This window comes from Primulina eburnea, chromosome 13, assembly GCF_022965805.1.
Source record: "Primulina eburnea isolate SZY01 chromosome 13, ASM2296580v1, whole genome shotgun sequence".
Taxonomy (NCBI): Eukaryota; Viridiplantae; Streptophyta; class Magnoliopsida; order Lamiales; family Gesneriaceae; genus Primulina; species Primulina eburnea.
The window spans coordinates 30,950,042-31,066,085 of record NC_133113.1 but is presented as its reverse complement, the minus strand read 5'-3'; the positions used below and the strand labels follow the sequence as shown (position 1 = coordinate 31,066,085).

The 116,044-nt window shown below is 34.8% G+C and overlaps 18 protein-coding genes, 1 non-coding gene and 1 pseudogene across 31 annotated transcripts; 8 read left to right on the top strand and 12 right to left on the bottom strand.

Annotated features, from left to right (window-relative positions):
• Nucleotides 1-492: 492 nt before the first annotated feature.
• On the bottom strand, nt 493-7,306 carry LOC140808789 (mitogen-activated protein kinase 9-like). The gene is made up of 11 exons (XM_073166049.1): nt 6,864-7,306; nt 5,681-6,089; nt 5,451-5,578; nt 5,294-5,353; nt 5,018-5,167; nt 4,715-4,870; nt 4,505-4,642; nt 4,335-4,411; nt 2,728-2,829; nt 1,342-1,582; nt 493-922 (listed from the first exon to the last, which is right to left on the bottom strand). The coding sequence occupies exons 1-11, from the start codon at nt 7,128-7,130 to the stop codon at nt 851-853; spliced, it is 1,800 nt and encodes a 599-aa protein (XP_073022150.1). The 5' UTR covers nt 7,131-7,306; the 3' UTR covers nt 493-850.
• Nucleotides 7,307-12,002: 4,696 nt separating this feature from the next.
• LOC140809215 (probable serine/threonine-protein kinase SIS8) lies at nt 12,003-27,076 on the top strand. The gene is made up of 14 exons (XM_073166736.1): nt 12,003-13,130; nt 14,234-14,671; nt 16,231-16,331; nt 16,690-17,942; nt 18,040-18,102; nt 20,156-20,220; nt 20,757-20,857; nt 21,562-21,640; nt 21,739-21,837; nt 21,911-21,979; nt 23,255-23,304; nt 23,396-23,572; nt 25,043-26,353; nt 26,587-27,076. Exons 1-13 carry the CDS (start codon nt 12,648-12,650, stop codon nt 25,128-25,130), a joined length of 3,066 nt encoding a protein of 1,021 aa, XP_073022837.1. The 5' UTR covers nt 12,003-12,647; the 3' UTR covers nt 25,131-26,353; nt 26,587-27,076.
• A 132-nt stretch (nt 27,077-27,208) lies between these two features.
• Nucleotides 27,209-28,644, bottom strand: LOC140809491 (ras-related protein RABA6a-like). The gene is made up of 2 exons (XM_073167143.1): nt 28,307-28,644; nt 27,209-27,724 (listed from the first exon to the last, which is right to left on the bottom strand). Exons 1-2 carry the CDS (start codon nt 28,510-28,512, stop codon nt 27,280-27,282), a joined length of 651 nt encoding a protein of 216 aa, XP_073023244.1. The 5' UTR covers nt 28,513-28,644; the 3' UTR covers nt 27,209-27,279.
• A 3,079-nt stretch (nt 28,645-31,723) lies between these two features.
• On the bottom strand, nt 31,724-38,012 carry LOC140809510 (probable protein phosphatase 2C 8). 2 transcript variants are annotated; one of them, XM_073167165.1, is made up of 10 exons: nt 37,629-38,012; nt 36,722-36,830; nt 36,567-36,603; nt 36,129-36,173; nt 35,535-35,587; nt 34,904-35,065; nt 33,961-34,044; nt 32,903-32,992; nt 32,777-32,824; nt 31,724-32,140 (listed from the first exon to the last, which is right to left on the bottom strand). In XM_073167165.1, the coding sequence occupies exons 1-10, from the start codon at nt 37,943-37,945 to the stop codon at nt 32,030-32,032; spliced, it is 1,056 nt and encodes a 351-aa protein (XP_073023266.1). In that variant the 5' UTR covers nt 37,946-38,012; the 3' UTR covers nt 31,724-32,029. The 2 variants fall into 2 exon arrangements, with proteins under 2 accessions (XP_073023266.1, XP_073023267.1); XM_073167166.1 differs by lacking the exon at nt 31,724-32,140 and adding an exon at nt 32,159-32,392.
• A 4,400-nt stretch (nt 38,013-42,412) lies between these two features.
• On the top strand, nt 42,413-46,401 carry LOC140808667 (uncharacterized). Its single transcript, XM_073165817.1, has 5 exons — nt 42,413-43,103; nt 43,735-43,878; nt 45,375-45,473; nt 45,580-45,735; nt 46,094-46,401. The coding sequence occupies exons 1-5, from the start codon at nt 42,558-42,560 to the stop codon at nt 46,226-46,228; spliced, it is 1,080 nt and encodes a 359-aa protein (XP_073021918.1). The 5' UTR covers nt 42,413-42,557; the 3' UTR covers nt 46,229-46,401.
• Nucleotides 46,402-46,500: 99 nt separating this feature from the next.
• LOC140808666 (kinesin-like protein NACK1) lies at nt 46,501-52,485 on the bottom strand. Its single transcript, XM_073165815.1, has 15 exons — nt 52,210-52,485; nt 51,581-51,906; nt 51,399-51,488; nt 51,201-51,301; nt 50,644-50,760; nt 50,461-50,542; nt 50,304-50,371; nt 50,145-50,204; nt 49,929-50,053; nt 49,483-49,681; nt 49,255-49,365; nt 49,085-49,174; nt 47,955-48,923; nt 47,498-47,820; nt 46,501-47,409 (listed from the first exon to the last, which is right to left on the bottom strand). Exons 2-15 carry the CDS (start codon nt 51,816-51,818, stop codon nt 47,082-47,084), a joined length of 2,901 nt encoding a protein of 966 aa, XP_073021916.1. The 5' UTR covers nt 51,819-51,906; nt 52,210-52,485; the 3' UTR covers nt 46,501-47,081.
• Nucleotides 52,486-55,040: 2,555 nt separating this feature from the next.
• LOC140809561 (LEAF RUST 10 DISEASE-RESISTANCE LOCUS RECEPTOR-LIKE PROTEIN KINASE-like 1.2) lies at nt 55,041-57,500 on the top strand. Of its 2 annotated transcripts, none has more exons than XM_073167231.1 (4): nt 55,041-55,995; nt 56,102-56,137; nt 56,261-56,497; nt 56,594-57,500. In XM_073167231.1, the coding sequence occupies exons 1-4, from the start codon at nt 55,329-55,331 to the stop codon at nt 57,436-57,438; spliced, it is 1,785 nt and encodes a 594-aa protein (XP_073023332.1). In that variant the 5' UTR covers nt 55,041-55,328; the 3' UTR covers nt 57,439-57,500. The 2 variants fall into 2 exon arrangements, with proteins under 2 accessions (XP_073023332.1, XP_073023331.1); XM_073167230.1 differs by having other exon boundaries at nt 55,041-56,005; nt 56,103-56,137.
• Nucleotides 57,501-57,595: 95 nt separating this feature from the next.
• LOC140809562 (protein SAR DEFICIENT 1-like) lies at nt 57,596-59,558 on the bottom strand. Its single transcript, XM_073167232.1, is given in 7 exon segments — nt 57,596-57,867; nt 58,033-58,135; nt 58,216-58,407; nt 58,482-58,642; nt 58,727-58,904; nt 58,906-59,298; nt 59,439-59,558. Coding segments are annotated over 6 exon segments (987 nt in total). The 5' UTR covers nt 59,197-59,298; nt 59,439-59,558; the 3' UTR covers nt 57,596-57,805.
• A 994-nt stretch (nt 59,559-60,552) lies between these two features.
• On the bottom strand, nt 60,553-62,650 carry LOC140809612 (glycosyltransferase BC10-like; annotated as a pseudogene).
• Nucleotides 62,651-63,244: 594 nt separating this feature from the next.
• Nucleotides 63,245-66,431, bottom strand: LOC140809632 (AP-3 complex subunit delta-like). Its single transcript, XM_073167320.1, is given in 2 exon segments — nt 63,245-65,604; nt 65,607-66,431. Coding segments are annotated over 2 exon segments (2,823 nt in total). The 5' UTR covers nt 66,394-66,431; the 3' UTR covers nt 63,245-63,568.
• A 311-nt stretch (nt 66,432-66,742) lies between these two features.
• Nucleotides 66,743-71,633, top strand: LOC140810813 (kinesin-like protein KIN-8A). Its single transcript, XM_073168708.1, has 7 exons — nt 66,743-67,647; nt 68,761-69,034; nt 69,300-69,350; nt 69,455-69,547; nt 69,631-69,996; nt 70,466-71,146; nt 71,284-71,633. The coding sequence occupies exons 1-7, from the start codon at nt 66,926-66,928 to the stop codon at nt 71,323-71,325; spliced, it is 2,229 nt and encodes a 742-aa protein (XP_073024809.1). The 5' UTR covers nt 66,743-66,925; the 3' UTR covers nt 71,326-71,633.
• An 827-nt stretch (nt 71,634-72,460) lies between these two features.
• On the bottom strand, nt 72,461-74,201 carry LOC140809336 (protein MIZU-KUSSEI 1-like). The gene is made up of 2 exons (XM_073166931.1): nt 73,766-74,201; nt 72,461-73,586 (listed from the first exon to the last, which is right to left on the bottom strand). The coding sequence occupies exons 1-2, from the start codon at nt 74,163-74,165 to the stop codon at nt 73,216-73,218; spliced, it is 771 nt and encodes a 256-aa protein (XP_073023032.1). The 5' UTR covers nt 74,166-74,201; the 3' UTR covers nt 72,461-73,215.
• LOC140811031 (U1 spliceosomal RNA) lies at nt 72,464-72,624 on the bottom strand. The gene has a single exon (XR_012113423.1). It is a non-coding gene; the product is annotated as a U1 spliceosomal RNA (small nuclear RNA).
• Nucleotides 74,202-76,585: 2,384 nt separating the features above from the next.
• On the bottom strand, nt 76,586-79,985 carry LOC140810130 (uncharacterized). Its single transcript, XM_073167952.1, is given in 7 exon segments — nt 76,586-77,068; nt 77,971-78,095; nt 78,181-78,366; nt 78,842-78,985; nt 79,155-79,297; nt 79,659-79,829; nt 79,832-79,985. Coding segments are annotated over 7 exon segments (1,026 nt in total). The 5' UTR covers nt 79,863-79,985; the 3' UTR covers nt 76,586-76,842.
• Nucleotides 79,986-80,450: 465 nt separating this feature from the next.
• Nucleotides 80,451-86,610, bottom strand: LOC140809204 (uncharacterized). Of its 5 annotated transcripts, none has more exons than XM_073166707.1 (11): nt 86,308-86,609; nt 85,517-85,779; nt 84,901-85,135; nt 84,481-84,650; nt 83,959-84,101; nt 83,680-83,857; nt 83,014-83,593; nt 82,594-82,706; nt 81,963-82,203; nt 81,457-81,680; nt 80,451-80,597 (listed from the first exon to the last, which is right to left on the bottom strand). In XM_073166707.1, the coding sequence occupies exons 2-11, from the start codon at nt 85,705-85,707 to the stop codon at nt 80,564-80,566; spliced, it is 2,109 nt and encodes a 702-aa protein (XP_073022808.1). In that variant the 5' UTR covers nt 85,708-85,779; nt 86,308-86,609; the 3' UTR covers nt 80,451-80,563. The 5 variants fall into 5 exon arrangements, with proteins under 5 accessions (XP_073022808.1, XP_073022807.1, XP_073022809.1 ...); XM_073166706.1 differs by having other exon boundaries at nt 86,410-86,609; XM_073166708.1 differs by having other exon boundaries at nt 86,291-86,419.
• A 4,185-nt stretch (nt 86,611-90,795) lies between these two features.
• LOC140809361 (single-stranded DNA-binding protein, mitochondrial-like) lies at nt 90,796-95,560 on the top strand. Of its 7 annotated transcripts, none has more exons than XR_012113104.1 (6): nt 90,796-91,123; nt 91,815-92,041; nt 92,557-92,657; nt 93,601-93,688; nt 93,863-93,942; nt 94,578-94,986. XR_012113104.1 is itself a non-coding variant. In XM_073166958.1 (5 exons), the coding sequence occupies exons 1-4, from the start codon at nt 90,887-90,889 to the stop codon at nt 93,922-93,924; spliced, it is 627 nt and encodes a 208-aa protein (XP_073023059.1). In that variant the 5' UTR covers nt 90,796-90,886; the 3' UTR covers nt 93,925-93,942; nt 95,432-95,560. The 7 variants fall into 7 exon arrangements, 5 of the variants coding, with proteins under 5 accessions (XP_073023059.1, XP_073023058.1, XP_073023057.1 ...); XR_012113103.1 differs by lacking the exon at nt 94,578-94,986 and adding an exon at nt 94,111-94,290; XM_073166958.1 differs by lacking the exons at nt 93,601-93,688; nt 94,578-94,986 and adding an exon at nt 95,432-95,560.
• LOC140809362 (uncharacterized) lies at nt 95,523-97,735 on the top strand. The gene is made up of 4 exons (XM_073166959.1): nt 95,523-95,747; nt 95,878-95,999; nt 97,199-97,354; nt 97,426-97,735. Exons 1-4 carry the CDS (start codon nt 95,523-95,525, stop codon nt 97,532-97,534), a joined length of 612 nt encoding a protein of 203 aa, XP_073023060.1. The 3' UTR covers nt 97,535-97,735.
• Nucleotides 97,736-98,718: 983 nt separating this feature from the next.
• Nucleotides 98,719-102,634, top strand: LOC140808738 (protein MICROTUBULE BINDING PROTEIN 2C-like). The gene is made up of 5 exons (XM_073165951.1): nt 98,719-99,031; nt 99,152-99,235; nt 100,431-100,763; nt 101,841-102,059; nt 102,294-102,634. The coding sequence occupies exons 1-5, from the start codon at nt 98,861-98,863 to the stop codon at nt 102,444-102,446; spliced, it is 960 nt and encodes a 319-aa protein (XP_073022052.1). The 5' UTR covers nt 98,719-98,860; the 3' UTR covers nt 102,447-102,634.
• A 226-nt stretch (nt 102,635-102,860) lies between these two features.
• Nucleotides 102,861-104,468, bottom strand: LOC140810475 (protein BREAKING OF ASYMMETRY IN THE STOMATAL LINEAGE-like). Its single transcript, XM_073168327.1, is given in 6 exon segments — nt 102,861-103,175; nt 103,399-103,565; nt 103,657-103,773; nt 103,851-103,906; nt 103,909-104,193; nt 104,345-104,468. Coding segments are annotated over 6 exon segments (801 nt in total). The 5' UTR covers nt 104,427-104,468; the 3' UTR covers nt 102,861-103,081.
• Nucleotides 104,469-109,557: 5,089 nt separating this feature from the next.
• LOC140808737 (isoaspartyl peptidase/L-asparaginase 1) lies at nt 109,558-115,184 on the top strand. Its single transcript, XM_073165950.1, has 4 exons — nt 109,558-109,795; nt 111,930-112,163; nt 113,021-113,107; nt 114,459-115,184. Exons 1-4 carry the CDS (start codon nt 109,634-109,636, stop codon nt 114,933-114,935), a joined length of 960 nt encoding a protein of 319 aa, XP_073022051.1. The 5' UTR covers nt 109,558-109,633; the 3' UTR covers nt 114,936-115,184.
• Nucleotides 115,185-116,044: the final 860 nt, after the last annotated feature.

Sequence of the window (116,044 nt, the reverse complement as noted above, 5' to 3'; positions counted from 1 at the left end):
ATCCATAAACTAATCATACGCATTTTATAAAATGTATCAAATGAGAGTTGAACTTCCAAAAAATACATCAAACCTCTGGTCTCTCTTCTTTGTCAATATCAGAAATTTATGGATCAAGGTAGAGTCTGAATCTTGAACATAGAATCTCATCTCAAGAATTTTGGTATTGAATCGCGTTTCAAATTTATGGATCAAGGTAAAGTCTGAGTCTTGAACATAAAATCTCATGTCAAACTTGTGAACCAAGGTAGAATTTGAATCTGAGATCGGTCGAGATTTGGGAAGACAGGTGTAAACCGCTTTTGTTTTATTAAAATCATCTATGTATATTTTATTTTATACGTCGTCTTTTATAATTGAGACGATCATGAATTTAAAAAACTAAAAAAAATTACGAGGTCTTGCAATATTTAGCATCACATGAATGATAAACGTTACATGTTTTATGTCACCTCAGAACATTAATGTTTTCATAATAAACAACAAACGTCAAGAGTAAAGAAATATATATTACAAGCTTTTATGCAAGCAATATCATCACCAAAATCCCAGAACTAAATTAATTCTATAACCTTTACTCAGATGATCTTAAGTGGCGCAGTATCTTCTTCTCAAATCACTGTATCCAAATATTTAATTTTGAATATGTATGTTTTCCTGCCTAAACTACAAATTGTCAGCACCCATTGTTGCAACAACAACATTCACCCTGATGTTAATATCCATCTGAAACAAAGCAAGTACTTTCAAGGGCTAATGTCAGAATCTTGTAGATCCATGTTTCGGGGCGGAAAAACGACAAACAGCAATGCACAACCGTCTTTCAGAAGGTAGAATACGACTACAGATATCAAGCATGGAGAGCAGCAACTTTCTCGGACAACCCATCAATCTCTTCGCTTTGCTCTGTAATCGGCTCTCCCTATCAAAAAATAAAAAGGCTGCTAACGCAAACATATAATGCATACAAAATGTGTAATCTGCATGCAACATTTTGTTTAAATTTGTGGATTCTGATGCCGTGCATTTCGACTTATTTTCACATGCCAATGTTCTCTAAGAAGAGAAGTACAGCCCCATCAAAGAAACTTAAGCATTTCCTCGAGTTATTTTATCTTGTAGCAGGAAAAAGAAACATGGAAACCATTATTGAAATGCCTAAATTCATCAAGAATTCGGGGAAAAGAGGTTCCCATTTCAATATCCTGCTGAGCTACGAAATTTGTTAATGCTTCAGACCAACACAAGAAATCCTCTATGAAATGCTTCATGTACGCCTATTTCATTCTAATTAATTAATCATAACGGAAATAATAGGGTAGATGAGAGCTTGAAAATTACCTCTGTCTCTCTTTTGTCCCTAGACCCTATACATTTAGATGCACTGATACTAGCACTCTTTAACAGGCTTCGAGCACTGTAATTTGCTTTGTTCTGGCCATTTTGAGCAACTCCATTTACATTTACTGGTCCTTCATCTTCCCTTGGAGGACTGTGAAGTGTTGTAGCCACAGAAGCGGAGGTTCTCTTTTCAAAATTGTTAACTTCAACACCGTCATCTTTGGGTGCAGGGACACGCTCTCTGAAGACATGGTCAAAAATCCATAAGCATGTTAGATACAAGTAGACATATAGCATGACAAACAAGAAAAAAATGCCAATCAAATTGTGTTACATGGCAAAATCAATGGTTTGACCATTGTCATTGTAATGGTCCATTTCATAACGGAACTTGACCGAGGATGGTGAGAGTAAAAAGGACGAATCAATCAAAACTAGTTTCATAGCATATTTGTTAACATATTATGCATCGACTTGAAAATATACGGAACTATCGATGAATTTCCTGAGAAAAGGGAGGGGGTAAAAGGTAGCACACGATTAGAAACATATTCTATAAAACTGTTAGTTATCATATTTTTTGCATGTAAGAAAAAACAAGTCAAAAGAAAATATCTTCCTCGATATTTTTGGTCAAGGTTTTTTCCACACCTTTGACGTGATGGGTCACTGTAAAACTCAACATCAAATATTTACTAGTTTCTATAACATTAAAATCTCGGAACTACCACAAATTTTCACTATCATTTGTGACCATGTTTAATAAAAACCTTCTTGAGACGGGACAAACACAACAAAAATATATCATAAAAATGATGTGTGACATTTAGTTTGAGACAGGGCACTAACAACAAAAAATATATCATAAAAGTTATGTGAGTCACAACAAAAAATATATCATAAAAGTTATGTGAGTCACGTAGTTTGGTACGTTGAGTCAATATTTTGACTTTGAAAAAGGATGACTGCATGTACTTGGCACAACCACTAAACCTGTTCCCGCCATTTTAAAATTAAAGTTACATTTCAATAAAAACAGAAATAAGTAACGAGGGCAACATATTAGAATTTATCATTCATTATCAAAACTTGTAAATACATAGTTTATAGGCAAAACCATCATCTTTGCTAACAAATGGAACTATTAAAGATTCTATAGTGAGTCGAATTTACAGGACTATATTTATATTACATTTTCCACCATATTATATCATGTCAACTGCCAAAGAACCAATTATCTAACTGCATATAAATAGAAAGCTACAAGCATTTTTTTTACCGGAATGGATGGGAGCATGAAAGAAACTAAAATGTTCAATATGTTTTATAAGACATGTATCACCTGTAAGGATGGTATTTATATTTAATTACCAATAACCTACATACCTCGGTAATGAAGCATGTTGTCGTAGGAGAGGAGAGCCTTTTTCACCTTTTCCAAAATGTTCCTCAAGATGGGCAAACTGCCTCTTGAACCGATCAATACCACTGAGGAATATTAAACAGAAAATGAACCTCATCAAGGATCTCATTGTACAAATATGCGAAACACCACACTCAATTTCCACAATACCAATCAAAAGAAAACGGTTCATGCCCCAATCTTACAAGCAAACTATCCGTAACCCATTCTGTGAACAGAAAAAGGTTAGAAAGAGGGGGTTTTTGTTTATCTGATATAAATATATCAAGTAGACTTGTTTAATTGTTTTATTACATATTATATAATTACATTCAACCATTACGATGATACCAACCAGGAAAGTTCCTGGTGGACCTCCAGAGGTGTGTCTCCATCTAACCACACACAAAAGCTTGCAGCGATAGGATAGACTACCTTCCCAAATCATGACCTTACAGATATAGAGTGCATGCCTAGTTGGCAAGATGAGCAATTAATGGAAGCGGACATCGAGCTAGAGACGTGCTTATCATTTAGCCCAATGCTGTGTTATCCCTGGAGCTCGTTTAGTAAAAGCAAAATCTTTAGTGATATTCAAAATTCACCGTTAGACAGACTATAATCGACTCTCATCTCCTTTTAACAGGCAATAGAAAGCAATGTAAAAATTGCATCACATATTCACAAGGGGATTAAATGTTATGAATTGCCATATTCTATAATACAAATGTTAAAAAATTTGGCAATTGAAACCCCATTGAGCACCTCCCAAGGTCAACTCAATTTATTCATGATTTCATCAAGCTTTCTGATGTTAGCGGAGCAGAACACAGAAATGAGAGATATTCGTTGCTAGTGCGACAAATGAGATATCCAGAAAGTACAACAACAATCAGGCCACTCGATCGTATAAAAATAAGTTCAACCGACCCGAATAAAGTATGAAAGGAACAATATCCCAAATGAGAAAAAGATCCCCAAACATACTGAGCATGCATCTTTAATAAAAAAAATAATTGATAGTTGATGACTCTCACCATTTGCAAGCTCTTCTAAGTAGAGTAAATAAACAGAGAAAGAAAAAAACTAAGATGGAGAACTAGTCAAAAGAGGAAGAAAGAACAAAATTTCTAAATTGTGTTACATTTGAGGGGAAATGCATTGACAGATATTTCAACAGGTATGCAAGCTTGAGGTAAAACTGTCCTTTTGTAAGAAAGATGTTTTCAATAATTTTAGTATTTATTTATTTTTTGCCAAACATTAACATAACAGCACATTTGTGAAGATGTACTCATAAAGACAAATTCCTGGGGAGCAAATTTGTCCCAGATTTCATTATAGAGACAGGTTCCTGGGGAAGCAATGGTGACTATAAGCTAAACCACGGAGGGTCTGTGACTAATTTACCCTCAGCACCTTTTCCATCTATTAATGCTAAGGCAACTATGGCATTGTGTTGCATCTGCTTGACAGATGTCAGGGAGGCATTAGAAATCATATGCCAAACCTTAGGTAATATACATTTGATATACTTCATAGAAACTTCTAGCCAAAAAAGAAATCATTCAAAATCCAGGACTGGCCAAACCTTGGGTACATAAAGCCACTAGTCTGATCTCCACCACGTAGATATTCCTGAAGCATCTGAGGGTGATACTCTAGAATCTGTTTGCTTAAGATAAAAGTACTCAAGATTAGTACGAGTTTATATGTACAAATAATGTAATCAGAAAGCTTGTACTATGTTGGAAGGCGTACCTCTCGATAAATTAACTCTCTAACATCATCTTTTGTTAACTTTCTCCTTTCAAACTCAAACTCGAGCTTTGATATGGGTTGAGTTGATGGCTCACGGTCAACATTTGCCAACCCACGAAAATAAGGATCAGCCAATGCCTACAAACGTAAAGGTTATGAGGCACAGTAAAGACTTGGATACAAAAACCAAGAGGAGGCCATTGAAATTACTTCTTCAGCACTTGGTCTATCTTTAGGATCAAAAGCAATGAGCCGTTCCAGTAAGCGCAGGGCTAAAGGATCAACATTGGGATATTTCTGCTCAAATGGTACAGGCTGTTTCTTTCGCATATTATTGAGATATCTCCTTGCCTTTTCATTTCTGATCTGCCATTTTAATTTCAACGAAACTATATTACAGAAATAATTCCACAATGGCAAACACCAAATAGTTTAACAAACAATGATATTTTCAGAAATATGGATTATAAAATAAAGAAAAGAAAACAACTTATCACATAACCAAAATCTAACCCTTGAAATAGATTCAGGAGGAGGAGTGCCAAGCAAATCTGTTATCAAATCTAATTGGTGGACCACATTTTTTCCAGGGAACAATGGCTTTCCAGAAAGCATCTCAGCAAATATGCATCCAATACTCCAAATATCAATAGCTGGTGTGTACTGCAGACAAGAAAGTTACACAATCATTGAAGGTTGTGAGCACAAATTCATGTTACTAACACAAATAACCTGTCAATTATGAAGGAAAATATATTCATTGGGACATGAGCAAAAATATCTGCTTACTTTGGAAAAAAATGAACCACATAGCTCAGGTGCTCTATACCACCGAGTTGCAACATAGTCCTTCAAGAAAACAAAAATAACAAGGTTAGGATAGGAAGCACTATATCAGTATATCTCGATTAATATGATGAGATATTTTCATCAGAATCAAACTTACAGTCCAGAATATAGCTGATGGGGCATCATTAAATGAGACACGGGCTAGACCAAAATCACAAATCTTCAACTTGCAGTCAGCGTTTGCAAGTATATTCTTAGGCTTTAGATCTCGGTGAAACACATTTGCTGTACAAAAAAATACATATCAATTACATGGAAGGAAGTTCCTTACATAGTTGTCGAATTTAGAGAAAAGGAGCTTTTTGAGTAAGTTTAGAAGCTATCAACCTGTGTGAGTATACTTTAAGCCACGTAGGAGTTGGTATAGGAAAAATTGATAATGCTCTGGAGTTAAATCATCATTTGCCTTAATTACTTGGTGAAGGTCAGATTCCATTAGTTCAAAAACAACATAAATATCTTGAAATTCTCTCCGAGAGGGGGGGAGCATTATATGCTTTATTTCAACAATATCTGGATGATGAAGCAGCCGAAGGAGCTTGATTTCTCTGAGGATTCGAGTAGCATCAGAAACGTGCTCAAATACATCATTTATCTTTTTAATCGCAACTTTTTCTCCAGCATGGCTGTCGATAGCAGAAGCTACAACACCATAACTACCTTTGCCTATAACTTCTTGAACCTGATATCTACTTGCCTCACCATACTCTGTGAAGAAATCTTTTTCCAGTGCACTCTGCCAAAAATAAAAATAAAAACAAGCGCACAATAAAGATGACAATCAGAAGCTGACATGCACGCTTACTTTTAGCTTATAACTACTTTTACAAATGAAAATTTGAAAAATGAAAAAAAAATGAAATTATGATTAAACATCTAGGTCCGTATCCCGAAAATTCAAGATCTATTCCAATCCATCGCAGAAAAAAACAGTGAAAGTTTTGTACACCAAGCTTCATAGAGTGTGACAGGAAATTTGGTTGATGCAAGTTCCATTTTTACAGGGCACATCAATGAATAACAGGACACTGATATGAAAATTTCCTTTCTCCTATCTTTCTTGGAATTTCAAGAAAATATTTTCAAATTTTCATATATAATCAGAACAGACAGCCGGGAAAAAAGGGTGGCAGGCTACAGAAAACAAAAAAAAAATATATTTAGTCTTTTTCTCAAAATGCAAGTATGATCCCAAACTATTTAAAAATCAGCATCCTTGCCTTCCCTTATACCCTATTTCAATTCTTGGGTGCACCCCCGCCAACATAAGCGACGATCAACTGTAATAATTCGGACAAAACAAAACTGCAAAAAACCAAAGTCGACAAGCGTTATGCAAATCACATAATAATACGTTCAACCCTCTCAAAACCAAGAACCCATCAACCAAGACACAGAAAACACCAGATTAATCACTGCAATAAAAAATATCCAAAAACATACATGCAGATCTAAGCCATTAAATCTCACGAAGCAAAATAATAAGGTCCGCAAAAGGGGAAAAAACAACCTTTTTCTGGGGATCCATAGATGAAGTGGCAAGAAGGTAATAAACCCTCTTAGGAACTTTGATTCGATCAAGTCCTGAGATATCAAATTCTTGAATAACATTAATCCCTTCTTCTTGTTTTTGTTTTTCTATAGTATCGTTCGGAGCAACTGCATGCGGGTTTCTCTCATAGTTGCTAATCTTGGAAGAAGAATGAGAAGAGACGGATGATGAGCGACGCTGAAACAAGTTACGAAATCCATCCACAAATGCCCCACCACCTCCCATATAACTAACTGTAAACAGCACCAAAGAAACAAATCCACTACTTCAGTTCCCCTTGTTTCTCGATTCGATTCTTGATTCTATTCCATTCACCCTCAGCAATGCCCGCGGTCTCTCTCTCTCTCTCTCTCTCTCTCTCTCTCTCTCTCTCTCTCTGCGAGTGGCTGTTTTTGGGGGGCGCGTGCGGCTGCTTTTCACAGCTTCCAATGGAGGGCTGTATTTATTACTACAATTTTTTTTATTACCAAACACTTTGAAACCGATTGCACTGTGCGATAAGTTTCATTTCTTACTGAGTCTGAGAGTGGAGACGTAAACAAATCATGCTAGGAGTAGAATGAAAAATTGAACATGTTTTGAATTTTTTTAACCCAAATCAAACTCAAATTATTTTGATACCATAGTTTTATTTGGTACGATAGCTTATGATCGTCCACAAATTTTAATATTTCATTAATATAATTAATTATATTTTGATTTTCGAATAATTTGCGTATATATTTAAAGATATATTCAAGTACGACTGTCGAACGAACCAACTCATGTCGCCTAACGGTACAGGTTGATTCATGGTTTGCCGGAACGGCCGTGATTTGATCGGGACTACCGTTCCAAAGTTTCGGGGTGGGTAGGTTTATTGCTTGTATCGGCGTTTTGTATACCGAAAACGGGAATATAACGGCGGAAAACTGGGATATAACGGTGGAACGGAACCGGAACGCAATTTGCGACAATTTTGTTTTGAACCGTCGCTACTAGCGACCGTTTTATGTATGTAGCGACGGTTTTTATTAAACCGTCGCCGATGTAATAAAACTGTCGCTATAGTTAGTGATGGTTTAATAAAAACCGTCGCTAAATTTAGCGACGAGTTTTCATAAAACCGTTGTAAATTCGAATCAGCGACGGATTTAATAATGCACGTATCTTTGCTTTCTAGTACAAATAATGCAATTGTAGGTCTTATTGCACGTCGTATCTTTGCTTTGTAGTACAAATAATGCAATTTTGAGCACATGCATTGTTTGGATAAAACCGTCGTCAAATTAAATTTCTTATTTATATCAAATAATCTATTTAAATGATATTTATTTTAATTTTGATATTTTTAAATATTTTCAAAATTTTTAATTTTTATATATTTATAACATTTTTTTTAAATATCCGTTCCGCGACCGTTCCGCGAAATTTTATTGTAACTACAACGATAGCCTCCGTTACGATCTCCACGACCGTGACAACGAACTATGGGCTGATCCGTCAAAAACCTGTAAAAATCCTCAACCTTTATTCAAGGTGGGTTAAGAGGTAGATGGACTGGCCTGCAGGTCGGCCCATGAAAAATAAAAATAAATAAATAAATCATTATAATAAATTGAAATTTTTATTTAATAAATAAATAAATATTTTATAAAAAATATCAATAAAATACTTATGCATTTTATATAAAGAAATTAATAAAAAAATCACAACTTTTATTAAAAAATCATATATAACCATAAATTCATGATATAAAAAATAAAATTTCTTCCACACCCTCAACCCAAATGACGAGACGAGCCAATCCGACCAACGGACCTAACCGAAATTGGCGGCTCTAATTCAAGTTCATACCTTAATTTTTTTTCATATTCGGATAAATTCGGTTAATTTACATTCATAGTTGAAAGGGGACATATTTTTTAAGAAATTTGTAAATGAATTTATCTAATTAAAAATTGTTATTTAGATTACTTTAAAAAAAAACATGGATCATTGTGAGACCAAATTGTGCGTACGATTTTTTATTTTAAAAGAACAAGTATTTACTTCCATAATTCAACTACACATAAAAATTTTATCTTATGATTCTTAAATGAAAATGGTGAAAAATAGAGAATAAATAAAGATATATAATATATGCTATATTAAGTGTAAGACTTTTAGAATAAATATCTAAAAAGACACCAAATATTTAATTTTATAATTAACCTTTATTATCCTACTGAAAACTTCATCAAGTCACTCATATTTTACATAAAAAAAAATATAAACAAATTTTTTTTTAAATCGAACAAATTTTTTAAATTGAAAATAATTTTATATTAATTATTTAATATTATTTGATCAAATTAAAAATAATAATAATAAAATATTTATATCTTTTACTAATATTTTATAATATATACGTGCTAAAGAAGGCAACACGAGTAAAGTTATTCAACACATCGGTTCCAATTTATTCTTTAACAACGCTAATATCTATCATTATTGTTATTATTTAAATATTTGACATGGACAGCTTTGAAAAGTGAATATTTTTTTTGACAGCTGGAAAAGTAAATTTTAAGACATCAATTACGACCTCTTTTTTTAAAAAAAAATTGGATATAATTATCGAGTAGGTCTCTTGTGAGATGGTTTTATAAATTTTTATTTGTGGTACGAGTCAATTCTAATGATATTCAAAATAAAAAGTAATATTTTTTCATGGATGACACAATAAGATATATGTCTCATAAAATACGATCCATGAGATCGTCGCACACAAATTTCTGTCTACTTTGATAACCAAGAATAAGATAAAGTCTCTATACTTGATAATAGCGTAAATTAATATTATATCAAATATCAAAATTTTTTATATTATATTTAGTTATATAAAATAAGATAATATTTTTAACACACACACATATATATAGATAGACACACACTTGGAAAATAAGAAGTTCAGAGATTCTAATTTTGTTTTTTTTCACAGAGCGAGGACAGAGGGAAAATCTTCTCATCCGAATTTTCTTTTTCAACGGCTCTGGCTAACCCTGGAACCAAGCCAAGACAAAGCACATAATTTTTTAAAAATAATTAATATATGGTTTGAGTTAGTAAAAAATGTTAAGTTAATTTTAAGTTTTAAATTTAATATATCTGAAGTAAACTTAGACATAGTATTCTAGTATTTCAGTTAAAAATGGATAAATAAAAACATGAAAATTGATAAAAATAAATAAAATAATTGAATATATAAGTGAATGTGGAGTAAAACAATGAAAATTTGATGAATAAACAATAGAATATATGATTTCCAGTTATAAATTAAAATTTAGAGTACAATTTAATAATATTCATTTATATTCAAAATTATTATTGATATGAATATTGGACACAGCATTGTGTAAACATTATACAAGCTATATTTATTATACATTAAAATATTTATTATGTTTAAAAAGATAAGAACAATATTTAAGATGGTGTGAAAATAAGGGAAACAAAAAATCCATGGTATGTAATTATATGCATAAATCGGAAAATGACTTATAATTTTAACAGACTTGTATTTATAATTACATCAAAATTAATAAGAGTGATATATAATATTAATATGATTATTTATTTATATAACATATAGAACGTGTTATAATAATGATAATAACTAACAATATCACATATTTGAACTCAACTCGTTTAAAGTATGTGCATGCTCGAGCTCGGACCGAATTTTATAACGAGGTTTGAGCTCGCATCATTTGAAAATTATTAAGCTCGCGAGTAACTTGAACTAGGCTTGTTATACAGATTCGTTTTCGAACTGTCAAACATGCCCACAAAAAATCAACTAAGATATGATAATTTACAGGGTGTATTTTTCATTTTATAGTATTTCAATCAGTTTTACTACCGTCAAATTACGACCCGAACATCTTTAAGCTCGAATTTGACTCAATAAAATTGTCGAGCTCGAAACCGAGCTTTAATTCAACTTGATAAGCTTAACTAAAGATATCAAACAAACTTTTTATTTGAACTCCGAATTACTCACGAATAACTTTATTCATTCATATTATTGTACATGTGAATTGTCGGAGAACATTCATCGGAAATAAGTTATTTTTTTCCTGGATATATTAAAAAAGAGAATAAGGATAAAATAGAAAAAGTGAAAAAATTCAACGTGATATAAAAACGGTTTTTATACACCATATCAGCTTTATATTAAACTAGTTACTCTGCACACGCGTTGCGTGTGTACAATTTTTTTTATCATTATCGATGGACTAAAGTGAAAATCGACAAATTATGGAGGGACTAAATTGATATTTGAATGATTAAAATAAAAAAAATAAAAATAAAAGTGTGTCGAAATTAAAAAAAAAAAACAAAAGTGTAATATTAATAGCATATAAGGGTAAAACTGGAGAAAAAGATGGTGTCCTCCTTGGTAGTTTTTATAAAGTGCTCAGCCTTAATATAATAGTATAGATAACATATAGAGCGTGTTATAATAATGATAATAACTAACAATATCACATGTTTGAACTCAACTCGTTTAAAGTATGTGCATGCTCGAGCTCGGACCGAATTTTATAACGAGGCTTGAGCTCGCATCATTTGAAAATTATTAAGCTCGCGAGTAACTTGAACTAGGCTTGTTATGCGGACTCGTTTTCGAACTGTCAAACATTCCCACAAAAAATCAACTAAGATATGATAATTTACAGGGTGTATTTTTCATTTTATAGTATTTCAATCAGTTTTACTACCGTCAAATTACGACCCGAACATCTTTAAGCTCGAATTTGACTCAATAAAATTGTCGAGCTCGAAACCGAGCTTTAATTCAACTTGATAAGCTTAACTAAAGATATCAAACAAACTTTTTATTTGAACTCCGAATTACTCACGAATAACTTTATTCATTCATATTATTGTACATGTGAATTGTCGGAGAACATTCATCGAAAATAAGTTATTTTTTTCCTGGATATATTAAAAGAGAGAATAAGGATAAAAGAGAAAAAGGGAAAAAATTCAACGTGATATAAAAACGGTTTTTATACACCATATCAGCTTTATATTAAATAATAATAATTTGTTTGGTGCTTAACGCATCAAGTGGGGCGTTTTATGCTCCCACTTGTCTGGCTTCTGTCTTAGTTGCCTTGCTCTTTTTGCAAAACTAACCAATTACTACAAGTTTCATTCTTTCTATATTTTATTCGTGAATTTATATGTTCTCTCACTCCACTTTCTTTGTTTCTGTGTATTAAAACCATGACTTATATGAACTGTCTCCCTTTGACTCTCTGTTTGTGTGCCCGCCCCTTTGGCCGATGAGTTCAATCTTATCACTCAATCTTGACTAAAGAAAAGGAGCAGTCTTTTTTGCCGTTGTAGTCCATTTAACGCATATATGTGATTCATTTGTTTGTGAGGTTGGAGAAGCTGTGATTCTTTTTGTTGATTTGATTGGGTTTTATTCTACTGTGAGAAGGGTATCTCGAAAGGGTGTTTTCTTGAAGTTGGACTTCTGGGTTTTGTTTTAAAAAAGTAAATTTGAGTGGTTTCTTTATTTATTGGGATTTATGGGTTATTTTTGGACCCTTGGATATTGACTTGAGGTGTTTTGTTGATTGCATTTGTTTTTGTTCCGAATTGTTTATTGATGACAGTGATTCATGATTGGAGTGAGACAATGGAGAGGATTATGGTTAGATGCTTTCATCTTTAGCATTGACCACTGTAGCTTATTGAAAAGATATGAAAAGTTTTCTGAAGAAACTTCACATAGGATCCAATCATTCTGAAAAATCGGAGGGTTCTTCCTCACCGTCAAAGGTCAATAATAGGTTGCTTGATGTTTCACCAGCTGAAAGGCTTTCCCACTCTAAGTCTGAGAATAAATCCTTTTCAGCAATTTCAGCATGGTTGAATTCCGTTACACATAGGCGTGGTTCTAGTCCTCCATCCTCTTCCAATGTTCCAAGAGTTGAAAAAAGGGTGGAAACGTTTGATTCTGTGGATAGTAGTAGCTTGGATGCCGCTTTAGATGCAGCGAGGCACGAATCAGAGTTTAGCAACTCGAGGGATCCTGATGTAGAGGAGTATCAAATTCAGTTGGCTTTGGAATTGAGTGCAAGAGAGGACCCTGAGGCTGTTCAAATTGAAGCTGTAAAGCAGATTAGTTTGGGTTCTTGTCATCCTGAAAATACATCTGCTGAAGTTGCTGCTTTCCGTTATTGGGTAGTGGTTTTAATTTCACGTCTTTTCAATCGTTTTGGTTCATTTGGCCCATTATTACTTGGGCATTTCTATTTTGTCAAATGACATAGTAGGATCATCGTCTAAATAAATAATTGAGTATATGGTTGCGTCTTTGATGATTGCTAGTTGACTTAGATATTTGCATTCCATTTCCCAGTTCTGATTTAATTCAAATGCTAAATTCGTATGTAGTTTGATAATTGATCACACGATTTTCATGACTTATGAATTTCAATAAATTTGTGAAAACTCGTGCGGCTTTATAATGGTGTTGTAAACCATTCGTCTATCATTATAACTCCCTATTCATTCATCTCACTAGGCCATGTGTTACTCACCCATTTTTTGGCACCTTCGATTCGCCTTGCCATTCAAAATGATCAAATAAAGCACTGACCTATTGTGTTGAAGTCTTATCATCAAATGAAACGAGGACCATAAAGTATCATTTCATGGGGGAGGGTGTGCTTATCTTGACTGGAGTGTTGCCCATCTTCTCAAGACTATTATGGCTTAAAATGTCATTAGGTATTTACTTTTTGGGCAAAGAATAGTTTAGTGTATGGATTATCTAGAAGTGTGTGAAACAACCACGTCCGTACGATGCTGAGGGCGAGTTTGGACAAAAATGCTTGTCTAAAAGAGTAATTGGACCCAAAAATTATCACTTAGTTTCGATATCTTTATCCAAGCGTTCGTATGATGTTTCGGCTTGAGGGGGTTGTTGGAAATCAAATCTGTCACCAATACCAGCCAATAAATCCATGGTTTTTAGGGATGAAAGTCATATAAAATATTCTTTTCTAATTGTTTGATCTATTCCTTGAATTATGTAAGTTTCCTATTTTATTTGAAGGAGAGTCTCCTATATATATTGTAGTATTTTATGTCATACCATATAAGAAGCATATTATCTTCTCGAATTCCCAAAAAAAGTATTTATGTCGAAATCAGCTGGCCTCATTTTTCTGTATTCTGCCTTCGTATTTGGCATATGAGAATGAAATAATTATTTCAAATGCATGATGCTCTTTATTTCTTTTCTAGTCTATCTCATATTCTAGATTTAACATGATTCACAGAACTACAATGCTCTTAGCTATGATGACAAGATTTTGGATGGTTTCTATGATCTACATGGCATTTTGGTTGAATCCACTTCATCAAGAATACCTTCCCTCATTGATCTACAAGGAACGCCAGTGTCCGATGATATACATTGGGAAGCTATTCTTGTCAATAGAGCGGCTGACACCAAGTTGTTGAGTTTTGAGCAGCAAGCATTGGACATGGCTTTTAAATTAAAGCCTGATTCTGTAGATTTTGTTACCCTCGGTATGGTGCAGAATCTTGCTACTTTAGTTTCTGATCATCTGGGTGGACCAGTTAGCAATCCTGACAAGATATTGATTGCGTGGAGAAATCATAGTTATAGTTTGAAAGTAAACCACGGGAGCATGGTTTTACCTCTTGGTTCTCTAACAATTGGACTGGCTCGTCATCGGGCATTGCTTTTCAAGGTACTGAACTCCTGCCTCGAGAATATTTTTCACTTAACATGACGTAATTCATTTTCAATACATAGTTATAGATTTTAATGGGCTAGTTCTATGCTGCTATGTGTGATAAATGCAAAATAAAGCAGCGTGAAATGATAGCCGCGACTATATAAAGCCAAGCAGCATGAAATGCTGTCTGCAAACATTACTAGGATTGAGAGTAAATAATTCATATTTCTTGATGGCCCCTTATCTTTTTTTGGCCAAATGGTGTACTTGAAAAATATTATCCTTTTTTGTAGCTTGTATTGTCGGGTGACCATTATAAGTTTTCTATTTGCTGGGGACAGGAATGGAATGGAGACTGTTTTATGCAAATTACGTCCATGTCAATATACATTGCTCGCCACTTGCATATATGTAGATGACTGATGAACAATTAACTAGGAGTTACAAAGAATGTATCTGTTGAGGCTCACAAATATGATATACTTAATCATTCCAAGCAATATTTTTATTGTTTCAATCAATTTTTTACTATAAAAAGTTAAACAGCAGTGCTTTGCGTATGAAGTATATTACATTAAAAATTTGATCAGAGCTTTACTTTTATAAAGTAGAATTTGAGCCGAGAAAGGAGAATCTTTTCATTGTCAAGGTTAAAATTATAAGTGAAGGATGGTATACGCATCCTTCAATGAATTTTAGTTTCTTTGGAAGCCTAACAAAATTTGACGATGGATTAAACTCTGGTAGGACCAATGCATTTTTGCATCTGTGGATTTCTCACCTTATGTCTATGTCAATTATTATGAAACTACCAACTCTATGCATCTCAGCTTTCCTCAAAACTCCAGAATTTTCTTCATCCTAAACTGACTTCTCTTTAGTTTACCCTGTTTCAGAAGTGATGCTGTAAAAATAGTCTTTGACAATTTATTAGCCTTCAGAAGTTAAAATGTTCTTTAAACCTGAGCATCTTTGGATCCTGAACTTTTTGCTTCTAATACTCTTTTCTTGTTTCCTTTACCTGTTGATCAGAAGAGAATGCAATAGATAGAGGTTTTGCTGCCAGCTTCATTGAGCCATATACCAATAGAGTTATGAGACTTGAAACTGAAATTTGGGTTATTCTTCTCTGATAAATCTATCCGTTTGAAAAAGTTAGATCTCACTTTTTCTTTGTCCCCCACCTAGGAAGGTAAGTTTGATTTCATCACCTTCTATTGCACTCACTCTCCTCCTCCTGAAGCAATTTAATGGATATTGTCTTTCGTTATGCTCATTATTTGCTGTATGCAGAGCTTAACAGTATAATTTCTTCATCCCCCTTTGTACCAGCACGTAGTTTATCCATTTTGGAGTATCATAAGCCAGTGTATGTCAATGAGCTGCTAAATTCCTGCTTTAGGTGTTACATTCTTGAGATGAACTTACTTGTTTCTGTGCGTTATATTAGTTTCCATTGGCTAATCTGCATTTTATGCTAAAAATATGTTGTCATGTTCAGCATCATTTTGTATTTGCTTATTGTTCTGAATTCTTCTTTCAATTTAATGTCTGTTTGTTTTATGTTATAGATTCTGGCTGATAGTTTGGACATTCCTTGCTGCTTGGTGAAAGGTCAAGAATATACTGGTTCTGATGAGGTAGCAATGAACATCGTAAAAATTGATGGAAGGCAAGCACCATTTGATATTAACTGGTCGCATTTTTTTTACTGAAATGTTGATCTGTAATGTTTTGTCTTCTCTTGTCCTGCTCGTTTTTCTTTTGAGAATTTGAGTTTAGCACAATAATCATAATTTCTTCAGATGATGCATTCCTTGGCTCCTATTTGCCACCATATTTGTTAAATTTTTTTGTCTTGCTGACTAATTTAATTATCTATCTCCTATGAAATTTGTCTTGATGATGGTTGGTTTTTCTACTCTATCGAGAATAATTTAGAACAATTCCTTGTTTCTTGCCTTGTGGTGTTTCAGTTTAGTTACTTCTTCTGCATCTTTCATTCTAATGAAAAAGTCGATATGGTTTAGGGAATACATTGTTGATTTAATGGCGGACCCTGGTACACTCATTCCATCTGATGTCTTAGGGGCCCATATAGACCGTGAAAACACTTTTCATGTGACATCATCCAGTGGTGGGATAACTAGTTCATTAGAAGATCAACCAGAATTTTCAGCAATGCATGGGACATCCAATTTTGGAGAGAAAGATTTTACGGAACAAGAGTCTATGGACAGAGGCGATATTTTATCCTCGGATGTCAAAGGAAAGCAAATGAAAGATCGCGAAGGGAAACATGCTGCTGACAGGTCAAAAAAGCTGTTTGCGGTAGAGACAGGACAGGAGATCTGTAGCAGGACTAATTATCCTTTTCCTCATGCAAGATCTCCTTCTTGGACTGAAGGCATCAGCTCTCCAGCTGTCCGAAGAATGAAAGTGAATGATGTTTCACAATTAATGGTTGATGCTGCCAAAGATAATCCGATGCTAGCTCAGAAGCTCCATGATGTTCTACGCGAAAGTGGTGTTGTCGCACCTCCAAACTTGTTCACTGAAATGTACCCAGAGAAATTTGATTTCCCACTGGTGGATATCGAGCATGTGACACAAGAAAAGGAGAAAGAAGTAAGTGGTGATAAACATAGAACTAAGGGTTATAATATCCTCAATCCTGCTTTTCTTCCTCCACTGCCTCATCATGGTTTTCGTACTAGAGGCACTTTGGATAAACCTTTGGAGCATCAGTCAAATTTGAAGAAAGTGGTTGGACATCACGCTTCATCAGAATATGAAGTAGAGCCTTCAAAGTACAGAAACAATGTCCCTGTTGCTGCAGCAGCGGCAGCTGCCGCTGCTGCAGTTGCGTCGTCAATGGTCGTTGCTGTGGCTAAAGCAAACAATGATCCAAAACTTCAACTTCCTGTTACAGCTGCAGCTACAGTCACAGCTGCAGCTACAGTCACAGCTGTTGTAGCAACAACTGCAGCTGTTAGTAAGCAGTATGACATCTTGGAAATGGGCATTCATTCACCGGATAGTCCTGTTGCCATTTTTAAGCCAGTAGAGTGTATAAGAAGGGATGGAGAGGCAAATGCCACTGCTTCTAAAGAAGGAAGCTGTAAACAAGATCACGAGGGTCTACGGTTAACTTCAGAGGGTGAAAGAATATCAGATAGGTCAGTGGGTAATGAAAGTTTTAAATCTGATGCGACACTTGATGATGTGGCTGATTGTGAAATTCCATGGGAGGACATCACCTTGGGTGAGCGTATCGGGCTTGGTATTAATCTCATTATACTCAGAAATGATTAATTTTCTGCCTAAATGGTTTATTTTCTTGGAGCAAGAACTCTGGATTTTTACTTTCTTTATTGCAGGATCTTATGGTGAGGTATATCGCGGAGACTGGCACTGGAACTGTGAGTTTCTTAAAATCGAAAGTAAATTATGTAAAAACATGAAAAACACGTGCCTAAATTGTATGTCTTACTTTAGTTGACCTGGGAATAACACCCCTAACAAATTTCTCGAATTTTTCATGTTTTTACAATTTTAAATTCTATGAGAAGTATCTTAAAGTTTGTTTCTGTTCTTTCAAATATTTCAAACCCAGAATTTCGATAGTTTTTTTAAAAAAAGCTTTATATGTCTGAAGAAGCTTTTTACCCCTCTTTTTTTGCAACTATGTAGCACTGACACCTTAAAGAAAAATTTAAAGTATTGGACACGGATACGACAAAATCCGTGTCGTTGACTTTTATAGGGTTGACCAGTCGGACACGGCAAGGCAAAAATTTTGTTTTTTTCTTTTTAGATCACTGCTCTTAAGATGTTCTTTGTATATATTTACATAAATATGTATATATATTTCTATAATATATTTATATAAATATATATCTCTCTACAATTTTTAATTTTTAATACTAAATTATATATATATATATATATATTTTTAATAATTGTCGTATTCTAGCCGTATCATGTCTTATATTTTCAAAATTTTCCGTATCATCGTATCCGTATCGTATTCGATACGATACCCGTATCTGTATCCATGCAACATAGTGTAGCAACCTCAGCAGTTATTAGGTTTTTTGCTTACTAGGCTATTTGAGTTAGTTTCCTCACTTGGTTTTTTAATGAATTTAGTTATCATTGTTTCAAAATGAAGCATCATGGTTGGACCCAAAAAACTAGCTCAAGTAGGGAGGATTATCTAAGTCCATATATGCAACTCTTAGAACTCTATCCAACCGACATCTTACCACACCCTTATCACGCGCAGGAATGAACATCTGGAGCGTAAGTTTACAAATGACCCAACTATGGGCAGAACGTTTGGTCTAACTATGGGACAATCCAACACATAATGGCGGACTTGGGTGTGATACCATGTTAAGATTGTGCTTTTGGACCTAACTTAACCCCAAAATCTAGCTCAGGAGGAAGTATTGTCCATATGTGCAACTCTCAGATATTTTATCCAACCGATGAGGGACAACTAACACACCATCTCATGTCCAAGAATGAACATCTGAAGCGTGAAGTTTACAAATGGCCCAACAATGGGCAGTCCAACACATAACGGTGGAACTTGTCTTTGATACCATGTTAAGATTAAGACCTCTCTTGAGCTAGCTTTGGAGTTGAGTTAAGTCTAAATCTCAATATTAACATGGTATTAGAGCCCAAACCCGTTATGTGTTGGAGTGCCTATAGTTGGGTTATCCGTTAATGTCTCGATGCTCCAGTTGTTCATTTTTAGGCGTGAGAAGGTGTGTTAAGATGTCCCACATCGGTTGGATAGAGCTCCTGTGAGTTGCATATAGAACTTGAACAATCTTTCCCCCTTGAGCTAACTTTTGGGATTGAGTTAGATCCAAGTCCTAATCTTAACATGGTATCAGAGACATATTCCTCCATACCCGTTCTGCCTATAATTGATTCATTTGTAAACTTAATGTTCCAGATTTTCATTCTTGAATGTGAAGGGGTGTGTTGGTTGTCCCACATCGGTTGGATAAAATCCATGAGAGTTGCATATATGGGCTTGGACAATCCTCCCTTGAGCTAGTTCTTGGGTTGAATTAGGTCCAAATCTCAATTTTAACAGTCATATTTTGCATCAACAAGGAAAAGTATGAGTAGGAATTTGATATACTTACTGTGCTAATTCATTGATTCTATTGACAATATTTTTGTCCGCTGTTCACACAGGCTGAACCTTTATTTTGTATACGTGTAAAATAAATAAAACTTAAATGGTGTGTGACATGTACAATACTTTTTCATTTTTTGGGTTTAAGTAGTGTTACGAGATTATTCCTCTCAAATACCTGAATTATTATGTTTTATGTACCGGGGTCAAAAGATGACATGTTGGCAGTAACTTATATGGTCGTTGTTTATGTATTCGTGGTTTTATAAGTTTATAATTCTTCAGCTTGTGGTTGGATGAAGAATAATTATAACTTGATTCCGACTTTTAGGAAGTTGCTGTCAAAAGGTTTCTTGACCAAGATAAAATTGGTGAATCTCTAGAGGAGTTTAAAAGTGAGGTACGGCCACTCTGTTTTCATGCTTGGTATTTTACTCATCTTAGCATTCTGAGCCAGATATAGCATTGATCTGGTGTAGGTCCTTCCACATTTTTGCTTTTATTTCTGGTAAAATTGTGTACAATGTACTGTTTAACTAGAAGTACAAGTCTTAAGTGAGTTATGTTGAAACATTAATTTTTTCTTCTCTTTTTAATGGTACAAAAATTGGTCTAAAGAGGTCTTTAAAAATTACTTTGGTTAATGTTACAATTCCTCTTATTTGTTGATACATTGGAGGTGTTTCATCAATGGTCAATTGTGTTGCATGTAGTAACTCTGGTGCTTGATTGAGTAGCAACATTCCATGCCCTTGCAATAATGTTTTGGCGGTTAACTGAAAATTGTTGGCTCTTCCACATTTTTTTAGGATACTTGCACTGTAATTCTTAGTTCAGCACTTTAAGGAATTCCTATGTCTACCATTTTGTAAAATTTGACAAATCATTTCGCATGTTATTATCTGCTGACATGCATTATTTGTGTGATTTTACAAGGTACTGATAATGAAAAGACTGAGACATCCAAATGTTGTTCTCTTCATGGGAGCCATTACTCGCCCACCTAATCTTTCAATTGTTACTGAATTTCTTCCTAGGTAAGGCAAAATCATTTTCTGACTTTTGTGACCCATACAGTCTGTTTATTGGATTGTGACAAGTATTAAACATTCAACTTTCTCTCTGAATTTTTTTTATAAACGTTACAGATATTGATCCTTTCCTTATGCCCTTCCCTTCCTACTTTACATGCTGGAGACATGCTCATCAATATTACCAAACTCGGGCCTTGAAATTTAAAATGAAAAAGGAATTTCTTATAACCACGGAAAATCTTGAATCTTATTATACCGAGAGAACAATTTGGTTGGATAAGATATATGTAGATTGAATGTATTTTAAATAATCAGCTTTACTTATGGTATTTTTTATGTTTCCTTGAAGTTTTCTTGGTCATTTCTGATAACTCCTATAAAACAAGTCCGTACTAAGATTCTGGAACTTGCCTGAAAACATTGAATTAGGAAATTATATAACTTTCCCATTATATTAATTTGGGCATATACCAGTTTATCCGTGATTAGAAGGTGTTTGGCATTGTTTATTTCTGCTATTGTGATTTCCTCGTGGTAACTTACTCTGGCAACACACACGCACACACAAATATGAATGTGTGCGCCTATATGTGTGTATGCATGCATGTATATATATATATGTGTTGTGTGTAAAATTGTTGTTTTGAGTAAACAAGTTTCAACATGTTACATTTTGTGCTTTAATTGAAGCAGCTTTCTGTTTCTAGAGGTAGTTTGTACAGATTAATCCATCGTCCTAACAATCAGCTAGATGAAAGAAGACGGTTGAGAATGGCCCTTGATGCGGTATGATTCTTTTTTGATATTTTAGTTCTCTATTATCTGTTAACTTTTACTTTGTGGAATACATTTACTTATTTAAAAGCAATTAATGTAACATACAGGCACGAGGATTAAATTATCTGCATAATTGCACTCCGTTGATAGTTCATCTTGATTTAAAGTCGCCAAATCTTCTTGTTGATAAGAACTGGGTTGTCAAGGTGACATTCTTATAACAGAGAATTTATGAATTAATATTTTTCAATCACGTCCATCATTCATTTTTCCCCCAAGGTATCTGATTTTGGACTATCAAGAATGAAGCACAGCACGTATCTTTCTTCAAAGTCTACGGCTGGGACGGTAAGTTAAGTTTTGTGTTTCGATATTGTAATTTTTAATCTGATTCAGCAGTTGATGAAATCTCGTTTTCTTTTTTCTTCTATTAGACTCAATTTTTTTATTCCGGAGGGATTCTTCCTGCTCTATGTTGACGAGCTGTTTAATGCCTGACGTGAATTTTTCGTCTTCTCAATGCTCTAACATGTTGCGTTGCTTCATATATTTTTCCACTCGTTAGTTGACAACACATATCCAATCATGTAAATGCCTATTTTTTGAATATCAACCATTTTGTAGAAGCTAGTTCTATTGCTAAGCATATGCTCTTGCATCATGAATGGTCTTTTCGTTGCCAACTTGGTTATCTCTGTTATTTGGCTGACGCTGTTGCCTTCGTGCGACAGCATGATGATCGAATCATGTGAATGAGTTACTTTTGCGTACCTTGTGATTATATTCCATTTTGTGGAAGATAATTTATTGATGTTGGTCTCATCAGGCCTTTGGAGATCTTTGATGGCGAGTTTTGCCTTGGGAAAAGGTGGTATGCTGGGAACTTTGTTCAAGAACATTCAAAATTAATTTACCAATATTAGTTGTAGGAGAGGATAGTATACACTCACTCTGTTTTAATTGTTGCACCCTACATCTAAAAGATCTTGAATTTTATGATTTTGTTTCTCATGGAAATTCAAGGCAGCAGTGATTCATACAGCTTGCATGTTCCTTACCTTTCTCCAAGGATAATATCCATTTGGCTACTTGGAATTTTATTTGTGAAACTAAACCTGTGTGAAATCATATGAATATTTTTGTATTAGCTTATTTTCCGTGTCTGACCTGTTAACATATTCTTAGTTCATGTTTTTCCATGCTGCTGGACATCCTCTATTTTTTTGTTTGTTTGAAGCATATTCACTGTTAACTTCCTTCCTCCTCACGATCATATGGCGACTGTATTCATGAGAATAAAAACTGAAATTTGTCTTTCAACGGCTTTTCAAATGGATTTTTTTTTTGCTCAATGCGAAAAACTTGCTGTACTGATGTTGCTTCGTTTATCGAATTAATTTTTGCTTAGATCTGGAACCAATTTCTCTGGCATTAAGGGTTCAAAAGGGAACTTTCTAGTAAATTTTCTGCTTTCACAAATGCCTTTGTTCTGTTACCTGTTTTCTCGATTCCGCTCTTAGAAGTTGAAATTCATCTCACAACTTTTTATTGCTAGTGCTGGTTTCTATAAATGCAACTGTGAGCAACAGCTCTGATGATATTCTGGTGATCCTCTTTCTTCAGGCAGAATGGATGGCACCAGAAATTTTAAGAAATGAACCATCAAATGAAAAGTATGTCTTCTCTTAATTAGTCATATGGTCATAAAATAATTGATCGTTAACTAAATCTCGATTTGATTGATGGTTGATTGACTCGGCGCAGATGCGATGTTTATAGTTTTGGTGTCATATTGTGGGAGCTTTTCACTTTGCAGCAACCTTGGGTAGGAATGAACCCAATGCAAGTTGTTGGTGCTGTTGGTTTTCAGCATCGACGTCTTGAAATACCAGATAACATGGATCCATTTGTAGCAGATATAATCAGGAAATGCTGGCAAACGTGAGTGATTTTTCTTTCAGTTTACTTATCTTCCATTTCATTATTACTGTATTGGTCGTGATTGCTTCATATCGCTTCCCTTAAGAGTTGCTCGAGAGTTGATTCCTGTGATAGTAAAAGTTGACCAAGCATGGACCTACCTGTGAGCCGAGCTTTTCTTTTTACCCCCAACACCCCCCCCCCCCCCCCCCCCCCCCCCCTCCCCTCCCTCTCACTACCTTGTTTGGAAAGGTATATGTACCAATATCTCGAACTCTAATGGACTTTCTTTGATAAACCCCTTTTGAGATTTTAAGCCACACAAAACACGGAACAATTTCATTACAACTGCATTTGCACTTGCTCCATTGCCTTAAAGTGGATTATAATGACAAATAGAAGGTTGAAAATTTTGAAAGACAATCCTACTACACAATTCTGTAGAGTTCTGTATGATTAAGAAACTCGAAGGCAATGAAGGGGAAAACTGGTCATGATGAATTGTTGAAAATCTAATATCTAATATCTAATATAAAGAATAAGTTGTTGTGATTTGTTAGATGTAATTAGGATTTTCCTAGTTATATTAACATGTTAGATTCATTTTATTAATTGAACATCTAGTTATTTTGTCTATGAAAGAGCTCGTTATTTGCCATTTCTGTATCAAGAAAACACCAATAACATGTGCTTCCTCCAAATTCTCTTATTTTTCATATGGTATTAGAGTCAAAAAGTTTCTGAAGAAAATAGAGAGGATATAAGATTACCATCGTTGTGTCATGGAGAAGGATTGGAATAAACATTTCAATGTCTTATGTGACTTTACTATCTAAGATGTGCCACACAAAACATCAGTTGGTGGTGGAGAAGAGTAATTACTAAAAGAGAATATCATACCAACTACCTATGGTGGGATGTTGACTACTATAGGAGATAAACATCATATTAGCATATATATGTAGTGTAGAGTGTCCTTATTTTCATGACCAAGCAGTATGGATCTTCATTAGCCTTTTAAGTCTGTTCAAGCCAATAGAATGAAGTTTGTAGAGCTACTTGAAAAATATGAGTAATAATCTGCACTTGAGGCGTATGAGCGAGCTTCAACGAAGGATACACTTTTCCACTTTTCAAAAAGCAATTTGTTCCAAAACAATTATATTTTATACTTCAGCTCAAGGGATTGTTAAAAATATGTAATTCTAATTCAGAAGATATATTTGTCCAGGTTTGGCAAATTTTAATCTGTTAATTTTTGTTTAAAAATTGCTTGTCTTATCTGTATTTTGCCTCGTTTACTTACCGTGTTGGAAGTAGTCATTGCTTGAAAATGCATTGCCATCTATAGAACCTTGATGTGCAGTGTTGTCATAGCAAAGGATATTTCGTCCTTTAAAGCTTCGAATCAGAATTTTACATTAAAATTCTTGGGACTATTGGAATTATCTATTAAGTGAAACTAACTTATCCCATTTCTAAAAATTGTAGAGACCCAATGTTAAGACCATCGTTCACGGAAATCATGGGTTTACTTAAGCCGCTTCAGAAGCCTGTTACCAGCAAGCAGAGGACCTGAAATGCTCAGTCTTATCGATGTTGCAATGTTCAATCTTTTTTATTGTAAAGAGCTAGAATGGAAGCACCAAGTGAGAAACTTGACCAAAAGCCTCGCAATTATGGCGTTTGGAGAATTGCTTTTGATGATTGGTGTTGACAGAGTAAAAGAGAAAAAAAAAGGCAAAAAGAAAAGGAAAATTATTGACAAACACAACACACGTTTGATCTTTTTCATTCCGTTAATTTTTTTTCCCTCTTTTTAAGATCCATTTTGTATTCTTGGCTTTGTCATGCCACCTTTCCCGAAATTGTGCAGTTGGTTGTATGTTTGTGTTCATATGAAAATGATGCATTCCAGGTTTAGTATCTCTTGTATCCCTATGTGGTGAAAAGAACTACATGAGTAGGAACCAAAAGTGTACAAGGTTGTATTGATTGCTTTAGTTGGTACTTAGCCGGAGCCAAAAGGGGACGAGTTTGGTTGTATTTGGTTGCTTTAGTTGGCATAGTACTATGGCACTGTCAGTTTGTGTTTTGGATTCCTTTATCTATACCAGATTATAAAGATTGAGCCCGCTATACTTCATTACTTTTGGTTCTTTAATACCGTACCACTTTTTACCCAAATATATCTAATTTTCACAGTTGCCTTGACCTCATTCATTTTCAAGGTCTGAGCTAAACAAGAGAGAATACTTGCCAAAAGACAAGTCAAATTTAAGCAACACTTGGCATTATATTATGGAATCAACCAACAAAAGATTAATTTTAGGGCAAGAATTTGAACGAGTTGTTCGTTTTCTACTCTTAAAATTTTCTTTTTCTTCCTCATAAAAGAGAGAACATATGAGGATAAAATATGGCCATGCGTTTGGGATAAGATAGTCTAAACAATCTCACTCATGTGTCACTTTTTAAGAAGAAAAAGTTAGAAAAATCATTGGAACAAATCAAGAATCGATAATCTCTTTCTTTGCATCCCCTCCCTGCCGTCTCACCCCAAGACAACAAATATCGACTTCTCATATTCACAAACCCCAACACCACAGCCACCAAACTCACCATTTTCAAAGCCACAAACAGCATCCCGCCACCGCCACAACCGGCAGCTCTTGTGTCTCCTAAGCCCACAGCTCTTGGCATTGGTGCTGGTCTTGCATGGGTCAGTTTTCTTGCAGTTGCTGTTGTTTCTGAACAAATCAAGACTCTGTTCGAAGTTTCACAACAACAACTGAACACGAGGTATTTATCCTATATTCCTCTCTATCTATATGTATCTGTGTGTGTATATATTTACATGTTTGATTCTTAATCCTGTAGTGTACATGATTTTATATATTTTGTTATATATAAGTCAAGGGGTGAGGGGAGTAGAGCACATGATTTTATATATTTTGTGATCATAAAATTTGACTTCTTTTTCTGTCGGGTCGCCACTGATTATATCATAATATCTGATTGATGGATGTTAAAAGGTATTACGACATTAGAGCCGGGGGCGGTTCGTGTCCAAGACCGGAGATTTGGTGGTGATAAAGGTGAAGGGGAGTGAACAGAGCACCGGACAAGTGTTTCTGGATATTTTTGGAAATGATAACAAGATGAAGAAGGGACCATTGGCTCTTGTTATGGGATCAAGGCCTTATAATAAAAGAATATGTGAAGGAATATAATATTTATTGAGAAGCGTGAATGCAGGTGGGAAGAGGAGAGTTATCGTCCCGCCAAGCTTAGGATTCGGCGAAGAAGCGGCCGAATTCGGCGAAGCCTTGAAGAATCCCTCCTTTTGCTACCATTGAATATGTAATAGGCTTGAAAAAGTCTTCTCTGCACCATCATGAACATTTTACTGATTATCATCATGTTCTCACAAATTTGTTTGCGTTGTTGAAATATGATAAGTTATTATTTGCACACTTTTAATTAGCTCAAGTTTTCAATGAAAGTATTGTGCAATGACATTAATTGATTTTATCCATTGATTGAACATCCTTGTTTTGTTCATTCAAAGTTTGACTTGAGTTCTACTCGTTATGTTATCTATTCATATATATATATTCATCATATCATACCACGAGCCAGACGATAACATGAGTTCAAACAAATCTTTTAAAATTTCGGTTTCAAGATGGTAAAAACAAATTGAGTTAAAACACACACAGTCTCAATCAATGCAAACAACAAGAACTAGGTTGTTTGGTGGCGGATACCTCATCAATACATATAATTTCCTTATTCCCTTGAAGGGTTTTCAAATCTAAGGATTCACTAGTTGTCTTGGCTTCAAGACTTTTATGACTTGTGACTTCATATATCCTATGGATCATGTGCAGGAATGCCTCTTCAACATTCAAATTCTCTTTAGCTGATGTTTCCATGAAGGAAACTTTCTCGAGCTTCGCCAAACTCTGCCCGTCTTCCAAATTCACCTCTCTTGAATGAAGTAAATCCGATTTATTGCCGACGAGCACGACCACCATCTCTGCGTCGCCGAACTCTCTCAACTCTTTCAACCATTTTTTCAAACTTTCGAACGTAGATTTTCTTGTTATGTCATAGACCAGTAATGCACCAAGGGCTCCTCGGTAGTAAGAGCTCGTGATCGCCCTAAATCTATACCAAAAAAAAAAAAAAGAAAAAAAAGTGGCGCACAAATTTATATTTAGACATTTGTGATGCATGGTCGATATATACTATTTTAACAATAAATTAACTCGAGATTATTACTTGTACATCTACAAATAAAAAGATAATTAGAAACTTAAAAAATCTCCAAGGTATTTTTGATATTATATGTATCAATTATGCATCTGATAAGCAAATTTAATATTCTGTATTCTTGACATCAAAGATACTATTTTCCTTCGTCTATTAAAATATATATATATACATATATTAATATAATTTATTTATATATAACATATAGAAAATAGAAAATTTTAATTTTGATATATATTTTTGTTTTTTTATGATTTTGGGCATAAATGTTATTATATATTTTCAAAATTTGTTTTAATTCAGCCTTATTCATATATTTTCAATTCTCCGTAATTTTAGTTTTTTTCATTGAGAATACTACGTATCAAGATAGTAAAAAAACTAAATTTGTCAAATATCCCACAAATTAATACTGAAAGTTGAGATAATTAACCAAATCGCAGATTGTGTATATATGGAGGTGGTAGCTAGTAGTACCTTTCTTGGCCGGCGGTGTCCCATATCTGAGCCTTGACGATCTTATCACCAACCTTAATACTTCTGTACGCAAATTCAACTCCGATCGTCGGTTTGGAGTCCAAATAGAATTCATCTTTCGAAAATCTGTAGAGGAGGTTGGATTTTCCGACAGCAGAGTCTCCGATTAGGACAGCCTTGAACAAGTAATCACAATCTTCATCCATCGATCGTCACACTATATCCTATCAATTTCTTAGCTAGTTGTATGTATATGTATCATATATATCCATTGAACAGAAGAAATGTTTGTAAAACAAAATAATAAAAAAGTAATAATATATCAGCCAGCACCAACAATTATCATGAAGCATGCGTGGATGGAGTATTTATAAAGCTATAGTTTCATGTCATGATAGTCAATTATATTGTCAAAATATTATATTATGTTATTTTATACACAAAAATGAAAGCAAATTTTCTTTACCAAAGCTTTTCGGTGAAGAAGGAAATCTTGTGCTCATAATATAGAATGTGGAATGTTTTGTTAGGTGTGTGTGTCTATATATATATATATATATATATATATATATATATATATATATATATATATATATAATGGTTTTGCTTAGTATGTTTTTCATTTTTTTTTTGTTATGGATCAATTTATTGTTTTAATAAATTAATTTGTACTTTTTTCGAATTTTATTTTTTTCCATCGAGTGCTGACGTGTCATCAATGTCAAACATTATATCATTATTTTCAAGCGTGACGTCAATTCTGGATTAAAGATCATGACTTGACCATTAACATGCAATTGACATGATGAAAAATGTAATTCTTGTATTAAATATAGAATCCATGTTATTCTATATTATGGAAATAACATTTTTTTTTTACAATATTTTCATATTTCTAAAATTTGAGTATTGATTTTCACTTTCAGAATAGAGGGCAAAATGAGATTGTATTTTCTCCATCCTCTTCTCTTTTTAAAAAGTGGATTTTAAAAATAAAGATGTGAAAAAGCCTTTTATCTCTATTTGTTTGACCAGTATTTTATTGTAAATATTTAGATAATGGTCTGGTCTCACAAATCTTTATCTGGAGATAGGTTAATCCTACCGATATTCACAATAGAAAAAAATACTCTTAGAATATATAAAGTAGTATTTTTCATGGATGACCCAAATAAGATATTCATCTTACAAAATACGACATGTGACACTGTCTTACATAAGTTTTTATCAGTTTATATATCCACTTCTGTTTTAAAAAAGAGCGTGAAAAAAAAAATTAAATTAAAAATACGAAGTGGCCAATTAAAGATTAAGGTAGTTTTTGGCTATCATTTTAAATAATTTTCAGAGGAAGCATTTTCTAATCTAATGATACCACGCCATAACAAAATAATGAATAAGGTAATATCATATCGTACAAATTTTTTATAATAATATGAATTTTTTTAAAAAATATTATTTTTTAGAAACTGAAAAGATGATAGTTGAAAATGATGATCGAAGATCTGAAGATGAAGTGAGAATACAAGACGTAAAAAAGAAAAAAGGTATAATGGCCAACCTGTCAAATCAGAATCGAAACAAAGTAAAGTATATTTTTGGAAAGTTATCGATAACTGATAATTATGATTAGCTCATTGTTTTGTTCCAAATTTACCAGTTTAACGACAACTGATAAATATTTTCTTTGATTATATCTATTCTATTATATTAAGATTGAGCACACGATGGTAACTATCTAGGAAGACACCAAGTTTTTTTTCCAGTTTTACCCTTATATAATACTAATATTACATTTTTGTTTTTTGCTTTTTTTTAAAAAAAAATTTCTACACATTTTTATTTTTATTTTTTTATTTCAACAATTAAAATATCAATTTAATCCCTCCATAAATTGTTAAATTACACTTTAGTCAATCGATAATGATAAAAAAAAAATTATACACACGCATCGCGTGTGCATAGTATACTAGTCTTTATTAATTCTCAAATATCTAATGAATGACCAAGCAAATATTTTTATGAAATTGTATGTTCTTGACATAGGGGCTTCACATTGGACAATTTTGAAAACTTGGAAGACCACCATCTGTCATTGGGAATATACTTATACAATTTGATGGAATCAAGGAATTATGCCAATGGTGGTCGGACTTTTCTTTTACCCCCACTTCGTACGTTAGACTAACTAAAAGTTGTGAGAAATTTTGGAAAGTTTGTGAGAGCTTTTAATAAATATTTTTTGAATCTTTGATGGGTAAAAGTATTTTGGGGTGTTCGTGAAAATCAATTTCTACTTTCAATTTTTATAATTTTTAACTAAAAGCTAGAAAAAAGATTAATCTGTTTTTTTAATGATTTAAAATTACAATCTGACATTTGAATTCTTACAAAATTATCATATTCTACAATTATTCTCAATTTTTATAAATATTTTGGGAGATTTTTTAAAATGTTAAATTTTATTTATATATGATTTTTCAGACTTTCAAATGAAATTCATAAAGTTCAAAATTAGATTTTATTACAAGCATTTTATAATTTACATTTTCAGATTTATTTATTTTACATATTTTGTGTGTTTATACAAATTTTTTTATTTGTTTTTATTTTTATTAAAACTTTACATAAATTTGCAAACATTCATGTTAAAAAAGATAAATTAATTTCAATACAAAATATTCAAATTTTAATAATAATCATATAAATACATTGTTGATAATACGAGTACCAAAATTTAAAAAAATTAAAAAGATAAATGTTACGTAGGTTAAAAATATTGTTGTAATATTTTTTTCAAAAAAATAAATTTTAAAGCAGTTTTTCTCCAAACATTCAAACTCCAGCTTATGAACTTAAAATTTTATTTCCTCACACTTATTACTTTTGCTTCTCATCTAGTTTCAAAAAATCTCTAGAAAAATCACTTATTCAAAAAAAAAAAACCACTTGTATAAAAAAAAAAAAAGACTCCTTCAATAACTTTAAGGCCAGATCCAAACGAAAGAATGATATGGCAAAGTGTATGATTCAACCATTTCCTTAGGGTAATGTATTTTTTAGGGTTAGGTATTCTCATTGAGTGATGATACAAATGAAAGCATGACATGAGAAAGAGGGATAATTCGACTCGGTACTTGGGATAATACCTTAAGGCTAGATCCAACAGAACATGTGCATTTTACGTATGAGGTTAAATATTTTAACACCCAAAGGTCAGGGCTGAATTTTCCGAGAAAGTGATATCCTATGCTCACGAATCACAGGCTTATGAAGGTGACCCATAAACCAACTACAAAGTAGGTGAATAAAAATCATCTACAACTGATCACCGTGAAGGCGTGAACACGCATTTCTCAAAGAATGGACAATATTGTGATCCCTTGGTAAGAAGGGAAAAATTATGGGAGCCAGTGATTCTAGGAAAATCATTTCGAATGTATACTCGATCCTCATCAAATGAGATTGATCCTTCATCTTTGACATTTTAACAGCTTAAGAAAGATACAGAGGTCTGTGAATCTGTGATAGAGACCAACTGGCTTGCCAAAGTTATTGCGTTACATTGCTGTAGATATACCAGAATATGAATATGACACCGTGAGTTAATTGATATTAGCATTTTCAATATGATTCCAGGAGGATCCATCAGATAGTTCTCGACTCAGCTATCCAATCCAAACTGATAGCCAAAGTCCGGACGAAATGCTTGGGTAATTTAAGCTACTGCTTCTTGAAAGTCATGACGATCGCAGTGCAATTGTCTTTGCACCTGCGCTCCCTGACAGCTTCACGCACAAGGTGGCGGCTCACCGCTGCAGCTGGTAAGCCTTCCTGTTAACAAAAATTACATTCACATATTCAGAAAAGCTTCAGCGAAGAGGAGAGAGAAAGTGGAAGGCGGCTGCTCCAATTAAAGGAAGATCTTTTTCTAATATTAGCCACGGACAACTTTCCTGATAAAGTTGTTTTCCGCTCCATGAGACCCCTCGTCTAAATTCTTGGGACTGTCATCTATCAAAATAATATGCTAAAACTGTGGCAGGAGTATCACATCTGAGTCCCTAGTTAGAGGGCATCACAAGTCTGCCACAAAAAATTGAAGGAATGGCTTTGTGATAGGCTTTAGATAACTTAAGGTAGTATCTTGAATTTGAGTTGTTAATATAGAATGCATCATAATCCTGCTGTGTCGAATTGCCCAATGAATGAGAAAAGCATCGAACTGTAGAATTCAACGGATTTAAATCTATGGCTCTGGGGTTGCATATATGCGTATGGTGGGATTGGTCTGTAACCTGTGGAAATGTGAACTGAAAGATGTTTGTGAACTTGATTCTTATTTGTAATTTTTTTACCATAAGATTTTATCTTTCGGATGAGCTTGCGATAATGATTTCAAGTATCAAAAATCAGGAGGGGAGAAAAAAACAAACAAAGCAACCGAGCAGGGCAGGGAAGTAGACGAACCTTCAACAACTTGTGAACAAATTCAACAGCATCAATTGGCCCAAAAACCTAAAAGTTGGAGTGTAGTTTAAAGTCACTAAATTTATTATACTGATATTAACAAAGCAAAGAGATCGAGATAAATACCCCCCACAAGCCATCACAACCAAGAATTATGAAGTGATCTCTCTCGGTAAGGATAAATGAATGGACATCAGGAGTTGCAACAACACCCACCTGAAATCATTGTACTTTTAGATTATGTTGTCGCGTATAATAGATAAAATACACTGCTTTGGATTTCACGGAAGGAAGCCGATACACTGAAAACTTGTTTAACAACGAAGCAACTCAATATCTTCAAATCACACGAGCTAAGCTATTCACATATAAACCATACAAAATATAACAAAAATTACCACTCGTGCAAACCCAACAATCTATACTTCATAAAAGAAAGAAAAGAAAAGAAAACAAAAACAATAACAAAACAGCTATAAGGTTAAGGAAATTGAGCGGGATTTTTTTTACGAGTTCAAGTTTGAAGTTTTTAGCCAACCAATCTGCAGTAACATTACATCCATCAGTAGATATGCTGTCAGCTGTAATTGGACATTCCAATGGCAATTTCAAAGGTTATGACATAAGTGGCAGGTTATGACATAAGTGGCGCAAGACACCCCATCCCTGTGAAAGTTCATGCCACATGTTTTCCCCCTCTCTTGCATATCTTGTATGACTTTCTGACTATTGTCATTATTCATCTTATTTGTTTGCCTTGGCTTCTGAAATTAATGTTAAGTCAAAGCTCGACTCAACATGAGTCAAGGTCAGAGATTAAAATTAAGTTCTGGAAATGATTTGCAGACCTAAAATACAAAATTTGGATTTTGGAAGAATCAAAACTAAAACAAGATCAAACACAAATTGATAATGTTAAGGCTCGGTCACGTCCGAAACTTTGAATAATGTTGGAGCTTGTACAGGTTTGAATAATATTCGTGGCTATAAGATTTGGCTAACATTTAGATCGATTAATTTGCAACCCTACACCCTAACTATAAGGATTATCCTAAGTACTCTGATTAACCTTCTTCTATAGTAAGACACGAAACAATACACCATAAGTGACACCTTTAGACAAGTTATAAAGAAAAGTGGAAAATAAGAATAATCACTGAAAATTTTGAGGAATAGGGTGAAACCTTCTTGAAGTTCCGATCACCAAACGCTCTGGAAACTTCAAGCCGCCCCAGCAATCGTCCGTTTGAACTTACAGATCCACCAGCCTGTATACATTCGCTTATAACGTTAAAATAAAACTAAAATTTCTTATGAAGGATGTGTAATTAACGAAAGGACATGGAACACAACTTACGCTCTGCACCATTATAAGTCAGGGCTTAAAACTACCAGATAAAATTTTATTTTCACGTAAATCTGAGATTTTATGCATGAGCTGCAATCTTCGGGATATTCATCATTCACAGAATATATATAGATATATGCATATTGATAATGCCAACATTGTGCTACTTGAAATAGCTATCAGCCATTACCGGTTTTCGTTCACCATTTACAAAGTATAAACACATTAAACTCCATGATGATATCGAAAGTCTTAACAAGTCATTGGATATCACTGGTGCTAACAAGTGGATCCACTTTTGCTTGTCAAATAAATTGGTTGACATGAAGTAATTTTGATTTAAGTGTTTATACTTCTTTTGTTTCTCGTTGACCAAGATAACATGATCCAGCATTTAAAGAAAGGTACAAATTGGCTGGTCTGATTTCCACTATTCTTCAAAGTTCAAAAGATTATTGTTCTTTTCACTGCAATAATTGCGATTAAAAGCTAATGAAATAGATAATTTTAAAAGCACTTCAAAACTCACATGTTTGGCAAGAAACTTTACGTGATATTGGATATTGAATTTGGACCACATCAATATGGTACGTAATTTGGTTATAAAATTTTTTTATGATTTTTATAAGTTATTTTTACTTTTGATACATTTAGCATTTAGCACTTCTAAATCAGACGCAACAAACTCATTATTATATTATTTCATAAAATCAACATGAGACAGAAAGGGAAACGGGATAAAAAGTCTTGCAATTTTCATCAAAGCACACTACGCAAACCTTTTGAATGCGTGCTCGTTCTTGAGGATAAATGGCTTTATGTTCCCTTGTTAAAACAATGGCCTTTAATGAATTTGATATGTCCAAAACATCCTGTAAACTATCGGCTTCAGATGATCGTGCCACCACTGCCTTTGCATCACCAATATTGGCAACAAAAACCTACATAGTTGGCGGTTGCATATCAGAGAACAAGAAAAGATACATCGTATAATCATACTAAAAGACAATAAAATATGGTAATTACAATTCCGAAAGGCTCACCCATTGTACACAGGAAAAACCAAAACATTGAAAACTCGGCTAACCATGTAATTGTTTATAGATTAAGTGCCAAGCTTGAAGAGAAATGAATTAAGAGTAATCTAGTGCAACAGTATATTGTAACTGACATGGACTCGGTCATCAATGTACTGAGTGTTTTACTTTATTTATGAACACGCAGACCTCAAAATTGTTGTCTTCCTCATCCATTTCTATATTTTTAATTAATTTTTTTGCACTAAGGCACACAGTCAAGTTCGAATCCCTAACCTTAAATAGAAAACCAAATACTTTACCACCACTCTTCTATTCTCAGTTGTTTTACATTCAAGAAAACATACAATATCCAAAATAATAGTAAACTTACTGTTTGTCCTAATACCCATACACATACAGCTGTAGCGCCATCATGCCAACCTCCTAGTAAAGAATTACAAGTCAACAGAATGCGAAACAAACTCGACGGTAATAACAGAACATGTGCATGTTTATATCAAACAGAGGTATTCAGATTGACAGCTAAAATTTGGGAAAAAAGAGATCATGATGAAAATAAGTAGAAATCTGACTAAAGGTTTTTCAGAACCTTAAGCTCGAAATCGGTGGAAACAGAAAGGTGCTTTCAAACATAAAATAGTAAGATGGACACAATTAAAATTTGAAGGTAAAATAAAACACGCAGTTTCCTGAAGTTTAACAAAATCCTGGATGCGCTTCATGGAAATAGAATTTGATGCTAAAAAAGCTAAAGAGAGTCTTATGTCGATTATTCTACAAAATATGACATCATTTTCAATTTTAAATACTTTAGTGTTTCAAAAATGTTTAATATAAAGTTTTAAAGAACATTGTTATAGTAAATTTGAACCAATTATCTTTGTTTAGATTATCTTTCTTTCAAGTATGCAAATGATGTCAAGATTTAAGAAGGGTTAAAATCCAACGAAAACATTTAATAAACCTGCAGAACTTTCTTGAAGGAGCCCCTCATCTGTTTTACGGAAACCTGTCCAAATAAAATTATTCAAATTATTCTCCTACTCTGCTAAAAAAGAAGTTTGAAACACGATTTAATAAAGTGTAATATAAATCACGCAATAACGAGCGACTTTGGATAGAAAACCTCTTTCATCACAAGTGCTGTTTTTAAACAAGAACCTTTTTTGTTAAAAAAAACTTATATTTGGATGCAGAAACTCTTATTACAAAGTGTGTGAAGAAAATCTTCTTCAGAAGCCAACAAATGTAGCTTTTGGCTTTCTGCTTCAGCTTCTTCTTGGGAAAAAAAAAGCTCTTCTTCAGTGCTATTTCCAAATATTTGATTTGGTTTTCTTTTGAAAATACAAGTTTAGTTTCTGTATTCAAACCGACCAAAGATTAAACGAGGAAAATTACACACCATCTAATATAGCCTTCTTCGCAGACTTGACATCCAGCTGAAAATTTCACATGAACAATAATATTAAAAAAAGTCCAATTGAGCAGTGAAACAGAAAATACATAATTTCTATTGTAATCACATCACAATTATGATAGCTGCTTAAACAAACAGACCAACTCACGTGGTAAGCCAGCTGACAAAACATTTCTTTGCAGATGCTTTTGTGCATACTCTGCAGCTAAACGACCTCCATGCCCATCATAAATAGCAAAATGTGCACATCTGTAAAAAAAAAATTCATGGAAAAATAACAATGAAATGAAATCAATATAAAGCTATTTTTAAAGATAAAAAAAACCAAGACATCAAATAAAAAACAAAGCTTGTAGAACAAACCAAAAGAAAGTGGGATATGTTATATGTGAAAACTAAAGAGAAGGACAACAAACAATTACCATCTACTGCTGAGAAAGAGATGAGCTAAAAAAAGAAGTCACCTACAATGCGTTGTCACTCCCACGTCTTTACAACAAAGACATTGATCGTTTTCCAAACATAGGCAGAGTTCACACATGTGGCCACAGGGCTATGAGCTCGAGGGGTATGTAACAGTATTAAGTACTCCATGCATTTTGGAATTCACTTAAAGCCATGAGTAGAAGATGTCTCACACTAAATAACATAATTAGACTTCAATTATTCCATCTCATCTGTATAAGCAATCAGAATAGTCGACACTATATTAAAATTTTCACAATTTTAATTCAATAAATGTTAACTATAATTTCCATTCCATCACTTCCGTCTGCTACTTTTCTGGATCGACCGTGTTCAAAGTTGGCACAATTGAATGTAAACCACAAGTGCCTCCCAACTCCTACCCTAGCATCGGTTCTCATCGAACTAAAATTGATGGAAACCTACTCAAATTTGGATGAAAAGTTTTATGATACCAATTAGGCACATGAATTGAAAATGATAAAATCTATTCCAGTTCGTATAAAACTGTGACTAGTCGCACTTCAAAGCGCTTGATACCAAGTACCGTAAAAGAAAGGACAAAAAAAGAAATAACGAAACCTCAACTTCCCGGGGAACTCCAAGCTAGCATCGTGAAGCACCACCCAAGCATCCTCCATAGTATGCCTCGAGCCCTTATCTTCAGCCGCATCGGCCTCTATAGCAAAATATCTGTCCTCCGGCTTAACAATATTCTCCGATAAGGCGTTTGAACTGGACGCTTTGCCATTTGTACCATCGGTCTGCAATTCATGCTCGGATTTCGCCTTCTTTGTTGAAGAATCGGTGTCATCGAATTCATTGGGTCGTTTAATTCCAGAGTTTGAGCTTCGATTCGGGGACATTGGATTCTGTTTGCGCTTCGATTCGGCGGCCATTGGCCAGGAGCGGGGAAGAAAGGTCAGGAAAATGACGATATATATGGATGGCAGAGAAGAATTATCTTCTAGATTATCTCAAAATTTCATAAGCAAAATTAAATTTATAATAAAATATTCAAAAATATTAAGCAAAAAATGCCGTGAGACGGTTTCACGGGTCTTATTTGTGAGACGGATCTCTTATTTGGGTCATCCATGAAAAAGTATCACTTTTTATACTAAGAGTATTACTTTTTATTGTGAATATAAGTAGAGTTGACCCGTCTCACAGATTATGCTCCATGAGACGGTTTCACATGAGACTCACTCAAAATATTATGGCAAAATACACAAATTTTATCATTAATATTGTATTCAAACCCATCATAGTATATTTTATCACATAATATTAATAATTTATATATTTCATTGTTTTTGAATCTTAAAACAATCTTATCGTACACATCAAACGATGTTTTATACAAATACAAAATAACAATAAAACAGACTTTATTGAAAACCATTCAAATAAATAAATTAAAACAAAAAATATTCGAATATATATTTGTATATATTATTTTCTTTTTTTACTTTAAGGAAAATAAAATAAAGTTTCATTATATAACAATATTCAGAAAAAAGTAATAATTTTATTTGGAGATGATAAATATGTTTTTTACAACACAAAACTTTTGGACAAAAACTTGTGTGAGACGGTCTCACAAATCGTATTTTGTTAGATAGATCTCTTATTTGGATCATCCATGAAAAAATATTACGTTTTATACTAAGATTATTACATTTTATTGTGAATATCGATTTGGTTGATCCGTCTCACAAATAAAGATTCGTGAGACTGTCTCACAATCAACTAATCAAACTCAATATCGCGTCCCAATTTTGAGCCATTTACGGTCATCCGTCATATAGTGTACGTCAGTGACGTTACACCCACGAAAAAGAAATGAACTAAAATAATCAGATCATCAAATAATTTATGGGCCTGTTTTTCAATCTAATGATTTGATAAACCTTATGATTCATTCTCTCTTGGCCCATTCCGCAAAAAGGATATTGATGGTTTGTTATTCGATTTTCGTAAAAAAATTTATTCAAGATCTTTGATTTTTTTGATGAAAAATTAGTTCTAACCACAATCAACAACCGTTATATATGGATTTGAGACTAAGGAAGTAAACGAACCGAATCGATCTGAAAATGACGAAAATTGAAAAAGATTGAATTCGGCTCAATTTAATTATATTCGAATTCGAAATTTTTTAAACTTTTGGATCGAATTCGGTTCGAATTAAAGATCAAGTTCGAGTTTGACTCGAAAAATTCGAGCATGTTAACGAATTATTTGAAATATTTTTTTCGATATAATCAAAATTTATTTATTTAACATATAATTATATTAATAAAATACTAAAGCCCATAGACTATTTGCAAACTGTCAAACAAAATAATTTGGGCTCGAGATCGACTCGAAAAAGTTCGAACATATTCGAGTTCAACTGGAACTTCATAAACATGAATACAGATCAAATATTTTTCGAACCAGTTCGAAAAACTCGAGAACCGACTCGGTTTGTTTATTATCTATTAGAAACCCACGCTTAGTTTCTTTCGTTGGAAAAAACAAACATAAAACTTCAATTGGAAGTTCTAATGGGTTTATTATTCTTGGAATCCATTATTCCTAGCCATCCAACCAAGTCTTGAGTTTTTTGGTTGTTTCTGAATTTATTCTCACAATTTCACATCCCCCAAATACAGCCACTTTGCTAACAAACAATACATCGCCATTTTGCCATCTTCTTCTCACCCACCTACTTAAATTTTCAACTGCGATGTCGATGCCTCCGGCTTGTAATTAAGTATTAAATCATTTTAAGTTGCACTTGGATCGATGAGTTTGAAATTAAAGATTCCAATTCCATCGATTTGTTTGTATGAATCCACTCGACCAGTAATTTTCTGAGTCATTGTAGTAGATTTCAAATACATCACATTAGGATGATTTTCGGTATTGTATTGTACCGAAAATTATACTCCCTCAATTAGCAATATTGAATTAACTAAACCGAACTTTACCGAAATTTTGAATACCCCGGTTTTCATTTATTTGGATGGTACGTTGGTATAAATTTGTTTGGTTACGTTGTTTATTTGTGGTTAGGGGACCATGCAATTGCAAGGCAGATTTTAGTTCATCACAAGCTGTCCCGTCTAATTTTCTAACCTCATATTCACCCTTGTACACCACATCGGAAAAGGATGGATAGACAGACTAATACCAAACATTGAAAAGTTTGCATTATTTCAATAGGAGGATTTATGGTCGGAGTTGGTGACATGGACCATGGAGGTACAATGTCAAAATAATTATTCAATGACACTTCTCTCACACACATGTATATATATATATGGTACCATGGACCATGGAGGTACACACATCTCTCTCAAATACACACGTATTTATACATATACACAGTTTGAAATATAGGTAAAAATTATGTGAGATGGTCTCATGGATCATATTTGTTAGACGGATATCTTATTTGAGTCATACATGAAAAAATATTACTTTTTATGCTAAGAGTATTACCTTTTATTGTATAGGTAGGGTTGACTCGTCTCACCGATTAAGATCCGTGAGACGGTCTCACATAAGACTCACTCTGAAATATATATATATATATATATATATATATATATATATAAGTTTTGATATATTGCTCATCCACCATACTCACATCTGTGTTTACTATTGAGGTATCATTCTTCTACTGGATATATCATTTTGATAGGTTTCATCACATCTTTGTTTACTATTGAGGTATCATTTTTCTACTAGATATACAATTTTGATATATTTCATCACGTCCAATAGATTAGTGACACTTCAATAATGAATACGACATATGAATAATATATCGAAACTATATATACACATATATGTACGATATTTTATCAATAATTATAATTATGAAACATATTTTTTATTGAACAAGACATTTGTCACTGTTTCTTTATTTTGAAGAACATTTCTCGAAATATGTGTTCGAATATCACAAAAATATGTGATGTATATAATTTTTTATGGCAAACTATATCTTTAAATATAATCTTTAGTGATGAAAATACCTATATTAAATCACATTAATCGTTAGTATATAATTACTGGTTTAAATAGAATATTTATCTAAAAAAATTAATCTGTGACACCGTCTTATAATTATTTTTGTGATTTCAATTTTATTTACATAACATACTTCAAAACCACTCACACCACAATCATTATGCCGACATATTCTTTTATGACAAACACTATGAGCCTTACTTCTTAGTTAGATTTTGATAAAAGGTGGTTGGAAGTAAGGCATCATGTGGTAGACGGAGAGAACTAATAGACCTTTGATTCTCCGCAACAACAATCTTCCTTGTCCTCTATTTTCGTAGTTAAAAAGACCGATCTTATGGAAGAAGCTGGTATTGGACCGCTTAAAGATATTTAATATTAGTAAAATCAAATATTTCTAAAAAAATAATCAAATATCAGCTTCACCCAATATAGTTTTTTTTTTAAAAAAAAAATAATACTAAAATACTTAAAATGAAACTATACATACGGTATAACACTCTAGCCTTTAAAATAAGGCACCACTCCATCAATTACTTTAGAAAACTTTAGTATAAAGAAATGGGTGGGACAACAACATATTTTGTTGGTGTGTCTCCATTTGAACATGTAGGAACTTGAATCCAATCTCATTGGCGAGTTCGTAGCTAAAATACTTTATCCATATTATTCATCAGATAAAGACGGAATTGTATTTTGACAATCACAATTAATCAGCTATACAATTTATCATTTCACATGATTAGCACAGTAAACCACCGCAATTCACGAGTCGCAGAACTATTCACTCAACTCGTATATTTTATGTGACGAAGTAGATCAATTCCACGAGCTAATCGACAGTTGTACTGAATTTGTCGGGTCGTGCCACCTACAACAACCTATCATTAGGAGGGTTGAGATAAGCCGACCCACATTTTGTCGGGTTGAGATATCGTTAACTCAATTTATTTTTTTGTGTGATGTAACATATCTAATTCAATATGAAAACTTTATATGTGATTCCGGTAGATATAAAATTACCAAATGATAGCTAAACTAATATTTTCATTTTATTATAACCTATACATTTATTTATACGACAAACACTTGTGTGAGACATTATCACTGGTCGTATTTTATGAGACGAATATCTTATTTGAGTCATCCATGAAAAAATATTACTTTTTATGCTAAAAATATTACTTTTTATTGTGAATATCGATAGAATTGACCCATCTCACAAAACAAAAATTCGTGACATCGTATCACAAAAACATATTCCATTTATACAAAATGTATCTCTCTCTCCCTCTCATCATTCATTAACAACCACAACAGAGCATTTTTTCTTTCTTTGCTTTTTTCTTTTTTAAGCCACATTACATCTCTCTTTTTCCGAACCAATATAATATTCTTGGAATTACATCTCCACTCTCTTCCTCTTCAACTTCCATGGTCACCTCTTAGCTTTGGCATCTGCTGCTGTTTGCAGAGAACTCAGCCATGGCCGATTACACAAAGTACAGGAGGCCAAGAAACCCAAACCCGGAAACAGATCTAACTTCCCTTCGCTACAAACCCACTATCTCCTCAATTCTTTTCTCCAGTGACACTACAATTGACGCCTCCACATCTAAGAAAAAGAACAACTTCACATCCTCCACATTCAGAGGACTAGGCTGCACCGCCTCTTCACAGGTCTCGGTGCCTGCAGCCATCAGAACTTCAGCCAACTGGGAAGCCAAGAAAGTAAAAAGGAAAGTGCACAAGACCAAGAAAAGTAGCGGGGGCAGCAAGCTCTTCTGTAATAGCTCTTCTGCTGTTGCGAATATTAGCAACAATAATGCTAACCACCCTTTGTCCCAATCCTCGCTTTCATTTGCACTATCTTCAAGTTGTGTGAGTGCACCTGATGTTTGGTGCAGTCCTGGAATTGGGTTAACCACCGATGCTACTTCTGTTGATTGTGTTGTTTCGAGACGGCCTCCTTCTGTCTCTCCCAGAGGTAAAATCGATGGGGTCGACAAGATTATTCTTGGTCAGAGGGAGGTACTTGTGCTTTTTTCAATGCTCTGCGTTTGCTTTGCATGGTTTTTTTCTGGTTCGATATGTTTCTAAATTCTGGGAATGTTGTCTGCTAAATATCAGCTGAAGATGATTCTTTGGGTGTTTTTCTTGCATCTATGTCTCTGTTTTGTGATTTCCTCGTTGTTCTTTATCTGGTACTACTTAACTATGTGCCGACTGTTCACAAGATATATTTTTGAATATTTGTTTGAATACTATTCTTGACATTAGGGCTGCATGCAGTTCTAATATCACAGGGATTTACTAGCCATAGTCTCTCACAGGTCAAACATTCAGTATTCTTAAGTTATTCCACTCCATTTCTATGGTTTTGTATGACACTTGAAGACTAGATAATCTCTTTTGGGAATATCTATAATCCAAAGATCATCAACCGGATCCCATGTCCGAAATGTATTGTTCTGTCTGCTTCGTTTCACTTCTTATGAACCTCTATAATGAGTTTTGTTTTCGTTATTTTGATTTTCTGGTGCAAGGTTCCTTTTTTATTTGTTCTGTAAAGCAGCTTTATGATGTTAAATGACGAACTCCACATTGTTAATTTAGAGTTGAATTTATACTGATATTTAATCATTTTTTTGTAAATTATCAGCGGGTGACGAGAGTGGCTGCCTCGGAAGATTTTCCTTTCTTTGAACCCGATGTGGCCATAGAAGTTCCACACTTCCATGCTGATGTTTCTGGATCTAGACATAACCGTCATGTTAGAAATGGTTTCCGAGATGGACTTGCTGAGGTTTGTCTAATTTGAGTTTTTCTAATTTGTGGGTCATCCTAATGAGTGACATCGAGGATGCTATGACTTAAATTGCTTTAACAGGCTTAGTTTTTTTATTATTAAACCATCTTTTCTTAGAGTTTTATGAACATATAATCTTTAAGTTTGATGAAATAAAGGATGCTTTTCAGCAAATATATAGAATGGATATGTGATGCTAGATCCACCGTTCCTTTGCATCATTATGCGATGGTAAAAAGCTTGAGGTCTTATTAATACATCATTTAGATTTTAGTTCTTATTAATACATCATTTCGACTTTAGTTGTCAAAAGTCAAATGCAAGAGTCAATATCTCAAAATAACTGTTTTTCGGTAATATAATGTATATAGCAGCTGAAAATTCCTAACAAATACAGTTACACAGTCTTGCGCCAAAATCCTTAAGCCTGACAGAATGTTTGATCCACCTGTTCGCATACAAAAAATCAATCGTACAGCTCAAGAGAGTGTTAGGCAAGGTTGAGTGGATTTGTTCAACCTACAATGATGGTATTGATCGACAATATTTGTTTAATGCTGATTCCACATATGTGGCTCCCTGTGTGAGCCGTTCGATCTACATTATGGCAATACCCCACTATAAGGTTAAACTAAACGGCTTGAGCTGACAAACTTAATTGGCGATCATTGGTGCTTTGGTACCTATCAAGCATATCAATGAAAATAAAGATATATATACACACACACAAATTACTCAAGGTATATGTGATCAGGTGGATCGTTGGTATATGCAAATGGATAGAAAGAAGAGGAAATAGCGAAGATAGAGATATGTAAATTGACACGGAGTTATCTCATTTCTCACATCTTACTTCACTTTTATAGCTAAGTAGAGTTTATTTGTGTTTCTTGGCTGAAAATATGATATCAATGACATTAGTGGAATTGAAAGCCAGTTAAAATTAAAATTAGACATAATTTATTAGTCGAACCAACAATCCTGCTCATCTTTTAATATACCCAATTTATACACTTCACATATTTTCATTTGTTTTTATGCACAAAGTTGTTGATTACTTGTAATCTAGCATGTTACCAACTTGATTGGACCTTTTACATAATGGTTCCAACTAGTTTTTGAAGTGGTTTAGGACATCCAGACCAGTCCAATGGAATTATTCGGTTCTGGAGATAATGATTTCTACCTCAAACATATCAAGTCTGGTAACTAACTAGAACTGAATTGGTACGAATGGATCTTTCACTTAATTTTATAAGTGCAACTCAGTTCAACACATCAAGACACCGAATCTGGTTAAAGCTATAATCACTTCTATTGTTCTGCTTCACACATGAATTAACTGGGTGATTTCTGGCTTGAATCTAGTCTAACTTGACCCGTCAAGCATTTCTAGTTGTAACTGAAAAAGATGCTGAAAAAGACTTTTTTTGTGAATCTATGAAGTATCAGTGTGGTAATCTTTTGATTACTGTCATTAAACCTGCTCGCAGATTGTAATTTTCCGAAGTAGTTTGTTGACAGAAGGGAGCCCTGATGTACTCGATCTACACCATGATATGAGGCTTGATATTGATAGCATGTCATATGAGGTTCGTCTGGTTCCATACTTGCCTTAGCTTAATATTGTTGAGCCGTTACCAGTATTTTGAATGTTATGCTCCCAATAGATATTTTAACATCCACACGATGCTACAGGAATTACTGGAACTCGGTGACAGTATTGGCTATGTGAACACTGGTCTCAGAGAAGATGAGATAACTCACTGTCTGAGGAGTAGTAAGCTCGCAATGTTGACTGATTTCACCTCACATTTTCCCACAGGAATAGAAAAAAATTGCAGTATATGCCAGGTTAGCCTTATGACTCTGGTACTGTGTATAGACATGTCTTTCCTTGTTTTCAACAGCTTGTATTATTTAATTGCTCATTTTTCATTTTAAAGTATAAAAAATATAGTGAAAAGAGAATTTGATCCGACACAGGCTGTGGTTAGGTTACAAAGATCTACATGGATGGACACAAGGTTCATAGGCTAAAATTTTTATTCTCTCTTTCCAATCGCCTCTTTATTTAGTTGTGACATATTGGGATAAATACGGTATTAAAATTTTCCTATCTATTAAATCATTTTAAAATATATCATAATACTAATATGTTTTTTAAAATATTATTTGATTTCTAACACACTTTAATGAATTTATAAACTAGGAGGAATATAAAAAGGATGATGAAACAGGGAACCTGAACTGTGGACACTCCTTCCATATTGATTGCATAAAGCAGTGGCTGATGCAGAAAAATACTTGTCCCATCTGTAAAACAGCAGCCGTTTCTCAAATCTAAGCCGTCACACTCGGCAGTTCTGACAAATTCTGCCGCTGCTTTGTTTATTCTGTACAGATTTCAAGAACTGCAATATAGACTTTTTTCTTTGATTGTGGGATTTCTGAATCGTTGTTACTAAATTTGATATGACATTTTGTTGGTTGAAAATGAACCTCTAATTCATTGGAAAATGTTCTCTTTAATCAAATTTATTCGAAAAGTTCCTCAAGTCAAGATTGGCAATATAAATGCACTTTCAAACTGTTGCTTCTCTTTTTTTTTTTTACTGAAGTGTGAAGTATTTTATTTATTTTCGTTCGAAGAATGGTTTCTTACTTTTAAAAGGCTGTGCCAATCTCAAAACAGCGGCAACTTTGTGCCGTGAATCGGGTAATGCCTGCTACATTCTTCAATCTTCCCGAAAATATTGCACAAGTATGGTTCTTTCTAGGTAGCCTTCGACTTACCCGTGTGGATATTCATTGTATGGTATGTTAGCTCCAGCCGTTTGATCTTAGGCTGATGCATGATCCAAAAGTTAAAGCTTGCAGTGGCCCATGAGGCGAAATATTAATTTATCCAATGCTGTTGCTATGGATAAATATACATTAGGTGAAGTTAACATGCCATTAATTACATGCAAAAATTTAAGGAAAGTAGGGAGGGCTTGGTACAAAGAAACTCAAGAATTTTAAACTTTAAATAAATTGAATCATGGTGGCCATTCTGTCACATACAATTTCAATGGTGGCGGGTACAATCAGTTATACCATCATTTAAACACCAAGAGAAACTAAGAAATTGGGAGTCTCCTTAATTTGTATACAATGGAACATAGATTATGATTTATGAGCAGAAAGGTTAAAATTTCTCACAGGTGAAGGAGGTCTGATATCTGGTTCCAGTCCATCAACCAGTGCCTTTTATCGGATGGAACCGCAAAATTCAGCTCAAACATTTCTTTTGACATATTTCCACCTTCATGGAACCCCACAAGCTTTGCAACAATCTCGGAACTCTCTTGCACATGCTTAACATCATACGGATTCGTCCAGAGCTTGTTTATAAACTGCATCTTTCGTTGTTTCCCCTCCAATGGTACATCCCATTTCATGTACAAGGCCTCTCTTTCCTCGGTCGTCAAACGTGTTGTAAGCCGTTTTGCAAGAAACTCTCTTTCACGCTTCAACGCTCTGATGCTGAATCACATAGTAGATAATTTGAAATCAGAGGCTTTTAACTTGATCAATAAAAAAAATTTCTTTTTCAGGATAGAGAATGATGAACCTTGATGATAAAGAGATTGTGGGTTCGTTTCCTACACGAGCAGGGCTTGCACTTCCAAGTTTGTTTAGGTGTTGCTGCAGCCATGTCAAGCGTCTGAGCTCCACTTCGATGTATATCTGATCAGCCTGATCCCCTTTGAATAGCAGATAAAATTGTGTCCTGTGAATGATTGACACATGGCAAACATCCCACAACTCGATAATCTGCTGCCTCTGTTCAATAAAAGTCGTATGCCACGATGCAGGGGACTCCTGTATCTCAGGAAGAATCTCACCATCATCCAAATTGTGTCCAGCAGCTTCGTTAGCCTCGAGCTCGAGCACCTAAAGGCATAGGAAGTTAACATTGGAAGGTCAAATATAACTGAAAAATGTGGAACAGATACTGAGATTCTCATGGTTTAAGAATAATCTATTGATGCTGAAATAAGAAGTTGATAGAGAATAAATTAGCTTGCCTGGCATACAAGAAGCTGTTTTTGGTATTGCAGCTTGGCAACCCGCTCTTTAAGTTCTGTCACATAAGTTTTTATGCTTCTAACATTCTCTTCTGCCGCATTTTGAAACATCCTTTTCATTTTTCTCATGTTGACAGAACTTGAACGTCGATATGGAGTGTTTTCTTTTGAGGAGACATCTCCACTTTCACTCTTTGTGGGGGTATCTTTTTCAGAAACTGGTTGAATTTCATTAGACACTGTATCATCCAATTCTGGAGCCTGATTTTCTGTCTCGCCGTTCAATACTTGTCTCGAAACTGATAAAGGTGAACATGGAGATTTTATGAAATTTTGCCTGTTGAGACTGTTACTTGAAACTAAAGGAAGTAACCTTTTCTTTTTAGAAACACTCTTTGATTTTGGAGTTTCGTCCTTGGCCGACTGTTCATTATTGGTTGGAAGTGACATAACTAATTTGTCTATAGACTTCTGAACATTTTCCAGTTTCTCTTCAAGATCTGCAATGGTGCTTCCTTGAGAGTGGAGTCGAGTTATCTCTTCCTTCAGGTTTGCACTAACACTCTTGTTAACTGTGACAACACTTTCAACTTCAAGTTCTTTTGGAGCTGGCCGAATGGCACGCATTTCTCTTATTTCTGCTTGCAGCTTAGCAATAGTCTCTGCTGCATCTTGGTTACCATGTCTATGACATGCTACCTCCTTCTGTAGTACCTCAAGAGCTCGATTGGCCTCATCACCTAACTGCTCCTGAAGCTGTTCAAGTTTCCGAATTTCATGCATCAGTGTAAAAGGAGCTGTTGATGATTGCCTCATCGTCCGCAGTCCCAGTGTATTGCTTACTCCCACTGTATTACTTATTCTTTTGTGGTGTCCAAACTCACTTCCATCAAGTTTTGGTAATGAAGTTGCTGAAAAAGACAGACACTTCCTTGCAACAGGGCTATGTGATTCAGAAGGTTTGTGTACCTGAATTACATAGAAAAATACGAGTTTTTAGACTTCAGAGAAAGCCATAGAACATTTAATTTAGAGAGTTATTATTATAAGAAAATATAGTAAAACGGTTTTTGATGATCAAGATGCATGAAATAAATGAGGGGAGAGTTAAAATGAGACAAATTAGATACCTGTTCCTCATTCAGTTTTCTACTCAACTCATCCACCTGAGACTGTGCTAGATCTCTTTGTCGCTTAAGTTCCTCCATTTCCTTCTCCATCTAAAGTATAATGTTAAAATACAATAAGACTTTAAGGCCCTTCTTTTTTAAAAAAGAAAAAACGAGTGAAGATAGTGAACCTGAATAATTTTTAAATCTTTCTCATTATATGGATCTGGTGCGCGTAGCTCTGCCTCCAGTCTTGCTACTTCCTTTTGCAAATGCTTGACAAGCTGTTTATCTGAAACAACCTGACAAAAACATCCAAACAATATTAAAGAACTATAATTGCTCCACATTGTTGAATGATGGATGGGGAGAAAACATATATCTGTGTATGGACTAATGCTCCTCAATAAAGAAAGTACCATATTCACTTGGGCGTTATTTGTCACTTCCTTGGCTCGGATGGCAAACAAAAGAGTGTTACGTGATTGTTCAACATGACTTGAAGCGGGACTCAATGTGCATATGATGGCAGTACGCGCATTTCCACCCAGTGAATGCTGCAGTATGCGTGTTAGCTTTGAATCTCTGTATGGTATGTGACCACTTCTTTTTCCCACACTGGAAGCCAAGAGTTTTCAAGTTAAAAGCAATACAATATTTGGCTTGAAAAACTCACGTTCTTGCAATATTAATAGAGCATTCTCATACTGTCTGTAAAAGTTTGAGTGAAATTCAATCATACCCATGAACCCTTCTCAACCACACATAGAAAACGAAAGGGAAAGAAAATAAAAGAAAGTGCCAGAAGCAAAGGTGCTCGAGGATAACAAGATTGTTGGTAGTCTATTTAGATGCTTTTTCTGACCTGAGCTTCCTAATTACTGTTGTGAGGGTCATCAGGCTCAGGTTAATATGACAGCCCTCTCTAAGTCTGGCACCTTCCGCATTTGTTTGTGATGCCCTCTCACTTCCAGCTAAATCAACAAAGTTCTGCACAACAGAAAGACAAGCCAAAATATCAAAAAGTTGTCATATGCTTCCAAGAGATCTTATATAATGGAAGAGAGAGAATTGATTTTACCAAGATTGCAACATAAGATCTCACATGATCAGAGCTTTCACGAAGAGTGCTTTCAATAGTCTGTGTTGCAAATTAAGGAACTCAAATTAGCGACAAAAATACATATATCCTAAACATTTTCTCATGTATTCCAACCAGAAATATGAAAAGCAAACTGACCAATCTTATAATCTGGTGTGATCGAGAGCTGGTATCGTTGAGGGCAGTTTCACCTTCTTGTCTTTGAGCTACAAGAAAGAAAGAGCAACAAAATCAGCTATTCTTTTCAGCAATGTGTAGTGGTATAACTATCTTGCCAAAGGTTTCAAATGTTTACCATCACAAACACCTATTAAATGTCTCAAGTGTTGATCATCCTTCGCTGTCTCTTCCACTAATTTCTCTACCAGGGTTCCTCTCTGCAGTCAGGTAATAAATATTGGTGAAGTGAAAAGATGAAGGCTAAGTGCATATAACACTAAGTATAACAGTTTTCTTGATACAACTAAGAGTTTGTCACCTCTGGATCATCCAAGAGTTTCAGATTACGGCCAGATTCCAAATTCAGTAGATCTCTTACATTCTCATTATAGATTTCTAGGCCAGATATTTTTACTCTGAAGTCTCGTTCTGGATTCTGTTTAGTAGCCAAAATTCAAGGGGTTAGAATAACAACAGTAACCACACAGAAAAAAAGAGTCGTGGATTCGTCAGTGAGAATCTGCTTCCAGGCTAAAATTTTGCATCTTTTGAAGTTAAATAATAGACGTGAAATATGAACATACAAAGAAAAACTTCCACTTTTCAATCAAGACTCGATATGAAGAGCTGAAGAAGAAATTGGAGTAATAGTCAAATTTGAGATATCTAGTGTTGCCATAATTAAACCTTTTAGTTTACTTTATTCTGATGAACATGAACTCTAGTAAGAACGCATAATCACTCGCAGATTTAGATGTTTATGACATGACTCAAAAGTCTTTTCACTCGCTCATGCTGCCTCTAACTCTAGCATTTGTGATGGTAGGAAAAATATTAAGCACATGCACAACAGAAGATAATTTTATTGACGCTTACATTCACTATGTGCATGTATATATCATTAACAGCTTTCTCCTTAATTCCTTTCATCGTATAAGTTTTCCCGCTGCTGGTTTGTCCATATGCAAATATAGTTGCTGCACAAAAGCAAGTGAAAAATCCAGGTATTTTAAGAAGGAAACGAGAAGATACATACATTAGTTCATTGTGCTAGTAGTAACTGAATTGACTAACCATTAATACCCATGAGAGCAGATAAAGCAACAGTCTTAACGCCATCCTCATAAACTGATTCGGTTGAACAATCAGGTCCAAAGACTTTGTCTGAAACGAACGCAAGATTTTCCGATTGAATTTCTTATTCCAAAGTATTGGCAAAACAAAACCAACAAGCGTATGCTTAACATATCACTTACCAAATGTGAAGGAGGTTGGCTGAGCTCCACGTTCATGGGGGCTAGGCTTGTACACAACGGAATTATCATCGCTGCATTCCCAGGCTATTTGATCTTTAGAGGATTGTTCCCTCTTGTTCAGGGGCCTTAACCTTACTGTTACCAAAATTTTGTCTTCTCTTGATTTCTGTCCCCCTGGAGTGGCTGCCGGTGACCTGTCTATTTTTGCGGCAGGCGTGCTAGGCGTTCTGACTGTCATATCGCTTCAAGATTTTATAAAAAGTCGATTCTTCAACGAGGAAAGGGTAATTTTGCTCCTGATAGAAACTTCCCCCTTCAAGCACGATCTGAAACTTTCAAAATAGGCTAAAATCAATCAATAAACAGTCACATAGACGAGTGTTACTACTTCTGCCATAAAATCGAACTCTTCTTTACAATGACAACTATCGATCCAACACGATCTAAGTCAAGAAAATAAATTAACTAGCCTCATCACAGGACAAATTAAACCGAAAACGAAACAGAGAAAAAGATCAAGTTAACAGTGAGCAGAAAAATTCACAATCCAGACAGAAATATTATTAATGGCAACAATCTGGAAACAGAAAATTAACTGGAACAAATGACAGATAAGTGAAGAATTCCACCTGAGAACTGAGCGCAGATAGATTTCCAATCAGATCTAACTCAAATTTAGAGCAGCAATGCTTCAGTGAAGCAGCTTAGCAGAAATCAAGGAAATTAACAAAAATCAATTCCAAAGAATTCCATAGAATGCCTGATAATTGATAGGTTGGAGATTTTCAATCAGATTCACGCGAATCAAAATCAGAGCAAGAGATACGAAAAAGGAAAGAGGCGAGCAATAAAAATACTGTATTTGTGTCTGAGCGATGATTTTGGATTTTAAAAAATTTGGGACTTGCAACGGCTATTTTATTGGCTCGTGCCTCGTGGCTTGTTAATCGATTTCGTGAGAATCTCACTACGATTCACGGTTTTATGATTTCGCCCCGAGAAAAAGATCTTGTATCAATTGTCCAATATGCCCCCGACGTTTTATTTAATTGCCGTTTAACCTCATCCTTTCGTATTCGCATTTACAATTGTTATCTATATTTCTATATTATTATATTAAGTGTGAGGACCTTAGAATAACTACTTTTGAGGACACCAAAATATTTAATAATTATCCTTCTACTCTAAAAACTTTTAAAGTCGCTCTATATTTTAAATATAAAAAATCAAAACAAAACTTCCCTTTTAAATCGAACAACTTTTCTAAATCGAAATAATTTTATGTTAATTATTTACTATTATTTAATCAAATTAAAAATAATAATAGCACATGCAATGCATGTGCATCTTTTACTAGTATACAGTATGATGGTGATTTTGTATGAATAATTCTGAGAAAATTGTTATACTTTAAAAAAACAATAAAAATTATTGTCCCATACAAAATTCACATTGTTTCTCATTATATATATATAAATATCTTGTGAGACGTTCTCACGAATCTATATATGTGAGAAGAGTTGACCTGATCCATATTTCTACTGAAAACTAATACTTTTAGGTATGTTTGGTATGAGTGATAAGCAAAGGATAGATTGTTAAACTCATGTTTGTCTCATTTTTTATGGGTCTAGATAATCATGAAGCTCATGATAAAAAAAAACTTATTTGGGTGAAAAGACCTCACATTGTTTTGGGAGGATTGAGACTCCAATTCCTAAAATATAACATAAATAACCATTTTACGCACATGATTTGAAAACATTGCTATAAAAACAACAAAAATAAAATTTATCATTCTCATTAAAATCTTACCAAACAAAACATTCTTCATCACTACACATTATATATCCTTACCTTAAGTTATGTTATCAATCTAATTAGTTATCATATCCTACACACCAAGCATAGCCTTATCAATAAAAAAAGTAATACTTCTTTATAAGTCGAGTTACTGTAAGAGATATGTCTCATAAAATTAAACCGTGAGACAATTTTACACTGATTTTTGTGAATATTATGAATATTTAGTTAGTCATTGTCATATGACTCGATATTAATCCTTATAAAGTGAGTGGATGCAAATGTGAAAGTAATACTTTTGTTTTATATACAACATAAATATAATCGACTATTTTCAATATATATCATACTATTAGTAATTTAGTAATATTATATATTTGGAACAATTAATTGAATGAATATTCGGACACCTGAAATGATATTAATTTTGTAATATATAGATATCCGTTGAGATATATTCAATTTTTATACCAAACCAGCTGGCTAATGTATAGCCATTAAATCATGCATGTGGTGGAACTTTAATCAGCAACTTTCCGTTCCAATTTTTTCCCCCTAAAAAAATGGTAATTCTTTTCGTGATATCTTCGAATACAAATTTCGATAATTGAAAAAAAATCAACAAAATTGAAGTTATAATTGGTCGGTTTAAAAAATCCAGAAGAAAATGGTTGTAAAATAGTTTGTGAAAATTGTCATTTTAATTTTGCGCCTTTTTCTTTACAATTTTAGTCATTTACCTTATCAAATATTATGTTGTGATGTTGATCCGACATTGATGAGATGTTGATCTTACATTGACGTATATAGTGACGTTATAATTTCTAAAAATAAAAAAAAATACATTGCGTACAAATTTTGAAATTTGATAATATTAAAAACCAAAATCACAAAAAAATAAATATACATATCCAAAAACGAAATTTCTCCAATAAATTCATCTCATCTAATCAATTCATTCCCCTTAGTCATTTTTCAAAGCTAAAAAGAAGACAAATAAAAATATAACGTAAGAAGAGAGACGTTGAAGAAAACCAGAGTTTCACACAAAAAATAAAAATAAAACGAAAATAAAATATAACTAGGATCACACTTCTCAGTCAATAATATAATAATTAAAATACAAAATAATAATACTACTAATAATTTCATTTTGCTCACGTCATTTAGATGTCAAATTTCAACTAAGGACGCATTTTTCGTTTGCTGAGCCAAAAATAATAATCATTTCAGTCTCTATCTTTGGAGATTTTAAACAATGACCTTTACTAACAAAATATTTAGTTTTTCTTACTCATGAAAAAATATTATTTTTTATACTAAAAGTATTACTTGTTATTGTGAATATATGTGGGTTGATCCGTCTCACAGATTATGATCTGTGATATGGTTTTACATGAGACCTACTCTAATTATTTAAATATGATAATTTTGATACGTAGAAATATAAAATTGATCGGGAAGAACAAGATTAATGATTGATTATATCAAAAGTAAAATAAATTTGAAAATATATACCTAAAATAAATGACTAATAGTCTTTAAAATTCAACTGGGAAGCCAAAATTGAACAAAAATTGGAACACAGTCGCCTTCTTGGGTCAATGAAATAAGATGAAGCAAACGCCCAATTGGCTGTTAACACAAAACCCACACACGCAAACTGGCCTCGCAAAAGCATGCGTGGAGGTATCTTGTCTGCGCTTCCATTTCAAGTCAAGAATGAATAATTGGCTTCTTATTCAAAATAATACACTTGGTCAAAATATGGTATTTTGGCATAAAATCAAAGAAAATTTCATCGATTCAGATGATACCCACCTGGTGTTTCACCTATCAATTGAGCAATAATCTATCTTGATATTCCCGTCTTCTTTAACTTTGCAACAGTGTCCATTCTTCACCACTTTCTCAACTCTAAAACAGATCAACGGTTCCAGAAAACATGTTGGAATCCAAGAAAATTATTCATCCTGTTACTATAATTATGTTCTTCAGTCTTTTCGTAAAAAAATCGACATCCACAAACACAAGTTCAACCACTAGTTGTGCCATTCGAACCTGCAATGGATTGATCATACGCCACCCCTTTCGGGTCACTGGCCTGGACCAGCCCCACTGTGGATTACCTGAATTCGATGTCTCCTGCGACGAAAACAAACCTTTGATCAGGATCAACGACCACGACTTGATCGTTAAGGACGTGTTTTATGATAACAACTCCCTTTTGTTAGCTATGTCCGAGGTATACGATTTTGGCAACAAGTGCCCTGTCCCTACACATAACTTTAGCCTGGATAGGACTTCGTTTAGCTACGGACCTTCGACTGATGATCTCTTCATCTTCTACGGCTGCGCCACTCCGTACGAGCAAAAGATATATAAAGTGGATTGTGCTAGCAATGGCAGTCAACATTCTTTTGCTGTTTTCCATGTCGAACTCGGTGAGCACATGAACTATTCGATCGAGTCGTGCCAGGATTTGTTTAATACACCTGCGGGGACTTATGATCTAGGCACGCCTTTGAATATGAGTTATGTTGACATTTTGAAGAAGGGATTTGTTTTGCGATGGGAAGAAGCTGAAGATTGTAAAGGCTGCGAGAGGAATGGTGGGCTTGGACTGCATTCTTCCCTATTCGTTTCTCTCTATTTTTAACAGAAAGATTTTGCTTTCGACTGGTGTATGACTTTAATTATTTTTCTTTTGTTCCACAGGTAGAAGATTAAATTTGGGACTCAAGATTGGTATAGGTAAAAATACATTTTAAATGATCTTCAAATCTTATGTTTACGTTATCCAGAGAACAATAATGCTTTATCTTTATTTATATACACGTAATTTTTTATGGATTGATGATGATGTGTGATTTCCAGGTATAGGAGCAGCTGCAGTTACTGCACTTACAATGAGCACTATTTTCTTTGTGTATCATCGTCGTCTCCAAAAACTGCAATGGAGTTCATCTTCGGTTTCACATCCATCTTCAGTGCTAAAAGATCTAGAGAAGCCCGGAGTCCATGTTTTCAGTTACAGAGAACTAGATGAAGCCACACAAAGTTTTGATCCCAGACGGGAACTTGGAGATGGTGGATATGGAGCGGTATATAAAGGTACTTGATATTATTCAAAGATAGAGATACATAGCCAAGAATGTGTTCATATAAAGGCATTTGTATATAAATATGTTTGATTGATCCTTTGATTAGGCAAACTCCGAGATGGTCGCGTTGTTGCGGTTAAAAGGTTGTACGAAAACAACTGCAGACGAGTAGAGCAGTTCATGAATGAAATCGAGATCCTCACACGGATGAGGCATCAAAACCTCGTCTCGCTTTACGGATGCACCTCCCGATCAGGTCGAGATTTACTCCTCGTGTACGAATACATCCCGAATGGCACGCTTGCGGATCATCTTCACGGTAAGCGTGTGACACCCAAATCCCTGTCCTGGGCCGCCAGGTTGAACATTGCTATAGAAACCGCGAGCGCTCTTGCTTATCTGCACGCCTCAGATGTCATCCACCGTGATGTCAAGAGCTCCAACATTCTCCTGGACAACAATCTTTGCGTCAAAGTTGCGGATTTCGGCATCTCCCGTCTCCTCCCATTGGATGTTACACATGTCTCAACAGCCCCACAAGGCACACTGGGTTACATTGACCCTGAGTACCACCAGTGCTATCAGCTAACAGAGAAGAGTGACGTTTACAGCTTCGGGGTCGTGTTGGTTGAGCTTATTTCTTCAAAGACCGCGGTAGACATCACTAGGCATCGAGACGAGATAAATTTGTCATCAATGGCTATTAACATGATAAAAAATGATGAATTGCATGATCTTGTGGATAAGGATCTCGGGTTCGAGTCAGATTACTGGGTGAGAACAATGGTGAATGCGGTGGCAGAGTTGGCATTTCATTGTCTACAGAACGGGAGGGAGATGAGGCCATATATGAAAGATGTGGTGAATGTTCTGCGGGAAATACAGAGTAAAGCTTATACAGATATTCCAGCAGATGATATTGCACTGTTGAAGAGTGCAGATGTTTGCTGATGTTGTACATATACAATCTGTTTTTCACATACATATATAATTGTAACAATCTAGTTTCAGGAGCTTCATCCCGAAATTTTGGCCATTTTTTGGAACAACCCAGTTTGCACATTAAAATATCTGATAAGTTTCAAGCTATTTTTAGTACATTGTCCCAACAAGAAAAAGCTAATTATGTCCCTAAACAATAGCAATGTCCTTTCGCCAAATCAAAACATTATATTACAGAACAATTAATCTAATAAATCTGATCACAACTAATACACATGCAACTGCCCAACGTACAAAAGTAGTACTTGGAAACATTTTTCAAAGAACAAAATCATATATACACCACTTCGATGATCTCCATGGCTGATACATATAGCTAGAAACCTGAATTCAGAGCCCATTCCGAGCATTCCCCTCCTCCCTCTTCATTATTTGACACTGAATCCACATCAGAGGTTTCATTAATGTACAAAATAAATCAGTAAATTTATAGATTCGGGATCACGCAAATTATACTATATAATATATAAAGAATCTGAATATCTAATCTAATTTTGCAAGAAAAGTTAGAATACTGATAAAAAGGAGAGTAGAAAATGGTACCTTTGTTGGTTATCAATTGTACAGTGTTTTGGGCTTCGCTATCGACTTCCTCCACACAATTCCAGTTTGCGTACGCATCTTTCACGAAACGTTGTATATGGGCCTGCTTCGATGCATGGAAATTTACTGCATATTTTGATGAGTAGAGAAAATAAGATGCTTCACTCGATGAAATTTACTCACCCCTTGAATCCTTTCAAAGTCACACTCCAAGTAAATTTGGCCATTGATTTCAATCTTCACCAATTGACATATTGGATTAAGGGTCAACATGTAGTTGTCCCCATGAAATCTATACAACTTTGTACCCATCACACAAGTCTTAGCATGCTTTAAGGTTGCTTCCCACATTCTGTCCGACATTGCTCCCATTATCTGCACAGCTCGAATACAGTAATTAACACGCACGCTCGTGCACACACACACACACATATATAAAAAGAAATCACCTCTCTAAGTTTTGAGGAATCAACCATGAAAAGCTTCAAGAAATCTTGGACGGTGTGAATGCCCTCAGATGCTAGTTTCTGGTAAAACGCTCCCCTTTTTCCTATCTTCTCCAGTCTCCAAACCTCGTCCTCTAGTGTTGGTGGATAATGTTTTTTGTACACTGCATTAAACATATCCTTAGACTTTCACTTCAATAATTTATTTAGGAGACTAAATAAATAGATGAGATGTATATAATACTTACATTCAATGCGATGTTCTTTAACAACAAACGGTTCGGTCACGGCTTCACGTATTCTTAACATCATATTTTGCAAACTGTTCCCACCTTGAATTTGCACCACCCTAGCCCCAAGCCGGAATCGCCTACTCCGAATCCAGCTTGAATTATCAGTAAACTTGATGTCCCCAACCACACCAACTGCCATTCCACAAGGTCACCTTCGATTCCCCGGTAATCAAGGGCCGTTTTTCAGTTCTTTCTTTCATGATATACCGAGCAAATTCGTATTTAGTCCATGTATCGTTATGACTACTGCCAGGAAAGTCCCCGTCGAGGACCAAGATTTCAACCTCGATGGAGTAAGGGGGATCTTGATGATGATCGTGGCTATCTAGGATTATTTGAAGAGGGTTGTTGTGGATGTCCACAATCTTGTCACCCGTGAATATTGGGAGTGAAAGCCTTTGATTGAATCTTAATGTGAAGTCCATTGGCACCTCATACTCGCCATTCGACTGCTATTCGATCAAGTGCAAAGTCGAGGGAATATTTTGAGATACAATTCAAAAGTAGATTTTCCAATGCTTCCTTATCTGAACCTCGTGAAATATCATCGGATCATATTAAGATTTAATGTATGATTCAATCAAATCGTATTTACGTAAAAACCCATGTAAAATTTTACATAGTTTACCTCACCTTGTCTGATAAAAACTCGAAACTAAAAACTCACCTTTTTCAGAAGCCATGGTTCCGATGTTAAGCACCCGAAAGAAATCTTGTATTGTTGCCCTACGTATCTTCCCTCAACAATTAATATAATACGAAATTATAATTTTATAAAACTATATAGTTGGTACGTATGAAGCAAAAGAGATCTTAGTTGTGGAATATATAGGTAATAATAGTGGCATAAAATAAGTTTTATGACAAGTTTCGTGGAATATATAGATAATAATATTGGTATAAAATAAGTTTTATGACAAGTTTCGTGGAATAAGGTAAGGAGGAGCTAGAGGCTGAGACTTGAAAATTGTGGTGACATAATCACCTTGACGTTGACTATCCCCAATCAACTCCCACACAGCAACACACACTCATAGAAGCAAAATAAGCTGTCAAAATGAGTTGTGTTCGTCGGGTTCGGGTCGAGTCGGGTCGTGCTGTCACATAAAATAACTATAGTTGCGTTGGTGACAAGGTAAGAAGAAGGAGATAGGAAGGAGAGGCTGAGAGTCGATCACAATTGTGGTGACATAATCACCTTAGACCCGATCAAACTGCCACACGACAACACACTCTCATACAAGCTTAGTAAGGGTGCCGCCGCCAAATTAGAAAAATATAAAAATAAGACTTCTTATAATCAAGTTGTCAAAAGAAAAAAATAACTTAAGGTTATTCGGATACAAAAGGTCTTTCGAATGAATTGACGTATAAAAACGAATAAATTGGGATAATAAATGCAAAGGACTCGAGCAAGTCCATTTGATGAATTGTTCAAGAAAATTACATTCTTTTTTGGACAAAGCGGATAACGCTGAGAATCAAGATTACAAAATAAATAATTTAATAAATCTTATGACAATTCACAACCATTCGTTAATCTTGAGTGGGTAATGAAATTAGATTATTAACTTGAATTTCTTTGATACATCAATAGGTGAAATCAGACTATTGATCAATATCTCGTTGTCTTGGGAGTTAAAAAGTGAAATAACAAAAAATTTATATTCGCAATATGAAATCTGTCAACTACTCAATATATATATATATATATATATATATATATATATATATATATATATATATATATATATATATATATATATATATATATAAATAGCTAACCAATTAATCAAAAATTCATCACCTTTGGAGCAAATCTGAGCAAGCGATCCAATGCGTTGGCGGTGAATTTCCTGGCAAACAAGTAGCAAACGTTGGTAGGCTTCCCGTTATACACGCATTCGGTGCCCGTCCTCATCTGGTTCAGCATCTCGACCGTGAGGTCGAGTCGGAGAAATTTGGCCGGGTGGGGGACCACCTTTGGACCAGTCGACCCAAGTCAAAGTCCGGTTGGCGTTCCTCCTAGGGAATTTCATCGTGAGCATTGTGGGTAAGTAGTGTTCATCCGAATAACAATCCGGTTTACAGTATCTCTTGAACAAAAAGTGATACTTGTGATCGGATATCACCTCCAAGGCCATTTCACGGTCCATCTCGAACCATTGGGCTCCCTTACGCCATTGTTTCAACTTCACGTGTGGCATCATCCTCTTGTTGTATCGCCCCCTACCCACCGGACCCAACTGGTCGTAAGATTCGACAAATGTTGTGCGCGAGTAAACCAGGTAGTCGTACACTGTTTCGAAGTTGAACAATGGAATGCAAGATTCGGATAACAGAATGAACCGTTGGTTCGATACATCGAGCAACGCGTTGGCTAGAAGTCGTTTTTCGGCTTCGATCATGTTGAATTTTCCCCATTCTACTTCCTGCAAATTTTGTATAGATCACAGGTAACATGATTAATGATGTTTACATGTCAATCAATGTGATATTGAGCTTATGGTAGCAGAAAATGTGGTGTAAGCTAATGAACAATAATGTTGGAATCAACTCAAAATGACGAGAGAACGTTGCACCACCAAAAAGCATGCGGTAACCGAGGAAGATTCAAAACTTGGCCGGAAAAGGAAAGAAATAAATAACTTAATACCTTACTTGGAATCCTCCGGCCATAGAACACCGAATCTTCCGGCATAGTCCCATTGAACGACGGCTGAGAATGCACGTATATCGAATACAACCCTTCATGGCCACTGAAGAATCTCTCCCAAAGCGGGGCCAACGGCAAATACCCTTTTACCAGAAACATGAAGGCGACTTTCGGGGTACGTTTGAACGGGAACTCACGAATCTTGGGCACCATGGAAGCTCTCCACAGAAGTTCCTCCTCCTTCATGTCATGCATGGCAATCGGAGGCTTGATATATACCTTCAGCCCAATTCTTCCAGCTGGGATTGGCGGCAGAGGCTGTGGACACGGCGGTGGCACTGCTGTTGTTGAAGGAGGCGGCGGTGGCAGTAGCAGAGGAGGCGGTGGTGGCGGTGATGATGATATGGATAATGAAGAAGACTGGACGATGTCATCGGAGAATCGCTTGCGTTGCGAGTCAAGTGGGATTTCTTTGAGATAGGAAATTAAAGTGATTCCGATCACTAAACCGGAACCAAAGAAGAGGAAATAAATAATGAGATTATGGAGGTAGCCTTGAGAATTGAGGAGATTGACGGCTGTGATCAATTGTTGTTTTTCTTCATGGGGTAACTGTTTGTTCTTCATTTTTTGATCAATGGAGATGGATACGTCCCAAATGCTCGGAGAGGGAACGATCAATCAAGAAAAATGAAATGTCATCGTATTGATCAAAACCTTGTGTGTATCATTATCCTTATTAAAAAGAATTTTCAAGAATGTTGTGGCATAGGAGAAGCTTGACCTTTCCATTTCCCAAGATTCCAAAACTCAAAACTCTCCCATATTTCATGTGCCGATCGGCATTCTTCTTGAAATTTTATAAAATAATTAAAAGAATCTGATAAAACTAGTAACTGCTTTAGCTAGCTAACATCAATCGTAATCCTCGAACCCTGCCAAGATTAAAGAATAAGCACAAAAAGAGACATTTTCATCGACTTGTGAGGCAAAAATACACCTACTTAGTATGTGTAAGATTTGGAAAATGAAGGAAAATAGTTGTTTAAGAGGAGAAGTAATTGAAAATGGGAAGTGGTGAAAAGGAAGATGGAGAGTTGAGAGAGAAGAGAGTGCCAAGTGGATGGCAAACGTCCAATGCTTTGCTTTGTTTCCTTATTTTGAGGTAAGGCATTTCACGTGGACAGATTTTTTGTCGAGACCGTTATCATGTGCACATAAATACACATAAATACATATATTTCAAATTTGTATCCACTATTGACGTGGCCCACTGTGAGGTCAACCAATGACTTTGATATTTTTTTCCTTTTTTTTTTCTTTAGGTATTCGATCCCATAAATAAGAAATATTTTTTTATTTTTCTTTATGCGAAAAGCACAGCACACTTGTGAAAAGTTTAGGTTTCTCTGATCCACCAACTTGCTAATTCTAAATGCTTAATCATTGGCAAGGGGGTTCGTTTTCTTCATTACACAACACAACCGATTATATCACTCAGTCAAAACTGAAAATTAATACTAAATTTCAATCTTAACATGATATCAAGTACCAACCTCCTGGTTATGTGTTCGACTGCCATTATAAACTTCAAGTTTTGCTCCAGTTCATTCTCGAACGTGAGAGAGTGGGTTAGATATCTCAAATCGGATTAACTTATATATATGGACTTGAACAATCATATCTCTTTGAACTAGTTTTTTGGTGGAGTTAGACTTAAATCCATAAAATAGTAACAATAATACCGTGAAATTGGGATAGCTGACCAACCATGTGGGAAACCGAGTTATCACTTTTTTATTCTAGAGTTGGCGACAGGAACCTCGTATCTATCCACTGTATATACCAGGAATCATCACCATAGTCAGGACCAAGATCTCGTCAGCATTTTCTCGACTAAGTTATGCTATACAAATTTTTTGAATGAACTCCTTCCCTTTTACTATAAAAAAGGTAAAGGCAACTCTTCATCTCACAAACATAGGATGATAGGATTAAAAATACCTTTGAATTAATTTTTTTTAAGCCTTCTCGTGAAAAGTAAATCAAAAGAATCTAAACAACCAAATCCGCATGAGTGTAGATACATATATACAGCAAAACTGACCTTCAAACTCAGAAGTAAAGGTTATATAACCATGCTATAGAAGGAAATCTGGGATTACAGGTGATTTTGCTTCCGTATTTAATGCCACGTCTGGTCTTTGCCGACTCTTGTGCTTACCATGTCGACGACCGTTTTTCTTCTCGCTTTGCTGATCATGTTCCTTCTCCTTCATGGAACTTTTATCCTTTCTGTCTTCACCGTGAATATGATGATCTTTTCGTCTTCTTGAACCAGCAAACACTGGCTCAGTTACATCAATATTCGTCGTAATATTTCTTGATCCTGGTATTCCAACAACGAATTCATTATTCTCCCTTCTCTTACTTAATTTGTCCGATGATTTACTCCTTGAAGATGATGGTGCAGCTGCATTGCCTAAAAGCACTTCTTGCACTGCACCAGAGATAAAACCACCGTTGAACGCAGGTCTTTTAGAGGTGTCCTTTGTTCCTTCCCCATCATCCAATTTCACAACCACGGGCCTTGGCTTTGATTGGTTCATTTCTTTCTTAGTGACGAGTGATTGCTCGGCCAACTTGAGAAGGCCCTCTGTTTCATCAGTAGCATTTAGTTTAGGCTCATTAGCAGGTGGGTAGTCATTGGTGATCATTTCTTTATCATTTGAACCAAGATAATATAGCCCATGACGCTTCCGATGCTCAGCAAGTAAAGAAGTGGACTCAGTTGATAACTCAGTTTCATCCTTATTCTGACAATCAGAAATGCTAGGGCCATCTTTCTCCCTCGAACAAGGGTTTACAAGAGAAAATGAAGTTGATATTGGTAACTTAATATCACTGAGAATTGCTTCCAAGTCACTAAGGTTTTCTTTAACCTGCAGGCCACCTGGTACAGGAACTCTATCCTGGGCATTAACTGAAACTGGACCAAGCTCCTCAGAAAACGCATCAACAGTCAACTTAATCATTTCCAGAGCTTCAACTTCTCCGTTCATTTCATCCCCTTCAAGCTGGTCCAAACAGCCTTGTAAGTTTGATTTCATTAACTTAATCAAACCAAGAACATTATTTGCCCTCTCCTGCACTTCTACATCATCACTACAAGCCAAGGGTCCCAAATTGGATTCAACAAGCTGTACCAGGTCCATCATAGATTTACGAGTTAGATGATGTGCCATTGAAGAAGCTGCAGAAGTCAACTCAGGATCAATAACCTCAATTTCTCTATCCATTTTGGTATTAAGCAATGAACCACTTGCCACAGCATCAGAACTAACCTGGTAATCTTCTATCGATGGTGAAGCATCCTCTCTATCCAATGAGAGATATGAATGCATAAAGAATGCTAGTACTTTAAATGTGGACTGAATATATACGGCTCTTACTGATGGTGGCAGGAGACCAGTCTGTGGTTGTAACAATGCTTCCACAAGTTCAAGTGGGTTTCTTGAAAGCTCGACATACTCCCCTGAAACCCAAGCAGCAGCAGATAGAACCTTGTGGATAAATCGGTTGGCAAGTAAAGCTGGATCAATCACCAAATCTCGAGCAACATGAACAAGCTCTGATCTAGCATCCTTAACCCTCATGCCAATATCAACAAGCTGGTCCTCAATCTCTTTCCCTTTCTGACAATGTGGAATCCTTGCCATTTCCCCGAGAAATGACACATACCAATCAAAATCGAAAATTATCTCATAGAAATTTCTTGAACAAGTCAACAACATCAATCCCAAAATCTCATTGCAAAACTCGGGGTCAGACTTCAGTGCATGACTGATCAAAATCCTGCAGATTTCCGCAACATTATCCTCGGAGACAATAGACATCACAAGCCTCAAAGCCTCGAGTTTAATGTTAACATCAATATCACTCAATGCCTTAAATATAACCTTCTTATTGTCCATAACAGCCCACAAATGATTCTGAGCAACAATGGTAAGTGCTCGAAGTCCAAGATACTTGAGATTCGAATCATCATCTATCAAAAACTCTCGTATTTTACCAACTGCAAGCTTCACTGCTGATTCATGCTCACTCAAACTAGTTACAATAGTCAGCACGCACTCAAATACCAAAGATTTCGCTCCACTCCTCTCTAGATGCTCCAGACTGGCTCCACCACTCTCCTCCCCAACCTGGGCTCAAGCCGGGTTAACAGGGAAAATATCTTCAAAATTTTAATGAGAACCCAATTATTCCTACACTCGACTAAAACCTTATAAAACTCAGGTGCCAAAGGCAAATATGACCTGGGTTCTTTCACAGTGAGCTCACAGACCAATCCCACGGTTGCTGACAACACCCCCACATCACTACAATCAAGATTCTCTACTACCCGTTTAAAACAAACCCGAACAGCATCCGGGTAATGCTCGAAGACTCTCAAGACACACGCGGTAGCTTTCTTCCTCACAAAAAAATTACCACTACCAAGCAAATTAAACAATTCGGGAGTTAAATCACGCGCCAAATCAGTGTTGGCAATAGAGGAGAGAGTAGATAGAGCAATACCCACGTCGTGTACATTGGATGAGGTGAGATCCTTCCGCAGCTGATGGGTGAGAAGGAGAATAACATCGGTAGTAAAAGGGTCGAAGGAGAGTGCAGCAGAGAGGTATGCAATGCGTTTGTGGGGATGCGCAGGTGAGGAGGAAGGCTCGATGGAGTGAAAAGCTGCCCAAGACATGTCAACTCCGTGTACCGAGTGGAGGTAGGTAAGTTTTTGGAGGGCGGTCGATTTGGTTAGAGTATCGGTTGATTTGATCTCGCGGCGGATTTCATCTATGGATTTGGAAATGAAGTCGGGAAGAATGGAAGGCGGGGTGAAACGCAAGGATTTGATTAGGTCTTCCAATGATCTCTGGAAAAGGGACTCCATTACTGAAGGAGAAGCCATCTTCTCTCCTCTTCCTCGGGTACAGAGATTGGAGATAATTCAAAAATTCATTCATTTGATAAAATAAAATATATAATAATTTTACAATTAAATAGTGATATTGTGGAGAAAATTTATCCAGATTTTAATATATTTATATGTTAATTAAAATTAAAATTATCAATAAATATTGTTAATTGGGTGGTTTTTAAATAACTTTTCAAAACTGGGCCGAGAAATTTAATATTTGGATTTATTGTTGCTGGGCCACCCGGTGTTTGATGGCCCAATCCAGCTGATATTTTCGACCGTTACAAGTATCATACACCTCACACTAGAGTTCAAAAACATCTCCTTTCCTAACCGTCAATCTCTTTCATATTCGAATCCCAAAACCCGAAGCAAATTCACGACTAATCTTGATTCTCTGTGACGACTTCAACCCCTTTACTAATTCCCCAGCTGTGACATTTGCCATTTTTCATCAAATTTCCTTTCATTTTCCAAGAAGAGTTTCAAAGATAGCGTCGATCAAGAAAACCTTCTGAGTAGGATGCCCGTATCGACAAGAATCACAAGATCGCAGAATTTGATCAGCCAATCACGGGATGATCGGAATCGAGAGAAAGGAAGCAGAGCACCCAGGAAAGATCCACTTGAAGACACCCAGAAAATGGGTGTAAACCCGCACCATGGCCTCAAAGAGAAGATGAAAGCTCTGACCCTTTTGTACGAGCAGCAGAAACGGGGTCTCGCGGAGCCTCGATTTTTTACGCACCCGAGTGTGGACCTCATCGGTTCTTCAAAAAGAGATGAGAAAGAGAACAAAATTTTGAAGCCCAATTCAGGGAATGTGATGAGCGAGCACGCGTATAGTGCTCATTTACCGTTTAAGTTGCCGCCAGGCCTAGTTATTGATGATTTTAAGGAGACAAAAAGGTCGAGTGCAGTGGCGAGGAAACTCTCAATGGGGCCCAAATTGGAGTTAAGAGAAGATAAGAAGGAAAATGCACCAGAAATAGGGAATCTTGCTGAGAAAACAAGAGGCGGGGAGAGCCGGATTCTTGTGTTCGTGAGGTTGAGGCCTATGGCCAAGAAGGAAAAGGAAGCGGGATCAAAGTGTTGTGTGAGAATCGTGAATAAAAGAGATGTTTATTTGACGGAATTCTCGAATGAGAATGACTATCTTAGGCTAAAGAGGGTTCGTGGTCGACACTTCGCATTCGATGCTTCCTTTCCGGAGTCTACTAACCAACAAGAAGTTTACTGCACAACGTGAGTGCTTCAAAAATGATAATCTCTTCTATAATTCGTTTCATTATCTTTCCATAAGATGGCCGCGAGAAAGCAAAATTAGTTTCAAGTATCCTTGTTCTTGTGTTTCGGAAATGAACGACAATTGTTTATGTGGTCAATAACTGCTTGATTTCATTTCTTTTGGTGCTATTGTTTGTCAGAAGCTGACTTTAAATTCAGAGTAGCTGCTGATCATTTTTTTCTAAGAGGGAAATCAGCGAATTACCATTTTGTGATTTTTGTAATATTTTGTGATTTTTAAGGAAATAAATGTGTCCATTTTTAGCTTAAACACTGACTACATTAAATTCTTGATATGCATTATTAACAATCGATTTTCTTGTTCCTATCCCTCCTCTTGATCATTCACTGTTTTCCTCCAATTATAAAACACATCTGGTTCATCTTTGTCTTTCATGAGGCATGACTCACACGAATGGTGCCTTGGAGTCCTTGTGCTTCATGAACTTGTTGAACCTTTAGTAACATTGTTATTTGTTTTTAACAGGGGGAAATGCATACACTTCCAGCTAAACATAGAATTTATTGAGTTGGATCAATTTTTTTGTTCCTTTTTACTGAATTTGATTCCTATACATTTTTCTTCAAATCTTATCCAACTTTGAGCCATCCAAAAAACTCATTTCTTCAGTCAGATGGCATGAGACAAATAGGCGGAGGGTACTTTTACTTTTCCTTGGTTGTTTAGAGACTTTTGGGTAATTAAAGATCTCGGTCTTCAATGATAATCCTAGTGTAGTACTGTTTGTTTATGTCATGTAAAAAAAATTAGTTGTACACCAGAAGATCTTAAGAAATCATGCTAGTTTGAAATGCTTTTGGTAAATATAATGTATCTCCAGTTTCCAGGGGGTGGTGATGTCTTCTTTCAATAACAGCTTCATGTTAATGTTTCTTTGATCCAGGATTTAATGTTTTGTGCTCATCATTTATCTCCTAAAAGGAACCTACATTGAGTTATTGAGTCAAATGATTGTTTAATATTATAATTTATTGTCTTGGAAATTTGTTTTCCTTAAAGGAATTTTGTGGACAAAAATGTTTTACCTTGATACATTGTTAATTTTGCAGAACAGAAGAACTCGTTGAAGCGGTTTTGCAGGGAAGAAATGGGTCGGTCTTCTGTTATGGTGCCACAGGAGCAGGAAAGACTTACACAATGCTCGGTACAGTTGAGAATCCGGGGGTTATGGTCTTAGCTATTAAGGATCTCTTCCACAAAATAAGGCAAAGGAGTTTTGATGGACATCATGAAGTCAATCTATCTTACCTCGAGGTCTATAATGAAACTGTGAGAGATTTACTGTCCCCCGGAAGGCCTCTCGTTATAAGAGAAGATAAGCAGGTTTGATTTTTGAAAATATGAAAAGTACTTCTTTATCCTCGCCATGGTAGTTAATCCCTTCCCATATCCATATTCTGGCTATAAAGGACTCTCTGCTCCTAGATATTGGTCATTGTTTTACAAAAAGCAGAGACAGAGTTCTTGTTGGAGGTGGGAATCAGAGATAAAAATATAGTTGGAAAAAAGTCACTATCCTTAAATGTATATACAAATCTTATTACTATTAAGTTTCCTTATTGACCAAATATTGTGCAAAAAATTTCAGGGTATTGTGGCAGCAGGTCTTACTCAATATAGGGCATTTTCCACCGATGAAGTATTTATTTTCTTGTTTCATTTGATTCATTGTCAACTAAAGGCTTCTGTTCACCAGTCATGGAATGAAATTGAACATTTTTTTTTCTCGAAAAAAAATTGCAGGTAATGGCATTACTTCAGCAAGGGAATTTATATCGTACAACCGAACCAACTCGTGCGAATGAAACTTCTTCCAGATCACATGCGATTCTGCAGGTGATTTTGATCCATCCCTTTTGCAGAGTTCAATAACAAAAAGTTGCTAATTAATATTTCCTTTACATGCTATGCAACTCCAGGTCATTGTCAAATACCAAACAAAAGATGCTTTAAACAATGTTGTCAACCGAATTGGAAAGCTTTCACTTATTGATCTAGCAGGTTCCGAGAGAGCTCTTGCTACTGATCAGAGAACTCTTAGATCTCTTGAGGGTGCCAATATTAATAAATCACTTCTTGCCTTGAGCAGTTGCATTAATGCCCTGGTCGAGGGTAAAAAACACATCCCTTATCGCAATTCAAAGCTCACCCAACTGTTGAAGGACTCCCTGGGTGGAGCTTGTAATACAGTTATGATTGCAAATATTGGTCCAAGTAGCCTTTCATTTGGGGAAACACAAAACACACTTCACTGGGCAGATCGAGCCAAAGAGATCCGTTTAAAGGTCAGTCCTCAAGTATAGAGCTTCTTGCATATGTTTTACTAATATCTACTCTCTTCAAATTCCAAAATGCAATACTTGCGTTATTCATAAGTTAAAATGGGAGCTTGTGTTTCTTTTAAGTCCTAAATTTATTATGCAAGCATTCATATAATTGATCATTATCATCTGAAAGATACCAAATGAAGGTTTGTTTTTTAAGTAAGTTTCACCCTGTATTACTTATACGAAGTAGTAGGCAGTTGGAGAAGCTGCTTTAGCTTATTAGCTTAATGATTTCATTATTCTAATCTTGTACAACTTGTGATTCTTATTTTCTTCTTCTCCGATTATTTGATTTCTGACCCTTTTCCTTCTGTCTCGAATCTTCATCAATTTAATGCCTAGACAAGCTCCTGTAGCGACAACGGCCAGCACCGAGTTAAAGCCCTTTTTCAAAATATTTACGAAGTAAGTTTGTTAATTGTTGCAGGCTTGTGAAGTAAATGAGGAAATGCAAATACCAGATTCCGAAACAGATCAGGCCAAGTTGTTACTTGAGTTGCAGAAAGAAAACAGAGAATTGCGAATGGAGTTGGCTCGTCAACAACAAAAGCTGCTAACCATCCAAGCACAAAACTTGGCCTTAAACTCCTCACCCACCCCTTCCACGGTCTCTTCTCTACTATCCCCGGCTCCGTCCTCGTGTCAGCCAAACGAAAAACGAAAACCAAGATCGTTTTTCTTGGAAAGAAACTGCTTCACACCTGAATCAAAGAAAAATGTCGGGATTGAACCTGTCAAGTACCTTTCGAAAACTGTGAAGGCGTTTGAGGCAGAAATAGAGAGGATGAAGAAGGATCACACATCGCAGATAAAACAAAAGGATGGTTATATTAACGAGCTTTCTCGAAAGGTTGAAGCACTAAGCCGAGTTGGTGGTGGCGAAAGGGTGGCAAGGATTATCACCCAATCAAGACTGAACCCGAAGGAACCAACTAAGGGCGACTCTAAATGCCCTTCTTATCGCTTTCTGTCTCCTGCCCCTACTGCCAAAAAAAGAACCTTTTGGGACATAACTGCAGCTAATAGCCCTTCTGTCACTACATTAACTGGACGAAAAACTCGAAGCCATTTTGTTGCTGGTGCTGCAGCCCCTTCTATGCTTCTACAGGTACTCCATGATCAAGAATTTCATTTCTCAAGTCATTGCTTCCTTTTTTTTTCATATTCAAATCTTGAATAGCTTCTAGGTGCTTAACTGTGTTTTTCGTTTTTCTGGTGCCTCATGTGATCCATGACGACTTGTAGCCTGGTTTTTCTCGCCAAATGGCCGAAACTTTGAAGCGTTGAAGACAGACTATATCAGATAGCAGTTTCGCCGCAGTTGGTGGCACATCCTTTGCTTGCACCGAGACAAAATATTGGCTCGATGTTTATGTCATGTGGAGGCTCATTTTGATTTATTTTATTATGTGTTCTGAATGATCCTTTTTTCTGTGCTTTAACCAGCTGTTCATCCATGTTAGAAAGAAGAACTCGCAGTTCCTTAGGCTACAAAACGATAGAAGCCAGCCTTGGATTTCTTATAGCAAATTGTTGATGCTAAATCTTCTTATTTATTATGTTCCTGAAATTTGTGGCAATAAAGTGTTATCCAATTCACCGAGTATTGTCAATACAAAAAAATAGTTAATTTAATTCACAATGATAAATTATTTATGCTAGTACATCTCATATAAACATTATTTGGGATTAAGAGATTTTTCTTTGGTAAATTTGAAATTAATTAGCTTTATAAATTTTTGTAAATTTTAATATAATTATAATTTTAACTTTCATGTTAGGTAATGGTGAAGTGGTTAGGATGATGATATAGTGAAATCTTTTTGAGTGAATAATATGTTTTTTTTCACCTCAATTATTTTGAAAGAATAATAAATGTAAATTTGGACATATATTGAAAGTACAAAACAAAGTTTCTCGGATTAACTCAATTATAAAAAAATAGTAAAGAATCTTTAAATTGGGCTGGAATTTATAATAGTTCAGACAATTGGCACATAAACTGACACTTATGAGACCCTTTCAAAGCACAGAATGCAAAGCAAAAGAACCCTCCAAAAAGTGGTGTATGCTGTGCTGGAATTTCAACGAGTACAATGGAATTCTTTAGTGAAAAGCTAAAGAATAGTCCGCTTTGTGCTCATCTCTTCACTGCGCGACTTTCTGACGCTTCGCTGCTTCGTTTATACGATATAGTCACCAGCTTAGCATATACTCTTTCGATGTGGGATCATAGTTTGCCTTGCTGAAGAAAAACGTAGTAGAGAAGTTGGCCCACAAATAAACGCCCACTCAAGAATCTCTGCCACAAAATCGAGTTACATTAAAGATAATCTGAATTTCGATATTATAGGACATATAATGAATATATGATAGAAGCGACCCATTCAATGGACGACTGAAAAAATATTCGAAACTGGAATTGGCAGGGGCCGCGCGAACGCAGGCCCCCTCTATCACAAATTATGACGTAGGCTCGACCACTTGGATCGACCTTAGGACAATGCCCCTCCCAAGTGCAATGGAGATCACAGTCCTAGGCCATGGACCTTCTTGACCGCCCATCGACCCCGTCCAGGTAAGTATGGATCTCATGCAGTTTCCTTCAATTTATATTGTCATCTGTAATGTTCGCATCCAATTCCTCATTCGATGTGGGATTTTTGGGATGTGCACACTCCAACTATTCCTTCCACCTTTATTTCCCATACACAACTAATTGGTCATACAAACCCGTCATGGACTGGCTATTTCGGCTTCAGTAACAGTTCAACATGTATCTCGATGATGCCCTCGAGAGGTTCCAGCCAAAAATCGACACCGTCGCCAAGGCCTCGGAAGAGTTGTTTTTATGGATTTCGAGAAGAATAATATAAACAAATCAATAGAACAGAGAGAAACTGAAGTGTTTTAATTCTTATAATTTCTTACTTTGTATCATATCTAATTGCTATTCACCTTTAATTTATTCATTTTCTTGCTAATGCTAGAAAGTATACAGGCAGTTTTTTGACACTTAGATTTAAGAGCACATTTCGCTACCGATGATTGAAGTACCTAATTTCCGCTTGCTCTTAGATTTTTTAAAAGAGAATGAGAACAGATTACAGGAAAGACATTAGAATATCAGTGGGCATTAATTAGTTCATGTCAAGCAAATGAACCAAAAAAAAAAAACTAGGCTCTGAGAAAGTAAACACTAAGTTCAGGAGCAGCCTTGTTATCAGGATTGATCATGTAGAATGCCTCAGAATTTGCTGTTCCCACGACTCTTTCAAATTTAGCCCTCATATATATCACTTCCTCATCTTCTTCTTTTTCTTTTCCTAAAACACCAGCTCCCATGGATATCGGCTCCACGGCCTTCAATATCTTCCATTCCTTCTCCCCACATTCCACCTTCGTTGCGAACCCGAGCTTGTTCCTGTTGCAATAAGTCCTCCACGCTTGCTCATCTAAGAGACTCACCTGAGTACTGGTCCGGCGGCCTCTGTTGTCACACTCGAAGGCAATACGGACTAGTCCCATCCCCATCTCTCGGACCAACCCTATCAAATATATATCCAGGAATATTTTCTTAGTATATAGATTACAAGATTTTGAACGACTTTAGTTGAGTGAGTTGCTGAATTACTGAAAAGTATCGATCAGGCAAACTGACATCAACTACGTACGGACACATACATACATATATTCATGATGCATATATTGTGTTGTTTGTTCTTGCCTGTTATTGGTGTAGCGAGTTCAACCAACAAAATCGGCGTCGATTTCCCATCCTTCTGGAAAGCCAAATGCACATTGCCACGCTTGTTTCCGAAAAGGGTTCCTAGAATTACTCGTCGCTGAAAGCGCGATGCTCGACTTTTGACGAAGGAGTTTAGCACGGCTTGCAGCCTGGAAACAGCAACTGCAGCGTGCAGTAATTTCTTTCTCCTCGGATGACAAGATTTCCCTGCTTCTGCCTCTGTCAAATCGTTCTGATGTTTCTTGGACAATGAATTCAATATTTTTTGGGGTTCTTGGAGAAAAGAAGACACATTATTAGTATCATTTTTCTCTTCGATATTGCTGATCTTTGTTGTCCAGTGGAACTGCCTCTTGCTGGATATTTTCTTGTTATTCATTATCTTATGTCTCTTTGGATATCAACGAGCTAGGATGACAAGTCCTATATATGTGTCTTCTGTATTTATTTATATTATATTATTAAATTTGAACATATGTCAATATTATATCAATGTTTTTATAAAAAAATTTCTGTCAATTGTTGTATTTATGAGATAGATCTAGTATTTGAGTCATCTATGAAAAATATTATTTTTTATGCTAAGAGTATTATTTTTTATTATGAATATCGATAAAGTTGACTCGTCTTATAGATTAGATCCAGTGACGGTCTCACGTGATACTCATTCCAAAGTTTTTTTATATTTTTGGCAAAAATTTGTGTGAGACGGTCTCATGGATCGTATCTGTGAGACGAGTCTCTTATTTTGGTCATCTATGAAAAAATATTATTTTATGTTAAGAGTATTATATTTAATTTATCTACAAATTGAAATGATATCATTAAATCTTATGTATGATTTGTTATTTTTGTTTTCTGCTATTTATTTTATTTGTAAAAAATTATTAAATATTATTATTAAAAGAATAAATAAAGCTAAAAAGAGAACACGAATATGCCCCACTGTCTCGGGATTGAGAAAATATGATCATAATTCACTTCTGTAAGATATGTCTTTTGACCAGTCACGTAGTTTTTTTTATATAAAGAAAAGAAAGAAAAGAGAGAATCTAAGGAGACAAAGGATGTGTTGTGTAACTTTCGTGGAGCCAAAATGCGTGAGAGTAAATTATTGACTCACTATTTTTGGCAGACCTTGGTTTAACCTTTTATTTTCGAGATATATTTATTTATAAAATATATTTATTGGGAAAAAGTTTTCAATATTCAGATTTGATTTTAGTCTATAAACAGGATATTATTTATTGCGTACCATGTTAGGTAGGAAATATTATGAAATTGCATAACATATATTTAGTTTTTAATACTTGAAGAGAAAAGAATTACATCACTAAGATTTTGTGTGATCAACTCACGCTGTTTATTGTATTGTCGTGAAGTGTTGGAGATACTCAAAGATAACACTTGTGTAAAGTTTTGGTTCAGGAGTTATTTCTAGCTCCGAGTTTCAGAGATAATGGTTGTATATGTGATTTTGTTTTTATTTATTCGATATGCAATTTACTTCTTTGAGTTGTTAAGAATATCATTTTTTTGTAGTTTCACTAGTATTATTTTTGTAGATTATTTATAATTTTCTATTGAATATTTTGTCATGAGACACTTACAAATTTTTGTAAGTGCATAATTTATTTTGTCTTATTTTATTCATTAAAATTTATTTGTGCGTTTAATTGACATATTCAGGTAGCATGTTGTGGATATGTGTTAAAACACTTGTACACAATACTTAAAATCTGATACACACAATATCAATATTTTTTATACTTTTATGTTAAAGAAATCATCTTTCGATGACGAAGATGTGACGACGTTGGTAACAAAATTTGACTATCGACTGTGAAAATTTCATATATTGCTTTATATTATAAGATTGCTATCAAATTTAATGATATATTCTTCTTTTTGTCTTTGAAATTTAATTTTATCGAGAGATTATTAATACTAGTATTTGAGCACATATAGTGTGTGCAATATAAAATTTATTTTCTATATAGAAAGAAATTTAAATTAATTTAACATTTATTCATAAATATTATTTATCTCATCAAGATTAAAAGATTTAAAATAAATGTTATTTTAGGAAAATAAAATCAATAAAATGATACAACGATGGTTATATGTAAATTTAATTTGGTGTCACAAAATTACTCGGTTAATAAGAGAGTTTCTCCCTTAATATAAAAAGTATAATATATATCAAATATAAATTATATAATAATAAATATTGTATGTAATTTTATCTAGACTGGGGCGTGTGGGCAGACATTTTTCCGCCTAAATAAACATGAGATTTTCAAACATTCAGAGAGAACAAAAAAGAAAGTTCACCTCTGAAAATAATCGTGGATGAAAATTCCTTTTCTTTTTTGACGAACAATAACCGCAATTGTTTCGTGCCATATTTTGTTTTTTGACTTTATTTCAATTTAAATTTTCATCCCAACCAATATTTTCTTTTATTCAAATTCCTATATTTAAATCAAATCATTCCATATCAATATAGTGCAAGGCAAAAATAGAGAACCTAAGCTTGTGAAATTGACAACGGTTTTGAGAATCGATCTTCTGAATTTGAAATTTGAATAAGTAGAGTACTTAAATCTAGCTTTTTTATGAAGGGCTTTTTGAATATTCACACCGTGGAGATAAAATTCACCTGATATAGATATAACATTTGAAATGATGCATAGTAGCCCAATATTTAATTTTAAAAAACTTCCCTCTTTTGTATTTTCTCCATACGTAATATAAAAAAGAAAGAAGAACGTAGAAAATACAGTTTCGGACTAATAGTCAATAACCGGGTCGGGATGGCTTAACATCCAAATAAGGCAAAATTTGATCAAGTTAAAGTTTACACATTATTAAGTACATTTATGTGACCATCTTAATTAAGAGTCGAAGACATTGTTGTAAATTAAATACATGGGCCAATACTTCTTCCAGAGGCATGACAAAAACATTTAAAACATAAAATTAAAACGAAAATATTACTATAGCTTATCCCGCCTAATGAAATATTAAATCCGAAATACTCCACTTGCATCCCTTCATTCAGAAAATTTTGAGATCAACTTATCAACATGAATTATGATATCACCAATGCAAGGTCGAACAGCAGCCTGGGGCTGCAACATCCATGTTACGAACTGGTGAAGCGCCTCTGGATATGGAGGATTAGGTCCAGTAGGCCACTTTATTTGGGAATTTACAATTGCCAACTGCAAGCTTCCTCCGGATTCCCCCAGTGCATACTCAAATGGAGACACACCGTACCTACAAAATACATGAAGATATATTTAACAGAGAAACAGACTTGCAGACACCACCTGAAGATCGAATGACCACGTAGTGTGACAACAACAAATATTAGTCAGGCCAAAATCTCCATCCAAACCATCCCCTCGAACTCGAAAGGTGCACCTAAATCCCCCAAATCTCTCATGCCCTGCTGCACCACAATCAGGTCCTTGCGGGATACTCGAGATGTATTTGAAAAGTGAGTGTGTCCCACATATTTCTCCACTTCAGAGTATGTAAACCCGTAAGGCAGTGAACCACGCCCCAAGTCAATTTCAAGTTTTTGGAGACAACAAAAATAAGCACGCACAATGTGACTGAAATCTAGGACTGGTCTCGGGAAACCCATTTCTCACCATATGCCTTAATTAATTGCCATTATCCGAATTAAGGTTAATCTTGCTACACCACCTGCAATAAATAACATCCATCCCAATTTTGCCACCTAAACACTACATTTCCACCCAGCAGCACCTTCATCCCCCCAAATGTCAGATGGTTACAAACATCATCAGCAGTTCCTCAGAAGTATGCCAATTTTCATATTGGTTCCCTGTAAGCGAGGAAAGCATGACAAAAGAGACCAGTACTAAACAGAATCCCAGCCTTTTATTTTGGCAACATTACAATCACGTCCATGTCCATCACTCAGTAATTTAACCATCCATATTTTGATCTTTGTAATCATGTCACCAATAACAATTCACAAGGGTCTCTCTACAAGCATAAGCAAAAAATATCCAGAAGGCAACAAAAGGTTTTTTTCCAGAATAAGATGTACAGTGCCAGGGGACTAGTCAGATGAATCTCGAATACCCTGGGTTACCGAAGAAATGAATAAGATGTACAGGCTCCAAGACATGAAGAAACGGTCTTACATGATTGCAAACAAAGTGCAGCCTAATGACCAAATATCAGTTCTCTCATCAATGTCAGCGTGGCTTGGGCAATCCCATAATTCGGGAGCTCTAAAAGGAGCTGAACAGTGCTCAGATGCCCATTCCTAAACAGCAGCATACAGAAATTAAGCCCAGACGATACAAAACACAGACAACAACAGAAAACAACGAGATAATTTTTAAAAGAACCTGCAGCTGTAGTGCTTCGGAACGAGATCGAATTTGCTTCCTTGCAGGACGCGCGCTTCCAAAGTCCATCAATATTGCTAAAGGTGTCGGTCCTTTCCTGTATGTCGCAAGGACATTTCCAGGTTTGACATCATTATGGGCATATGGAGGATCAAAACTGTGCATATGCTCCAGTCCTGAACAAAGCTGAAGATGAATGCTCACTTAGTGGTTTTTTTATCCTCAAGGCAAACATAGGTGTAAACAGCTATATTACTGTTGTGTTAGAAGCCATCAACGGGTGTAATTATTAACCTCATATTGCATGCTGACGTAACACATCTTGGGACATAATACAAATGCATTTCACACAAACAGCTATTAGATATATCACCATATGGTATCACTTAAAAGTTATTCACGACCAAGCATTTTAAGTGATTAAATTCGAATAGCAGTTCATGCGAGCACATAAAGCATATGATCGGTTTTATTATAAGATAAAAGAGTTTCTAAAATATTGATTCAACACATTTTAAGGAGAATAATGAGAGTAAGACCAATAATACAGCAATAAGGATAGCACCGAACTAACGTATATATATTATAACTTCTTCATTTGGGCAATGCCTCATGCCAATTTGCACAAATTTGATAGGCAGAAAATATTCTTCTTATCTACCTGGCGAAATATTTGAAGCACATCTGAGGTGGAAAAGAACTCCTTCTTAACTTTCATAGTTTTTGCAATGTCCAACAATGTTCCATCTAAATGGATTGGAAACAACAGGTATGCTTCATTCTTCCAGGATTGATCTTGTGAAGGCTGCAAATTAAACAAAAGATTCTTGATAATGGACAAACGTAAAGAGGACTGACAAATTCAGTAGACGGAAAGAAATATATGAAATGTTCTAATTAGCCATTTCAAATCTGCGCCAAGCAGCTGTAGCCTTAAGAACCCTGTAAGCAGCTCGTGAATCAACAGCGAGTACCTTTACAGAAATAATTGCATGATCTAGCAGAGGAAGCAGATTGGGATGGCTAAACTGTGATGAAACACGTATTTCCTCCCTCACCAACTCCAGCTGCTCATTGTTTTGAATGAGAATTTTCTTCACAGCATATGTTCCATCATCTGCACGTAAATAACCCGTGGAGAACCTGTCAGGTAATTACTATATTGTCCTATTTGGCTCCAACCGACAATCATTTCCTTAAAACTAATAAAAGTAAAACGCGTTTCTAATCAACAGTAACAATTAGACCTGATTCGCATCGCTTGGTTGATTGTTTTGAATCTTATTCCCATTCTAACACATTTATAAAAATGAGACCGTCTCTCCTTCACATAAAATACAGGAAATCGAGATCGAAACTCCGATTGAAACAAGGAATTTGAAGTGCACGGAGATCCTTGTCACAAATACCAGGAATTCCAAATCTACATACCCCCATGAACAATAATCAGTAAAACGGAGTAAATGAAGGATTAGTACCAGAGATGTGAGAAGAATCCTTGATCTTGGCGGATATTCCAGGAACGGAAGTATCAGAGAGAACCTCCTTCACAAGGAAAACGTACGCGAATCCACCTTCCCCCAGCTTCCTCACAATCCTGAAACGGTTCTCATTGATCCACACATCTCCTCCGCCGTAAACGGCGTCTTGAAAGCGTTCAAACCCGAGAAAGAGCAACCCATCTCCTCTATAACATAGACAGACTACAAGTAAATTCTACGTTAATTTTCTTTTTCCCAGGTCTCAGCGGTTGAGCTCCCTCACTTCAGTATACAGTTGGCGACTGTTGAAAGTCGTTGTTTTAATAAAACACGAAATAAAAGAATAATCGATATCCCTAACGCGCTTTCTAGCTTACCCATGACTTACTATTTATACGTTCGAACTAGCCAATTACAGGATAATTCATAATTATATATTTATAGTTTCTATTTATTCTCAATTTTATTCCTCGAATTTTAGACTATGCTCTGATTTCATCATAATAGTTAGTTCGTCATTTATAGTACGGACCGAGTGACTTATTTTTTTACATCTAAATTGAATGATCGACATTCATAATCGTCTAAACGTTAAAACTAAGATTTAGATATCCGAATCGAAATAAAATAAAATTATGAATGGTAATACATATATTAAAAACAAATATAATTATAAACAAAAAAAAAAAATCATGTTTTAATACATATATTATTCATTATATAATATATTTAACCAAATAATTCAACCACTAATATCATTAACATAAGAAATTAAAAATGCATAGAATTTAAAAATAAAAATAATAGTACAAAGTTTAACAAAATCTAGGAAAACATTGAATAAATAATATACATATAAAATTCTTCAAACTCCATCAACAGTCAGTTTCTTCATCTTCTTTCTACTTCCTTCGGCTCTTTATCTTTATCAATAATCTGATATTTGCCAACAAAAATTTAAAATAAACGGTGTCATTCTTCGAAGTTCGGAATTTTTTGGAAGGTTTTTAAAAATTCAGCCCAAGCGACGGCGATACAGATGAATATCGAAAAAAAAATTAAATAGGTAATCAAATTAAAGAGAGTTGAATTTAAAATTTATCGGACATATTTGACATGAATGATAAATACATTTTTATTTTTATTTTAAAATGATATGTCAACTCAACTTAATTCATAACTCAAACTGGTTTAACCTATTTTGACTCACTTCCAAATGAGGAACATGTCTCTTGTGAGACAGTCTCACGAATCTTTACTGTGAGACGGGTTAACCCTACCGATATTCACGATAAAAAATAATACTATTAACATAAAAAGTAATATTTTTCATAGATGACTCAAATAAGATACATGTCTCACAAAATACGATCCTGTAAGACCGTCTCACACAAGTTTTTGCTCAAATGAGTTACTAAAACTTTAATCTAACCTACCTTTTATCATGACGGGATTGGACGGACCCGATGACCTAGCACACAACATTTCTAATTCAACCGGCTAGACAACGTTGAAATATGCACCGACACATTCAGATGAAATGCAAAACCACCTGTCTTATTCAAACTTTTATGTGAAATAAAATATATATATATACATATAGAAAGTAGAACTACGTGCAGTGCTTTTTACATATGGAAGGGGAAAGCATTGGCACAAGAAGAGGGTGAAAAGATAAACATTTATTTACATGAAATGAGAGCAAAGAAAAACTAAAGATGATATTACATGTGAAACATATTTGGGGTGAAACCATAGATATATATTCAAATGATGAAATGAACATGATGTTCACCTTTTCTTTCTATCGTCATTATATCTTTCAAGTGCGACGGGAGCTGCTGGTATGCTAAACCACCAATCTCGAAATCGTCTTTGCCACCTTTCAGTGTTGGCTCTTCTAAGCGGTGAATATCTGGTAAATGTTTCCAGAAAAGCCACTAGAACAATATATTTAACAGGCACAAAAGCAACAAGCAAAGCTATGACCAAAAGCGCTCCTGCACATCTCTCGGTAGCCTGCATATAAGATGTACATAGTAAATTAACATAAACTCCTTTCAACTAAAATAGGGACTGACTCGTTCTCTCAAAATCGATGCGCATTCTTCTAAGATTTTCAAGAACCAAGAAAAAACAATCAAATATTTAGTCGAAAAGAACCATAGAAGAAGTGGCACAATAGAAAGATTCTATGAATCAGGAGTATTAGCCTTTCATGGCACACAAAATTATGTTTCCCAACGACAAAACAACTATTAGGAGAATACTGCATGGATAAAAGAAAATTTAAAACGACACCTGCGGGAAAAGCGAGAGAAGCAACGCACGGTATTTGAGAAGAAGAATGTTTCCTTCCTGGATAAGATTTTCAGCTTGGGAAGCTGCATTTTGAACTGCTAAAAGCCGTTCCATTGTGTTCATGGCAGCAGGTGCCATTACCTTCAGTTCATCAATATGCCCTCCTTGAATACAACGGTTAATTAACATGAAGAGTGCCAGAAAGATAAGTAATGAAGCAAGAACATGGCCCAACCAGCCTCTGCAAAAAAAGGCAATATTAAGTCACTCGATAGACAATTGTTTTCCTCATAAATTCATTCACTTGCATGATGTCCCCAAATGCGTGCACAATCAGTAAAATTGAGATTACTTTCACATTATTTACTCTCGAGTACTGCTTAGATGGTAGAAAACGTGATTATTTCTGATTAAAAGAAAAGGGGAAAAATAGTTTTACATCGATCTGGGATATAGATTGCAATATTTTTTTCTTTGAGCTTCCAACTAAATAATTTGTTTCATTATCATCAACTGATGAACAATGTCATTCTTGATAATCCAGAACACAGGCTCCAAATATCTCATGCACAACAACCCATGCACAACAAACTTGCATGATCAATGAAATCAACTACAAAAATGTACTAACCTACACAAAATATAACTGGAAACCAAGCAGAATGCAAGGGAATTCGAAGGGCGTTCCCAGTAGAGCAAAAGAAGAATCCAATTCCAAATGTCTGTTATGGGAGAAAGCAATTCCTGCATTAACATGCACATCTTGAGAACTACACAACTTAAAAATCTAACAAGTTTTAGAACAAGAAGATGGGAGAAATAATAAAATAATTTATAGCTCAGAACCGTTTTTTGTTCTGACTTCTGACCGCTTTGTTGTTGACCATCAGTATATACACCAAAGCCGTTTTTAGAAATTAAAATACAAGGGGCTCCGTGATATCAGTTCAAAAGGTCTTATTTAGCAGAATACAAAAGCACCAAAAAGCTAGCTGTTTCCTATCCTAGATTTAAGTACATGAAAATCTGTTCGACAAAATAATGTTATCACCTTCATCACTGTCAAATTAGTGTCAATACCATCAACTTTAACTCCATCAACTGTGGCTTGTGCAAGAATTACGTTTTCATAGCTGCTTCTAGCTTCCTTGACTGCTTTCTCTAAAAGTGTTATCTCTCCAACAGCAATTTCACCAACAAGAAGGGCAGTCTCATTAGTATTGCAAGAACTTGTCCCAAAAGCAAAGCCCAAGTTAGAAGCAAGCGCTAAACCTGAGATTGAATACATCCCATTTACAGATTTTGTAGCACTTCTCCGGTCTATCTGTCTCATGGTCAACATGTTTGCAACACTTTCTAGAATCAGATCCCCACAGGGCAGCTTGTCACAAACATTGAACATAAGAAGAGCCTCACAGCAAATAGGGATGGTGGAACTTATTTCTTTAAGGGCTTGCACTCGCAGAATCCCAAAAATAGCTTTAAGTATCACTTCATCTCTCTCGAGACCACCGAGCTGAAACTTACGAATAAATTTATGGGCATATAGAACTTCACGAATAATAGCTAACCAATAGTCACGACGGGTGTGACCTTTAAGCTCTGGAAACTCCACAACAACTGGTTCTGATCTGCATTACAAGTCCCAAAAAAATGAGCTTCCAAAAACACAAATTACTTAGCTTATTACAGTATTTTGTAATTCACCACTGCTTACAAAGATTTTGATTTGTAAAAGACTGCGTTGTCAAAAAGCCTAGTACCCCATGGCCCAGAGATCTCCGGTCTGATGATTTGCTGTAATTCATCTGCTAGATCATACATCTTAGCTTTGTCATAAGAAACAACTCGATGATCTTCAAAGTATAGCGCATGGTCTGTCAGAGTTAAACGACCTGCAATCACAAATCTATTCTCATGTCTTTTCAGAATGATTAAAGAGCTGCGTGTATACTCCCAGTTCTCAACTTATTCCATACTGCATTTCAAGACTTGCCTGGCCATGCAGATACACCCACATGCTCGATAACTGGTTGGCTAGCAGCTGTCCCATCAACTTCCAAAACTTTTTCTCCTCTGACTAATCGTTGGGATGATAGGAGAGAGGATTCGGATTGAGACTGAAACTTTCGTATTACCCTATAAAATAAGAAAAGCAAATTATTAGGAGCCTAACATATCAGCAAAAGGATGCAACAGGGCATCATTGATAGTGAAAAAAAATGAAAATGAAAATGGACACTATCCTGTCATTCATTCGTGATTCACAACAAAACAATGAATTAATCATGGTGTATGTTCAAGTTTCTCCTATCCTGTTAGCCAAACCGAAAGGTGGAAAACCTATCACCGCGACTTATAATTGAAAAAAGATGCAAGAACTTGACATTATGAGCATTTATTCCATTCTAATTAAGTCCAATATATTGTGCATGCATAACAACGAGCATGACGTCAAAGTTGTGGAAGTTTTCCCATTAAAAAACAATTTCTGAAACAAGACAGCAGCAGGTAGTACCTTTCCAATCGAATGAGGTACTTGTCATAGACAGAGAAATGAAGCCGGCGGCTGGTTGAATCTGAAAGCACCTCAAATATCTTATCAGCGACAATCACATTACCGACAATAGGAACTGCAGGAGCAATTCGAGAAAAAGCCTCTATTCCAACAGTGGCATCATTGTCCAACTGAAACAAACACTAGACTTCAACAAGACTCACCAGTTACAAGAAGAAAAATTGAGCCTCTAGACCATGGTATACGATGTAGGACTCGCAATTTTTCAGTTCTCATTGTAAAAACAGTTTTCTGGCATTTTTAACATGTTACAGCTGCTCAGACATGATAGAATGAGAGTGAAATAAAACTACACAACAAAGCTAAAAGTAATCAGCACGGTGCTTAAATCTGTTCTGCTAATATGACTTAAAATCGTACAGCTGGAAACGGTTGGCTGGAAGCTGCGGGAAATTCCCAGGAAATCATCATATCAAATATAAGCCGGCGAAAGTTCTTGTCATCTAGATAATTGATTGCTTGAATAGAGCGAGAAAGAGCCAGGAAGCAACAATATTCCAAAAAGTTCCGTGCAAAATTGGGATGATGCTTAAGAAAATCAGAAGCCTCTGCGTCAAAGTTTTCTCGAAGTTGGCATGTAGGAAGTCCAAGGATTCTGTAAGATTTAATTACACGTATCATATCAAAGAAGTTATCTCAAGGATCATCTAGGTTGTGAACAACTAATTGTCACGATCTTCCTTGCATCTTCAATAAATAAAATAATTTTATTATAAGCATTCATTCATTCTTAATTACTGGTGTCCCGCTTCACAAAAATACACCCACTCTATAGCCATTTGTTTTTAACCTGCAATTTCTGATTTCCCTGTACTAACTCCCACACATTGTTGGTTGTTGCAATGGCACGGAGATAAGTTTCCATCTCATTCATTTTGCTTAGATTAATTTTCATACATAATGTGGCCTTAGCTGGATTAGAGTAACAAAAGAAAAACCCAAATAACAACAAAAGGCAAAGAGTTCAGCAACAAACTTTGAGCATCTGTGGACCAGAACATTTGCAGGTGGAGAGAGCTCTGGCAGCCAATTATCCCCAGCAGACGGAGATCTTCTCAGCTCTTCAACCTCTTCATCAAATAAGCTTCGCGTTCTAGACAACCACTTGAATGACCCCTCTTTCACCAGACCCTCCAGCATATCTCGAGTTTTGCTCACCATTGTCATTTCCACCTACCTGTTTTCATGGACCACCCATGGGCTTTAATTACAACAGACTGGTATGGAAGCCCAGATTTCCTGTTTCAAAATCACTTTGCAGTCTCATTAACTATAATTTATTTATTAGATGAACAATATTCGGTAGTTACAAATGATTGTCTCCTTTGATATTCATATAATTGCAAGCATGGTTCAGTTTTATGTTCAACTACAATCAAGTATTCTTCGTCTATATCCAAAGTAATATGCGTCTTTTATCTAAAATATATGTGACCGGAATTTCTATTGCAATGTGAGAATTCAAGTTTAGACCCCAATAAGACAACATCCCATGAAAACCAACAGTAATACATCGTGTCTTGCAGCAAGTTTTCAATTTTCGCAGTACATATAATACAAGAACCCACATGGAATATCCAAAACAAGTGATATTAGTTAGATATATCCGTGAAAGAAGCACTGAAATCACGATGACGCAGTGCTGCTACAAGTACATAAACCATAAAAAAAATGATGCGTATTGCTTGCTAGAGTTAAACTAGGAAATAGGGTGAAAGTCCATAAAGAAGGGAAATTTTCATGAATTCACATGAGACTGAAGTTCACCGCTGGAAATCGAATCCCCACGAGGCACGAAGCAATTCATAGATAATCAAGAACTAAAGCTAGATATAAGACGGATGTGAGAGAGTCAACATGAATACCCACCGCCTGTTGGGTTTCTGCAAAGCGACTCAAGCTATAATAGACGGGATGAGAACAGGGATTCGATAGAGATTGATATGTGCAGTCCGGTGACACCAAGCGGGCCCTCTTGTCTGGAAGACTCGTAGTAGTTATGCGAAAGCCTGATTCTCTCGCTTTTTTCTCAAGAGAAAGTCTGTGTTTGGTTTAATAAAATATGAAAATTGTAATTGGATTTGGATTCCTCACCAACTTTGTTAAATAATATCATTTATAATTTGAAAATTAAATTAAAGTTTTTGTGAATGCTTATAAATATTTAACGTTGTTATTTTAAAAATCCAAATCCCAATAAATCCATTGAGTTATCGATATATATTCATCTAGATAGATCGTAATTGTGTGGCGATCTACGATCATATTTGGAAGGTTCTTATTGGGTCATTATGAAAAAATATCTTTTATGCAAAGACTTTTTCTATATCGGGGTGACCGTTCCGGATTAAAGTTCGTGAGACGTCTATAAGAGACCTACTCTCAAATAAGAAAAAATGTTGAACGGTCTCACGGGTGTATTGTGAGACGGGTTAATTTGGTCATCATGAAATAATTTATTTATGCTAAAGTCTTACTTTTTATTGTGAATATGGTAGAGTTGACCCATCTCCACAGATTAAGTTCGTAAGACCTTCTCACATGAACTCACTCTAAAATAATACATTAAGAGTGTGTTTGGTTGAGTGATTTAAATAAGGATAGATTAATAGTCAAAATATTTATCGTTAAAATTTTAAGATTGTTTTAATAATCATTTTGACCCGGTTTAAGATCCAATTTTATTAATCAAATAGTTATCCATAAAATTAGATTTTAAACCGGGTCAAAATGATTATTAAAACAACTTAAAATTTTAATGATAAATATTTGACTATTAATCTATCCTTATGTAAATAACTCAACCAAACACACCCTAAGAGTAACGTCTCATTTTCTCGATTTCTATTAATCATCTTAAATCTCATAAAATGGTGAATAATATTACATGAGTCTATTATTACAATTTACTGAATAATTTACATACTTCTCATATTTAGACATAAAATGAGTATTAAATCACATCTCTCATTTAAAAATCATTTTAAAACTAAAATAATAAAATAGTATGTATATAAATTTTATTTTAATTATTTTTAAAATTTTTACAAGATATAGATTTTTTATGTATGTATGTTCCAAGGAGTACTATAAATTCTTAAACAGATTAAATTAATAATTATGAAAATAAAGTAGTAAAATTCTGACCTTTATAGCAGAAATACATGTTTGAACTTTGAACTTGAATATGATATATTATTATTATTAATCAATAACAATATTATTTTGAAATTAAAATATTCAGCGATAAAAAACTATATATTCGAACTCGAACATATTATATTATTAATCAATAACATATTATTTTTAATGTTAGAATATCCAGGCATGTAAATTGATGTAATACTGTTACTACTTAAATAATAATTCACCCAAGTGTAGGTTGTCTGCAAGTAATATATTTCGTAAGTACGAGATCGATCCACAGAGAGGTTATTTTGAGTTTAAATTTATTAATTTATAGATTACCAAATGCAAGACTGAAGTTTACAAATTATAAATATTGTCAAGGCTTGAGGATTTATTCTTGGTTTATGTAATATTGTTTAACTAAAAGTGAAACAAAAGAAACTACCATAAATAATGGTTCCAAGAAAATTAAACACACACATAATCTAATATAGTTCCCACTATAGAAAATACCGAATTAACCGATATTTTATATATGGTACCTATGATTATAATTATAACTATATAAATAAATAATTTCATAAATTAAATGTTAAATTAAATCATTATATTTCATTTAGAACAACCGGCAGAGCCACGCTATTGCCTAAATGAAATATATTGATTTAATAAGTTAGTTGCGGTAAAATAAAAGTTAGTTGCAATAAAGTAAATGTTAGTTGCGGAAAAGTAAAAGTTAGTTGCGAAAAAGTAAATGTTAGATGCGAAAAATAAAAGTTAGTTGCGAAAAAGTAAATGTTAGATTGTGAGATGTTAGTATTAAGTCATAATATTTCATTTAGAACAACCGGCAGAGCCACGCTATCGCCTAAATGAAATATTATGATATTATTATATAAATATACATATATATATATCTATATATATATAATAATAAGTGATGAAATATTTATTGTATCAAAATTAAACAACAAATCAAGATAACCACTTTAATGGTATCAAGCATTTGATGTAAATTGATAACAACAAATAATTCATTTTTATACCTACAATAAAAATAAGTTAGCTAAATGAAAAGAGATAAAGAAATAATATAAAATATAAACAATCTTACTTCACCAAGAATGCATCCTCTTCACCTTGACATAATAGATTTAGCTTGCCATGAACTTACTTTTGATCAACACTAAAATATCACTCATAGTTGAGAAAATGAAAGAAAATATATTTAAACTTAGAACTTTGATACACACTCACACTATATTTTACAATGAGATAGAATGATTCTCAAGCTAGCACAAGGCCTCTATTTATAGGCCAAATGAGAGAAAGAGTCAAAAATTCTATTAATGCCATGTATGTAGTTGTAATAGTATCTTTGTCTCCTCAACTCCAATTCCATGTCCCTTCTTTCAATGCCTTGTTCCACGACTTTTCTCACCACTTTGACTCTGATTAAGGCCACAAACATGTGGGGAATTTTGTGTAGATGAGTTTGGCCACTTGATTCACCTCATTGGATAAATATTGAAATAGTTAGAATTTTTTACTAAATGATGGTCATAGTAAAAGTAATGTGTCCCCTTTTGATCTTTGCACAATTTGATCATCTTAATGAGCTTTTTAGGCAATCATGTCTTCTGCAAAGTTGTAAATAACTTCTCAAGGATTCCAACCATGTTTGAGTTACCTCCATTTGAATTTTCTAGCTTGAGTTATCATTATTTTACCAACACGTAAAAAACCTGAAAATAAAACAAATTTGGTAAGACATTTAAATATAAACAAACAATACTAAAATAACATAATTTATAATTTTAATGAAACTTAAAATTTTAAAATACAGGTTTTAACATATAATATATTATTAATTTTAAGTTTCATCAAATACATCATAACACCTAATATTTATGTCTAATCCAAAATTAACATATACATTGATTATATATTTTTTTTTTTGTAATGCATATGGGCTGTTCCCGATTGGGTTGTATCCCTCTCGGTTGTCCCATTACCCATTACTCATAGAACTTCTCCAGCCCAGGAACTGGAGCTTTTGCCTTCCCCAGGATTAGAACCCAAGACCTCCTGGACTTATATAGATCTTGGCAGCAATCCTGGTACCAGTTGATCTACTAGATCAACTGGTACCAGGATTGCTGCCAAGATCTATTTTTTTGTAATGCACATGGGCTGTTCCCGATTGGGCTGTATCCCTTTCGGTTGTCCCATTACCCATTACTCATAGAACTTCTCCAGCCCAGGAACTGGAGCTTTTGCCTTTCCCAGGATTAGAACCCAAGACCTCCTGGACTTAGATCAACTGGTACCAGGATTGCTGCCAAGATCTATATAAGTCCAGGAGGTCTTGGGTTCTAATCCTAGGGAAGGCAAAAGCTCCAGTTCCTGGGCTGGAGAAGTTCTATGAGTAATGGGTAATGGGACAACCGAGAGGGATACAGCCCAATCGGGAACAGCCCATGTGCATTACAAAAAAAATAGATTTTGGCAGCAATCTTGGTACCAGTTGATCTACTTATGTTCACAAAATATACCAACAGACCTTATCTTTGCAAACATTGAAAGAAAATATATTTTGGCATTTTATTAAAAACTAGTATTATAATCATTTATGAAAATAGTATAATTGTATTTCAAGAAGGTTTATTGCACTAAAGTGTTTCATAATTTGAATATCAGTTCTATCAAAACTTGATCTACTTAAGTAACATGGTTCGTAGAGTCTTTTGTTAGTCCGAAGTCTACTCAATTTAGATTGAATGATAACGATTGTGAATTCTCATATATCATAAAAAAAATATGTGAAAATTCTGTTGTATAAATTATATTGATACATTTGTAAAATATATAAAGATATTTAAAAAATGTGTAAATTGTAGTTAATCTTTCATTATTTTCCAAAATTACGTACTTTCATTTAAATATGAACTAAATACTTTCAATTTTTAAAAATTTATTTTATGAAAATGTTATTTTTTCAAAATTACAGATGATTTTTTGAAATATAAAAAATCTTTTATTATATATATTCTTTATTAACTAAAACTCAATTTCGGTTAAATAATAAACAACAAACTCAGATTTCCAAAGTTCGACTGGATTACATACCAACTCCACCGGAGAATGTGGAAAAGCTAAAAACCCTAACCTCTTGTAGTTTGACTACTAGGGTAGGAAGGAGACACGCAGCAAATCAATGGCGTCTTCACTTCCAAGAAAGCTTTACGGTGGAAGTCTCAACAGATACAAAGCAAACGCGAAAACCTCTTTAGTTTCTTTCTGCACAAAAAGCCTCTCATCTGCAGAGAGGGAGGCAGATTCTGATTCTGATTCTGTTTTTGAGACAACCCGTCTTTCGTCATCAAATCAGCAGCAGTTTACGAGCAATAAGGAGCGAACCCTCGAAAACGGTTTGGACTTGGGCATTTACAAGGTGTTTTTTTTTAATGGTGTTACTCGTTAATCATTTTCAATTGTAGTTGAGCTCTTGTTACAGCCTACATTTCGCATAGAATTTCGAAGTCTTTTGTCGCTGGCCATATCTTTCTGGTCCAACGCATCCTTGTTCGAATTTATTTTTTGTGCAGCTCGTCCCCGAATCATCTTCTAGACGTAAATTTAAAGGTAGAAGGTGTATGCGTGACGATGAGTACAATTGAATTCTAAATGTTAAAACAGAACCTTTTTCATTGTTTTTATGCCCGTACGTGTGCAGATTACACATATGTTGCATTCGGGACTTGGCACAGGCATTTAGATAAATGACCACTTAATTATGGACTCGGCATAGCTGAACTAGGTGTGCCTTCTTGACTCTTGTCAACACACCTGAATGTCCCCAAATGCACAAAATACTATGTTTTTGGATATGGCTTAGTTTGATCAACTTTTAGGCACTGTAGACCGCTCTCATTAAATTTTATTCATGTCTCTTCTCACTTATTAAACAGAGACGACCTCACAGTTTAATGTGTCTGCATACCAGTTTAACTTATGATAATGTATTTGGAAATGTTACACATATAAATTAACATTATTTACATTATCTATGCTATAAAATTGTTACTCCATACTGGTTAACCTATTGTGATGTTTGATCTGGGCTTCAATTTTGTGTGAAGCAGGCAATATTGATTGGGAAATTGGGACAGGCTCCCATACCAAAGAAATTAAAGAGTGGGAGGATAGTGACTCTGCTCTCTGTTGGAACTGGGGGCATCCGGAACAACAGGAGGCCTTTGGATAATGAAGAACCCAGGGATTATGCAAATCGTTGTGCAGTGCAGTGGCACAGGGTTTCATTATATCCTGAGAGATTGGGAGAACTCGCAGTGAAGAATTTTGCAACCGGGTAACTTTCTATTTCTAGTAAAACTTGGATCTGTGGACAGGTGTATTGTAGTCTAAGCACTGTTTGCAAATGGAAATCAGTTACCAGAAATTGCTTGAGAAGAGCTGCCAAAAAGAATGGGGATGAATAGTGATTTGTAGTTATCGATTCATGTCTTTATGCAATTTAATTAGGATATAAGGGATTGTTAAGTCTGCGCTGTCATTCACCACACTGATCATATTACTATGTGAAACTATAAATGGTCAATGGAGAAGTCAATCTCTCATGCACAGATGAACTGATATTTTTTCAACTTACGTCACTTTTGTGCATATCATGGAGTAATTTACTTTCAGCTCACACAGTCTTTACTCCTGATTCATGAAATCAAGTAGACCCTCCTTTGTTTTTCCTTTGTTTCCCCATCGGCTCTATTTTTCTCTACACCCAGCCTTTTCGATTTCCTTCATTTCATACACTTGTACATATTTTGTTTTGAATTTTGGTATTTGATCGAGTTTTACCCATTGTAGTTCTATCTTGTATGTGGAAGGGAATCTAGAGACAAAAATCTTCAATGATCCCATAAGTGGTTTAATCCGGCGAATACGAGAGATTGCTGTACGTGGAAATGGTAAGCTGACTTTCAATTCATATGCTTCATTTTGTTAATGTTCCTTATTATATACTTGTTGGATGGGGCTATTAGGAATGCTTTTCTGGTTGCGGCTACTGCAAGTTTTGTCCTACTTTGAATTCTGTTGGTCCGAGGCTTCCATTCACGTTGGAAGTGATGCTATACCCATTATGGCTAGCAATTATAGGTGTTTACTAAATGTGTGATTTGACATCTGGATGTGCATGCACACTCTTATTTGGCAGGCCAACCATTTAAGAACATAAGCATGTTGGTGCTCGAATTGCTTCTATACACTCTCAAACAAGTTGAGTTTCAATTCCTACTAATAGGGAATAATATAACTCCCAAGGAGTGGCAGTGATTGTCAGGGGAGAGGAAAGAAGTGTGATAGAACACATGATATAATGTGTTTGTGTGTTTTTCCAGTTATTTTATTCTCTCTATTACTTATAAAAGAATTTCAAGAAATTTTCTAGAGAAGAATCTGTACTTTAAATGCTAAAAGTGTTTGTGAATGTTGAATATGTTAAGGTTTTCTACAATGTTTGGGATGGGTGACTTATGGGCTTTATGATATAATCTAGAGGTGAGAGATGAACGCAAACTTAGTTTAAATTTTATTTAGTTTGAATTTACATGTTGCTCAAAAGCTCGTGAGGAGTAGTTTTATTTTAATTTGATGTTCATGACTTAATGTGAATTATATGTTCTGAAATTATAAAGGTCGAATCATCAATGATGTTTAGCCCATATATTATTGTCTACATTATATTGTCAGCATGTGCTGCTATTGTTTAAACCATGTCAAGCTTCAATAGGTAAACAACCTAGCCAGACATTGTTTGAATCTTGACTCGAGTTGAGCTTGTTTGGTTCCCTTATGTATTTTCCACTTCTATGGTATATACCCATATATTATTTTCTCTTGATCATGCAGTTATGGATCAAACCCAGATGTTGGAAACTGTCTTGAGGCTGGACTTGTTTGCATCCCCAACGTATTTTTGCAATTATGGAAAATGCATGTATGCTATAGTCTCAACCATTCAGTTTAGTTGTTAATTGAACGTAGGATTTGTGGGAATGATTCGTGGGATCATTGTATAATTTAAGCAGGCTCTTGCCTTTCTTGGATTGGACTTCTGCTCTGAATTACATCGTGATTCTGTGTCTGAACTACAACTATCTTGGTCTTGCAGGCCGGGTTTTGTATTTAGGTGACGGAATGATGCCGAGAAGCTATCAAAAGTTGATTTTGTAGGGCTTGGCTCTTATTAAGGTGAGTTTAAACATAAAAGCTTAACCTGTTTCACTCTCCATTGGGGCGATTCCTTGGTCATTGGTACGGCCATCTCAATCTTGCTCTTGCCTTGCTCTTCTGACCCCCTTCCCCCCCCTTTTTTTCATGCTTGGGTATCCATCCTGTCTCGGAATCCAATGCAAGCAGAACCGGTTTTTTGTGGTGCAAATATAAAAAATTTGGGTTCAGGTTTAGCCCTGTAAATCATAAAAATATCGTTACTGGATGATAATTTCGAACTACAGTTGAGTGACAATAGTTGGATACTTTGTGTTTGACATTTTTAAATTATAGGATGTAATGCCTGTTAGGAGTTATAGGGCAAGTCATTGGTTCAGCTGGTGATATATATTATATCATATTAATTAAAGATTTAAAGTCATTGTAACGTAACTTTAGTGAAGCCTTTTTAATAATTCCAACAAATCCTTTAAATTTTCATTATCCATTTTCATATTTTACATTTATTTTTTTTATCATACTAGATCGATTCTAAAAATTAATCATTTTAATTTTTTTAAAAAAAGAACTCTATTTTTTTCATTTTTTTTCTTACGGATTATACGAATCATGTGTCACAACGTACAGCTAGTATATAATGTCAATGTATGCAGTGTGGCAATTGCCAAACCGCAGTTGGAGAACTAATGGTTCTCTCATAGAGTGCCGCGTTACGAAGGCCTTAATGACAGTGTGTCGAATGAAATAATGGGTGTATGTATGATTCAATTGGAGTTGTGTTTATCCCTGAACGGCACCCGACCAGGTTTTAGTTTCGAATTTGCTTGCCGTGTTTATGTTTAACCACTGAATCCGACACCAACTTTGCAAGGAAGGCCATTAAGATATTATCGCCCTCCAGTCTCCAACACGACTACGCGGCCAAGTCTTCTCACCCATACATCTTTATCATATTCCTCAATTAAATCAGTCCAACAACATATAGCCAAATCGAAAAATAAGCATGAATCTCCGCTAACTTTTGCGATATCTATCACTCACTATATTGTTAAAAAAGTTATTATTATAATATTGGTGTTTTAGTATATTTTTTTGTTCTCTATAACTATTGTTTTTTAAACTTATTGTTTTTAACTTATTATTGTTTTTTTATGTCTTTATTATATATTCATCCCATATTAACTTTTGGTGGTATAATTTTTGAATTTCCTCAAACACAATATGTCCTCATTAAATTTTCCTTCCCAACTCCACATAATTTTCACTTCATTTTCAGTGAAGGACGCTCGTCGATTCTCTCATATATTCGTTAAAAATACAATACGTGTATATAATATTTTTTTAATATAATAAAATATAATTCAGTGCACCATTAACATATAATATATCGTTCATATGTCATGCGTGTTGTTCAACTCTTCGATACATATAGTTCCGTGTGTGTGTGTGTGTGTATATATATATATATGTATATATATAGTCATCCCTGCTCCCTTTTCAATGATAGAGTGGGATAGGAAACAGGTAGACACGTCATATCATCAAGAGCCAAAATAAACAAATACGAGCTCCCGCAAAGTTTCCAAGGGGGGAAATTGATGGAAGATGTGAGAAAAATAGTCGTCATTGTGGAAGATGTACAAGTAGCAAGAACGGCCCTCCGGTGGGCACTTGAAAACATCCTCCGTTTGGGTGATTTAGTCATACTTTTACATGTATACCCAAAATCAAGATCAAGAAACAAGAAAAAGAACAGAACACTTCGTCTCAAAGGTTTCCAATTGGCCCTCTCCTTTAGAGATATCTGCAACTCTTTCCCTAATGTACGTATACACATATATACGTTCCCTCAACATTACACTCCAGTCGATCTTTTTTATTTATTTTTTTCCTTTTCTTGAAAAATGAAAGTTAAAAAAAAGTGGGCTTTTCTTTTTTATGCTATGTTTGCAGACGAAGACAGAGATTGTGGTTACAGAAGGTGATGGAGAGGGAGGAAGGGTCGGCGCAATAATCAGAGAGATTGGAGCTTCCACTCTTGTTTTGGGACTTCATAATCATAGTTTTCTTTACAAGTAAGTTAAAAGTTTGGTTTGATGCAAAATCATTGATTCTTACCTACATACTTCTTGAACTTGATCAAATTAATTTGGGTTTGAAACTCAACGAAAGATGAAGATGAATGGTTGGTCAACGGTTGTTTCATTATGGGCAAACCAAGAATTCAACATGTTAGTTGGGTTGATGAAATGCTTACTGAATTACAACCACAACATATGCAAACGAGGAAATTTCGAAAATGAAACAAAATAGTGGCCTTCATTTCTTTTCTAAAAAAAAAGACTTAATGAATAAAACTAGATTATTGCTCCATTTTTATAATATCAAGGACCATCTTGCTGGCTGTTGCTAGTAGTGGGATGCTTCTAGATGTCTACCTCAACCCAAAATCAGTTCTAACCGCTAATTGATAATGAGTATGAAAAGGGCTCCACTTGAGTTAAATTTCTCGCCTTCCTTTTGTGACCTATTCCTTTAATGAACCCATTATGTTGATGGTAACTCAGGCCCATGGGTGATCGTATCAAATACAATATTCAGCGACTTTTTTTTATGAGGTCGGAGAGAAATGTTACTGTTTGGTGGTAGGATTGAGCGTTTGTCGTTTTACTAAGAGTTATAGTCGTGGTGATGATGCAACTCGAATCTTTTAAACCACACAATAAGTCATGTCGTTCTAGTTGCTCTATCTAACAAAGACAATTATTGTACTCGACATAAGTTTTGAATCGACTAAGTCATCAGCTAAAAAAATTAGTGATTGGGATATTTATTTTGGTGGATTGGCTACTGCTTTCAGTTGTATAACAACAATTAAAGTTATATCAAAACACAAAATCAACGGCATGAAACTAAATATACCCAAGTTGGTGAAATCATGCAGATAACGTGTGATTAAATGAAGGAAAATACTTAATACCACATATTTGTCTGTCAAGTGTATTGTATTCTCAATTTTTTCATATTCTTCCCGTAATTAAAATTTACACGAAAAACTATAATTACGAGCAGAAAATACGAATATATGGCCTTATAATATACCTTCAATTCGATTATTTGGTAAAATAGAGATCGACTCCATTAATATGAGGTATTAAGTTGGTAAATTTTCATTATTTCTCTAAGGTCATCAGATACTGTTTGGCTAATCTTTCGTAGAATTCGAGCCGCACGTTGAATGAAACAAATATATGTATATAATTTGTTCATGTAGGTTGGTGATGGGCCAAAACAATATCTCAATTAACTTGAATTGTAAAGTACTTGCAATCAAGGAACAAGCAACTGATCTGACGCATAGAACCATTTCATTACAAGGAGCCTCTTCTGCTAATATGGACTTCTCTCAAATTGAAGTTGCTACATTAAGGTTAGATATTTACCAACTTCTTTTTCTTTATATTAACAAAAGGAAGACGATTAATTTTCATGGTTTCGCAGTGTTCCTCAAGTTCCGATTCCAAAAATCGAATATAAAATTTGTCCGGATCCCAATGCGATTATGTGGAAGTCGAAGCCATCGAGAACCTCGAAACATACATGGAACTGATCAGTTATACAACTACAAAGACAAGGCCAAATCATATATGTTACTAATAATCTACATAGTAAATTGATCATTGTACAATGATTTCACATACAAAGATGTGACTTTTTTTTTTTTTTTTTTTGTTATTATGGGGATTCAGACTGATATTGTTTGGTTCGAATACAGGTAATTAACTGAGACATGCTTCCATGTACTAAATCTTCCCCATTAAGAATTCTTTTGTAAACAAACCGAATTGAATTGAATATAACATGATATTTGAAGGTTCGAATTAGTTATATCTGAGCTCGAGCTCGAGCTCGATTCGAAGTCCGAAAATGTTAAAACTTTTTGCTCGAAAGATTCGAACATATTTGCGAACTAATTTGAAAAATTGCTCGAAAATAAGTATTGGAAAGACTCGAAATTTATTTATTTAATATGTAATTATATTATATTAATAAAATGCTAAAACACGCGAGCTATTGAATAAAATAATTTGGGCTCGAGTTCAGCTCGAAAAAAGTTCGAGTTCGACTCAAATTCGATAAACTCGAATACAAATCATATATTATTTGATCGAAAACTCGCGAACATATTCGGATCGTTGACACCTCTATGTCTGTGCTTGGATCTAGTCTGATTGCAACTTAACCGAGTGAATGGTGGTCTTCACTCTTTCATAAATGACGAGTCATAATTAACAAATGAGATTTCTCATGCTTTGGTAAAAAAATCTCGTTTTCTTTGTATTTGGTCGAGTTCACAAACGGTGATCTTGTATCTCGTGATGATCTGATTTTTCAATTAGAAGATTTCATTTTTGCCTAAAAAACGTGAAATCAACTTTCATTTTATTATAAATTTAAATGATAAGTTGAGTATATGGAAGCTTGGATACTATACCTAATCTATGTAACCCTAATTTGAATAGATGTTTTTGACAGCATATTTGTACAAAATTCGAAGAATAAATTAAAAATATTTTCTCACATTGAAATCCAATAGACGTGCTTGACCTTGACGACAATTATTTTTATTTATCTATTTATTTATCTAAGAACATCAAAATTATATATATATATATATATTTTAAAATTTCTCATTAAAAAATTCAATAGACGTGGGGTCGCGGCCGATTTAAAAAAAATTAAATAAAAAAAGGACACTAATGGTCAATGGACAATCACACTCAAAATATTTTCAAATTAGCTTTTAAAAAAAGTGTTTTCAAATTAATTTGGGGAGATTGCAAGAAATCTATCCTCGATTTCAGTTGAACAGATTTACCATCAAATCGAAGAATCGATTCCCATCTCACTTCACTGTGTTTTCCTTAGAGCAAAAATGTATAAGCAGCAGCAGCATTTGGTAGGCTTGCAAGACAACGCCGGCGAGGACCAGTCACCGCTCAGTCGCACCTTCTCTTCTCTGTCCGCCGCAGCCGCCACCGGCAACGTAGACCGTGTTCTTTTTAACGACCTTGTCGAGATCGTTCCACTTGTCCAGTCGCTCATTGTAAGGACACCCCTGCATTTCAGTACTCTCTTTCGTTTCATTTTATTTTATTTTAGAGAAATCTGGAGTGATGCGTTCTCTGAGTTTCTGTATTTTTTCCGTTTGGAATTGAAACGCTAGGACCGGAAAGCGAATTCTTCTTTCACGAGAAGGGGTTCGATGATCTATACCAAAACGCCGTCTAGAGAATCCCTTTATAAGAAGGTAAATTTTTTTTTTTTTTTTTTGTAAAATGGAAGGCAATCTGTTTATATCAAATTACTTTTTTGGACGCTACTTTATGTATATTTGGCTCTTGTCTAACTACAATTTTTTTTCCTTTGTCAACTGCCTCGATGGATTTTCTTTGGCACCTGGCGAAAATAATGATGTTTATTATACTCTCCGTGCCTATCCATTACTTAAAAATGATTTATTCAGGAGTAGTTTCATCCATTTCATTTTTAATTTTTGGTGGAATAAATATTCTCAAACCTTGAGTCTGGATGCCCAGTTTCCAAATCCTTTCTGTGTTTTAATTTAGGTAGAGTGGACTCCACAGTTTTGCTGGATTCTGCATTACACGTTTATATTTGCTCATGTTTGGTAGTATTTTTCTGTTCAGAGAAATTTCACTAGCTTCACACATCTATCATTTATATTCTTGGTACTTCTTAGTTTTCCTGACCACTTTGATACTAGTTTCAGGGTGCATGATGCATTATAACGTGAAGGAATTTAGTTAAAACAGACCATCTTAACTTTACAATAAAAGCCGAACTTGGTTAAACATCACTTTCTTAATTCACAGTGATTTTCTCAAAGTAAATCAATGCACGCAACTTCAGGGAAAATGCAAGCAATCAAATAATCAAGTAAAGAGACGAGAAAAAAAAACGAAATTTTTACGGTTCAATGATAAGGTGACTACTCCATTGTTCTTGGCCATCTCGTTTGCACAAGTAATTCACTATTTCAATATTCTCATGGTTTATGGCATTTAATCTTCCAACTTCAGTGGTGCTGGGTGATGTGTTCTTTATGACTTTAGGAAACTGCCCATCTAAGAATATGAACTTTTTCAATATTTAGACTTCAAGGCTTTCATCTAATTTTTGTCTTTGAAGCTCCTTGTTTCATTGTGCGTTGCATGCTTGGATACACTCACGCACAAACACCTTTAGAGAAAAGATTTTGATGCTTAAACTCCAAATGGCTGTTAAATTTCCATGTTTGATAACTTGTACTTGTTCGTTATGAAGCATTACCATCATGATTTGAACTTGACTTCCTTGTCTCCGAGTTTCCATGAAGGTCTCGTTACATGTGAATATTCATTTCATTCATCACGGTTCACTGTCAAATGAGTTAAATTTATTGATTGACAATGAATGCATGCTGTTGATAATGTTTGCCGCAGACAACAGAAAGGAGTGCTCTTCAAACTAAAAAGCAAAGGGAGGAGAAAAACAAAAATACAGCCAATAACCAAGATGGCTGCGATGACAGCTTCTCAAATTTTTCATCTAGATCATTACCATCTGAAAAGGATAGAGAAGAACTGATGGCATTACGGGACCAAGTCGAGGATCTAAAAAGACAATTATCAGAAAAAGATGAACTTCTGAAATCAGCGGAGCTTTCAGAGAGTGAGATGGCTTCAATGCAATTGAAATTTGATGAGCTAAAAAATGAGGTCGCAGGAAAGGACTTACTGATTAAGTCGACACAGTTACAGCTCTCTGATGCAAAGGTATGATGACTTATGAGTGTCTTCAAAATCTAAAATTTTCTATTGGACTAAATTTATTACTTGTCAAGTTTTTGTACCGGAGTACCTTGTTATCTTTGCTGTAACTACTCATATCTTTCTCTAGATGATACCTTGATTAGCTAGATTTTGTGCTCATTTCTCACTTCCTTTGTTTAGAACACTTCCATCTGCATTTTCATCCACACCTCATTCAATATAACTCCTAAGCATGAGTAATTGTTGGCCAAATTTGGCATAGACATAACCGGAGCATGTAAAATCGAGATTTTTTTCCCGGTAGACAGTGTTTATAAGATATGCTAAAAAGGATTCCATTATTCTCTCTCTCTATTTTTCTCTATTTCCGGCGACTGCTGTCTACGATCATCTAAACACTTGCCCAGTTCACCCAGACCAGAGTAGCAAAGATTACCACGACCTCCTATAAATGGGTGACTTAAACCATGTTCATTTACAATTTTTAAACGAACAGTTTAGTGTCTTTTTAATTATAATTATATTTGTTAATCATCACTACCAAATATCCCCTTTGGTGATAAAACATAACCATCCCCTAAGATTTAAAACCTTACTCAAAACATAATATTTGAGGTGAGTTGCACCAAATCATCAATTCTTTTAGTTTGGATTTGTGCTCGTTTAGGTCCTGTTAATTGAGGGTAAATGTATATACACAAATATTACATTGGATTATAGTGAGGTTAACTGAAACTTAATGAATGGAACAATGCCGTTGCACAATACTTGAATGGAGATAACTAACTGTGGAGGTGGCGCATATATAAAGATATACTTGTGTTATATGTTAACCATAACTATCTGGGAGCAGATATAGTGGTTCAACAATTTATTATCATGCGCATCTCTATGGTTCTTCATTAGTTATTGTAAAAGCTGGCGTGTTGCATCTGAAACTTGCTATTAAATAAGAAACTACTACATGTCTATCCCCGGCTGAAAAAATTTGATTGCTGATGTGATGAAATTATTGTCTGACCTTAGTGATCTATTTATTTTATCATCTATCTCTGTTCTTGAGGGTATATATTCTAACAGATTAAGCTAGCAGACAAACAAGCTGCTGTGGAAAAACTACAGTGGGAGGCAATGACTTCCAACAAAAAAGTAGAGAAGCTTCAGGAAGATCTAACAAAACTAGAAGGAGAGATTTCATGTTTCATGTCAATAATCGAAGGCTTGAAAAGGACTGATATTACTCTTTCGGATTCGGACTGTGAATTTGTCTCATACCCTCTTGAAGAGGATCACGAGTCAGTAAGTTATTTATACTTATGAGCACCATTCTTTTTATTACTTCCTCTCTCCCTCATTTCTACTTTGTGTTTTAGAAACTATGTTCTTTATTTCGGGTAACACAAGTCTTGTGTATTATACATGCACAATTTGTATGCTTGTATTATCCACCTCTTTTCAGATCGTTCAGATCTTTTTCTTAATTTATTTTATTTTATTTTAAGTATATTGTAAGAGTCTGTGCTTTGTGGGCAGGAATCTTTTACTGAAGTAGAAATGCAGAAATTGGAAGCAGCTAGGGAAGCTTATATCGCTGCAGTGGCGGAAGCAAAAGAAAAGCAAGACGATGAATCTATTGCTGCCGCTGTCAAAGCTAGATTTCACCTGCAATCGGTTGTTCTTAAATGAACATGAATGTTGGAAAATGACCTGCTCGATGGGGTGGGGCGTCCAAGTTCGTCAGATGCACGTCTGCCCTTTAACTTATGTGTTTTAGTTGTCGGAATGACTGTAATATTGTCCTATATTTTGTATTTTACATTTGCTGCTGTTAAGATGGGACTATTATTTTTGCAATCTGAGTAACTTATCTCTAATTTGCCGGTTGATATAAATTAACTGTTCTAGTTTGGTGCTATTTCCTTGAATGAATTAATTACGCTTATTTTTAAAATGAATTTCAAAATTATTTATATTTTATTTTCAAATTAAGTTTTTGAGGTGCTTAATAAGGTCACAGGAGCAAGGAAAAAGCAGACAGGAAAGGGAAACAGATTTAGCTTGTGGGAAAAGAAAAAAGAAGTGAGGGGAAAGATTTTTGGATGATTTAGCGTATCACGAAAGAATGTTATCGTGGTTATTGTGTAAGGGCAGACGTGCATCTGACGAATCGTGTATGCATGCATATGGGTAGGCTTATTACATTGTAGCACAACAAAACACATCGCAATGAATACCAAATACCCCACAATTTACATAAGATATGTAGGCTTATTATCGCCGGATCGTTCTCGTCGCAACTCGAATCGGGTGCTCTAGCCCGTTTAGAATCTGCAACAGTGAAGAAGCACACTTGTGGCCCTGTGTTTTTCCGACTTGGGCATGTGAACTGGACTCCCTATCCATTCAACACCCAATCTGCAATGTACATGTTCAAACCAAATTGAACAAAATATTTCAATAATGACAATCGTGTATGCATGCATGTGGTAGAATATTTGACAAATATTCCTCCATGTATCGAATGGGTGAAACTACATCTCAAAATGTACGTATATATATATATATATATATATATATATATATATATATATATATATATATATATATATATAAAATAAATGGTGGGATGATATTTTACTTGGGGAAGGAGAAGGAGTTTGTGCTGGTATCTGATTGATTAGAGTTACAAGACTCGAAAGATTCTTCTTCGAATCCCAGCTTGGTCTCAATGGTAGCAGAGTCAATCTCTTTGATTTCATCTTCAGGCCTATCACTTTCCATCTCATTGCTCCATTTTTCCTCACCCTAATCATCATATATTACATATATTAAATAAAATATTCGTGGGATATTTTTTGCTTTGAAGCTAATGTGAAGATATATTATGCACTTAAACCTTTGCAACCAAAATGGGGATTTCATCCGCATCTGTTTGAGTATCCTCTACATGTTCATCGAAACCTCCCCTTCTTATAGCATCACAAGATCGCTCGGCTCGATCTTGACGACGAAACTATCCTCCCACGGAGTGATGATCACATTAAATATGTTAGAAATTTTGGTATAAATGTATGTGAGGAACTAACTAACCTTTTTATTGTTTTCATCATATATTTTTGATGGCTTGCTTTCATTGATCATATGATAGCTCCATCTTCTCTAAAGCAAAAAACTATGTAATCCTCTTCCGAAAATCGAGGCCATTTAGTATCTCTGCTGCTTCGCTCTTCGACTTCATTGTCTTCAGTACTATCTAGTGTCGAACTTTGAGCAGATGACTCCCCTTTCTCTTCTTCATTGCATATTTTGTTTGCATCCGAAGTTTTCCTAGACGAATCGCGGGTTTTACTCGAACGTTTCGAGTTAGCATCCTTTTTTGCGTTTTGCATTTGATGGATCGTGCTACTGGTGATGGTATCAGAAGATTCTTCTTCTAAATGAACGAAACACCTAATATACATGAGTTTCTTGCAAAAACTCCATGTTTGAACTAGGATCAAGACTGACAAACGATTTGCGCAATAACAAAGTGATCCCTTTTATTGTACAATAAAATTTGATGATCTTGAAAGGAAAAATCTTACCCAGAGGAAACCTGCAAGGGTAAAAGCATGACGCCAGATCTTTTACTCGACATCGATCGAGCCTTATACAAGGTGAGCTCATGATCCTTATAGCTTGTTGCTTTGCTTGGGTAAGTAGGTCGTTTTGTCTTGTGTTTATTATGAATGATATAGTTATTCTACGAAGAAGGAATTAATGGGATATATTTATTTTGAATTTGAATTTGAATTTGAAGTTGGATGAAAATTAGGCATTGAAAGGGAGTTACCTTAAAAGCATAGTGTGGAGGATAGAGTCAGTTATGATTTTGTAAACATGGGATGAGAGTAAAATGTGGAGATTTAAAAGGTAAACACGTTGCTTCAATATTTTGATTTTAAAAAAAAATTCCTAACCGAAGTAGAAAAACACAGACAAGAAAGAAAATGGATACAAGAATTTCTCAAACGGTCACACATCTTAGTACCATCCTCATCTAAATATGTTTAATTTCAGAGTTCCGGTGGAATTCGGTGCATTAGTTCCAAAAATTTATTGATGATCAAAAGTGTTGTGCGAGAAAATTAAATTTTAAATAAATAGGAATTAAAAACTTAAAAAAAAATTAGTATAAGAATATGAGAATTGGATTTTCGGTGTCCAGTCCCATGCATGCAAGATTTCATGCATCATAAGTGGTGGTGAGTTCCATCCTGTTTCATCTTTTGTTTGTCGATTTGTGATTTAGCAGTGTGTTTGGTGTATAATATGATATGGGAAAAGGTTGAATAGGCTAAAAGTATAATTATTAGACAAATTTTACAGAGTGATACTAATAATAAAATGTGTGAAAAATGGGTTCAGATGCAAGAATATGAGATATCTTTTAAAAATAATTATCATTTTCTTTAATTCGGATAAATAGGGAATACAAGAAATTTCAAGTTTTTAGATTTTTAGAAGATTTATTAGAAATTAATCAAATAGTGGAAAATATTTTTGGTGTACATTTTGAAAATTTCAGAAATTCATGAATTTGTTTAAATAGTTAGAGAGAAAAAATCAGTATCATTCAATATATAAACTAAACTAAAGTTATACTTGATCTATGCTATATTGTTGTGGTTGTGTTCATAAAAAATATTGGAGTAGGTCTCTTGTGAGACGGTCTCACGAATCTTTATCTGTGATGCGGGTCAACTCTACAGATATTCCCAATAAAAAATAATACTTTTTGATTGATGATCCAAATAAGCGACTCGTCTCACAAAATACGACTAGTGAGACCGTCTCACACAAGTTTTTGTCAAAATTATTTTCATATCTCAAAATGTCTCTAAACAATTATTATTTATAAAAAGAACATTGCCTAATTTTACACGCTTGTGTTTAAATTGTATTCAACTAACTCGAAGAATTTAATAAAATTGTTTTGCAACCAGCAAACTAATAATGAAAAATATGCTGTTGAATATGCCTCATACTACAATTTAATAAGTTGAAAACCAAATACAATAATTCAAATATTATTAATATTAGTGTTTCGTAACATGCGATGCGTGTCATATAATTTTTTTTTTTGTATTTGATAATTTTTGTGTAAAAAATATATATTAGTTTATTAAGAGATAATACTTATAGATTAGTAATTATATAAAATTTAAGGAGATTGTTGAACTTTTAGATAAATTAGATATAGAGATGAGTCGGGAAAAAAATCTAAAAATATTGAGAGATGTATAAAATTACTAATAATGTAACGTCGCGAATTCTACGATTGACTTTATTGTAAAAATACAGGTCTTTTCAATGTGCTTATCTCCTCACTCACACGCATCCTAAGAAATTTTCCAAGAGTCGGCCATACCAAAATTTTCCTAAGTCAATGATACTTAACTTTGAAGTTCTTCTCTGATTAGCTTTCGAAAAGAAGATGCACATTTTTTTATAGAAGTAAGATTTATCAAATTTTTTTATACACTACTCAATTGCACAGTTCTATATCTGAACACTTTTGGAATCATTCTCATTTCGATGTGAGATCAGTTAATTCATGTTCCCTTCACCTAAAAACCTGATAAGAGTCGCTCCTTGTCCGTGTAACTTCATAGCACAAACGATCATTTTCCGCCCTCTTCGGCTCGGGCGTCACAAATAAACTCATAAAAACAAAGTTAACTAAAAATTTGTGGGTAAAAACTTCTGTGAGACGATCTCACGGATAGTGTTTGTGAGACGGATCTCTTATTTGGGTCATCCATGAAAAAATATTATTTTTTATGCTAAGAATATTACTTTTTATTGCGAATATGAGTAGGATTGACTCGTCTCACAGATTAAGATCAGTGAGACGGTGTCACGTGAAACCCACTCAAATTTGTGAGAAATAACTAATGTATTAGGGCAGAATGATGAAAGAACAAAAAACATAATACTAAATACAAATATCGAACTATATGTTTGAAACATATGAAAAAAGAAATTTAACTTTTATATTTGAGACATAAGGAGTATTATTATTATTATTATTATTATTATTATTATTATTATTATTATTATTATTATTATCTATGTATATATACTATATTTTTATAGTTTTAGCATTATATAGAAGATGTTTTGGTTCGACTTGATTACACCAATGTCGAATTTCATATGTAACTCGAAAAATAACTATTGCTAACTAACAATTCATGGACAAAAATGTCAAAAATATAATTTCTTTCATTTTTCCACGCTAACGATTATAACTTCCGACTAACATCAAATTTCCTCAACTTAATTATATTTAGGTACATGTACACTGATGTAGTTATATAGAAGATGTATAGGTACATGTACACTGATGTACGTTCCGTCTAATGCACCAAGACATCCCTGTTCATTTTTAAATTAATAACTTCAAATGAATGTATGTAATAACAAAATTGTACCGTTAGTAGGTAAAACTGTTTACTTCGTAAATTTTTACATTACCTTGAACCATTTCCAAGGCTCGCTGGTGCAAGAATCATCAACAGGAGAAGGTTTAACCAGTATTAAAGGATGTAACATGAGAATTGATTGGAGTACTTGATGGAAATGGGTGCTGATTGTGTGGCCACTACGGACGTAGTCATGTCCAACAACTCTATTCTTCTTGTGATGAGCCAATACAGACAGAAACATGCTCACCTTCTCCTCAATACAGATATATCTAGAGTCGACTAGGCCTCCAACATGAGTTAGCAAGTAACACAAGCGTACAAATGCATTCCTATTCATTCGCAAGTTCAACACACATTGCACGTCTCCTATGTCAATCATCCTGTGCAAATGGTTCATTTGCACAGGAATTCTTTCCGTCATGTTGTAGGACATTGCTCTTTTACGCTTGTTGCAACGTCGTTCTGAACGTATCTTCAATAAATGTCTCACGAGTAACATAACCAACAAGGATCGAGACATGATTTGTTGCAGCAACACAAAAAGAATAACATGTCTACGCATTATGGGCAGCGAAGATACTTAAGGAAGGAATAAAATTGAAAATGGGGTTAACAATGACATTTGCGAAACACAAAACAGTACAAGAATTGAGAACGAAGATGCTAATGCATGTTTGACAACTAAATTATTGTTTCCCAATGCTTGGTTATAAATTTTTAAACACATTGTTCTATGTGTGGAAATTGAAATTAAAAATATCAGTAGCGTAATTGAAAAAAACGAAATCATCACAATATTAATAAAAAATCCAGTACTTTTGCACTTCCACATTGTATGAAGTAACAAATTGATAGCTGTTTACACTACACACACTGGGGTTATGAAGTAACAAATTGACCGATGGTTACACAACACATGGGTTAACAAGTGCTGCTGCAAACAAATACAGTTAAAATAACGAAAAAAAAATTGAAGTCAACGACGCCAACCCAAAAAAATTGAACAAATTTCAGATTTCTGGAAGAAGGATAAGTAAAGAAATGTCAGTTACCGACACTGCGTTGGCCGCCTCACAATCCTGAAGCTTCCGAAGGTCACAGCAGCAAACTTTAGCCTAAGAAAACTGAATCACGACAACGGCGTACGAAAATAAATGTCTTCGAAAAATTCGGTCGAAGATTGTTTACCTGAGTTATGTAGCGTTCGCAGCGCCGAACCCTAAACCTACGCCATGGCCTATGTTCGTACTTTGTTGTTAAGACTTAAGAGGGAGGAAGATATGTTGGGTTTGTTGAGGGTAATTTAGGAAAATACAGCCTTGATAGAACGAAGGATAATTAATATTGGGGTGAGGCGTGGGTTTATTTAAACCTATCTAGTACAGCCTACTCCCTTGGATAAGGTATTAGATGGGTTTAGTAAAAAATACACCAAACGATGGATAAGCATGAAAAAAAGAACGTAGTCCTACTGAATCCCACCTACCAAACGGGCTGAAGGAGTATTATTATTATTATTATTATTATTATTATTATTATTATTATTATTATCTATGTATATATATACTATATTATTATCATCTATGTATATATATACTATATTTTTATAGTTTTAGCATGATATAGAAGATGTTTTGGTTCGACTTGATTACACCAATGTCGAATTTCATATGTAACTCGAAAAATAACTATTGCTAACTAACAATTCATGGACAAAAATGTCAAAAATATAATTTCTTTCATTTTTCCACGCTAACGATTATAACTTCCGACTAACATCAAATTTCCTCAACTTTCATCACATATAATCTGTATTTTTTTTTTCAAACTAGAAACTTTAATCTTATTCATTCTTCTATTTTTTTAAAAAAAGACAAAATTCATGCATCATACACATCGTCTATGTTTGGCTACTAGATACCATATTGAGTTTGAAGGAGGCCTCTCCTTTTTTTGTCATTTGATAACTATTTACTTACATAAATGTCACATTTGTAAAATTAATGTGTATTTATTGTCTTTGGTGAATAATTATTTACAAAAATATTTTTTTTTTACTTCCCTCAAATTTCACCAGTTATAAATTCCTACTAAATTATTCGTATAAATTTTTAGTCATAATTATCACGTGCGTTTATATTAAAAAAAACAGAATAAAACATTTAATCAAATAAAAAATAATAATACCATATATCTTCCCTTGGTCTTTCACCAGTTATTAATTAATTTAATTAAAAAAGCCCATTGTCGTCATCCAAAATATAAAGTGGAAAGGCCCAACAAGGGGGCCCACACAAACAGTATATTACGTACGGAGAAATGATACAAAACTAACAAAACAAAGATGAAGTAAAAGACACACACTCAAGGTGTTCCAGTTCACGCGAGGTGGTGCTTGTTGCGATGGGTTGGGCAATAGCACTGCACGGCGGCGCCGGCGACATACCGCGTACGATGCCGCTGGATCGATTGAAGCCCAGAGAAGCTGCGCTCCACTATTGCCTCAAGATCGGCGTCGATGCTCTCAAAGCTGGTCAACCACCCCTGGACGTTGTAGAACTCGTTGTATGTACTTACAAAATTTTTAATCGTCCTTTTCCGATGTATTCTTGGTGAAAAAATAATGAACTGTATAATGTCGGGAGTTTAAAATTTACGAGGTTCTTGTCGGAGCTCGAGGTTTTGGTCTGGGTGATATATCCTCAAGTTTTTACTCATCAATTTGGTATAGAAAATTAAGGAGATGGTTGTTTTGGATGCTTAGTATTTAATAAAATTGAGTAATTCAAAATGGTTCGAAAAAGTCAAGCAGCCTGCAGATCATGTATGAGATCGGGGAAAAGATCACTGGCAGTGAGGGAGTTGAGAGAACCACTCAAACCGAGAATAAGGCAGGGAAGATCGGCAGAAGAAAAACAACTCACAACTCAATTTAAACTCAAAAAATTGTTTTAGGAACAACTCTTCAAATTTTAGTATTTAAATTAAAGTATTCCCATCTTTTTATTCCAGAGTCATTCTCTTTTCACATCTTCATTCCAGATTTCAATATAATTTTATTATATTTGTCATGTTTTGTAATTTTCTATTGATTTGTATATACATAATTAAGTTTGAATTTTATTTCTTCAACTTCCATTATCGTTCCTTTTAGTTTTAGCGTCATATTTTTTAGGAGATTAGAAATAACAACCAAATTAAGGATTCATTTTGTAGTTAGAAGTTAGATTTTTTACGTTTTTACTCAAATTAGTGCTTGAAGCACCTGAAACACCTGCAGCATCAAAAATTGGCACGCCCGGTGGGACACCAAAGTATGCCGCCAAAAAACAAAGAGATCCATCTGAGAAAGCTAAGGGAATTGAAGTTTATCCAGAATGTGAAGAACAGAGTTTTGAAGAAAATGCACAAGAAGTCTGTGCAAGACATGACTAAACAATTGGAAGGCCAATTCCATGATCAGCTTCCGTTCTAGGAGACTCGTGAATCTCAAGAGCCTTCAACCAAAGATAACTCAAAAAAAGTGGATGAAGCATTTAAGCTACTAGCCTCCTGGCCTATGTGAAGGCTATGATGAGCCAAACAACCTAATCTGTGAATGCAGGTCAGGAGAGCAATTTTCTCAAAAGGTTGAGCAAGGCTCGAGGGGTGGTAAGGCGGGTGATACTCACCGCCCAACTTCAGCTCTCCCCGACCATGAAGATAGATACACACCACCTCACCGTAGGGAAGAACCTGTTGGGCAAATAATTTCTTTCCATGCTAGGGTGTAGAAGTGGAAACCCAAGGCCATATCTGCACTACTTGTATAATGTGACTAATCAAGTAAATCGATGTGGTTTTTAAGATGAGAGAGTCAATAGTGCATTTCAAGGAGGTAATACCAATTTTAAACACAAACTTTCAAGCTGGGTGGCACATTATTATCATCATCCACTCCCAGCCTTGAATATCCCAGTGATAAATCCAGAAATGATAAGAGAAACGGTTCAGGAGCTATATGGGCTAGCCTTGAGACAGATAGGCTGCCCAGAGTTTCACAAGCCCTATCCAAACTACGTAGACGTGAATAACCCATATCTGAGAGAATATAGAGCTCATGACTTTAACTTATTCTTCGGGGAGGACATTCAGTCTAGCATAAAGCATATAGTTAGATTCACTATCATGTGTGGGGAGTTGGCGAATTTTGAGAATTTCAATAACTTGAAGTTACGGTTATTCCCAAACTTCTTCCCAGGAACTGTATTTGCTTGGTATTCTTCACCAGAAATTCAATGATGAAATTGGTAAAAGATGGAAAGACAATTTGGTACTCAATCTCATAGAATTGAACCAGAGGTGTATATTGCTGATTTGTCTAGAATCACTCAAAAGAAAACGAGTCTCTTGGGCAGCGAACATATCAACAGTAGGGGCGGCAACTGGATGGACAATCAAATTAGGGATTAATATCTCAGTGATAAACCATGTTGGAATTTTATTTCTTCAAGTTCCATTATCGTTCATTTTAGTTTTAGCGTAATATTTTCTTAGAAGATTAGGAATAACAATCAAATTAGGGATTAATAGTCGCATTGTGTTTAGAATTTAGAATTTTTACGTTTTTTTTTCTCAAATTGGTGTTTGAAGCACTTGGCATGCCAGCAATATCAAAAATTTGTGCTAACACTTAGATTACATATGTTGAATGATGCAGGTGCGTGAACTTGAAAATAACCCATATTTTAATGCTGGCAAAGGGTCCGTTTTGACCAGCAACGGCACTGTTGAGATGGAAGCTTGCATCATGGATGGAAATACCAAGAGATGCGGAGCTGTTTCTGGTCTCACTACGGTGAAAAATGCCATATCTCTAGCTCGGCTGGTAATGGAGAAAACTCCTCACATATATCTTGCATTTGATGGAGCTGAGGCATTTGCGGGGGAACAGGCTAGTCAGAGATTCTGCTCAGTCTTTGTTTGAATTTTTTCTTATATTTGGTATACTTCATGTTAATTTCTTGATGAAATTCGGTGGCATATTTGATTGTTGTGGTTAAGTACATAAATTTGTGTTGAAGTTGCTCATTTAATGTCCACGGCATTTTCTTATTTACAAGCTCAACATTCTGCTCTGTTATAAAATTGTGCGGCTAGCACTGTTGAATATTGTTGTCGCATATCATTTTGAATGCAACACATTGATAATCAGCGACGGAAGTAACTAAATGTCTATGCACACCCCATATGTTAATAAACCTTCTTCTTTGTTCAAATGTTTGATGTTAACAAAGAATCTTACCTTTCCATACAGCTATATGTTGGAAATTTATATGTTTCTGACAATTTTGCATCCTCTAATTTTTCCTCGCTTGTTTCCATGTTACCTCTCAAATTTTAAGGCTCTTTTGGGTTCAGAATTACAGTGATTATTGCAAAAAGATTATTATGTTGAGTAAAGAGTTCGCCATTTTGATTGCATATTTTTTGGTGTTAGCTCATCAAATAGTCCCAATCTTTTCATGTCTTCAAACAGCAAAACCACTGTAAATATTGAATAAATTCCACTTAACTTTTAACCTTGATAATGAATTATATGCTTTCTGTTGATATTCCTTGTTTATCATAATCGAAATACTGAAAGTTGGAAACACAAAATTCCAGGCTTCCAGCAAGGCACTTTCTACCATATGTTTACATTTCTAGCTGATCGATAAGCTTAAAATGAAACTAAAACCAATTTAGTTATCTGTTGCCCCCTTTCTCCTTTCATATGGTTTATCATTGATTTTTCTGTCCTTTTTGTAGGGCGTTGAAACTATTGAATCGGGGCATTTTATAACTCCGGAAAACGTTGAGAGACTAAAACAAGCAAAAGCAGCTAACAGAGTTCAGGTATGCTCTCTCTCTTCCTTTCCCCCTATCTCTTGCTCGTTATTAGTTGTTCTTGCTTCCGCTTCCATCTCAATATTTTTTGCTTCAAGTATATGACTTGTTTGAACTATTATTATTATTTGATAAATCATTTCTAATCAATCACATAACCCCTGTTTCATTTTCACCTTCCCGTCTTTTAGTAATGGAAGGTTTCTGATTAAATTGTCCATTTTTCGATATGAACTAGAGTCTGTAGTAAGTTCTCAGTGGTAATCATGTTATGCACCAAACCTTCAAAAACGTGCATCACATATTATATCTCCGGTACTTTTGTTAAAACTTGGGCTATTTTACGCAATTATGAATAAAACGGTTGAACATTATAAACTTTATAGAATTTGTCCAAATGATGTCAAAATGCATTCTTTCCTGACCAATTGTAAGTTTGCCAAGCTTTGTAAAAAAAATAGCCACTCATGCGATGTCATCTTAACAAAGAAATGTTCGCTGAAAATTGTGGGAAAGTGACATCAACATTTTGCGCTGGACTTGCTATTTTTTGCCCTGGAAATGCTATTTTCTGCACTCTATGGCATGAATATTCACCATTGAACTTGGGCTACACACCTGTTAATTAGCAGGTTTTATTCTAGTGTGCACTCTCACACTCAGGTATCATTGTATTTTTCAAGTCGAGGTCAATTTCCATTTATTTGTTAAGTAATTAACAAAACGCATCCATGAAGAGTCCAGAAATATCTGTTTGTTTGCAGGTTTCATTCTTTAATACAAGTGAAAGTTGGAATTGAAGTAATTTGTTTTAGACTTCCAACTACACTTTTAACTTACAACTAACTGAAGAAGACAAGACCAAGAAACTAAGAACATCTTGCTAATCCAGTCTGTACGAAATAAGTTTGGAATCTTGGAAAGTTTTTTCAGAAGCTGAGGTATTTATCTAGTGCACTTAATGAATCGAGATTTTCTAATTTTAGTGTATTCCAAAAAAGTATGATACGGATTTGAATTTTGATAAACAACTTTCACTGTTTGCTATGTTGGGTTCAAACTTACATATTCAGAAGTGTATCCACATTCGAAAACCATCGACACTGAAAGATTCCTCATACTTGAATTTCAGAAATCTCTGTAAATTAGAGATTTTTATAAAATTTATGTAGAGGATCATGTTCTCTTCATATAATTCTTTTATCTGGCCTTGTATTGTTTGCGCCAGCTTCAGAAGTTTAAGAAAGATCAGAAGAAATACTGGTGTCTCTCTCTCTCAAAACCGGAATTAGATTTAGAGAATACTTAACTATATACTTTTAGAGGTAGTGGCTAAAAATTGTTGCATCATTATCTACAGATTGATTTTACACAACCCAATCAAAAAGTCGGAGAGAAGGCATCGGTTCCTTCCCTGGATAGTCAAGATGGTACCGTCGGATGTGTGGCTGTCGATGGTAACGGAAATTTAGCTGCTGCTACATCTACTGGTGGATTGGTCAACAAGATGGTGGGGAGGATCGGCGATACGCCTATGATTGGTGCAGGAACTTATGCCAACAGTTATTGTGCAGTCTCTGCAACTGGTAAAGGTGAATCTATTATTCGTGCTACAGTTGCCAGAGACGTAGCTGCTCTTATCGAATATAAAGGGCTTTCACTTAAAGAAGCTGCGGCTTATGTTATAGAGGAATGTGCACCGAAGCATACTGCTGGCTTGATTGCTGTGTCTGCAAAAGGAGAAGTTACCATGCCCTTCAATACAGTTGGAATGTTCCGTGCATGTGCTACTGAAGATGGTCATTCTGAGGTTAAGATTTGGCCAGATGAGCCGTGATGCTAAGTTTCAAAGCGATTTATTCATGTCAAAATCTGAATCAATCGTCGTTCGATTAATGTCGTGCCAAGTTTGAGGAGACCAGATTTTGTCAAGGAGCATCTTGTACCCATGGTCTTGATGGTGATGATTGAGCTTATCTCCACTGGGTTGTAGAGATCAGATTCAATCCTCTATCTTATGTTGTTTGATGTTTCTGAGATCAAGAAATAAAATATTCAGTTTATAGGTCAGCACATTTCATCTCAATCCAGTAAGTTATGATTTTGTCATTAAGTTTTTGAAATTTTCGTTCAAAATATATTTTTTCGGAAGGTAAAATTAAACAATTATTTCAAGCAAATCAGTTATTCAAATCATGATAAAAGATAACGCACTTCTTCACTTGACAATTTTATAATTGTTAAATAAGCATCACTTTGTTGTGTGGCAAGGCTAAATTCATCTGTTTGCTTCCTAGGATAGAGGCGTGATAGTATTCTTTCCCATATAATTTTTGAAGCAACTTATTTTGTCATTATTATTTTTAAATTTTAAATTTAAGATAGTACGATTCAATTTTTATTCGGTTTGCATCAAGTGAAAAATAAATCATATACTACATATACTATGTTATATTATAAAGAGAAGACACCTTATAATAACTACTCCTTTCAAATTGCAATTATAACTCTTATTTTTCTTTAATTTGCTAATTATTTATTAGATAACTTATTTAGAAATAAAAAATGAGCACAAAATTAGACAATATATTTTTAATTACTTAAGTAAATATTCTTAGTTAGCTGAAAAAATAACTTCGTTAATAATAATAAATAATAAAAGCGAAACTTTTAGCATGTCTAAATTAGTGAAACAAATATATTTGTGATCATAGGGGAGAGCAATCGTGTTCAGAAGCGGATCTAGAATTTCGATTACGTGGACAGACAAAATATTAAAAGGGGAAAGATAAAAATTTCATCAGTTATATTCAACTAAACATAAGCAGTACGTTTTAAAAGAAAATTTCTAACTAAAAGGAATTTGGTGTTCCTTCAATAATAACTTCTATACAAATATTTTAAACAATTTCTCTTTCAATAAATATGATCAATACACGAGAGAAA

Excerpts from the sequence above, each read along its gene's own strand:
- LOC140808789 (XM_073166049.1), bottom strand. The coding sequence starts at position 7,130 with ATGGGAGGTGGTGGGGCATTTGTGGATGGATTTCGTAACTTGTTTCAG. Across the intron at positions 5,354-5,450 it reads CATCAGCTATATTCTGGACT|GACTATGTTGCAACTCGGTG; the intron begins GTAAGTTTGATT and ends GTTTTCTTGAAG. Across the intron at positions 5,168-5,293 it reads GTGGTTCATTTTTTTCCAAA|TACACACCAGCTATTGATAT; the intron begins GTAAGCAGATAT and ends TCTTGTCTGCAG.
- LOC140809215 (XM_073166736.1), top strand. The coding sequence starts at position 12,648 with ATGAAAAGTTTTCTGAAGAAACTTCACATAGGATCCAATCATTCTGAA. Across the intron at positions 17,943-18,039 it reads GGGTGAGCGTATCGGGCTTG|GATCTTATGGTGAGGTATAT; the intron begins GTATTAATCTCA and ends TCTTTATTGCAG. Across the intron at positions 21,980-23,254 it reads CAAAGTCTACGGCTGGGACG|GCAGAATGGATGGCACCAGA; the intron begins GTAAGTTAAGTT and ends CTCTTTCTTCAG.
- LOC140809491 (XM_073167143.1), bottom strand. The coding sequence starts at position 28,512 with ATGGATGAAGATTGTGATTACTTGTTCAAGGCTGTCCTAATCGGAGAC. Across the intron at positions 27,725-28,306 it reads GACACCGCCGGCCAAGAAAG|ATTTAGGGCGATCACGAGCT; the intron begins GTACTACTAGCT and ends TTTTTGGTATAG.
- LOC140809510 (XM_073167165.1), bottom strand. The coding sequence starts at position 37,945 with ATGGCCGCCGAATCGAAGCGCAAACAGAATCCAATGTCCCCGAATCGA. Across the intron at positions 32,993-33,960 it reads GTGATCGGAACTTCAAGAAG|GTGGGTGTTGTTGCAACTCC; the intron begins GTTTCACCCTAT and ends CAATGATTTCAG. Across the intron at positions 32,825-32,902 it reads GTTGTGATGGCTTGTGGGGG|GTTTTTGGGCCAATTGATGC; the intron begins GTATTTATCTCG and ends TCCAACTTTTAG.
- LOC140808667 (XM_073165817.1), top strand. The coding sequence starts at position 42,558 with ATGGCCGATTACACAAAGTACAGGAGGCCAAGAAACCCAAACCCGGAA. Across the intron at positions 45,474-45,579 it reads TTGATAGCATGTCATATGAG|GAATTACTGGAACTCGGTGA; the intron begins GTTCGTCTGGTT and ends ACGATGCTACAG. Across the intron at positions 45,736-46,093 it reads AAAATTGCAGTATATGCCAG|GAGGAATATAAAAAGGATGA; the intron begins GTTAGCCTTATG and ends TTTATAAACTAG.
- LOC140808666 (XM_073165815.1), bottom strand. The coding sequence starts at position 51,818 with ATGACAGTCAGAACGCCTAGCACGCCTGCCGCAAAAATAGACAGGTCA. Across the intron at positions 50,761-51,200 it reads TATACATGCACATAGTGAAT|AATCCAGAACGAGACTTCAG; the intron begins GTAAGCGTCAAT and ends GCTACTAAACAG. Across the intron at positions 49,682-49,928 it reads ACAGTAATTAGGAAGCTCAG|TGTGGGAAAAAGAAGTGGTC; the intron begins GTCAGAAAAAGC and ends CTTGGCTTCCAG.
- LOC140809561 (XM_073167230.1), top strand. The coding sequence starts at position 55,329 with ATGTTGGAATCCAAGAAAATTATTCATCCTGTTACTATAATTATGTTC. Across the intron at positions 56,006-56,102 it reads GAGAGGAATGGTGGGCTTGG|TAGAAGATTAAATTTGGGAC; the intron begins ACTGCATTCTTC and ends TTGTTCCACAGG. Across the intron at positions 56,138-56,260 it reads GGGACTCAAGATTGGTATAG|GTATAGGAGCAGCTGCAGTT; the intron begins GTAAAAATACAT and ends TGTGATTTCCAG.
- LOC140810813 (XM_073168708.1), top strand. The coding sequence starts at position 66,926 with ATGCCCGTATCGACAAGAATCACAAGATCGCAGAATTTGATCAGCCAA. Across the intron at positions 69,035-69,299 it reads TTATAAGAGAAGATAAGCAG|GGTATTGTGGCAGCAGGTCT; the intron begins GTTTGATTTTTG and ends AAAAAATTTCAG. Across the intron at positions 71,147-71,283 it reads CCCCTTCTATGCTTCTACAG|CCTGGTTTTTCTCGCCAAAT; the intron begins GTACTCCATGAT and ends GACGACTTGTAG.
- LOC140809336 (XM_073166931.1), bottom strand. The coding sequence starts at position 74,165 with ATGAATAACAAGAAAATATCCAGCAAGAGGCAGTTCCACTGGACAACA. Across the intron at positions 73,587-73,765 it reads ACTCGCTACACCAATAACAG|GGTTGGTCCGAGAGATGGGG; the intron begins GCAAGAACAAAC and ends TATATTTGATAG.
- LOC140809204 (XM_073166707.1), bottom strand. The coding sequence starts at position 85,707 with ATGACAATGGTGAGCAAAACTCGAGATATGCTGGAGGGTCTGGTGAAA. Across the intron at positions 85,136-85,516 it reads CTGGTCCACAGATGCTCAAA|AATCCTTGGACTTCCTACAT; the intron begins GTTTGTTGCTGA and ends TAAATCTTACAG. Across the intron at positions 81,681-81,962 it reads TTCTCTCGCTTTTCCCGCAG|GCTACCGAGAGATGTGCAGG; the intron begins GTGTCGTTTTAA and ends TCTTATATGCAG.
- LOC140809361 (XM_073166954.1), top strand. The coding sequence starts at position 90,887 with ATGGCGTCTTCACTTCCAAGAAAGCTTTACGGTGGAAGTCTCAACAGA. Across the intron at positions 91,124-91,814 it reads TGGACTTGGGCATTTACAAG|GCAATATTGATTGGGAAATT; the intron begins GTGTTTTTTTTT and ends TGTGTGAAGCAG. Across the intron at positions 93,689-93,862 it reads TGCAATTATGGAAAATGCAT|GCCGGGTTTTGTATTTAGGT; the intron begins GTATGCTATAGT and ends TTGGTCTTGCAG.
- LOC140809362 (XM_073166959.1), top strand. The coding sequence starts at position 95,523 with ATGGAAGATGTGAGAAAAATAGTCGTCATTGTGGAAGATGTACAAGTA. Across the intron at positions 96,000-97,198 it reads AATCATAGTTTTCTTTACAA|GTTGGTGATGGGCCAAAACA; the intron begins GTAAGTTAAAAG and ends TTGTTCATGTAG. Across the intron at positions 97,355-97,425 it reads ATTGAAGTTGCTACATTAAG|TGTTCCTCAAGTTCCGATTC; the intron begins GTTAGATATTTA and ends ATGGTTTCGCAG.
- LOC140808738 (XM_073165951.1), top strand. The coding sequence starts at position 98,861 with ATGTATAAGCAGCAGCAGCATTTGGTAGGCTTGCAAGACAACGCCGGC. Across the intron at positions 99,032-99,151 it reads CACTTGTCCAGTCGCTCATT|GACCGGAAAGCGAATTCTTC; the intron begins GTAAGGACACCC and ends TTGAAACGCTAG. Across the intron at positions 100,764-101,840 it reads TACAGCTCTCTGATGCAAAG|ATTAAGCTAGCAGACAAACA; the intron begins GTATGATGACTT and ends ATATTCTAACAG.
- LOC140808737 (XM_073165950.1), top strand. The coding sequence starts at position 109,634 with ATGGGTTGGGCAATAGCACTGCACGGCGGCGCCGGCGACATACCGCGT. Across the intron at positions 112,164-113,020 it reads AGGCATTTGCGGGGGAACAG|GGCGTTGAAACTATTGAATC; the intron begins GCTAGTCAGAGA and ends TCCTTTTTGTAG. Across the intron at positions 113,108-114,458 it reads AAGCAGCTAACAGAGTTCAG|ATTGATTTTACACAACCCAA; the intron begins GTATGCTCTCTC and ends CATTATCTACAG.